This window comes from Oryzias latipes, chromosome 17 (assembly GCF_002234675.1).
Source record: "Oryzias latipes chromosome 17, ASM223467v1".
Taxonomy (NCBI): Eukaryota; Metazoa; Chordata; class Actinopteri; order Beloniformes; family Adrianichthyidae; genus Oryzias; species Oryzias latipes.
The window spans coordinates 14,597,054-14,711,195 of record NC_019875.2 but is presented as its reverse complement, the minus strand read 5'-3'; the positions used below and the strand labels follow the sequence as shown (position 1 = coordinate 14,711,195).

Sequence of the window (114,142 nt, the reverse complement as noted above, 5' to 3'; positions counted from 1 at the left end):
TTATAAAGTATTAAAAGCCTTGGTGGGCTACAGCTGTCATCAGATGTTAAAATAAACCGGCTAAAGGCAGTTGAAGAAAACTGACTTCTCTTAAAGTGAATTAGTGTTGCCTCCCCTCCATGCATTTTTTTTTCTCTTGTCTTCAAAAGCTGTGAAATCATCCAACATAATTAAATGTACGTCAACCAAAGATGAAAAACTGTGTTAAAATTATTTTAAATGCACACTTTTTTTTTTGTTTCTTCTCCTTTCACGAAATATTTTGTTGCTGTTCCGCATGTTCTGCATGTTCTGTAATCTTTAAACCACTTTCTTACCTCATTTTTATTCAGCACTCTTATTGTAAGATAGTCTGTGAACAGTGTAAGTTTAGGGAAGTGGAGCTGAAAGTCGAAAAATAACCTAGTGTTACTGACACTAGTCACAGCAAAACGAAGTGAGCCATGTTTTCATTTAAATGGTGTTTGAATTTCATATGCCAATAGTTTTGTTACTTTGCAAATTTTAATGTATTTAAATAAAAGCAATATTCAGATTCAAGAGGATTTGGCTCCTGTTTTTCTGACTTATTAGGATTTTATTAGCCCCCAGAGGACACAATATACCTGCATGCTGTCAATTTTTTCTTTAAAATGTGTTTTTTTTTCTCTTTTATATATATTACATTTTTATCACATGTAACCCTTGTGTTATCTTAGATGACCCCCACCCTTACATTGACGTGTTCTCCCTATTATGACAAAGGTGGATAAAGGTGGAAAGATTTCATGTAATCCATGGAAACCAGTGAAGATCACAAATCATTGAAGAAAAAAGGTTCAGAGCACTGTCTAGTGGGTCTAGATGACCCAACTCCCAATGTTAAAGTGCCTAGGATAGCACAAGAGTTAATCACATGCTCCACATGTCAACCGCTAGCATACATACCAGTACCTGCTGTAACAACAGCGCCGCCAGTGGAATAGATGGTGGAATAACACGTCAATGGGGTGGGGTCGTCTAAGATAGCACAAGGGTTAAAAAGCCAATTGTAGCTTCTGTTTTCTGCCACTGAGCAGTGTGAACTTTAAATCCTCATGGATTTTTTCTGCATTTGGAGAAGAACTGCAGAAAATGAGGAAGATCAGCTATCTTTCCTGCAAAAACAAACATCTGATTTCTTTAAGAACTATGAGTGTAATTTTTAACCGATTAATCTATTTTCATTCTCATGATCCAACAAGATCGATTGAGGCAAGTATTTTATTTTACTATGATAAATTGAAATAAATTGATATTGGGGAAATACCATTTGGATTAAAGCACAGTGGGTTTATTCTACTGTTAACTTAAAAACCACCAGTGACATCACAGCAGATGTGATGTCAGGAAAAAAAAACCATACAGTGTGGCAGAATGTTCTAATGTTCCGTTTGGATTATTTTAAATTGGAAAAACAACAGTGGGCTGAACTTTATGAAAATAAAATGTAAATGAATTTGCCATTATTTTTTGGTTTTTTTTGTACACATATTTACTTTAAACTTGGTTCTTTTGCAAGAAATCCAAGGAATCTGGAAAACTTCACCTGTACTGTTCAGTACCAGGTATTTATCACTGAGTCACACTGATTAAGGTTTTGGCTGAAGATGTCCCGGGTTGATGATAGGTCAGTGATTCGAATCGTTCTGAATGAACCGATATCGACTATGAATCGTATCGTCAACTAGAAATTATTATATGAATTTAACTGTTGAAACGAATCGTTACACCCACTATTAAAAAACATTTTTGGGCCACACAAATATATCAGATTTGAGGAAACTTTATTTGAAATTACAAAACTTTGAAATGTTTAAAAAAAAAAAAATACAGAATACACACCATTTTAGCAAATACATAGCGATTCCCTCTGAAAACGAAAGCTTCATGGCGTTAACAGTCTGAATAGAAAAACTCCTGGTGTACAAAGGGCTTAGTATGACGGCACAGACGATGGGCGGGGGGCTCTAAGCTCCCAAAATGTCTACACTTTAGTCCCCTCAGCTGAAGTGTTGTGCAGGTCCTGCTTGCTCGTCCCACAGATGAGTCTCCTTCATCAGTAAGGTGGTGGTGGTGTGTGTGTGTGTGTGGGGGGGGGGGGGGGGGGGGGGGGGGGGGGTTTCCCACCCACCCGCTGGGATTGGCAGGGTTGAAATCCAGAGTTCAATAGGTTTTCCAGGACAACCTAACCCACGGTGACAAATCTGCTGCCTTTGCTGGTCTGTGCTGAGGCGGTGCGCTGGTCTTTCAGGATGCGAAAGCGCTCGTTCAGCGTCATGGACGTTTGCTGCAGAGAGTGGAGTCAGAGGTAAGCACGCCAAAAACCCCGGCGAGTGAAATTTCATCGAGTGGTTTCGGATTGTGGCGCCCTCACCGGCTTCCCCACGCTGTTGATGTCAAACTGCAGGGGGACTCCCTTAGGGACTTTCTTCTCGACCGCTTCCGGCTTCACCGGAGCTGCGGAGGCAGCAGGAGGATGCAGGGTCCACGCGGTGGGGGGCCTGCAGGGAGGAGGAGCCATTTTTATGAGTCACAGAGAGCTGAAGTGCATCATCGAAGCCCCCCAGGGGGCTGATGCGGACACTTACTCCGGCTGAGTTCTGGCTGTAGGGTTGTCTATTGAAACAGTCAAGATCCCGCTACCGGCTGGCGATGTGCGCCACCTGGTGGACAGACAGAAACAATGATCTCATGTTCATACAAGCAGAGAGAGGTCTGTGCTGTCTCTGACTCTGAGGGGAACCAGGAACTTACTGCCGCGTTCTGACCGGAGGAGTGAGAGGGTTTGGCTTCTGCAACTGGGCTTGAACCTGCAGAGGACATCAGGACAAATGTTAACAGCTCCATCCACAAACGTTCTATTTAACCAGACTTCCTGATCACAGACCTTGAGTCCCCGGCGATACAGGAACGTGGCCTGCCGCGCCTCCTTCTGGCTCTGCTGGACAGACGGCAGCGGTCTGTAAAGTACAGTCCCATTAACTATTCACTTAAGCCAAGCTACCACCTCCCAGGAATTCTCAGCTCTGACTTTTGTGACTGATCTGAAGAAACCGAATGCCATTTCACAGTTTGAGCATTTGGAATATTTTGTCATTTTACAGTAAGCTCATAAAAAGATCCGATGGAAGAACCTGCTCCGTCAGTAGATTCAGGAAATCCGCTGACCGAACCTGTTGCAGCTCAACCCTGCAGTGTTTCTCGAATTGGAAACCAGGAGCTTTGGCGTTGGAAGTGTTACAGGGAAAAGTCAACATTTACCTCCGCTGCAGCTGGAAAGGTCTCCCCAACGATGCCGCATTCTGGCCTCTCAGCGAGTCCGGCTGCCGGTAAAGCCTCCTCTGAGGGTCGGGCCTCCTGTACTGGGCCTCGGCGCGCTGAAAGAAGGGCTTTGTTTTCGGTCTTGTTGTCTGACAGGAGAAGAAGAAAAAACACTTTGGTTATGTGATAGTGTTTCCGTTTCAGCTGCAGAACAAACAGCCAAAAAAATTCCATCTCTGGGAATTTTGGCTGGGATTTCACTATAAAGACACAGTGGTGTGAGAACGTTTGGGCACCCCTGATAATTTTCAGGATTTTTCTTCATAACTCATTGGTTGTTCAGATCATCAATTTCAGTTGAACATGTCATATAGCAGATGAACACAGTGATATTTGAGAAGTGAAATGAAGTTTATTGGATTTAAAGAAACTGTGCAATAATTACTTAAACAAAAATAGGCAGGTGCGTAAATTTGGGCACCCCTTTAGAAATAATTATTGGAACACAAAATTTGTTTTACAAGCTCATTGACCCTTGACCTGCATACACATGTGAAGCCAATCATGAGAAGAGGTATTTAAGGTTGTTAAGAAAGTCAACATGGGACCTCAAAACAGCTGTCAGATGACCTGAAAACAAAGATTGTTCAACATCATAGTTTAGGTATATAGGTAGGTAGGTAGGTAGGTATATATATATATATACACTTTCTAAGAATTATGACTAAAACCTTTCTCAAAACGCTAAAATTATTTTGGCAACTATGGGACTGAACACAATTTTCAGGCTATTCTGATTCTTTCCTTTACAGAAGTTAATTTATCCATTTATGTTGATTTTTTTTAAAAACATTTGTTAACATGGTAGCAAATTTTAAAAATAAAAATGAAAAAAGGAGTCAGAAAACATGATCAATACTCCCCTGTCTACAGCACATTGAAAAAAGAAAAGCCTAACAGTTTGGTAAGATCTGGGTTTTTCGTCAGCTTTGTGACCCGGTCCAGGTGGGCTAAAGTCTCAGATGCTCTCCTGCAATCCTGGAAACAGAAGAAGCTGTGTGCTCTCAGCAGCCCTGCAATGCTAAAAGGCAAGTTTCGTGCAGAAACGGCCCAAAGACTCATGGGATTGATTATGCTAAACAGCAAACTGTTGATTCTAGGGAACAAAACAGTTTAATGTTGATTCTAGACGTTTAAAATCTCTGAGTGTGATGGGAAAAAGTACAGATAAATAACTGCAGGCAGCCTTAAAATATCATTAAAATAATGATTTGTTTTTAATCATCTTACATTTTGAATCAGACATGTAAACACACTCCTTCCCTTTTGTTAATCCAGAATAAACCACAAGTGAGATTAGATTTGACAGTTCTGGTTATTTGATTACATGCTGATAACATGTAGCACATAAAACTATAGTTTCAGACATTTTTGTGATTATCAGTTGAATAATCTTAAAATTAGCGCTGCAGGTTCCATTTTGCATGACTGTTGATGTTTAGCTAAACTAGCTGGACGTTTTTCAGGCAGAAAAGAATTAGCGAGCTCAGCAACTTTCTGTTTGTGACTAAGGATAACTTGAAGGTTTTGCAGATTTGCTTCATAGTAAAAGTAAGAAAAACTTTACATCTGAAGTTTCAACCAGTTTTTAGGGAAAGCTGCCTTGCAGTCAGTTCTATGCAGACCTCCTTGTTGAAAATGTGCAGCGCTGCTTAGGGTTGTGCCGATGGACGATATCATCGTCCATCGTGATGGGTGACTGACATCCCGATGGAGAGACCACCATCGTGATGCCACGCCCCCGCCACGTTGCGCGTCGACATCATAAGCCGCGGTTACATGTACAAAATATCTTGATGGGATCAATGGTCGGATTAGTATCCAACCGTGTAGATGGGCCCAGAAAAATGTTTTCAGAATATAAAAACGTTCACTAAGGTCACAATTTCGGTCGGAATAAATCATTCGCACACGCGCAGTATTCGCACATGCGCAGTTTGAAAACCGGAAGAGGATACAACTTCCGCCGAGCGGCTTTTTTTCCAAACTTTATTGAAGGTAACAATTCAATACAAAATGATAACAGCGGCGAGCAGCTATATACATTGACATGTCAGCTCGGTAAAATACGAGACGATCTTCTAAACGTGCTTTTAATAATGTTACGGTTATTATGAAACACCTGTTCGCTCATCATTTGAATTTTAATCCGTGTGGTCAGTGCTTTTTCTGAACGTAGCCAGGATTAGCTAACACGGGCTAACAACATTAGCTTTGGGTGGTGCTGCATCCTGTGAATAACATCAACCTTTATTTAGTCGGGACACGACTGGAAACACAAATCCACGTGATTGATTGAATGTTTTCTAAGGACTGAGCGACATTTCTGCTTTGTGTCCGCTGTGTGTGCTGACGATCCGAACTGTGCTCAGACACACGTTTAGACCCGGTTCTGAGTTTGATAGCTCGTACCCCTAGAGCTGCGGGACGGATCGCAGTCTTAAATCTCCCACACATACCGCTCATGTACCCCCCCCCCCCTTCCCATCAAACATAAAGCTGTAAATCCGCCCTCCGCTGGTCCACTTCACTAGTTAAGTGCGGGAGCGGACCACTTCTTTTCTATTTTGCTTGTTACTTTTTCTGTTAAAGTCACTTCCCTCAGTTTATACTGGATCATCGCGGATTAACCATTAGTTGGGAAATAAAATGAAAAAAGCAAAATAACGAATAGCAGTTATATAAGAACGAAAAATGTAAAAAAAATACCCCCCCCCGACGATGTCATCGTCCATCCCGATGGTTGACAGCAAACATCGTCAACGGCCAAATTAGGGGACATCGCCCAACCCTAGCGCTGCTGGGAAAGGTGTTTTAGGAACCATTGGAGCTGGAGAGGGGCAGGATCCTTGTTTTTCTTGATTTTAATCATAAAGCCTTCGTGTTTGCTTTCTCTCAGGTACCATTTCAGTTACTGCGGTTCTTTTTGTTCTGAACCGATCGAAGGGAACCTTCCTGAAGACGAGCGGCTCATGTTCTGAGGCTCTCTCTTTTCTGTGATCGTATTTCAGATCTTAATGTGTTTGATCAAAACGTTAAGGTTGGTCTCATTTTGCTACCGTTACTGAACTCATTCGACATTCTGATTTAGTGCTGTAAAAATAGGAATAAACAAATCTGAGACCTGCCCATTCAGATGACTATTTTTGATGTCCAGTTATTATTGTTTTTTTACGAAAACCTTAATTGAGGTTTATTTTTCGGTCCGTTTCTGTAATCTGTTACTCAACTTTCTCCTTATTCTGTCATCTGTTTCACCTCCTTTTTCATATTTCTTCTGTGCAGCCATCTCAATGTCTTTTTCTCCATTTGACTGTTTTCATCGCCAATCTGTTCGTTTGTTTTGTATCTGAAGGTATGAATTCATCAGTCAGTGTGAATTCAGGAAACAAAGAGAAAGTCGGGGGAGAACATCATGTGTTTACTCGTTTGTTTTTAAACAGCTGACAAAGTACCTGGTTGAGTGCAGCTCGGTTGAGAGCCCCCGCTCGTTTCACTATGGTTCCTGGCCTCCTGGCTGCCAGTCCAGTGATGACCCCCTGACCCCGTCTTCGGCCCGTAAATGGAGGGGTTCGTCTGTTTCTTATTATAGCCGCCGCCCCACGTGCCACGCCTCCTCCTGTTACAAACACGACATATTTAAAAAAAGAAGTTTCCACCTGTAACAACAACCGGTCCGGCCGGCGACGTAGGTACACACACCTCTCTGCGCGGCTCCCGGCGTCCTCTGTGAGAGCCCTCTTCCTTGGCTCAAAAGGCCTTTCTTCTTGAATGGTTTTCGCTTCGTGTTGGCCTGTCGCCACTTGAATTGTTTCTCTTTCTTGTTTAACCGAATAATGTCATCTGTCAAAGTTGTGAAAAGAAGCATGAGGAAGACAAGAGTTTTAGGAAATCTCAAGGGAGACTTGTTTATTTTAGCATAGCTAGCTCCGGTCAGTGGCTAATATTAGCTTGAACTGAAATACAGGCCACATAAAACAAAGTCCTTACCCAAAGACATGTCGACTTTATCAAGAACCGCCGGCATTTTCCCTCGAGCGGCAGAGAAATCATCATTATTCATTCTAAACAAGATAATCACAGGAGAGCAACGATGCTGCTAGGAGATAACAGGTGATCCTCCCCTTGAACGTAAAAAGCATTGCGCACGCGCAATTGAAATTTGAGTGGGTGCATTATGGGAAATGTAGGCAAATCAACGAATTCCGATTGTTACCAAACCAAAACAACAGCGTGCTCATGTAACTGGAGGAAAAAGGTTACATATGCGTATCGTTGTGGCAGCTATATCATTTGGTGTTCTTGGTTTTTCCTGTCGAAAGGGAGTCAAATTATCCAAACGCAGGACCTTTCGTGTGCTTTCCAACGAAGTATGTAGTTAAGAATTATCATGCTAGTTGTTTGAATGAAGTGAACGCCTGTCTTGCTTATGCGTGGTGATGCTGTGTCTGGTAGTTTCCGTCTTCCTTTTAGCCTAAAGTCGTCGTGTTTTACCTCCCACAGCTCATCTGTTTTGTTTGCTCCAAAGCTTTCTTCATATCACAGGCCCTTTTCGACCCTCCTCTACCCGCAGAAACCCGTCAACATGTCAGACAAGAAGAAGCGCAAAGCGACAGCCACCGCTGGCGATGCGGAGCCCAGCGCCAAGCAACCGCGGGAGGACAAGCCGACGAAGGCGGCGGGCTGGCTGCACAGCCTGATCCGGCAGCAGAGGGAGGACAAGAAGGACATGAAGTTCAGCAAGAAGAGGCAGCGTTTCATCAGTGAGACGCAGAAGGTCCGGCAGGGCTCAGGAGGGGTGCTGTACTGGATGCTGAGGGACCAGAGAGTCCAAGGTAAACAAGTCACAGCTTAAAACCTTATCTATCTATTTATGCATTTATTTAAATTTTACTTTATTTATTTAAATTTCCACAAATAGAAAGAAACAAAAGATCTTGCACAAGTTCTAATACAGGGGGAAATAAAAGGGAAAAGAAAGAAGAAAACTTATTTACCTGGAATTAGGGAACGGGGTTCATTTTTTTTAATTTCTAATTTACTTTATTTGAATTAGGACTGTGAATATTCCTCAATGTTTTAGCATAACAACAGCATACATATGCCAGAATTAGCACAATTGCTAAATTACATCTGTTGACCTAAGCCAGGTAAAGAGCAAAACTTATAAACATTGAACACATTGAACAATTTTGACAACAACAAGCAAAAGGGAAAACATATTTTTGATGCAGCTCTTTTTTTATTTGGGTGATTTGGTTTCTTTAATTGATTGTTTTAGATAACATAGAACATAAATAAATCGAAGCACATTTTTACCAAACTTACTCTGAACCTCTGATTTAAAGACCTGAAATAAAATAAAATAAAACAGGAAAATAACACAAATAGTTTCCCTATTTTGATTGTAGAAGCAACGGCTCCAAGGCTGTGAAAGTCAATCAGCCACTGGTTGTTGCCACAGGTTTACAACTGCTTAAAACATAATCATCAAGAATTCGTACACAGAGGTCCTAGAAAGTACGGCTGCATATTATTGATTTTATGACAGAGTCCTGCAGGCCAGTGGAAACATGAATGTGGGCCACATTCAGTCTGCGGTCCAGACTTGGGACATGCCTGTTTATGGCAGATTTTTTTCTCAATTTTTGTTGCGTTTCCCTGCAGATAACTGGGCGCTGATCCGCGCGCAGCAGCTGGCCGCCAAAGAGAGCCTCCCTTTGCACGTCTGCTTCTGCCTGGTGGTGCCAAAATCAGAGCTGTCCACACTGAGACATTATTCCTTTCTGCTGAAGGGGTTGGAAGAGGTTCAAAAGGTATTCACCGCTACCACAACACAATATTCCTACTTGTTACATATCAACACGCACATCCACACCGTGATGTTTCCATTTTTTGCATTGAAAGAGCTCCACCTGTAGGTTCATTTTTACACTTTTAAATTCTTCTGTTGGATATGCTTTTAAATCAAAAGTAAAACATTTTTTTTTGCAAATTTGAAAACTCCAAATTATCTTTTTTTGTTCTAAAAAACTGAAAACCACAAAAAAGTAAATGTAAAAACTCTTGGTTTGTATTAGTTTTTAGGACAGAGGTCGCTCACAAGACTCTTGTACTTTGTCTCAAATATAAAAAAATAAAAAGTAGAATAATTAGCCTGCATGTTAATCGCTTGAAAATAATTATTCTTTTTGTTTTCGTTTGTTATTTATGTGCTCCTTTTTAGTATTACAGGAAGCCTCTCTGCTCGTTTTCCCCTCATTTCTCTGATATCTCCATCCTCACCTTAGGGAGGAGCGCCAAATTAATTAATATCCATCAGATAAAGAGCTCATGTTCGGAGCATCAGAGTTCCTGAAAAAGTCAGGATGCTGGTGAACTGTTGAAGAAATAAAGATAATAGATGATAATAGATTTTATGCACACATGTGAGGGTGCATGCGACACATAAAGACGTTCTCTCCCTCCTCAAAACTGTATGCTTGCCCTTTTTGTTGAACCGTTAATGTTCAGTTGGGGTTGTGAGGGGCTGTAAGCTAGCCGGAGAGCGTGTACACAAAGGGATTATGGGAAATGATGATTGGCTTACTTTTCGACAATAGTTCCACCCACAACTTGAAGTCAAATTTCTAATGAACTACTGCTGCTCTGCAGGGACTATGTCATTGAAAACAACAGTTTAAAAAAAAATGATGGCTAAAAATAACATAATAATTAAAAGATGACTGTGATCACCTTTACTGCAGATCAAAATATGATTGGACTTGGACTTTAAATGGGCAATGGATCATCTATCAGTTGTTCAAATCAAATACACCTTTATTTATAAGAGGCACTTTTCATGCTTTTAGTACACACACAAACAGACAAAATATAAGGGTAGCAGACAAAATTGTAATTAACCCCCCCCCCCCACCCCTCCTCTGTGAAGAGACATATTCAAAACACAATATAAGTAACATTTCAGAAAAAGCCTTCTAAAAAGTGCTAGACCATGACATCTTTTTTTTAGTTCCTCCAAATATGTAAAAACCAAATGTGAATGAACAGCTTGTCATTCAAGCCGTTATGTGAATATTGATTGTGTTTAAACTAGGGTTGCACGATATGAGGAAAACTCGCGATATACGATATTGGTGATTAATATTGCGATAACGATATAATTTGCGGTATATAAACAAATATCAAACCAACCAAAAACATCGTTTCCATTTCACTGCAACAGTTTAAAAATTATACTCCAAATGACCCTTGTCGACATAGGAGGCAAACATCAAACATAAAAGGGCTCATATGATTGATCAACAAGGTAAACGGGTCCTTCTGATTGGTTAAATGCATAAAGGGATTTATTTCATTTATTCAATATTTCAATCTGCCATGAGTTTGTTTTAGCACATTTAACCCTTGTGCTATCTTAGATGACCCCCCCCCCCCCCCCCCCCCCCCCCCCCCCCCCTTGCATTGACGTGTTCTCCCTACCATGACAAAGGTGGATAAAGGTGGAAAGATTTCATGGAATCCATGGACACCAGTGAAGATCACAAATAATTGAAGAAAAAAGGTTCAGAGCACTGTCTAGTGGGTCTAGATGACCCAACTCCCAATGGTAAAGTGCCTAGGATAGCACAAGGGTTAAAGGAAACTGTCTATAAGTGTGTTCTTCATGAAAGATCTCACCTTCAAGTTTGTCAGTTTTCTCTTCTAGATTGTTTTCAGCAACAACTTTAATCCTTATGCTAACCTATCCCCACTCCCAATGTTAAAGTGCCTAGGATAGCACAAGGGTCAAGGTAACCATTTATTGCGATTTTCGCCGTCTTTTGCGGTATGCATATTGCACAGCTTGATGTTGCGATAACGATAAATTTGCGGTATATTGTGCAGGCCTAGTTTTAACACTTTTGAAGACATGTCTTATCACAGCAATTTAGAAATTCCTGCGATTTCTTGTTCCACAAATAAAACCTAAACATGCAAATCATTTCGATGACTGCTTACAGCTTTTAGAAACGCACTCCTAAGGAAAGACTTCAAAGGCCGAGTGATTAAAGACTTTAAAAGCCTCCGACTCTGAGTCATGAAATAATGCTGGCATATCTCCAACAAACAGGAATGCAAACACTTGAACATCCAGTTCCATCTGCTGCACGGAGCAGCTGGCGACGTGCTCCCCGGCTTCGTGACTGGCCACAACTTTGGGGCCGTGGTGACGGACTTCTCCCCCCTCAGAGAGCCTCTGCAGTGGCTGGAAGCTGTGAAAAAGGGACTTCCAGAAGACATTCCCTTCATACAGGCCAGAGAATTTCTTTTTCTATTATTATTATTATTATTATTTTTTGTGTTCGTCAAAGCCAAATTACACATATTTCTTGTAGCTTTATTGTGTTGTCTTTTATTTCTGCTCTGCAGGTGGATGCCCATAATATTGTTCCCTGCTGGGTAGCATCCCCTAAGCTGGAGTACTCTGCCAGAACCATCAGAGGGAAAATCACTAACCTTTTGTCTGAGTTCCTCACCGATTTCCCTCTGGTGGACAAACACCCGTTCTCAGCCACAAAAACAGCAAAGGTAAACTATGAACACACAAAAAAAACCATTCAATTTTCAGCCTTTTAGATAAGGAATAATATTTTAAATAAAAAAGGTAATTTCGATGCACCAGTACTTTGGCAAAAACACATTCTTGCTGAGAAAAAACAATTTGTTGTTTTGTCTTTTATTGTTTTTATTTCTCCACTTATTAGTTTAGTTGGTGACAGATGTGAATGGGTCAAACAAATATAACTTTTGCTAGAAGACCATTATTTTGAAGTTTTAAAATCTTTTATTAATAGAGAAAATAACCAAACATGTCAAATATAATTGCAAGGAAATGCTGCAAATGTACAAAAAACAAAACTCCTTAGCAGCATCAATGGGGGTTTCTGCAGTCTTAACATTTGTTAACATTTGTTTTTTGAAATACTTTGAGTCTATAAACCATTTTTACTGATTTTAAAAGCTTCCTTGACCTTTGACCTTTCTGCTCTTGTCCCTGTCTCAGGCGGTCGACTGGGACAAAACTCTGGCCTCGCTAAAGGTGGACAGAACAGTCGGGGAGCCCAAGTGGGCCAAGCCGGGCACCGAGGCCGGGCTGGCCATGTTGGAGTCCTTCATCGACGTGCGTCTGAAACTGTTCGGCACTCAGCGCAACGACCCGAACGCCGCCGCCCTCAGCCAGCTGTCGCCATGGCTTCGCTTCGGTCAGTGCAGGAAATGAGTGTCTTGTGTCGCCTTTCAGACGTGATACTACAGGGGAGAAGCAATATCATTCTTTAGTTTTTTGTTTTGTTTTTTAAATAAAAGAAACAAACAAGCGTTTATCTGTGGAAAACAAAAAAAATCTAAAATTAATACCAAATAAAAACAATTTTTTTTAATATAAGACGCACCCAAACCCCTTTAACTGCTTTTGTGTTACATTTCTACGGTTACAAATGAATGTTATAATTTATTTGACCAAAAATGTAAAATAAATGCTAGCTAGAAAAAGCAAATATAAATAAATTAAAAGCGTAAACCTTAGAAAATGTATTTTGTTTGAAAAAATTTGATAAATACTTCATACTTATTTGTACACAATAAATAAATCCATATACATATGTGTGTTTAATATTTAAATATGAGTTATAAAAGCAAATGAGAGTGCAAACATGAATTGATTTACTTCTCTAGAGTGTCAGTATTTAGTATGTTTGTTGTATATTTGCTGCTTTAACAAAGCAATCATATCCATTCTTATATTTAAAAAAAAGAATACATAGTAAATAAAACTAGGTTTTATAAAATATCCTCATTTAATTGTCTTAGTGTGTTAAAATAAATGCAAAAATATACCAAAAAAGGTAGCATAAAAATGTAAAATAAAGAAGTAAAAACACTGAAGGAAACTGAGTCATCATTAAGAACAAAAAAAGTTAAAAATTTGTGTGAAATACCATTCTTCATTTGTAACAGGAATCTTTTTTGAAGGGATACAATGCTTGCTAGAGATGTGCTCAAACTGCTGGACAGTTTTTGAGACTGATTTTTCTCTCCAAGTTTGAGAATCCACACATGAAACTGTACAGTAGTCTCTCTTAGTCCATCAGCATTCAGATTTTCCTCCCTGCCAAACCAGGCCAGCTTTCAGCCCAGCGTGTGGCGCTGCAGGTGCGGAAGAATTCCAGTCCGTCCGTGCCTGCCTTCATCGAGGAGCTGGTGGTGCGCAGAGAGCTGACGGACAACTTCTGCTTCTACAACAAGAACTACGACAGCGTGACGGGTGCGTGGAGACCTTCTACACCGACAACCTGTTCTCTAGTCCAGTTTGACTGAATGTGTTCTGTTCTGTGCTTCTCAGGTGCGTACGAATGGGCTCAGAAGACTCTGAAGGATCACGCCAAGGACAAGCGAGAGTACCTCTACACCAGAGAGCAATTTGAGAAAGCGCAGACTCATGACAAGCTGTGGAACGCAGCTCAGGTACAACAGTCCCTCTGAGGCTGAGGGGGGAAATGATGTTAGGAGGGGGTGAAATAGCGACTATAATGCTCTTCTGCAGAGATGTAAGTTCTGATCTGTGTAGAAAACAGCAGATTACTCCTACTTAGTGGAATGGCTCCCAATGGAGAGAGCTTTGGGATTGTTGAGAATGTCAAGGAAAAGACTTGGACTGCATTTCAGCAATCACTGCTCTTCTTATTTTAGTTTGAATCATTAAAAACAGATTGTCAAGTGCATTGTGTGTTTTCCTGCAGATCCAAATGGTAACTGAAGGGAAGATGCATGGATTCTTGAGGATGTACTGGGCCAAAAAGATTCTGGAGTGGAGCACCTCGCCGGAGGAGGCGCTCTCCATCGCTCTGTACCTGAACGATCGCTATGAGCTGGACGGTCAGGACCCCAACGGTTTTGTTGGTAAGGAGACGGCTCCTCTTTCATTTTCTGCGGTCTATTTTATTCTCGTCCGTTAACCCCCTCCCCCACCCCTCTGCTCTTTTTATCTCAGGATGTATGTGGTCAATCTGCGGCATCCATGACCAGGGCTGGGCAGAGAGAGCGGTTTTTGGGAAAATCCGCTTCATGAACTACAAAGGCTGCCTTCGGAAGTTTAACGTGGCGCAGTTTGAGAGGAAGTACTGTTCTAAAAAAGTCTGACAGCATTTTGACAAAAACTAAAATGCTTTTTGGAGTGTGCCTTTACCTCAGGAAACTGTTTAATGGGAGGTTTTGTTTATTTTTTTCTATATATTTGGACTTGAAGATGTTTGAGCATTTTATGTCTGTTAAACTGTTAGTTTGGGATCAACCTTTTTTTTTTAGCTAAACTTTTATACTCTGTTCCTGATCATCTTATGTTGTTCTTTCAAAATAAAATACTCTCTGAGGAAACGGCTCTCCTTTTATCATCTTTTGATCATTTATAAAAGTGCTCCCAGTGGTCTTTTTAATAATGATTATGCTGTTTTTAGGCAGCAACTGTACATGGTTATTACTTCATCTCTGAATGTGTTTATTTTCCCATATTTTTAGAGAAAAACATAAATGGAACATCATTTTCAAAGTTTAAACATAGAACTTTTAAAATGTGAAATATTACATTTCTGTTTTTCACAAATCAATAGCTTAATAAGCGTGGAGAAAATGATGGTACAGCCCAATATGAAGCAGTTAATCCTTCCGTTATTTATAGCTGCTTCATAAAGCAGTCTGTAAATGAGATGTAGCTCAAAGCCTGGTTTTATGAAAAACACCGAAGTTTCTGATTAATAGGAAGCAGAAGGTTCCATGTGGAGAACCCTCAAGGGAACAAAGAACCTCTCTAATGCAATGAGTCTCTGACTGAGGCCACTGGTGAAAATAAATGAAATTTATAAAATAATTAAAATCTTATGAAAAAATATTGTACATTTGAATCAATATATAATCATTTTAAAGGGACTCCAATTTAAAAGCTTTGTATAAAAAAACAAAAAGCAGTGTGTGTTGTGCCCTCTCCTTAAAGTTCCTCTTCTTTTTCTGGTAGGATGACAGATACATGGGGCCATAATGCTGAAAAATATTTCACCATGAGGTTTTATTTTACCTTTGAGATTAATTAAGAAAAACATAAATGTTAAAAGACCCATGCATCTATCATATGTAGTGTAATTGGAGCCCAGGTTCTGATCCTCAACTGATTTATGATTTATAAAGGCCTTTTTTTTAGGAAGGTTAGGGAACTCTAAAATCACTGCTGACATCACTGTTATATTACATTTGCTCAGTTAAGAAATCCCATGTGCTACAAGGTGTCTTTTATTATGAAAAGAAGCTAACCTGTCATTTTTTTGAGAAAATGCTACCCCACCCCACCCCCCAAAAAAGAAAAAAAACACAGTTCATGTCCGTTATATATTATAATAGTAACAATAACATAAAAACAAATCAGTGTTTTATTCTTTAAAGGGGAAATAATACTTAGTGGCTCCTACTGGATAGTAGTCAGCAGGAAATCTATTGAGAGGGCTCTTTCAGTGTAGAAGGTTGGATTAGGACCTTCTACACACCATCAGTGTGTAAAAGGTGGGAAATCCCTTTTACAAGTATACAGTGCAGTGTTTACCCTTTTTTTTGTTGCCAAAAATGAACAAATGTAGACATTTGCTTCTCTATAAATAAATTCACTAACACTACTAACCACTAAAACTACCTAGCAGGTTACAATGATCAACAAACAAGTTTTGATTAAACAAATTAAACTGAAAAAAAACACAAAAAAAGAAGTTGTGTTTGTCCTTGGGGCCTCCTGACCCACTTTTTTGAGAAAAGACAACATTTATATGTGCGGTGATGTGTCTCCCATCAGGAAAACACCAATTAATTGTTTGGGTTAAAAAGACACCATTGGAGGAAACTGTATAAATAAATAAATAAATATTACTTAATCGATCCCACAATGGGGAAATTCTTCTCTGCATTTTGACCCATCCCCTGGGGGAGCGGTGAGCTGCTGCCTAACCGCGCTGGGGAGGCAGTAGCGTTATAGTATCATTGCTTATCCCCCTCTGGGACCCGAACCCTGGATTCCTACATTGTAGCCTCTCACCTTACCAACCGAGCTACTCAGCCGCTAATCAGTATACCAATCAGTGGTTCTCACTGATCAATTGCAGTGGATCAGTTGCTGCTTTCAGATGCACTGGGTTCCACACTGGGTTCTCAGATTTTTTCCCCCAGTCAGCAAAACCATGAAATCAACCGCTGACTGACTCTAACATTGATTGTCATCTAAGCAGAAAGCCGCTTTCAGCTCAAACTGGATCCGGATTGGTTGAGATGTTGGCCATAAATAGTTTGCACCCCGGCCTGATTGCTTACAGGATCCTTTGTTTCATTAGGATCCAGCTGCTTTGCAAATCAACCACACACAGTGGATGTTCCATCAGAGTGGGATCAAATCCAATCTCAGGCAAAGACTTAGAAATGTTTGTGGTTTTTTTTGTGTTGTTGGGTGTTTAGGTGCAGTTTCTGTAAAACAGAGGAGCTGCTGTGTGCAATGGCAGCCAGTACAAAAGGAAGATGTGAGTGGGTGTTCATGTGTTGTAGTAAATCGTCTGCATCCAAGTCTTCTAAGAACACTGAATTATTGTTTTCATTTGTTTTCTCTTATTCCAGCTACACAGAGACGGCAGCAAAAGTCTCTTTACATCAGTTGTCTGAGAAGATCAGAAATATTTTCACACACACATATAAACACACACACAAACACACACACATGATGGAACTCAAAACCGCAAAGAGGTGTTAGTTTTAAAAGCGTTTATTAATTTATTAAAACTCAAAAAAGACATGTGCGCACAATGTTATTATATTTTAATTATAAAAATAATGAGGCAACTGCAAATTAATTTTATACACACACCAGAAAACAGCTAATAAGCAGAACTTTCTTTCAAAACTGTTTAAGGTTGAGTTTCGGTAACTCAAGTTTCAATTCTAAAAGCAGAACTGAGCGTTCTACAGCAGAGGTGAGTAGCATGGAATCACATTCACTTATTTAACTGAAACCTCCAACTTTCATACTTGATGTATATGAAATAGATCTATTGTAGCACCCCCCCCCCCCCCCCCCCTCAAAAAACACGAGAAAACAAGGGATTTCAATAATTTTTGAATAATTTTATCTCTTTACTGAGATACAGTACAGACCAAAAGTTTGGACACACCTTCCCATTCATTTGAATGGGAAGGTGTGCCCAAACTTTTGGTCTGTACTGTAGGTTCCAAACAATAAAGCTCCTGTTTACTTCAAGGCATAGACTTTAGGATGTTGAGAAGAATACGAAGATGTCAGAACATTGCACTACTCATTGAAGAGCAACACGCACAAGGAGAGCAAATAAGAGAATGGTGAGGCTGTGGTAGCGGCCCAGTGTTTAGAGACCCCCAGGCAACCTTTGCTGCTGGCAGCTGGTGGCTGTTGATATGAACGACCGCCATCCAGATACATTTACACATCGTCCAGCTGCTGAGTCAATATTTATTAAAGGGGTGCATGATTTTGTTTCTGCAAGTGCTCTCTGTCTGCGAGAGCTGATTTTGCAGTTCAACTTGGACTGACAAAGATTAGGAGCAAGAGAAAATGTCTTAGAGTCAAACATTTATTTTAACAAGTTTTTTTATTTCTAACTTGACATTCACCCTCAAATGTGAGGTTCAACGCTCATTTTCAGCACTTTTTTCTTTGTCTTCAGCTCATTTTCAACACCCCCACATCTTGTTCAGGGACACAGTAATGAGATGAAGGAGTATCTGAGCTCCATGATGCATCCTTTGTTGATTTAAAAAAATGATTAGTAAGAGTTTCATCGTCCGATTGGTGCATGCTTGCTGATTGATTAGTTCAGAATTACAATGCCACCGGTGGAGATGAATCAGGAGACGTAAATGTGAGCAAAATTGGCAATGAAAGCAGAAAAAAATAACGTCCAGACTCTAAACCGCTTCATACCGCAGAGGGGAGCTGCAGAAGTGAGTGGGTGTCACATCTATTTTATACTCAGCAATTTAATCCATTATCTCAGATAAGAACATCCACCCTCCCATTGTAATTCACTGCACTCTTTTATCATCTCCAAACCCTGATAAGAAATCTTGCATTTAAATTTTCAGCATCATACTGTGCAACATCAGGATCTGAACTGAAATGTAGGGATACAGTACAATTTGCCAGACTTTTTTTTTTCTCCATCAGTCCCAACGTTGGTATTTAACTAAAAAATAAACCACACATCTGATATTGTGTTACACACTTCTTTAATTCTGGAAAGTTAGGATAAGATTGAAAACTACAAGTCAGCACTTTAGGCATAACAAAAAAAAAAGGTTTCAGTGGGTTTCAGTATTATAGACATGGGGGTGACTGAAAGAGCTAGACATTTGAAAAAGATTGAGCTTGAAAAAATCTATCAACCTATTAAGTTCATTTATATCATTTCTGTTACATGGCTGGCTACAAAATACAGAGAACGAGTCTCTTAGAAGTAAAGAAAGATAAAGAATCTCCAATCTGTGGAAGAGTGCACATAAAGATCTTGGGGAACTTCTCATTGTGCTTCAATGTGAAACCTGCAAAGTCTTTGTAAAACTCCTCATTTACAGCCCATGAAGTCAATGTTATATTTAGAGAAATAGGAGAAATCTCTGTGCACAGGGCAGAAAATCTGTTGGAAACCATTGGTCTATGGTTCAGCATGTTTGTATTATATGATTATATATTTTTTTAAAGAGCTGGTAACTGTATTCAATTCCCCTTCCTTTTTATTCAAATTTATAGCATTTCTCTTTGATAAACAACACTTAAAGTTAAAGTACTACTATCTGTCACACACCTAAGTGTCTGAAATTTGCTCTCCCCATTTGACCCATCCCCTGGGGGAGCGGTGAGCTGCAGACACAGCCGCGCTCGGGAACCATTTGGTGGATTAACCCCCCCAATCCAACCCCTCAATGCTCAGTGTCAAGCAGGGAGGCATTGGGTCCCATTTTTGGAGTCTTTGGTATGACTCGGCCTGGATTTGTTATGTTAAAGTGCCTAGGACAGCACAAGGGTTAATCACATGCTCCACATGTGTACCGCTAGCATACATACCAGTACCTGCTGTAACAACAGCGCTGCCAAACGTCTCACTCGTTGGGGGCCTCTGTGCCCCCCCCCCCCCCCCCCCCCCCCCCCCCCCCCAGTCTGGGCCCCTAGAATCAGCCACCTTTTGGTGCCCAAGGTTGTGTCACAGCCTTTTTATCAGGTAACTACTGTGAGACCAGTGCTGTAAACATCTGCAACATTGCATTGCCGCATTTACGTCTTTGTTATCAATTTTGTTCTGGCATTTGAAAACACAGACACATGAACCATCCAATACGTGGTGTGATCAATAAAACATAACACACAACACTCATACTTGGTCCATATTTTGTTATCTGTTCATGAGCTGTCCGTTGTTTCAACTTTTTGCTAAAAATGAAATGATTTATCCCCATAATGAGTAGGGCAGTATGAACTCTGTGGAAACAAAGAATAAATGAAATTCCTGCTGATTACAACACCTGTGGGTAAACATTTTACAAATGAGGGTTGTGAGAATATTGAAGTAGAGATCTTACAGTGCATTTCCAGTTAATTCTCCACTGCAGTGATTCCGTCGTTCTGACTTCATTCCATTATACTGTGTAATACTGAAGTAATAGAGATTTCTGTGACGTTGCTGGAAAATTTGATGCCCTTCATTAAAGCTGGTGATGTGGCTCACTGCTGGAGTTCTGCATCGGCACAAAATGATTTGTCATAATTAAATTCCTGCCACATCTTGATTATTTGTCACCTCCTGCCTCATTTCCTCAAACGTGCCACCTGTTCTGTATTATTAACCTGCTGGCTTCATTTCTCCTCTGAGGTTTCTCTCCTTTAGGCTGATAATTATCATCTTCATTAAAAAAAAGAGGTTTTGTCCCTTTGCACAGTGTCACTAGAGGCAGCAGAAATCTTTCTTGCTCTTGCCTTGCTTCCTAAATTGAACTGCATTTCAATGTTGAGGTTTGTGTCTTGGAGATGTTTTACTCTAATTTCCGGTTAAAGAAAAAAACAAGCTGTTCAATAAATATGTATCAATACTTTGCAATTGCAAATTCTTTAATTTTTTTAATCAATTGTTTTATTTATCTCACAAACATATAAAGCATGTTATTATTGAAACAAATGAATTCGGCCACATTGTTTTTTTAAATTAAACTCATCTAAATATTAGGTGGGAATGAATGTCAAAAACCTGGCTTAGTGGTAAAAATACCACAGCAAAAAAAAAAAATCTGTCTTACAAAACCACATTATAAAGTATAAAGCATATGTATAAAGCTACTATAATTAACCCTTGTGCTATCCTAGGCACTTTAACATTGGGAGTTGGGTCATGTAGACCCACTAGACAGAGCTCTGAACCTTTTTTGTTCAATGATTTGTGATCTTCACTGGTGTCCATGGATTACATGAAATCTTTTCACCTTTATCCACCTTTGTCATGGTAGGGAGAACACGTCAATGTAAGGGTGGGGTCGTCTAAGATAGCACAAGGGTAAAAAGGCAAAAATCGTTATGTCTCCCTAATTACTGAATGGAACACAAATATTTCTGAAGTATGTTAAAGTTACGCTCTTTGAAAATAAGAATTGAATAACTTTTTACAACAACAAATCACCATCTTCCTTCTTCGCTTTGGGTTTTCTGCAAAACAGTATACTAGATGTGGGAGGTACTTAAGGCTCACGATATATAACATTGAAATAATTAATATTCTGCAAATGGACAGTTATGTACAGCTACACCATGTAAAATGTGTGGATCAAATTTGAGACAGGAGATAAATAAGGTCTTTTTTCTGAACACACATATAAATATTTGTGGATCTGAAACTAAAATTGTTGTGGGCCAAATATTGACCAAATCACCCAACCTATCATAATTGATACAGTCTATATGTTGCAGAAGGTTTTTGTGGATTTCATCAAAGAATTGAAAAAACATCTCAATAAAAAAAAAAAAAAAGAATTTCCATCAGTTTTTTGATGTAGTTGGTTTTACAAAGTTAAAATAAAAGGTAGCAATACAGATTTCTAGATGTCAATTTTCAGATGTGAGCTACCGTGCTGCACTGAACCATTTCTAGGCCTTTTTTAACAGCTTGATTACAGCAGTGCAGCTCATTATTCAGACTTACAACAGCAGTTAAACACACATGTTTGGCAATGAAGACAGTCACATTATACATTTTTTGTAATGGTTAATTTAAGAATGAAAGTTGGAGCAGTCCTTGACCTTGTGTCAAGATGTATTTTTATTCATTCATATCTCCAAAAATCTGAAATTGTGGGGTTTTGTCTCACTGATAGAAGATTCCAGATGCTTTCTTGGTGCAGTTTTTCAAGATGCTGCATTTTAATCCCTGAAGGCCATAGAGTTGTACACTATGTAGACACAAAATGATGGTGACTTTCTATAAAATCATACAATCATGTGACCACTGTTCTCTCCATTTTTAACCCTGTGAGGAAAATACAGAGATTGTGTGGTTTCTTGAAAACCAAATACGTATTTTTAAAGATGTTTAATCTTTAAAATTTGAGCTTGTGCAGACTGTGGTGGTACAACTCTCTGCAGATGTTTGCTTCAATCCAAATTCACATCTGAACCCTTCAAGCCATCATCCATCAGTTGCACATCTTTTTCATGGTTTCGGGGATTTGCTTCTGATAGTTTTTGAGTCAATACCTGTTGAAAGCTAAATCAGTTTATGAGTGTTGGTCATTTTCTTTGCTCAAAGTGCTGCGCTGAGTCATCTGAAACCCGAAGCGAGCTGGCCAGCCTTTGGAGCAGCATGTGAGGTGGCTGAACATTTCTCTAAATCTGGTAGACATGAGGTTGTACAGAATGGGGTTAACCGCTGAGCTGAGGTAAAAGAAGACTCCGGAGACGATGTGGACTTTCTCGAAGATCTTCTGGTGCTGAATAGACGATTTGTCAATGTAGCTCCACATCAAGCGGTCCACATGGAAGGGAGCCCAGCAAAGACCGAAGACAACCACCAACACGCCTGAACAACATGGAGAGAAGACAGAGTCACCAACTATTTACACACTGTTGTTACATCTTGGTATAATTTACATGAAACTGATCTTATTACATTATAATATGCAACAATTCTGAGGTTGAACGTAAATTTGTTCTGGTTACACAACAGTTCTAAGCAGAAGTTCTGCAATTTCCACACCAACATCAACACATGTGGTTTGATGAATTTTGCTTTTACAATAAATGATTGGTACGGTTTCATAGTTGACAGAGTTGATAAGGAAAACATTTCTGGTTTTCATCATTAAAAAAAAATCTATAGAACTTAATAAAAACAGATAAAATACATTTATATTTTAGTATTTTTGGTTTCCAGAAAAACTATTTTTTAAAAGAACCACTCCAACAAAAATTGTTTTTGGTGTTTTTCACATCTTCTTGTGACATTTTTCTGAAGATGGAACACATTATTATGTGAAGAAAATAAGCTTAAATTTGTGTTTCTGAGTATTTCTTCATTCAAATTGTTGTGAATCAGGAGCAGACAAAAAAAAATGCTTGTATGTGAGACGTACAAACTACAATGGGTGGGGCACAAGCTCCCTGCTCCTTTCCATTCTAATGCAACCACTAGCAGAACAATAGATCCATGTACGTCTTTGTTTTCCTGACTCAAAACTCTACGGCTGGAAAGCTCCAGTACTGTTCACCATTTTTGTTGCACCGCTAAGGTTAGGTTAGGTGTGTGAGGGGCTGTAAGCTAGAGGGAGAGTGTGTAAACAGATTGATGACAGGAAGTGGGGGCAGGCTGAATCCATGCCAACGGTCCCACTAACAACTCAGAGCTGAATATCTAATGAACTCCTAAGGCTCTGCAGAAATCATGTCCTGGAAAACATTATAGGATTTTTGATTTTGCTTAAAACGGGAACGCTTTTACAATACATCAAAATATGATCGCATTGGGACTTTAAACTGACCCTGTTTGTCACTAAACATCCTGGCTATTGACACTGCAAACAACAAAGTTAAATGCAGCCCAACTATGTCAACTCTGTTGCCCCTGATGTAAATTGTCCACATTTTTTTCTCTGCTGAATTGATGGGAAAACTTGTCTGAACATGGATGGTTAAGGACCCAAGACAAGAAAGCCATGCAGTGTTATAGCAGGAACCGGAATTTCACTAAATAAACTGAAACCATGACAAAAGAAAGAGGAACGGTGAGAACAGAGGATCTGACCAAAACGATCATCAAAACATATTCCTAAATATACTGTTAGACAATTTACTAGCAAAAAACCCGAAAGTAGAATATAACTTGAGCCAAGAAAGTATAAATAAAGGAGAAACTGGATTAAAAGACACCAATCCTCACAAAAGGTGTTCTTTTGTGATATTGATCTCACCTCCTCTCTTGCCAACACACCAAATACCATCAACTCATTTCAGTTGGAAATGGATAAAAGAAAGAGAGCTTTCCATTCTTGACTACTGAGGCTTTGACCAGAATTATGCAATCTCTGAATAATAGTTTTTAGTAACAGTTATTTTCTTTGTTTTGTCTGATGTTGTACAGATGTTTTTTTTTTCTTGAATTAGATCAATTTACAACACTCTTATTTTGAAATTCCATTCAGAAATCTCTAGCATAGACATCATAAAAAACAAATGAAAGGAAGAAATGAAGCAAATCTCAAGCATACATATAGGAAAGTTCTTCACAAAAGCTTTTTTTTTCGGCTTGCACTTTGGCTCAGTGAGATATCACCTTCGGCAAAGATTCATGTGTTCTGTAATGACACCTACACAGCATTTTTGTGACTTGCAGGTTCCGTTTGGTCAGCCTCTGCCTGTGGGACTTGGAGATGCTTCCAGGTCCAAAGCTGTGGTTTGCATCCATGGTTGCCATGAGCTTCTCCCTGCGTAACCTCAAACCAATGAGCAAGTAAAGGATGCTGATAACCAACATGGGGAGCATGAAGAACACCAGAGTTGAGATCAGGATGATCAGGTTGTACATCCAGTCAGGCTTTATTAAATCTGGGGAAAGAGTTAGAAGTTTTTTGATAAAATCAATCAGTTTGCAGCATCATGGTGAGGAGTTTAAGTTCACCTTTGCTCCATAAACAGAATAAAACATTCATGTATGTTTGTGTATCTATCTATCTATCTATCTATCTATCTATCTATCTATCTATCTATCTATCTATCTATCTATATATATATATATATATATATATATATATATATATATATATGTGTGTGTATATATATATATACATATATATACCTTTTCTTTAAAAAACTACAACCAAGAATTAAATTGCCCATTGTCACCTATCATCCAAAACTCGAGACCCAGTTTTTTCAAAGCAGCAGAGAAACCAGTGGGGTGGGATCTCCTCCAAAGTCCACTGTACAGATGACTCCTTCAAAAGTCTTTGTTGCTTTCAGTACTGTAGCTGCATAATGACCTGAAAGTCTGTTTGTGGAAACTGCTGCACTGTTTTGGCTTGGATTTTACCGTCTGTTTCTCTGTAACGAGCAGAACAGGACTTGTGCACAAAAAGTTTAGGACAGTGCATAATGAGGTATGGATGTCCCAAAGCATGCTGGCTCTTCCCCATGAGTTTTACTCAGAAAATAATCTACTCCAGGTTATTGTAAGCACTGCCAGGTTATTTTTGCTGCAGCCCGCAACCTCAGGAGAAATATTTTAGCCAAGAGTTTTATTGGGTAATTATTAAACATTTACTTTGTGTGGCACAACCCTCTGTAACCTTGTTTTCTTCATATCAAGTAAAATTTATTCAGAACTTATAAACAATCTTAAGCATAGAACTGGAAACTCCAGATTTATGTTTCCATAAATTAGCTTATGCACTTGAAAGTGCATTGAAACTTTTTTTGACTGTTTTTTTAAGTTTTAGAGTTATGGAGTTATAGATAGTAAATTTAATATTTTCAATGACCACCATTTTTATGTTAATGTAGGTCAACTGTTGGTCTGGCAAACCCTTCTTTTTTTACACTTCCAAGATTTCCAAATCAGCAGTAGCTGTAGCAGTTTTTCTATGGATAGCTGTTCACCATGCCAGATAAACTCGTTTCTGTCCCTGAGATCTTCACCTTCCGTTCATCACCCACAGCTCATGGGTGAATGTATTAAGAACATGACTACAGATAAATGATGAATAGAATGCATTGTCTTGTGGGTTCTGCAGACTCTCCTGACTTCAGCCAAACAGCCTGCACTACTGGAGAAAGATCTGAGAATATGGCACATCTAATTTTTGAACAGAATTCCCTGAAAGGTAAACTCCTCGATCTGTGGGAGTGTCTCATTCTTAACACAGAGAAAAGCCATTGTGGCTTCTTACTGGCAAAATCCATCTGATCCAGGTAATCAGCAGCAGATGTGACTGGGGTTCTGAAAAAACTAGCATGATGCTAGCCATCGAGGCCTGGAGTCTGACACCCCTGTTCTCGTTTCTTCATATTCAGCTGCAATTCACTCGATGTTATGATTCAAGAAATCCAGAAAGACAATTGTATGCACCAAAAATAGAAACAAGAACCTGAAGCCCCAAAAGTCAAACCCTTCTTCTATTTGGCTTTGCTGAGAAAGTCTGTTTTAAAGATGATCAAACGAAAAGCAACATTCGGATTCACATTTATCCATTTGAGTCCCACAAGAAAGAAAAAAAGACAAAATATTTGTTTGTCTCACAAACATGCTGGGGTTTCACAAAGATAAGATTGTTTACCAACCAACGAATATTAATGTGCAGACTGAGAAATTCTGTGCAGTGAAAAATTTTCATGATTCTGTTTCCGTATCCTGGTCTCCCTCAATCTTTTGGCTTCCATCTGATTTCTTCTCACTTGTCTGTTGTCGATAAAGTTTCCTGTTTCCAAGCTCGCTCAAGCTCTCACATCCGCCAGTTCTGTGGATTAATGTTCCTTTCTGATAGATTTGGTTCTCTCTGAATTTTTCTTGTCTGTCCCATTACTGCCTTCTCAGACCAAGATTTCCTGCAAACTGCAAGTATTTATTTAAAAAAAATGTGCAACTTCTGGGTTGTTGATCCTAAAATCCCCAGACAAGCTGAACAGAGGAATCAACCGATACCATGGTGACCTACAAGGTGAGTGTATGGTGAGATACAAGGTCAAGAGCAACTTTGAGAGCAGAGTAAAAAGAAAATGACAGATGAAACTTGCCATTATTTAGCAAGGAAAACTGGAAGCAAGATGTCATTGTGCAGCACACCGCCCTCGGCAAGGCAAGTTTAAATGACCACTTTCACTGAAAAGTCTATGTTAACACACATACAGTATATGCGCATTTCGGGTTCCTATGACCGTTTTTGTGCTCTACATCCAAAACACGCAGCCATTGAAAGTTAAATCAAGTTGAACTTTAACCAATCAGGGACTCAGATTCGGTAGACATTTGAATGGCGTACTCTTTAATTCACGGAAGGGCCAACTGTTTGACAATTGGTCATGAAGGAAAAATGAGTTATTGTGGTTTGTGACACGAAGTATTTAATATGTCGGAATAGAGCTGTGAAAGAAAAAGCCTGAGGCAACATTCACAAGATTTGAACTGCGTCGGCATTTCACACCAAACCTCTTCCAACTGTAGTTGGTAGACATGCTCTGGTAAACAGTAGAAAAAGGAGAAGAATCCCCTCCCTGCTTGTCCAGTGTGAACACCATGGGCTAAATGCGTATTCAAAAATGTGCTTTTAGCGCGTTCTTGAACATGCATCGCATGCTCAGAGTGAATATAGCTTCAGTGGGAGGCAGGTGTACTGCAACAACACGTGTTATCTGGGTCCAAAGCAATTTGCTACTTCTTTTTTTTTTTTTTTTTTTTGGTTTTGTAACAAATATTTCATTTTCATGATAAACCATCTTGCAGAATAAATGACTGCAGTAATGTTTTCATTGTAGTTTTAGTAACAACAAATTTGTGCATCAAACGGTAAGTGGTAACCCTGGTAACTGCTAAGAAAAAAACAGTTAAACCTTCAGTACGTACTACAGACTGCCGAACGCGGAAACTCTCGTCCAAACCTTGGAGACAGAACCTTAATCCCGTGAACACTGGTGTTGGGCAGAGCACACAGCATGGACAGCCCCCATAGCATGAAGATGACCCTCCTGGCATGAGCACGCGTGGCCACATGCTTGACTTTCAGGGGTTCGGTGACCGCCACGTAGCGTTCCACGCTGAGAGCTGTCACGTTTAAGATGGAGGCAAAGCAGACGGTCTCAAACAAGAAGATTTTAAAGTAGCAGCCCCCCTTGCCGAGCAGGAATGGATAGTTCTCCTGCATCTCATAGACCTCCAGCGGCATGCCCAGCAGCAGCACCAGCAGGTCGGAGACAGCCAGGCTCAGCAGGTAGTAGTTGGTGGCTGTTTGCATGACACTGTGTTGCAGAATAACAGCACAGGTGAAGGAGTTCCCCAGAACACCCACCAAGAAGATGATGAGGTAGGTGATGCAAACAGGTAAGAACCACGGGGACATTCGAGGCCCCATGTGAGTGGTCAGGTACTCTTCCTCGCTTAGGCACATTTCCTTCAAATCATCTTCGGAAGCGCTGGACAAAAGCCAGGAGATATTCATCCCACAGATGACAGCAGCTTCAGGGCAACCCAACCCACTAAAAACTGTGGTTCCAGTTTGGTTGAGGATCTCTAAGGAGCAGTTTGGCATCTTGTGATGAGAGGTTTCTTCAGATGATAAATCTAGACGGAAAAAAAAAAAAAAAACAAGTATAACATGATTGGGTTCGTGATATATAATTCATAAAATAAAATGTTGCAACAACATTCCAAAGTTAGATTCCAGTTCTTGTTTTGACTTCTAGACTAAATCCAGTAAAAGTGACTGGAGCCAGGTCAATTCACCAAGTAACCACCGCTTGTTTACTAGCAAGCCAGTTACCCTTTATTTCTATGTGAGATATTAGGTCTGACTCCACAAACTTTTGTGACTCATGTGGTTAAAAATAATATTCAAGAGTTGGATTCAGTCAAGAGTTGGATGAATAACAACTTTCTCCAACTAAATTAAACCAAAACTGAGGTCCTAGTCTGTGCTCCTGACAGTTGCCTCCCCCAGATAGTCCAATGACTTGGTTCACTTGTTTCCTTCATCAAGCCGTCTGTCAGGAACCTCGGGGTAACTCTAGACCCGGTTTTATCCCTTGACTCACATGTCGGGTCACTGGTTCGCTCTTGTTTTTATCATCTAAAAAACATTGCAAAACTGTGTCCAGTTTTGTCGCATTCTGAGATGGAGATGCTAATCCACACTTTTATATCTTCTTGTCTTGATTATTGCAACTCCATCTTCCCACGTTTAAGCAAAAAATCTCCAGGTTGTCCAGAACGCTGCTGCAAGGCTTTTCATCCAAGTTTTCACACGTCACCCCGTTATTAATCCAGCTGCACTGGCTCTCCATCCGCTACTGAGTGCATTTTAAAATCCTGGTTTTAACATACAGAGCTCTTAATAGTCAAGCACCGGTCTAGATAAAAGACCTTGTGCAGTCGTCCACTCCCAGCTGGTCCCTGAGATCATGTGACCAGGGTCTGCTGATTGTTAAAAGTACCCGGTTCAAAACTAAAGGTGACAGAGCCTTTGCATCAGTGGCTCAGCTTTTTTTTATAATTCTGGGTTTTACTATGTTTTACTGTGAAACACTTCGTAATTTTTATCTTGAAAGGTGCTGTAAAGTTTATTATTATTATTCCAGACAGTCGTATTCAAAATGTATTTGTAAGCAAACAAATAAAAGAGGGCGGCTATGGTGCAGAGATCTGCACCTGAATGGTGGCATCTAAATTGAAAAGTTACAGGTTTGGGCTTCTGCTTGACATTTTTTCTTTTATTTTTTGGCTACTATAAAGTGCTTGGAAAGACTGAATCTCCATTTTGTGGTTGTTGGTGATATCTATAGGAATAAGCGGTAATTACTTCCACAAGTCTTCTGGGCAATGTTGTTACGTCAACACTGGGCTGTAGATGACGTCACTGTGACAGAAGCTAGCATGAGAAATAGCCAGGCAGAGCAAGCTGTTCAGTGACAAAGAACTGGTGTGTGACTGTATTTTTAAAAGTACAGCAAAAATAACGTTTTTTTTTTTTTTTACCCAACATTGGCCCCCAGTCCAATGTTCACCCTTAACTGGTCCTCCATTACAAAAAAATTGAGAACCCCTGCTGCACCATGTGTCATGCTCAAAGTATTGAGGGGAAATCAAATCAAATGATTGGACTCAAAAACAGGAATAGGACCTCTTCTCCCTTCTGCTACTTCACGCTTTTAAATCTGTGACCAATCACACAATGTAAGATTTGCCAATGTTGAATAAGCAATTAAAGAAGGATTTTAAAGACAAATCTTTTAATAAGAACAATAGGGACAGCAACCTATACTCCCAGTTCTTAATCCTGCTTGCTAAATTATCCAGAGTCCTCTTTTATAATCTGTTTTAAAAAAATAATTGGGCAGATTAGATGTTATTGATTCATGACAAGTTGGCTGTTTGAAAATGATAATTTGCCCAAACATTGTCTCAATGATTAAAACTGAGCAGTCAAGAAAGGGTCCTGGCTCTGCTCTAATACCAGACATATCCAGGGGTGATTGCCAATTAATGAATCAATCATAAAGCCCTAACCCCATGATTCAAAGTTCACGCATGGATCGTTCAATTTCCTTTTACATGAAAGAGGTTGGTTGTGATTCTGCACAGCTATTCAGATGAAGGTCATTGAAGGACTACATTTGAAAAATAACAAAGTAGTAGCTAATTCCAACTTTACTTTTTCAGGATTGTCTTTTTTTTTAAGAAAGAAGAATATAATCAAAAAATTATTTTTTTATATTTGTTGCTCCCTTTGCATGAACCACTGCTTGAATGCAGTGTGATATATATTTATACAGTGCAGCAAAAAAAGTATTTAGTCAGCCACCAATTGTAAAAGTTCACCCACTTAAAAAGATGAGAGAGGCCTGTAATTTTCATCAGTTATACCTCAACTATGGTCAATGACAATAGTTCAACTCACTACTTTGTTACCCTTTGTTGGCAATGACAGCAGTCAAACATTTTCTGTGAGTATTCACAAGGTTTTCACAAACTGTTGCTGGTATTTTGGCCCAGTCCTCCACGCAGATCTCCTCTAGAGCAGTGATGTTTTGGGGCAACACGGACTTTCAACTCCCTTCTAAGATTTCCTATGGTGTTGAGATTTGGGGACTGGCTTGGCCATTCCAGGACCTTGAAATGCTTCTTTCGAAGTCACTCCTTCATTACCCGGGCAGTGTGTTTGGGATTGTTGTCATGCTGAAAGACCCAGCCATGTTTCATCTTTAATGCCCTTGCTGATGAAGATTTTCACTCAAAATCTGACGATATATGGTCCAATTTATTCTTTTCTTTACAAGGATCAGTTGTCGTGGTCCTTTTGTTAAAAAAATACAGGTAACGAGTGGAGGATAGAACGAAGTTACAGGTCTGTGACAGCCAGAAATCATGCTTGCTTTTAGGTGACCTAATACTCATTTTCCACCTGAATTTGTAAATAAATTATTTAAAAATCAGTCAATGTGATTTTATGGATTTTCTTTCTCATTTTGTCTCTCATAGTTGAGGTGTACTTATGGTGAATGATTACAGGCCTCTCTCATCTTTTTAAGAGGGAGAACTTACACAATTGGTGGCTGACTAAATACTTTTATGTCCCACTGTATTTATATATTGAGAGACAATCAGTGCACTTGTTCTAAGGCAGGGGTCTTCAACTAAAATAAAAAGAGTTCCAGTGACATGGTGCCTCTGCCAGCTACTCTCCCCCTCCCCCGTCTGCTCTGTTCTGGACGCGACCAGCTGCCACCACTTACCTCATCACCGCTGCCTTCTTAAGGATCTCCTGGATCTTCAGTCGGTGCCAGTTCGTTTTACTTCCCACGGAATAATCTACTCTGGATCTCACCTTCTAAACTCACCTTAATGTCCGAGTCTCCTTCTGGGTTACAGCATCTGGGTCACTCCGAATTATAGTCATACCATGACAGAACTCTCTCTGGACCTGAAAAGGTCGCCACGGAGAACTACATTCAAGAAGCTCTGTCTCAAGGTCACATTCGCCCCTCGTCCTCTCCTGTCGCCGCAGGTTTTTTCTTTGTAGAGAAGAAAGACAAGACGCTACGTCCATGCATTGATTTCCGCGAGTTAAATCAAATAACGGTCAAGAATAAATATTCTCTCCCTTTAATTGATTCTGTATTCGACTCTGTCCAACAGGCCAAGATTTTTACCAAACTCAATCTCCGCAATGCATATCACCTTGTGCGCATTCGTGAAGGGGATGAATGGAAAACCGCGTTCAACACCCCACTAGGCCATTATGAATATCTTGTTATGCCGTTCGGCCTCACCAACGCCCCTGCAGTGTTCCAACGCCTTGTAAATGACGTCCTGCGGGATTTCCTTAACAGATTAGTTTTTGTTTATTTGGACGACATCCTCATTTACTCCGCAAATTCCACCCAGCATGAACACCATGTTCGCCTCGTCCTTGAAAGATTATTGGTCAACCAGTTATACGTTAAAGCCGAAAAGTGTGATTTTCATGTATCCACCATCCCCTTCTTGGGATACATAATTGAAGCTGGCAACATACGCCCGGACCCTGCTAAAACTGAGGCCATCGTTCAGTGGGAAGTACCCCAGACTCGAAAGAAGCTTCAACAGTTTTTGGGTTTTGCAAATTTTTACCGCCGCTTTATCCGGAACTACAGCAGCATAGCGGCGCCTCTCACTCAACTCACCTCCATTAATAAACCCTACGCTTGGAACCCTGCTGCCGATTCTGCATTCCAGAAACTAAAAACGCTTTTCGTTTCAGCCCCCATCCTGATCCAACCAGACGTCACCAAGCAATTTATCGTGGACGCCTCTGATTCCGGTGTGGGGGCGGTTCTGTCGCAACGGGAAGACAGCTCTGGAAAGCTCAAACCGTGCGCTTTCTTTTCCCGCAAACTAAGCCCGGCTGAGCAAAACTATGATGTGGGCAACCGGGAGTTACTGGCTATTAAGTTGGCCTTGGAAGAATGGCGCCACTGGCTGGAGGGAGCAGAACAACCATTCATAGTGTGGACAGACCATAAGAATCTCGCCTATCTCCGCTCCGCTAAACGCTTAAACTCCCGCCAGGCCCGGTGGTGTTTGTTTTTCGACCGCTTCCACTTTACTATCTCTTACCGTCCCGGCAGCCGTAATGTTAAGCCTGAAGCCTTGTCTCGTAAATATTCCACCACTGATTCCATCTCTGACTCTTCCATCCTTCCTACGTCCTGTTTCGTTGGTAGACTCACCTGGGAGATCGAGAGCAAAGTCCAGCAAGCTCAAGGTGAGATCCCCGCCGGAACATCTTGTCCCACTGGCACTCTGTATGTCACTGATTCCCTCAGGTCTGAGGTCATAGCCTGGGGACACACGTCCCGCATTGCCTGCCACGGGGGAGTCTACAGGACCATCCGCCTCTTAAAGCGACGCTTTGTCTGGCCCACTCTGGAGCCGGACGTCAGGGAGTACATCTCTGCCTGCAGTACCTGCGCCCGTTCTAAGTCCTCCAACAGGCCTCCCTCTGGACATCTACTGCCCCTATCCACGCCAAGCCGTCCCTGGTCACATATTGCGGTGGATTTCGTTACGGGGCTTCCGCCATCGCAAGGCCATACGGTAATTCTCACAGTCATTGACCGTTTTTCTAAAGCCGCTCAATTCATTCCCCTGCCACAGTTGCCCTCTGCCATGGAAACTGCCGATGCCCTAGTCCACCACGTTTTCCGTCATCATGGGGTTCCCAGCGACATTGTGTCCGACCGTGGACCGCAATCCACTTCCCAAGTGTGGAAGGCTTTCTGCTCCGCCCTCGGAGCCACTGTCAGCCTTACCTCCGGGTACCACCCTCAAGCCAATGTACAGGCCGAACGGGCAAACCAGGAACTGGAGGCGGCTCTCAGATGTCTGGTGGCCCAGAATCAGGAGGACTGGTCCAAATACCTGGTGTGGGTGGAGTATGCCCACAATTCCCATTCATCCACTACCACCGGGATATCACCTTTTGAGGCCTCCTTGGGCTACTCACCCCCTTTGTTTCCTTCCCAGGAATTGGATCTGGCAGTGCCCTCGGTCCAGCTCCACCTCCAGCGGTGTCGTGACATCTGGCTGCAGACCAGGGCGGCTCTCCTCCGCACCAAGGAGAGCAACTGTCAGATAGCCAACCGTCATAGGGTGGTGAGTCCCACTTATCAGTCTGGACGGAAGGTTTGGTTGTCTGCTCGTAACATTCCTCTACAGGCCTCGTCCCGGAAACTGGCTCCTAAGTTCATTGGACCCTACATCATTGACCGTGTCATCAATCCTGTCTGCGTCAAGCTTCGTCTTCCTGCTGCCCTCAAGATCAATCCCACATTCCACGTTTCTCAAATCAAGCCAGTCACTGAGAGTCCGCTTTGCCCGCCGTCCACTTCCCCGCCGCCCGCCCGTACCATCGACGGCGCCCCGGCCTTTACGGTCAGTAGGATTTTGGATGTCCGGCGACGTGGGCGGGGGGTGCAGTTCTTGGTGGACTGGGAAGGGTATGGTCCGGAGGAACGCTCATGGATCTCCCGTTCCCTCATTCTGGACCATACCCTCATCGACGACTTTTACCGCGCCCATCCTGACCGTCGTCTTGGACCGCCTGGTGGCGGTCGTTGAGGGGGGGGTACTGACATGGTGCCTCTGCCAGCTACTCTCCCCCTCCCCCGTCTGCTCTGTTCTGGACGCGACCAGCTGCCACCACTTACCTCATCACCGCTGCCTTCTTAAGGATCTCCTGGATCTTCAGTCGGTGCCAGTTCGTTTTACCTCCCACGGAATAACCTACTCTGGATCTCACCTGGTCGCAGTCCTCTGGTTTCACGCCGTCTCACCTCTGGAATCCTGCAACTGCTCTCCTCCAGCCAGCCGCCGCGCCTCTGTTGGAAATAAGCCAAAACTCACCTTCCTATATAAAAACTTCTAAACTCACCTTAATGTCCGAGTCTCCTTCTGGGTTACAGCATCTGGGTCACTCCGAATTATAGTCATACCATGACATCCAGATAGAAAACATTTCTTGAAGTTAAGATCCAGAAAAAAAATCATATCTACCATTCAGTTTAATATATTTTTCAGTAGCCAAGGATTGATGGCACATCTGTGTGTAATTAATATCTAACTCTTACTTCAAATTAATTCAGTACAATTTCAAAATTTTTGACAGCATTTAATGTCACATAACATAAAACATATGGAACTGTTTTTTTATGTTTCCTCTATTCTACACATTTTTTGGGGGGGAAAAAAGCTAACATTTATATTTCCTTTACAAGAATTGCAATTCATTACAGCACATGGGTGTTGAACGCTTGTCATCTCTTGCACCCCTAAGCATTAATGAAGCAGGGTGTGCCAGGGGTAAGGAGGAGAAGCGGAACAGTGAGACTTTCGCCCGCCTATCGCAGTTTCTTCTTCACAACTGCAAGCATTTTCAACAGCCCTTAATTTTTCTGCTCTCAGAAATGCAGTTTTAAGCTTCATTTTCTTTATATATATAAAAAAAACTAAATAATAAAACACCCCTCTCCCCCTTCCGCGGGTGGTTTCTCACCCAAGCTCGGGTCCTCTACCAGAGGCCTGGGAGCTTGAGGGTCCTGCCCAGTATCTTAGCTGTTCCTAGCACTGCGCTCTTCTGGACTGAGGTCTTTCCAGGGATCTGCTGTAGCCACTCCTCCAGCTTGGGGGTTACTGCTCCAATTACCACGGGCACCACTGTCACCTTCACTTTCCATGCTTTCTCCAGTTCTTCTCTGAGTCCCTGGTATTTATCCAGTTTCTCATGTTCCTTCTTCCTGATGTTTACATCGCTTAGCACTGCCATTTCTACCACAACGGCTTTCCTCTGTTCTTTATCCACCACTTTGTCTGGTTGGTTTGCCATTACCATCCTGTCAGTCTGGATCTGGAAGTCCCACAGGATCTTTGCTCTCTTATTCTCTTTCACCGTCAGAGGTGTTTCCCATTTTGACCTTGGGGTCTCCAGTCCACATTCTGCACCCGTTTCTGTATCTTATTCCAGCCACTTGATTGTGGCGCTTCATGTATGCTTCACCTGCCAGCATCTTACACCCTGCAGTCACGTGCTGGATTGTTTCAGGCACAGCCTACACCTTGGGTCTTGTCTAGTGTGGTAGATCTGAGCCTCTATTGCTCTGGTGCTCAGGGCTTGTTCCTGAGCTGCCAGGATGAGTGCTTCAGTGCTGTCCTGTAGGCCAGCCCTTTCTATCCATTGGAAGGACTTCTTAATATCAGCCACTTCAGTTATGTACCGGTGGTACATCCCATGCGGAGGCTTGTCCTTCCATGAGGATCTGTCCTCCAGCACTGTATCCTCTGCTCTCCATTGCCTGAGACATTCACTGAGCACACTGTCAGTTGGGGCCTTGAGCTTGAGCTTGAGGTACTCATGCATCTTGGATGTGTCATCCAGGATAGTGGCTTCTACGCTCAATAGTCCTCGGCCTCCTTCCTTGCGGCTAGCATACAGTCTCAGGGTGCTGGATTTTGGATGGAACCCTCCATGTACAGTGATGAGCTTTCGTGTCTTAACACGAAAGCTCATCACTGGTCTGTATCTCTTCCTTTGGCCATCTTTTTGTTCCTGCAGGGTATCTGATAACTGGCAGTGCGTAGCTGTTTATTGCCCGGGTTCTTGCCAATGAGCTGACTTCTCAGGACTTGCCTTACTCGTTGGAGGTATTTAGCTGTTGCAGCTTTCCTTGTTGCCTGCTCCAGGTTGCCATTTGCCTGCGGAATTCCAAGGTACTTGTAGCTGTTCTCAATTTCTGCTATTGTTTCTACTGGGAGTGAGACCCCTCATGGGTGGACTACCTTGCCTCTCTTTGTCACCATCGAATGATATTCCAGTGACGGAGTCAATGACACGCTCGCTCTTAGCATATAGCTAGATGTCATCCATGTAGAGGAGGTGACTGATGTTGGCCCCATTTCTGAGTCAGTATCCATAGCCAGACTTTTTAATTATTTGGCTTATGGGGGTTCAGACCTATGCAGAACAGCAAGGGGACAGAGCATCACCTTGGTATATCCCACATTTGATGGACACTTGTGCAGGTGGCTTGCCATTAACTTCAAGGGTGATTTTCGACAGCTTCACCGAGTTTGCTATGAAGGCTCTTAGAGTCCCGTTGTACAGCTCCAAGCTGGGGTGTAGGGCATTGAGTCATAGGCTTTCTTGTAATCAATCCAGGCTGTGCACAGGTTGGTGTGTCGTGACCTGCAGTCTTGAGCGACTGTTCTGTCAACCAGGAGTTGGTGTTTGGCTCCTCTTGAGTCTCTACCAATGTCCTTCTGTGTGTTGGTCATGTATTGATCAATGTGCCTATTTATCTTGGTTGCAATGATGCCTGACATGAGCTTCTATGTTGTGGAGAGGCAGGTTATTGGCCTTAGTTGGATGGGACTGCACCCTTTGAGGGATCCTGCTGGATCAGCATTGCTTGCCCTTCTGTTAGCCATTTGGGGTGAGTTCCATCTCTTAGCAGCTGGTTCATTTGTGCTGCCAGTTGCTCATGGAGTGCGGTGAGTTTCTTTAGCCAGCAGGCAAGTATCAAGTCAGGACCCGGTGCTGTCCAGCTGAAGTGTAAACCAGTGGTTTACACATGGTTTCTGTGACTGCTGTGCTAGGGATTGCCCTCAATGCTTCATTCACAGTTTTCAGTAGACTTCAAAGTGGTACGTCACTTAACCGTTGTAGCTGGTGTCGGAGTTGCCTGGAGTTCGATTTAGAAATGATCTTGCCTTTCAGCTCAGTTGCTGTCTCGCTCAGCATATCTGTGGTTGTTGGAGCTGTGTACCCAAGCTCAGGGTGGGAGTGTGGTATAGCCTCCTTTTTGGTGTTCTGGCTCTCCCGTGGTATTGCAATTGTGTACTACCGCTTCAATCTCAAGCTGTGACAAGAGTGGCCGTTTGTGTGTGTTAGAACATTGAGCGACAAGTTGCTTGGCAGTTAGCCTTGATTGTGGGTTTCGACGCATCCATTCATTCCACATTCTGTGCATGTAACCTCTCTGGGTGGGAAGGGTCTTCCCCAAGGGCTCTCACTGGGTGGTATTAATATATATATATATATATATATATATATATATATATATATATATATATATATATATATATATATATATATATATATGTATATATATACCCTCCATCATGAGAAAAATGCTACTAAAAAACATCGAACATTTTAACGAAATGGGTCTTTAGGTTCTGGTTGTCGAATTGAAATAAACTTTTAAAAAGGATCGGTCTGTGCATAAAGAATCTAGATGTTTCCTACTTCAGTGCTTTTGAAAACATGTTTAGAGTCTAATCCTATACAGATTCAATCACCAGTCAGGTACACATGCATGTATTTACACTGCTGGAATATGTTAGAGCGCCTGCAGGAAGAGTATAACAAAGAGATTTAGACCAAGAATCTCAAAGGGCACACTGACCACATCCCTGTGGGTTGTGTAATGAAACAATTAATGGACACACTGAATAAAACACTATGAAGCATTTTACTTAAAGCCAGACAGTTTTTACCTTTTTGACTATAATTTTCTGTCATGTTTGGCAACTAGGTAAGCTCTTAAATACAGGACAAATGTGACAAAAAATCTTCAATTAAGTCAACAACGACAGAGTGAAATATGACTGTTTAATCACAAAGGCAGACTTTGGACTTCTCTAATCCTCCATTGAAAAATTTGTTTACCATTTACAGCAGAGTTGGACATTTTTGTCTGCAGAAACCTTTGTTTGGATTTAGCTGCTCAAGCATGCAACAGTCAGTAGGATCATTTTTGGTCAGGTAGTAAAAAAAACTTCACTTTTACCTGCAGCTTGTGGACTTTTCCTTCTTCTTCTGCAGAAGGTAACCAAAAGATCTGATATGTTTCCTCTCCTCTGGCTCTGGTTGTGGTTCCTTTGCTTTGAAGCTTCTTCACAGCTGCCTCGACTTCTGCTGTTTGACAGACGGCGTTCACACCACCTCTTTCCCTTTCTTGCTCTTCCCTCCTTTCTCACTAAAGCGCATCGCTTGCTTTCCACATCCCAGGCTGTGTTTTTTTTAATTATCTTTTACATCTCATTGAGCTTCTTTTCACCGCCCTGCTGTTTCTCCCTCTATCACACGATCATTAATATAACTTGTAAACATCCTCAATTCTATCAGCCACGAGAGAGCACAAATGGAGCCAGAAGAAAAATGAATGTTGACCCTCAAAGCCCTGCATGGTTATCCAGTATTTTTACAAATGGATATTTAGTTATCTATTTGTAAACATCCTCACATATGCTCATTTAGGCCAGTCGGTCCAGGGTCAGAGAAATCTACACAATCCCATTTCCTGTCATCTCATATTTGTCACACATTCACATCATAACATGTCAGATTGCCTGTTTGTAGTGACTTTTAAAAACAACAAATCTGCATTTTGAATCCTTCTTTTGCTGCTCGTCATATTCTTTTTTTTTTTTTGCAACACCTAAAGAGTCATTTGGATGATACAACCCCAAAAATCACAAACAAAAATTAAATTGCAAAACATTAAGATGATCATAGGAGCTAAATGTGCTGCAAATAAAAAAGTGAACTGTAATGAGAACACGTGTCCCGCACGAACACTGCAACACTTTAAATGAAATGCGTGCGACTTCAAAACTGCAGAACAAAGACTGCTCGAATCAGCACGAACATCGGCAAAGGACAAATATTCAACTCAACACAATTACTTATTTAAAAACAGTTGTGTACGAAACTGATCTAAACTATCAGCATTAATATTTTTTTTAATATTGAATGTTTGGTTATCATACTGTTTAAGGTCTGTTTAAACATAACTTGCTTTAAACAAGTTATGCTGGTCGTGAAACGAGACGGGTGTGACGACTCATCTTGGTGGGATGTAAATACTTGAAGAAACATTTTAGTCTTGTTTCATTTTAATCAATATAAATAAAATTTAGCCTTAATTACAAATTTGTGTCCAACACAAGAGGCCTACAGCTCTTATCTGTCTGCTCAGCTGTTGAACAGGACAAGAACAAATAAATAAATAAAGCATTACTTGTCAAATACTTCGTTTTCCAACCTGCATTGTTATTTGCAAAGCATTTATGTTTCCTGGCCGCTGTAATTATGTTATATGTCTGTTATTGTCAATTTCATAAATGCATCTCATTTGCTATGGTGTAGATGGTGGATTGAACATCTGAAAAATCTATTTTAAATAAAGTTTGTGCTAAATTTTGTCAGAACATTCAAATTTTACTGAATTGATAGCTCTTTGAAGTTTCGTTCTGGGACATGTTCAGTGTGACTTTAAAAGAGCAAACCTCTTGGTGAATTTTCTACAAAGAACAAAAGCAACATTTCAAGGCCTTAATCAAATCAAATCAAATCAAATTAATTTCGTTCAAATTAAATCAAACTTTAATCAGAAATCACTTTTTAGTCATATACAACACAATGTACAAAACATTTTACAATTTAAAAACCAAAAGGAAAAGCAAAGACATTCATACACACAATGACCACACACCCCTCAACCCCATAATAAAACATAAAAGGATTTATGAATATGATGCAAAGTAGAGATCCTTAAGTGGGAAAACAACGTTTTGTACCTGTCCACACCATCGACCACCACACTCATATTCATAATGGACGCTACCACAAAATCAACACTTTTTTAGTGTTTTTAAAAAAATGTTAATTCCTCACTATAAACAACTCCAAAGTGGTATTTTGATCCATTCACGCACTGCAGATGTTGCATTTTTTATAGTTAGAGTTTGGGATCAGCCTTTAGGTCACAGACTGCGAAAATGTTTTTCAAGGAATATGTTTCACGTAAAGGATGACAAATTCACCTGGCTCTTTCTAAATAAAATGCAAAAAAAACCACAGCTCCCTTTAGAGCTGACGTCAAGGTAGAGACAGACTCCAGGTAAATTTAGCTCTGCTTTTTTGAAGTGGTGCTGAGGCAACATAGTACTGTGTGCACGACAGTCATGAGATGCGCTTGTGTGCTGCCTAGGGACTCAGATATTTGATTCCAGCTGAGCGTTTTCCTCAAAAGCTTAATTGGTGAGAAATGTTCCATGTAGACGAGAAAGAGCTGTGAAAATATGGGATGCTGGGAATTAAACAGTAAGTATGCCAGCTCTTAAAAAAAAGAAAAAACCCACATAGCCCTAGTAACTGTGACAAAAAACTTGTCGTTTGTCAGAAAATACAGTTCAGTCTTGCAGTCCCACCCATCTCTATGGGAGTGTCTCATCCTGTCCTGTTCAGCTTTTAATCCCAGTGCGGGGGCTCCATTACTTCCTCAGCAGGAAACAACCATTTACTCTTTGGGGCATCCATTTAGTCAAATATTGACTGGACTGGAGAAAACGAATTTTAATTTCATTGAGCCTAAAAGTTTTTGTCAATACTGTTTGGTCTGTCATTCTTTTAGAGTCCCATTCCAACCATGTTTTGGTCTTTGATGAAAGCGTTTCCTGTGGTCTTTTAACTAGGATTATGCTGTTTTTAACCAAAATAAACAAAACCTGTCTCATTTTCTAGGTCATAGCTTCTGCAGAGCAGCAGGAGTTCTTTGAGTTGTGGGTGGGTCTGTTGGTGCTTGTCCCATCCATCTGGGGGCATGTGGCTCATCCATTGCACGTCACACCTACAAGGTTTCTCCAACTGCATTTTTTCGTCTGCTCCTGATTTACAAAAATTTGAAAAAAGAGTTACTCAGAAATACTTAACTGTCTCAATATCTACCCTCAATCTACAGAAAAAGGCTACAAGAACGTGTTAAAAAAAACCTTATAATTGTAGTGGGTCTTTAAGGTAACAGGTTCTCGCTCTTTCAGTGGTGAAGAGTTTGGTCTTTAGTCGCGTGTCAGTACGTTTCTGTGTTCCTTCTGAAAGTCCTGTGACATCCCATTGCGATAGAAGCATAAGAGGCTGCAATTCGTTACCAAAACAAAAAGCAAACAAGCAATCACAAAAGCGACTTCTACATACATTGCTGATCCACGGATCTGTCCTTTTGAGGAAACATCCCAGCATGACAACTCTCCTTTGAGTTAGACAATTTGGACTTTCACACGGCAAGCAGATGCTAAAAATAGATTGCAGGCATAATGACATGGAACAAAATAACTTCAAAAGGTTAATGCATCCAAAAAAACTATGGGAACCTCAAACATAAAGAGAAAGCTGACATAGACAGAAAAAAAAATCCAATCAATTCTAAAAGTTTAAGCATGAGTAGTCCACTCCTCGAGGGTATTAATCATCATCAGTCAGGAGGTAGAGCCTTTAACCTTAATGTTTACAGCACAGAATTTGGCCTTTAAAGCCCTTTTTGCTTATCTTCATCAGAAAGTGATGCCCTCATCACATGAAAATGGTAAATACAGTATACTTAATTAACTACCTTCTCAGAAGGTCCAAAGCGTTTAACAGTCACAGTCCCATTCACCCATGAACACACAATGATGGCAGCTCCACTGCCGAACACTGGCGCCAACCTATAACCACCAGGAACAATGTGGGGTTCATTGTCTTACCCAAGAATAGTGCAACACATGGGCAGGCAGGGACCAATTTTGCAATCTTTGGAACAGAGGACGACCGCTCTACCTCTGCACAATAGCTGCCCCTCAAATACTAAATTAGATCAATCACTATTAGGTTTAGGGGCTCTGGCTAACTCTTGAGAGGGTTCAGAGTTTGACAGTTAAGCCGTGATGGTTCCTTTTACAGAGAACAGGATGTTGAAAAAAAGAGGGACAGAAAAACCGTCCCACTGGCTCCAAATTGCATTTTAATACCACATCAGACAGACAGCAGGTTATAAAAACTATTGCTGTTATTTTAAAAGGCCATTGGAAAACTGGCAGAACTATAAATTAAAGAAAAATTTAGAAAAATGCTGTATGGAAGCAAAAAGGGTTTAAAATATTGATGGGACTTCCACAGTATATAGGTATGTGCTCTTAATGTAGATAGTTTTTACTTGGATGACGTAATAGCACAATAGCTGCGGTTACATGTGCAAAATGTCTTTGGTCGCATTAAAGATCGGATTAGAAATAAACTGTGAACATTGGCGCAGAAAAACTTTATCCGATTATAACTAATGTTTACTTACTCAGGACTGTGCGGAGCGGCATTTCCGCATTCAAAAGCTGCCTCCCCCAACTCACACGCTGTGCCCAAAGCCGCTCCTCTGCTCAGAGACACAGTTCTCCCGGGAGACACGGTTCTCCTGAGTCCGGCAGATTGCTCAAGCAGAGCAGCCGGATGGACTGCGGCCCGAAGTCTCCTCAGGAACGCACACCGTAACAAGGCACCCTCCTTTGCTCGCAAACACGAAACTAAGAGTCCAGCTGCTCTGCTGAGAGACATGCTTTGCTTAGCGGGGGCAGCCGGCCAGTCCTGTACATGTACCAACGTTTTTTCTGGAGCACCACACAATCTATGCATGATGTAAAAGCAGGGGCAATAGTGACCCACGATCGGAATAAATTGTTTACATGCACCCTGATCATAACCCACCTATCTCGATCACTAGGAAATTTTGGAAGGAAATCTTGATCCGATTGGGTCTGATCAGATCAGAGTATTCTGAAAGGTGTATTTAGATGGCGCATTTTTATTCTGATTACTTTTGTCCTTGTAGCTGCAGCTTTTAGAGGTGCAACAAAAATGGTGAGCAATATTGGAGCTATCCAGCCGGACAGCAGCTCAGACGAGGAAAAGAAAGACGTATATGGATCTCTTTGTCTGTAAATGGATGAGTCTGATTGGAGCAGAGCAGAGCAAAAAAAAGGGCTCAGCTTGTGGCCCGCTGAGCCCTTTTTTTTACGGGACAATAACGGTCTATTTCAAACTAAATATTTCCGTTTGCTCCTGATTCCTAACGATTTCAGAATCAGAATCAGCAATACTTTATTGATCTCACACGTGGGAAATTTGTTTGTTACTGTAGCAGTAAAAGAAGAATAGTAGAGATAAGAGAAAATAGAATACAAAAAAAAGTAACATGAATGTAAACAAATAAGGTTGTATAATTGAAAGAGCTATTTACAGGCAGTACCAGCAAAGATGTGCAAAAATGTGCTTAAAAGAAAAATGTGCTTAAAAGAAAAATGTGCAAAAAAGAAAAATGTGCAAAGGTTATTTGCTACCCTGTGAGTTATTGTACAGGGTTATGGTATAGGGTAGGAAGGATTTCCGGTATCGGGCAGTTTTGGAGCGGAGCTGTCTGAGCCTCCTAAAGAAGGAGCTCTGCTGTTTGTCCAGATCAGGGTGGAGAGGATGGTCTGTGTTGTCCATGATGGATAAGAGCATCACTGCTTCAAATGTTTCCTGTTTGCAGCCAATGACAGATTTGAATAAGATACACTTCGAGATGCAATTTTAGGATTCTATTTCTTTGTATGTATGTCCTACATTATGAAAAAAATGCTCAAATAAGGCTAAAAACACCAAAAACATCATTTTTAATGGTCATTACAAAGATGTTATTATTTACAGTCACATTAACTTCACATCTAATGGGCATGTTCACAGAATGTGGAAGGCCTGAATCTCCCCCCCAGATTGGTTTCCTATAAGCAATAAACCCATTCAGAAACTTTTTCTGTGTCTGGCTACGTTAGTGAAGCTGTGCTGGTTTTTATTTTACAAGAACAAAATTGAAGATTTAACTCTCACAAGAGAAAATGCTTTCTTTCTCGTCTGAGGTACGTCTGATCCCAATTCACTTTTATTTATTTCTAATTAAATTTCAGTTTTGATACACTAAAAAACACTGTGACAACTGTGTGAATTTACTCACTGTGATTGGACTCATAACCAGTAGATATTAAAGTAAACAGATGAAAACTGAGCTCCCTCAGTCACACAGACACAAGCATTGTAGAGGAAAAAAAGGAGCATTCACAGTGACACACTCAAAAACAAACAAGCAAACTGAAGAGAGGACCCCCTCAAGAGTATCCCATCAACCCCCTCAGGAAGCAGCCAAGGCCCACTCTGGTCTTCTCCTATGGTTACGAGAAGTTGTTGGACATTGGCAGGAAGTGGAACACGTTGCTGTACTGTGTTTGCCGGCCCAGAACCTCCCACACATGCTCACATGCCCAGCCGATGTGCTGGCCATGCAGAACCTGGAGTGTTTTCAACACCAATTCCAGTCTAATAAAAGTTAAAAAAAAAAAGAAAGTCAAGTACTTTCCATTACAACAGATAAAAAAGGTTTTTACTAGAAAAAGACCAGACAAGGTGGAACCAAAAAGTTCCGTAATAGTAAAATTGTTAAGTACTCTAAAGCAGCCTCGTGAGTGCTCTGCCTCTGGTCTTTCTGACAGAAGTCCTGCAGGAAACAGAGGGAGACATCTTCAGTGGCACCTCTATCTTTTTACAGGGCTGCATATTAAAGAACCTCTGTCAAGTTCACAAGAGTTTCATTCAGCTTTTCTTTTGCTCCATCAAGTCGAACTAAAAGTCAAACATTTAAGCCTTCAGGCTGATTATTAATGTTTTAAAAGAAGACTAAAAAACTGGTCCAAAACATATGAGCTCTGTCAAAATATTCTTTGTGGAAATTCATAGAATTATATAAGGCATATATCAAAATCAGCTTTTTTGAGCTTTCGAGTGTGATATAATGTTAATTCCTCAAAAAACAACAACCCTAAAGCAGTTTTTTGCTCCATTCAAGGATTTCTGAGTGTTCCTCTTAACCCTTGTGTTATCCTAGGCACTTTAACGTTGGGAGTTGGGTCATCTAGACCCACTAGACAGTGCTCTGAACCTTTTTTCTTCAATGATTTGTGAATCTCACTGGTGTCCATGGATAACATGAAATCTTTCCACCTTTATCCACCTTTGTCATGTTAGGAATAACACGTCAAAGTAAGCGTGGGGTCATCTAAGATAGCACAAGGGTTACAAGCTGTGCTCTGAGCACAAGCCCCTCCCACTCCCCGAAAACGAGTGGGTTTTCACATTGTGATGCACAGTAGATAAGTGATGAACAGCCCCTTCCAGGGAGAGTCTGCACTGCCATCCCCATCCTAAGGCTAACACACACCAATTTTCTCCACAAAGCCAGAGGTAATCAGCAAAAACGCTTTCACACTTCACTTCACTTTGCACAACACGCACATCCATCTTTGCAAAAGTTGGGACGTTATTTGTTTTTGTGGGCAAAACACAAACACACTGCCGAAGCCGGCTCTAGGTATAATGAAATGGGCGGCATCTTCAAGCAGGCCGGACCCTTAGAGATCGAGCTGCAAAGATAACTTATATTTCATTTTTTTAAATCATTCTTTAGTGTTCCAAAGGTAATATATTATTATATATATATGCATATAGTTTACTCTGAAAGGTTTAAGAAAAGCATGATATAGGTCACAGGAAGGGGTTACTAACCACCAAAAGTCCACAATTCAGAGGTGAATTTCTAATTTACTCCTGCCCCTTTGCAGAAACTAAAAATTGACACAGATTTTTATGTTATTTTAGCTAAAAACAGCCACCGGGAACGCTCTTACAACAGATAAAAAGACAATCAGAGAGGGTCTTTGAAGCAGTGCTTTTTACAATTGTTTTAACTGTTTATGATCTTTTGAAGTGAGGAGAGTGTTTGCACATTCCACCTCCCCTGCAGCATGCCTCCGTAGAAGGAGACTCCTGTGCAGATAGTTGTCACAGCCTGTGAGCCCCTGAGTTGCCGCTGGGTGACCTGATAACTGTTCTTCTTTTTAAACCCGATGGCTAAGCAATGTATATTTTAGATGGGTCAGAATATATCTTAAACACAGAAAACTCTTAATTCAATATATTGATCAGTTACAACGATTTGCCCTTTTTCAAACAATCTTGACTGAAAATTGCATCATAGAAATCTTGAAATATTCGAATCCTGAGTTTTCCAGGTTTGATGTTTTGAGACCTCATAAATTGTGAAATGAAACTTTAAAATAAAGTAAAGTGAATTATTACTTGAGGAGTGCAGCAGGGTTCAGTTGTAGGACCACTGATGTTCTTGTTTATGTGCTTTTTTTTAAGTGAGATCAGGTGCACCAGTAAGTTTTCCCTAAAAAATTGTTTGATTGCAAAGCAAATTGAAATGTCTGTGTAAAGGGTACTAGGCTGTCAAGCATGGGGCTGGAGGGGTAGTGATGTGGGCACTATTGGTATCAACTTGCCTTTGTAGTTAAGTAACAGCACCTCTGTTATGATCAACAAAAGCCTGTAAATGTCAAATACCTGATTTGCATAATCACAGCAACATTAGAGACTGATCCAAACAATGCAGAATAAATTGTGCCACCCAAAGTGCTTTTACAAGCAGCTAAATCATAGAATGTTTGTAGTTTTGAAGTTGTTAAGAAATATGCTGCTGCTTTCATTTTTTAAAGGTGACAGTATGTTGATGGTAAACTATGCAGCTCTGCATCCTGGTGGTGCATTGCAGTCATCTGTTTCAGCTGCTCAGAGCGCTGTAATCCACAGTTGTGTTTATCCTCTCCTTCACAGAGCTTTTGAGACTTTCTGCTGTTGCTCCTGACATCGGGGAAAGGGTAGCAATGACACTCTGTCATCTTCTTGCTCCTCCAAACTTGGGTATCTGCTTTTTTTAGCTTTAGCTGGAGTTTACGGAAGACAAGTGCCAACGATGTTCGCTCCCCTCTGGCCACTTGAGGATCGCTGCGTAAAGGCAGCTTTCAGGAAGGCCTGTTAGGGATCACCGCTTTAACAGAAAAGAAAGTTAACAATTCTGCTGGAACGGACTTATCTCTGCATTGTGTAGCACGTCAGCGTCAAATAAACAGCAAAGTGTCAAGTAGACAGTTCTAAATACGTTATAAAAGTAAAAAAAAACTTTCCATTTGGATCAATTGAAAAAAGATTTGAAAAGTGAAACATGTCATTAAGTCAGCTGGACCAGCTTTGTTTTATTATTCTGATTGTCTTGCAGCTATTTTTTTCTGGACATTACTGTAACATAATGGAGTGCAAGAATAAACTTTTACATTTCTGATTATTTCTTTATTCAAATTATTGTGATTCACACAAAATATATTAAAAAAAATATTTGTTACAAAGAAAAATGCTTCCTGGTTCGCTGCGTTCTGATGCATCCAGTTGTTTGCAAAGAGATCCATCTACGTTTTCCTCATCCGAGCAGGCTCAAAACTGGACGGCTGGATAGCTCTCATGTTGCTAACCAATTTTTTCTGCATCATGTTAGGTTTGTGGATGTTAGGGGCTGTAAGTTAGCTGGGGTGTGTAAACAAAGAACTCCCAGCAATGGGGAGGTAAAGAGGCTGGGTTTGCTCTGTGCCAACAGTCCCACTCACAACTCAGAGGTGAATTTCTAATAAACAACTGCTGCTCTGCAGAAACTATAAAATGACACAGATTGCTTATTCTGCACTCTAAAAAGAGTATTTGGGCTGTAGTTGGAAAGATATACTTTTTTACGTTGTTCTAACTTAATTATTTAGTTTGGTGAAAACAAATCATTTTTTTGAGTTCATTCAACTTAAAAATAACAAGTAGTTGTCTGACATAGTTATTTTACTTTCAATCAACTTAATTCAATTAAGTTGGTGTGAAGCTGTCAATGCGTAATGATGTCATAACGTAAGGCAGCGCAAGGAATTATGGGATACCATTTTCTTTGCCTATCTGGGCAGATTGGGGTTTAAGTGTGAGTTTTTTTCCATGGGTTTTGTTGTCCAGCTGTTTTACTCTTGACTGCAGCGGTGGTGCGATGCGGACTATATGTCACGTGCTGCGGCGCGTGTAACAAATAGTTCGCTTTTTGTTAAAAAAGCGATCCAAATTGGAATAAAAACAAGAATTAACCCTTGTGCTATCCTAGGCACTTTAACGTTGGGAGTCGGGTCATCTAGACCCACTAGACAGTGCGCTGAACCTTTTTTCTTCAATGATTTGTGATCTTCACTGGTGTCCATGGATTACATGAAATCTTTCCACCTTTATCCACCTTTGTCATGGTAGGAATAACACCTCAATGTAAAGGTGGGTTCACCTAAGATAGCACAAGGATTAAGGACTGAAAACTGGTTACTATTTATTTCTTTTGTAAGTGACCATGGTATAAGCGCGTTAATGGCCTTCGAAGTGTGCATTACCACTTTTTAACGCACTTCGCGAAAGCAACCGTCCGGCGCGATGGTTTCCACGGCGTGCGTTAAAAAGTGATAATGCATACTTCGTCGGCCATTAACCCTTACATAACACTGTGAATATCAAAAGTCTGTGGGGAACATACAAAACATTTTTTACCCAATACTTCTCAGTCGTGTTTTTTTTTTTTTTCCAAATCTAAACTATTCACAATATGTTTTAATCTACAAAGGGGTTTATAAATATTTATAAAGCAGATTATTTATCTACATATTTCATAAGATCAATTAAGTTAGTCAGTTAGTTAATTAGTGTGTTATAATCTAAATGAAACCCATACTTTACAGTGTTTTGACGTGCATAGCAATAATCCAACCTAATGCAGTTTAATTCCAAATAAAAAACCATTTCAAAAGAAAGATCAGTTTTAAATAAGCTATATTTGTAATAATATGTGTTACTTTTATTCCGAAACGGTGAGCAGAAACTCACCAAATAAATAGTCTCTTCAAACGATAAGAATCAATCCCCAAAATGGAGTTATATCCAAATTTATTGCAGACCCTGGTGAAGGAAGCATGGATGGGCTTCCCGTAATAGGAAACGCTCAGCTTGTTGCTGTAGGACAACAAGAAAAGCAAGTAATTAACAGACAGGTTCATGCAACCGTTAGAAAGAAGTCCTTTTTTAGGATGTCCATCATTATTCCATCTCCACACCCCAGTTGCCAATTTCTGCAGACACCCAGAAGCGTAAAGATTCTACAGCGTAGAATTTTCTCATGAACCTCAGCTGTCAGCTGCACCATGAGAAAACTGTCAATCGATGACCATGAAACATTACTCTTGATTACTAATATGAAAGCATTCATGAGCTGTAGTAACTTTGAAATGAATATAAATGCAAAATAAATGGATAAACAGCCACTAATTTTCCCTGTAAACTGCTTTCAGGAAATTAACCAGAAAATCAGGTCAAAAACGACAATTTTAAAACTATTTATATGAGATCTTGTTTGCCGCCTCATTTGTCACTGCACTCTCACAATGACAACAACCCGTTTCCATCTTACATCTTTTCAAGCAGCATTCGATCCGCCCTCCAGTTTACTTCTGGAGGTGGATCAGAGCCAGAACAAAACTTTCAGCCATAGCAGAGCAGGCTGTTTCATGGAGCAGAGCAAGGTGCTACAAAGATGCAGGAAAAGATGATGGAAGGAAAACAAGTCTCTGGTCTTTTGCAAACAACTTTCTTATTACAAGAATCTGATTTGAGTTTTTTAGAAATATATATATTTTATGAAATTCTACTGCAGGGTGGCGCAGCGGTTAGCAATCCTGCCTCACAGCAAGAGGCCCCCGGTTCAAGTGCTGGCCGGGGGACCTGAAACAGAACACCAATGGGGGACCTTTCTGTGTGGAGTTTGCATGTTCTCCCTGTGCATGTGTGGGTTTTCACCGGGGACTCCGGCTTCCTCCCACCGTCCAAAAACATTCTTCATAGGTTAATTGGCAACTCTAAATTGTCCCTAGGTGTGAGTGTGAATGGGTGTGGGATTGTGACCCTGCGACAGACTGGCAAACTGTCCAGGGTGTCCCCTGCTTTCACCCACAAGTGATACGGGATACGCTCCGGCAGCCCCGTGACCCCGAAAGGGATAAAACGGAAGAAGATGAATGAATGAATGAAATTCCTGATGAGAAAGGTTCAGCATTCTTCCGTACTGTGAGTTGATCAACATCACTTTTGTATACCTGTGTGAATCAGTGATGCAAATTAACCAAGAAAATAGTTTATAGCTATAATCTAGTTCTACAGAAGTGTTTCATCCTCAGTTACTAAACCTATTGCTCTATGCAAGAATTTCTCATTAACTTTTAAGGAATAATGAAAAAACAAAAGAAGTAAAGCAATAAATAAAAAAATAATAGCTTCTCGCCTAAAGGTTACATTTCCAACAATTTTAACAATAAACTCTTAGTAAAAGGTACAATTTTAATAAAAAAAAAAATCATTAAAGAACTGGTACAAAAAAATGTTCTTAAAAAAATCAGTTTTTAGTAACGTTAGTCTATCCAAGAATTAAATAAAAGGTCAGTGTTGTTTCTTAGAGATAAAAAGTTTTTAACCTAATGCGAACCCTGCACTACACCTCACTGACACTGGAAGGTGCTCATGTTCCATGAGCAAAGCAGCCTCCTTTGAGACATGCTTAACACTCAGCCAGGTTGCATCAGTGCACAATGTTTCCTCCGTCATCACGCTGGCTCAGAAGTTGGGCATCAAACGTGATATCGGGTGATGTGTGGGTTTGGTCCTGAGCTGAGATGTAGTGAGTTTAGGGGAGAACTTCACCCATTTTACCTGAAGTAGGGTTTTCCGCCATATTTTAAGGATTCAGTGGTCTCAGAGTGGCATCTAAGTTACTCAAAAAAAGCTGTCACCAAGTTGAAGATTACTCATAAAAGCACACAGCTTTAACCTAATAATGATAAGAAATGGTCTTGACCTGTTCTTTAACCAATCTTCAACTCCTCACAGGATTACATCACTCTGCTTTGTCAGTGCTGATGACAAATATAAAGCAGACTGTTTTAAAAATGTTTTCCTCTTGAACAAAATATTATAGCCTACATTTGCAAAGAGTGTTGGTCCCAAAATGTCCTGAATTTGAGGTCTTTCTGGCCTCCATTTGTCTTTGAACGTCACTAAAAGTGAGTGTGGCCACCTTAAGTCAACATTACCCCCCGAAACCGAACTCACAACTTAATGTTTATAAGTCACATATAAAATTATACTTAAAAACAAGAAACAATTTCACATAAAAGCACCCCACGTGAGTTAATATGTATGTTTGTCAAACAGTTAAATGGCAGCTGGATATAAACTCTAAACACTGGTGTATTAATGCTTGATTTCTCTATTTAGACCAAGGTGGCTACGGTCTGCACAGTTGAATCTTTTGAATAATGTTTTATGAGTTTACACAACTTTACATATCTAGTTTATCATTCTTGAATTTTGTGATAACAGCTCATTTTTGGGTAAAGGTCCAGCAGTTGGAAGGCTCAGTTGGTTAAGGGCACATGGGAAATCACGGTTCCCAGGGGGCGCGGTGAGCTTCATTCAGTGTGGCTCCTTGAGCAAGACCCTTCAAGCTATTGCCTAACTTTGTAGCCACAAGAGGGCCCAAGTCTGGACCAGTCCCCAGCCCGGATAAAATACAGGGTTGTGTTAAATCTCTCGTAAAAATCTCTGCCAAAAGCATCTGTGTGAAAAAGTGAAAGCAGTGGCGTCCCCTGAAGGGACATGCCGAAAGATGAACAACAAGGACAAAGGGGGATGCGTCTCCCCGATTTGGGTCACAAAATCCCCCATAACTCAGGAGGGGCCTATGTTAGACCAGAGCTGTGTGGGTCATTCATGGTGTGCAGCAAAGAAAAAGAAACAAACTGTATTTAATGGAATAGAAACGTTGGTTTCTTCTCCAGTAAACGTACCCGAATTCACTTGTTTGGTCCACAGGTGAACTATTCCACCTCCCAAACATAACATATATCTCTTCACTGTCTATCAATTCCTCTTTTGTCGATTTTCTTAAACACTTGAGAATGTTCAGCCCTACCTTCAATCATTCTCATTTACTACATGTACTTTCCATCTCAGTTACTATGCCTTTTCAACATTGATAGATGTATCCTCCCCTCCTTAAAGCACATTATTGGAAAAAAAAGTTTTTTGTGGATTAATTTTGTTTACTGACATAACTCTATACCTTAAGTTCCAAAGAAATCATGATTTGTCCCAAGCTAATCCTGTCATGGGCGGAATTGTGTTTCTTTTAGCGGGAAGGTGTCTTTGCCAGCATTAGAACTGATTCTGTTCCTTTGATTTGGGCTCATTCCACATTCACATTGCACTCTATATCCTTATATGCCATCTATATCCTCCATATCCTTAATTTAGCTAGGAATTTAAAATTATCTTAAGCCTGAAGAACTAGAGGGATCATTAAGTAGGGGGCAACTTTTAATAGACTTTTTATCTTTACTTAACTCTCAATTCATGTCTTCTTTTAAAGGATCTTTCGGTTTTCTTGCTTGAAATTACATTATCAGATGCTTGTTTTACCCTAGAAAGCCTTGTATGTGACATGTAGTGTAGACGTGCAAAACAAGAATAAAATGTAATAAAACAAACAAAAAAGTAAATTTCATACAATCAAGAGAACGAAGTAAACATGTAATTGCTTACATCTAGCTGATCCAGAAACGGGTTCATGATTCATTTTGTGGCTCCTGCTCCACATGTGTTCATTCAGGCCTTAGAAATCAAATAAATTACAACCCAGTGTCCAGCTTGGGTTCGTCCCAAGACCAGTAACTGCAGACGGTAGTGTCAAGAAGAGCACTGAGCACAACATTTATAAGACATCAAAAAATGAACTGATATTACAGTATGGTTTTCTATGCATTTTAGGGGCATGTAGGAGTACGACGCCCTAAACTCTTAGCACACCCAGATCTACCCCTTCATATACTACCTGCACCCCATAGTGGGACTGGCTATATCCAGGCTGGTCGTGATGCAACACTAGACTAAAGCTAACCAAAAAAAATTTTTTTTTTTCTCGTTATCTGGGGGTTCTTGGGACCCTTGTAAATGCGTACATCCAGCCTAAAGGTCTAAAACACACCTTTGCTATTAGAATATATTACACTTTAGGTCATTTTGAGGTTTGACCAGAACAGAAAGTGGCAAAGAAAGTCACAGGACTTTCTGTTCTAAATGAATGAATAGAGCCTGCAGGGAAATCAGGATTGGCTTGGTCTTCCTAATCATATTTTTTTCTTGAGTAAAGTCTAAAGAAGAGGCTGCAGCTTCCCATTTAAGGGAAGAAAATGTTCTCAAATGTGAATCTTCAACCTGAGGCTTATTGGTACACTTAATTGTCTAAAAACCCTAAAGTGTCTGCACCCTTTGCTTCATATGTTAGGTCAATGACGCCTCACTTTAAACATGATCAAAAAGCCCCAAATCTTCTGGTTTTGCGGGTTAAAACTGAATAATAAATGCTGTTAAATCTCCGGATGTCATGTTTTTTTAAACGGAAATTTTCTGAAATGTGATGAGGCCAGAGAGTTAGCAGCGCATTTGCATTTTGGGCTCAAACGGTGAACTTTAATGACTGCAAGCCCACACATGAATCGCCTTTCTGATCTGCCTCGGCTTTGAGGAAGCATTTTCTTCATCAAAACTTTCGAGAGTGGGGGTCATGCCTTCATCAGCATCTAATACTCATTTAAAAATACAAATATGTTCAGCAGAGAGATCAGTGGTCGAGCTATCTCTCTGTCTACTGTTATCTGATTTGTCTGAGCCCTGTTTGATAGCATCTCTGTTCTGATGAAAAACAATTGTCAGTATTCATTTTCCGTCTCCACTGCTGCCTCGTCTTCCTGTGGGGGCCCACTTGGCTGCGTTCTGCAGGCTGGGGAGGGATGCGAGCATCGAAAATTAACAAACACACCAAAGATAGTAATTGTTAAATTGCTACAAATGGACCCCATGTGGACTAGGCGAATAAACTCAGAAATCAGAAAAGCCTACCCAGACTCAGTTTATCTAAATTCCAGTATGCTCAGTAATGGAAAAACACTGTAGAAATGCCATTTCAAATAGACCCCAATGTAATCCCCAGCCCACTGGGGTCCATTTAATCAATGCTACAGACATGAGCATAGCGGAGGAACAGTCTGCAAATGGAAGTGGAGGTCTGAGTCAGCTCACAGGAGATTAAAAAGTAGAGGTGGATGAATAATGGAGGAGGAAATGGTGGGAAAGTTTCAGAATGTGGCGAATCATCAATAACGCCTCCTGTGAATAATTCCGAAGGAGAACGATTTCTGCGGAGAAACTGTCTGTGCCCACTAAAATGGAATTGTCTTAATTAGTTTTTTGCGGCGCATCTCCTGGCTCCTCCTCGATGATCAGTCATTATTTGTAGCTTAGATTACCTGCAGTGGCGAAGTAAAATCTCCCAGTTTTTGAAAGTACGGACTGACAGCTTTCCACTCATTAGTTGCAGGCGGAGCTCTCCACCTTAACCTGAAGCTGCTGCCAGTCGATTCTCGAGCCGTCTCAAACTGAAACCAACACCAAATCATAATCAATCGGGCGATCGCACAGCGGAGGCCTGATGGGAGTCTGAGGAGCCCAGCGGTGCTGGTGGCCCCGAAACGACAGCCAACAGCCAGCTCAACAGCCTGAGCATCAACATATCATATTATTTCTGCGATCAATGACAGCTCTTTATGTTGGCCTTGTCACAACAAAGAATAACAAGAAAAAAAGGACATCTGAAGGGCTGTCAGAGATGAAGGCATAAATACAGTCATGTGAGGAATTTAACACATAAGAACTCATGGTAACATCAGTGTAACAGAAAAATATCAGAAATGGATTCTGTGGTCCTGTTGGTTTGTGGTAAAATGCACATCATTTTATTTTTAAGGGTTAAACAAAAAAGTTCCTTATTTTTCACCTTAAAAGAACTACTGAAGCTACTCTGAGTTCTGGTGGTTCATCCTACAATGTGCAAGAAGTCAAAAAAGTTTTTTCCCCCCAAGTTTTTTTAAAATGTTTTTATTTCTTATTTTTTGGCTGCTTCCCAAAAAAGAAAACGAGAAACAAACAAAAAAATTATTTAATTAACTTTAAAAGCTTTGAAGAAAACTGTTGTTGTGTTATCCAGGGTTAACGTGAAACACCTATAGATCAATAAATGAAAAAATCCTTTGGAAAAATTACAAAAACTAGACAGTTTTATCTCAAAAGTCAGTGATTCTACAGATGAAATAAAAAGACTTCAGAAGCTTCACGTCCTGTTGATGCACAGAAACATTAAACTCCTAAACATCAAACAAGAACTAAGCAAAGACATAAATGAACTATAGAAACTGTTTTTCTCGGGTGCTCAAAGGCTCACTGGATCTAAAAACATACTGAAGAGAACCTAAACGGAAGTCATCTTCGGTTTGTTTCTTTACTCTCTGCAACACTTCATCTTTTTATCTAAAAGGTTTCCTTAGAAAACCAGCTTTTTTGGTCCATGACCTGAGAAAATCCAGAATCGACACCAGGGCTAATGGTTGGGTTACCTTCAGTCATTCGTGCTAAATGTTATATTCTAACGCTTACACAGTGCAGCAAGTACTTTTATGAGAAATCTGTCACTTCAGAATAAATATGTCAGCGCAGCCATTCAACAATGTCAGCCACCCGAATGCAGGCAGTTCATCAGCACTCGAACTGAAAGCCATGTTGACAATCGCTTATATCTGTCAATAAGGAGGTTTTTAGATGAATGAATTCAACCCAGTTTACATAGCATTGCAAGATCTGCCTTGAGGCTGCGCTCCGTGTGCTGCTTTACCTCACAGCCTGAGCTATAACCGAACACGAAATACACCAAATACACAGATTTGAGGGAAAATGAGGACTAAAATGATACATACAAAATGCATTTATTGATAGATTGTGCACACATTCATTTTATTATTAGTTGGTCATGATGGCGAGGACGGTGTGTCTGTCTCATGCGTCTCCCTTGACCGCATGTCCCTGGTTGATTAGTATTTTGATGGGGAATAAAAACCACCAAACCCACCCAAAGCAACTTTTGCAGCCAAATTCAGAACCATATCTGCCCAATTGGGCAGGAAACCGCCCAATTTGGCAACACTGGCCAAGATGCACATTGCTGCATAGCCTGCACCTATTTTAGGTGCTTCCAAGGCTTAATTTTGTTGTTGGTTGCACATATTTTAAGGAGTTATTGTAAAAAGAGGAATGGTTACCAACTGCCACAGGGCAGGATTTAACCTTTGTGCTATCTTAGATGACCCCACCCTTGCATTGACGTGTTCTCCCTACCATGACAAAGGTGGATAAAGGTGGAAAGATTTCATGTAATCAATCCATGGACACCAGTGAAGATCACAAATAATTGAAGAAAAAAGGTTCAGAGCACTGTCTAGTGGGTCTAGATGACCCAACTCCCAATGGTAAAGTGCCTAGGATAGCACAAGGGTTACGTGTGGCTATATTCAGCCACAAATCGTCAGGATTCAAAATAAGTACAGCCTAGCAAAAAGTTCAGCATTGGCCTCACGTGTTTAAGAAATTATCTGCGAAAAGTCACTTTGATATTTTTTTAACTAAAAACAAGCTATGGTACTAGATTGAGTAATATTCTCTATGCACAGACAACACACACAAATAAACTTTCTGACAGAGCTAAAATAAAATGATAGTAAGGACGAAAACGATGCCACCGTGAAAGGAACCAGCATCATACTGAAAATAATTTCTTTAGGTGCGATGAAGGTAAATTAAAAAATAGGTGCACCATCATTATGTAGAGTAGATAGGTGGATAACTTTATTAATCTCCAAGGCAAATCGGTTAAAACAGCTCTCCAGTATGATGTACTATCATCACAAAGGTGCACGCTAAAGTGTGTTTCACCCATTTAACTGCTTTTAAATGAAAGTCCCTAGTACTGCAGATATGTCTTAAATCCAGGCGTTGCCTTCATGCATTAGAACACATTAATTTTTTCACCCCATTTCAAAGTGAAACAAACAAGAGGAATCAAAAAGAAGATTATTCTCCTAGGTCTGCAGACTGAAAGGATTTCAGCGAAAGATTTTGTTGATTAGCTTGAATTAATCTTCCTCCCTCAGCTGTTTATCCTCTGCGACTCGTTTGCAGCTTGATACTGTAAATTATACATCTGAGGTATGAATGTGGACTTTTATGTGCTTTGCATTTTCATTCCCACGACAGAGATTTTTTTTTTAAGGTGCTGCACGAAGGAAAAAAATGTGAAGAGCAACAAGCACAGAGAGTAAGCTGGGAAGATTAGCACAGAAACTTGCTGCATTCATGTAAAATTGATTTGAAAAATGAGCTCCGTGCACACATCGCAGTGCATGCATGTGAAACACACTGAGCGCAGGACTGGACTCCATTATTCACAGGTAGTTTGCAGGAGACAGTCTTACTTGTGGAGCTGTTCTGTCATCCCTTCTTGTCAACTTAACGCCCCTGTTTCTCTCTGAGCTGGTTTTCATTCTCTCCACCTCATCCCTGTCTCTTCATGACTTCAGTCCATGCTCTGTAAAATATGTATTTTTTTTCCATACACCCCCCCCCCCCCCCCAGAGCCCGAGAGCTGATTCCTCATCCGCAGCAGGATAGGAAGACTCTCCAAAGCAGCAATTCTTTATTCCACCTGTCACAGCAACAACTGAGCCACACACAATCCCAGGCCTGCCTGCAGCTGCAGAGCCGGGGATTTGATTGCTGGTCCATCCAGAGCGAGCGGGTGAGAGGTTGGACTGAAACAACGCCAGAACACAACACCAGAAAGTTTCCTGAGATCTATGAGGATGTTCGCCGGAATGGATTTTCGCCCGGCTATGTAAATGACTGCATGCACCATTTACATTAACAGACTGGGAGGAGGGGGGTTGGTGCAAAGTGGGATTTATGAAGGGATTTACGAATTTTGTCCTATAAATCTCAAGAGCTGTAGCAGAAATGCAAACAAGCGTGTTGGCATTAGGTAAAAAGTTGGCGTGTAACGACTAATCGACAAATTGATTTATATACCTGCGATCCAACCAGATCGATCTGTCTGAGGCAATTTGATAATCAAATCGACCTATACTTTATAAGGGGGTTTCAAAATGAAATAAATCCATTATATCAATATTGGAAAATACCATTTGGATTGGCACAGTACTATAACGTAAAAACGTCAAGTGCATCACAACAGACAACACACATGAGAGCACAAAATGATCAAGACATCCTTCCAGTCCAATGGAAACACTTTGAATTTGACATGTGACCATAGTGTGGTACAATGTTCTAACAGTGTTCCGTTTGTGTTATTTTGATGTGGAAAAACAACAGGGGGGCTGAACTTTAGGAAACTGAAATGTGAATGAATTTGCCATAAATTCTTGTTTACTTGTTTGTTTTCACACATATTTAATTTACACTTGATTATCTTGCATAAAACAAACAATGAATCTGGAAACATTTAGGTGCACTATTTAGTACCCAGGTGTTTATCTCTGATGCCACATTTATAGCGTAAACGGCCGTTTTAGCGACCACTTCTAATGAAAACTCTTATGTAAACGTATCTCTATGCGTGTTTCAGGCTTCCGCGCTCAAAACTCTCGCATTCACACGTCACTACTTTCTGGCTCTACATACGAAACGTGTAGCCAGTTGAACTTTGACCAATCAGGGACTCTGAATTAGTAGTGACGCATGTATAGCATGCTTTTCAAAACATTTCTTTATACATTTTCGCCAACAGGCCGAAGCCCATTGATGCACAAACTTGGAAGTTCCAACCGTTTGAACATTGATCACGGAGAAGAAACTAATAATTGCAGTTTCGTATATAAGAACCGAGCCCTGGAAGACAAACCAAGATTGAAGCAAGACTCGTGAGATTTGCACCGCTTTGACTTTCGCCCCAAGCCTCTTCCAAGCAGGTACAGGTGCTAGTACTGGGTAGCGACAGTCCAGACTGAGCACTGTATGCTAAAAGCATGTTCAAGAATACCCCTTTATTCTTGAACACCCATCACATGCCCGGTGGGTGCGTAGCTTGAGTCACAAGGATTGAATTTTTGGCTAAAAGATGTCCTGAATCGATTTTATGTCAGTGAATCGGATGGTTCACAATGAACTAATATCGACTATGAATCATATTGGCATCTATATTTGAATCGAACCGTTGTTAAAATGAACTGTTACACCCCTAGTGAAAAGAGTCTTCCAACCCCTCCAAGGTAATTTTCACATCAGCCAGCCTTGATGAGTGCACTAACATGCCTTTCTCCATGACTGAGGCTGAATGGAGGTGCTTAAAAAGAGCCATCCATCACCGCTCCTGCTGACCTGGGCCTGCTGGGAGCTGAACTGTTGTTAATTAATACACAAAGTCTGGGAGACAAAGAAACTTCGGGATGATGGGGGTGGGTGTGTTTGTTGCCCGTGGGGGGGGGGGGGGGGGGGGTCTTAGGGCTGGCAAACTTTGCATGTGTGGGATCCAGCGGAAAGGGGGCCATGGTGTGAAGGGGAGTCCTGTTCCTGAGCTGAGAGCTAACAACACTCACAGACACACAACAGAGTCCACTGGGGGGGACAATAGAGCGGGAGGGACCACTGGAAAAGGACCCATGGGGAGGGACTGCGTGGCAGGGGCTGAGAAAGGTCAAACTAAGACAAGAACTAATGAGGGAAGGCAGTCCATCAAAGCTCTGAGGGTGTAACTGTATTTTCTTTCATAAACCCCCAGAAGAAAACATCTTTCTGCTTCACTGCCACGATGCTTTTGTTTAATCACTCCATCTTCTCCCTCCTTTTTTTTAACTCATCTTATTCCAAAAGCCTGATGTGAACAAAGTGAGATTTACTTCACTTATACCAAGGATGGCTTTAATGCAGGATCAGACTCACAGAGGCCACTCAATACACGCGGCAGGAAGCCCGGCTGTTCATTGTTATCAAAGCTCATATTGACGTTCCCCGCCGGTTCGGCCGCGGTCCATTTAATGCGATATCGATCTGCGCAGCGGCCCGGCCGGAGTCACCTGCCCGCGGCGCGGGACGAACGACGCCGGCTGATGGCCGCCTGGAGTCTGCGGGAACGGAGCACAGACCGGACTCTTTTTAACCCCCCTCGCGCTTTCACCCCCCCGCCTCTCCGCGCGCTCACTCTGACAGGGATGTCAAATTAAAAGTCGACGCGAAAACCTATGAGACAGTCGGATGTTGACGAATTTCAAAATAAAAAGCAAACTAAAAGAGTGACGTCAGAGTGGGCTGTTGAAGAAATAAAAAATATGACTTTAAGACTTCTCCTAAACTTCAATCAGCCTGAAAATGTTGCCAAGTTTTTTTAAAGTTTGCCTATAAATGTCATAAGATGAAATTTGATGTAATGTTGTTTTTTTCTCTAAAACAATTAAAAATGTTTTTAGATTTGGAATTATTAGGTTTTTTCTACTTAAAAGATAACATTTTTGCCCATAAATATTGGAGTTTATATTATAAAAAAGAAATAAAACTTTTTACCAAGAAATTTGGAATCTGTAAGTTCAAAGAAATGTAAAGCAAATAAAGTATTTACTGAATTCTTATTTATTCATTGTGACTAAAAATTTAAACAGAAGAAAACTAAAATCTTAAAAAAAATAGTACAAATGCTTAACTTTTCCTTGGCCAAATAGGAAATTAAATATTATTAAGAGATCTAAAAACAAGACATGCCTCGTATTAAAGAAATAATATAACTTAAATTACAAAACGCACTTGTTTAAACCGATATGCAAAATAGTAAGACTAAAGCTATGAGACTTTTCTTATTGTGGAAACGTATCGAATTACATAAATGTCTTTACGCCCTTTCAGTTTATGGCAGAAACGTAATTAAATAGAAACGTATCCACAGTTTACCTGTATAACTGTGTAAACAAGTGTTTTATTTATTTATTTTCTAAAACCAACTAGAACATTTTTCCCTCTGTGTTATTTGAAAGAAAAGTTTACAACTGACCACCTGTGAGTCAGTGAGTGTTTTTCTTATGCAGAGATATAAACACATAAAACAATGAATACCTGTTCTATAAAGAAAGTGTATAGAAAACATTTATGAATGAAATTTAAATGTTTTGAAAAATTAAAATGCTGCACAAAATTTAAATTGGAGAAATAAATCCTTTTCTGACACAACAAAAAATGAATTTTCTTACATTTCAAATAGAAATAAAGGGTTCTTGCAAAAGAGAAAGTATTTATTTATTTATTTATTTATTTATGTATTTATTTATTTATTTATTCAAAATCATTAAAAAACACAATTTACTTTTCTTCTACATTGCAAAAGACAACACTACTTTTATTTTGAAAATGATGCCCGGAAACTACCTTTCGTCCTGTCAGAATTGACGCGTCTAAGTCCCCCCTCCCCCTCCCCCATAACCCCCCTTAGCCCCCCTAAGCGTCTGCTTTGCCATTCCGACACATCCTCGCAGAGGAGCAACAGATCCACGGACCTGGGCAGAGTGGGCTCCACGCACCCGCTGCACACACTACCTCCCTCCCCCTCCCCTCTTCTTTCTTATCTGTGGTGGACATGCGCCCCCGGACTGAGGCTCCTTATCCGTGAAGCCACGAGCGGAGATGAGACGGACGGAGAGCGCAGCGTAGCGCTCCAGCTGCACCGCAGTCCCCGTAGCGGAGGAGCGTCCGAATGCGCTTTGGGTGGCATATCCGGGGCTTGTGAGAGAGCCCCCCCACCGCCGATGACATGAGAACAAAACGCGCTTGACTCTCCATCCATCCTTCCATCCATCCATCCTTCCATCCATTCCGAGCAGGTCCGGTCTGCGCCTTCATTCATGTTGCAAACGCCTGGTTTATGACAATGGATTACTTGCTGTGGGTGTTCAGCCTGCTGGTCCCCGCGGTCGTGGCAGTGGAAGGTAGGTCCCATATATGTATATAAATATATATATTTGTATACTTTATGTCTGATGAACAATGGACTGAGTGACTGCGCAGTGATTTGACAGTAAAACGTTGCCAAAGGGAGAAACGCCAAAAACGCAGGGGAGGGGAAGAGGGGCTCACTTTTACCTGCCTCTTCTTCAATGTTTACCTGAAAAAAAAACAGTCAGTTTCCCTGAATGCAGCGCCTCTGCAGCCCCCCTCCATAATGATCCCACTGCTTCCTCTGCAGCTGCAGGACTGCCCTGTTGCTATTGTCCTTGTTGTCACACCCATAAGCCCAGTGAGGATGCCCACCTGCCCCACCTACCCTCACATCCACTCATCTATGATGATGCACATCAGCGCTTCAGCACTGACACCCTCCACCCAACACCCGACTTCCCCCCGACTCTCCACAGGGACTCTCATGTAAAACATATTAGACGACAAGTGTGTAAAGGTCAACGGCTTAACAAGTGTGTCGTCAACAAGGGAGCTTTACCCCAAGGAGAAGCCCACTCCCCCCCCCCACCAAAAACATTTTCTCTTAGGCTGTAGCTACATTTTTACCCCCCCCCCCCCTGCCTCCTCCTTTTCTCCCTTCACTGTCCAATCTGCCTCTCCTGGACCGTGGCCAGCTTGATCCCCCATCAGTTCTGGTGTCAGCAAGTAAATCAATGCAGCGCCAGCAGTCCCAACGGGCTCAGATGATCAGCCACTGCTTCTCCCCAAACCTGAACTGTCACTCACAGCTCAGGGGAGGAGGGGTTAACTGCTGTTTTGTCCTCTGGGGATAAACAGGAGGGGAGGCAGATCCTCCGAATTACCTATAGGAAGAAGATGGACGTCTCCTCATTTTTCCATTTTTTTTTTTTTCTATTTTGCTGCAGGTTCATTTAGCTGCAGACTTCACAGTTGGCCCATGTGGTGAGAGTAGGACGTTGGAAAATGTAGGCTGGAATGCAATGTGAAGTGCGTGTGTTTGTTTTGGAGAGCGGCTCCAGTGGCGGTGACATTTTTACGCTGTAATTCTCTCATTTACAGTCAGCCGTTTACTGCCTTCTGATTTTTTTTAAAAGCTCATAAAAGGGGCGGGATGAGCACTCAGGAGGAAGTTTACGCAGCAATCAGTAGGACAAACCTGTGCATGTGTGCTTTTTCGGATGATCGTTCTTATTTTTTCCCACATAATTGAAATCGGTGTCGACCTGTGGAGGCAGATTTAGGTCAGCCTGGGAAAAAAAAAAAAACAAGTTAAAAAAACTCCTCATTGAGCATCCTTCTTAGCTACAGTGAGGCGCAGTTTTGGTCACCCCGATTATGATATTTTGCTGCTGCATAATTCATGTGTTGTTCTTGCTGGCAGTGAGTGCCAGCATCGTAGAAGAGTGGAGGGAGGAAAGGGGGGGGGGGTCCTCACTCACAAAGGGAATAAAACATCAGCGTGTGTGCGAGCTTTCAAAGCACAGTGAGAACACACACAGTTGTGTGGCACTTTTTTTTTTTTTTTTAACAGTCTAAAATAAATAAATAAACACAAACGCACATTAAATGCCATGGTTTGTGATGCTCTGAAGTTCCCACTGCTGCATTGTTTTCTTACCCCTGGGGCAGAATGACTCCGGTGCTGCTGTAGTTTTATGAGGGAGCCTGTAGAGGAGTCAGGGAAGGCGGAGGAGGAGGAGGGGGGGTTCTGGATTTGAGTTGTTTCAGCTCTGCAGTCTCCCAGGTATTGTAAATTTAACAGGAAAAGGGGGAGAGCTGTGGAACAAATGGGATCATTTTCAACCTTAACCGGTCTTGGGTAGGTGGAAGGGGTGGGGGGCTTGCTTGCAAAATAAAAAAAAAGTGCTGCAGTTTTACTGTTTTACAGCAGAAGCCGGGCTCTGATGAGGAGCTTGAGGACATCCAGCTCTTTTATTGGCTAAAATGTTCTTTCTTCTTCTATATCCACCCATTTTCTGAAACTGATTCATCCCCAAAAAGCCCACAGGAGCAATGAAGAACATTCAGAAAGACCACTGCCGTGGTTTAGAGCTGAAAGCTTGCTGTTAGGTAACAGTGCCCTGCAGCCCCTTTGAATCCTATTTGGAAAAGTTCTAGTGAGACATCCGCCTCTGCTCTGCAACTTCCAGGCTGCAGCATCTCACCTCGGCTCACAAGGGGTCCTGAACCCAGCTTTTACAGACGCGAGCCGATCGGCCTGCTGCCCATGCCCGTGCAATGGGAAATGGAGCCTGTTTTGAAAAGCAGCAGCTCAGACCTTTAAGGGTGAGCGATTCTGTCTCCGCCGCCTCTGGGCACTCGAATAGACAAGGAAAGGAGGCGGGTGACGCACCGGATCGCTCGCTTGCTCGCTCCAGGGACGGGCAGGATGCGTGGCTCGGCAGCCCAGGAGTATTCGCTTAGCTGAATGCCTCGCAGGGCTGAATGTGGCCAAGCAAAGACAACAGCCACTGATTTCTCTGATTAGTTCCTCCTTTGGCTCAAGTCGTGCTTAATCAGTAAAACAACCTTGTTCACAAGCGTGCATTTGGGTTCTACTGCTGAGGTTATTAACTGCTGTTGCTCACTTCGTCTGCACGCAGAAGAAGCCTTTTAAAATCCACTGATAGACCTTAATGTTAATTCTTATTTGCTTTGTTCATAACTACTAATTAATTGTTGTTCTGAGGGAAATATATTTTCCATTAACAGCAAAACCAGGGGCTGATACTTTATTCATTTGGAGTTCACTGATTCTTGTTGTTTGTCATGATTCTTATTTCAATCTGGTAACTGAAGTTTTAGCTATTGACTGTATGCATATGAGAACTGGACTGAGTGACCGCTCCCCCCTTGTGTTTCAAACAGGAAGTTCCCGCTTGCTCCAAGAAGTACCATTGACTTCTAGTGCGCAACAAACAGCATAGTCATTATGGTTTCAGAATAATCACTGTTTACCTTTTTTTAACATATTTTTGATATTTCTTTTTCACGCTATTTTTTTATGTAGAAAAGATTTTGAACTAGCTAATCAGATGCCTCCATAAAAGTAAATGGTCTCCTGTTCCGTTGACAGGTTCTCCTGAGCCCGCTTTCAAGTGTGGGCTTCCATCAACCTCCCACCTGATTAACCAGAGTGGTTGTCAAAAAAATGTTGACTTGGACTGATCAGAACCAATCACTGTTTACTTTTGATTTTTGGTTCCAACATGGAAATGTTGGTGGTGCGTACCAATGGCTGATACAGAGTGATACAGCTCACGAAAACAAAAAAAACAGTCTAACACCGCTACATGGACAGATCACTTCTTACTGATGATTTCTGGTTCCAACATGGCAACGTCCGTATGGTGAAAAAAATGATGACTGAATTGACTTAATTTCACATTCGCTCGTTCCAGTTTTCATATACAGTCAATGGTTTGAGCATACATGCCATGCTAAAAATGTGGTTTCTTAAGATCTACTTTAAATTGAGCAAAAGCAAGTGTCAGGCTTTGCTTGATTAGTCATCTAACAAAAGGAAATGTTTAGAAATGTGCTACATGTGGAAATGTATGCCAAAAGCTTTGTTGTGGTTCAGTTCTTTTGAAAAACAGGTAAATTAAATGACCCGTTAACACGGAATCTTGATCACCTGTTTCACAGAGTTGCTGAATATATATGAATTCAGATCTCAAAATGCAACAATCCATGGTAAAATGATTGTTGCATGTACTTGGTAATGAAGAAACAAAGACTTGGTTCACTTGCAAATGATCTCTGGTGTTCTTTTCTGTATGAATGCACATGCAAGGGGGGTGATGCAAGCATGAGGGGGAAAAACAGCCCAGAGCATGAATTACTAAAATCTTTAAAAACAGCTCCTAAATAAAAGTGATGTAGCGAGGAGGTGGTGGCAGAGGAGTCAGAAGACTTGCGGGACTTGCCAGTTTTTGTTTCTGGTCTTTCTGGTCACTGCCCCAAACAAGAAGCTGCTGAAACTGCATGAATTCTTTTTTCAAGCAGTTTGGTCTGCTTCAGTCTGCTCCAGATTGTGCGACGCAAGCAAACCATTAAAGGTGTGAAACTTCATATCTCACCCATATTCCTAACATGAACGTTTTAATGGGACTATCCTAGTGTGAAAACAATTTTCAGGACGTTTGACTCAAATGGAACTAGAGCAGTAAAATAACATAGGCTACATGGCTGTAAATGGCTTCACATGGTTGTGTAATAAAGGCACCACAACTTCATTCTGGCTTCAAATCCAGATTACACAAGAAATATTAGGGCAGAGGATTCTTGTGTATAGGTGTTTTCGGTCTTTGGAGTTCTGGAGTCCAAACAGGAATAACAAGGTGAGATTTGCCATCGAAACGCTTGAGAATAGAGTCCATCTATTCATCAGACACAGTGAACAATGACTACCCGGATGCCTTTTTCTAACAACACAGGCAAAGCCAGCCATTTCTAAAGTTACGTGTTCCTTTGTGCTGCTGATTTTAAATCTGGTTGAAGAATGCTAGCAGCTGTGCCTAAGTGTGCACTGAATCTGTAACAGACTGAACAAAATGTTTTGCCATTGAGGATCTGACCAATTCACAAAACACAGAAGTGGAGAAGAAAGGCTCAAACAGCTCTGATTAGGGAGGAAAAACACAGAGGTTGAAGGAAATCTTTGAGTAAAAACAGCAATGAAACCAAAGCAGTTTTTGACTACAGAGATTGATAGTTCCAGAGGACATTAAAAGTGAATATAAGCGAAATTTGACGACCCAATATGATCAGAACGGAGCAGAGTTTAAGAGATGTAGAAAATGGAACCAGAGTCTCCTTTTGTGAATATAAATCTTTTCAACGATGCTGTTTGTCCTACTCCAGCTCTGTTTCTCAATAAGATTTAAATCTAGAAGTACCAAATGTTGCAACTGCACCACTGAAGGACAGTGTCAGAAAGGAGCTTTTTTCCATTGAATATTTAAATTTGTGCAAATTACAGGCAGCTTGTTTAAATTTTCATAGGGCTGGGCGATACAGAATTTCTTTACATTATGATATAGTTTTTCATTTCAGGCAATAACAGTACATATCAGGATATCAACCAAATAACTATATTTTTCCAAATTTGAACGCTTTGTTGTTCCTAAGAAACATGTGTAATCATCAGCAGGTTGTTTATTTATTTTATTATATTTAACCTTTATTAACCCAGGAATAGTCCCAATAAGATTAAGAATCTCTTTTTCCAAGGGAGTCCTGGAGAAGAGGTTTTAATGTTTATTTCCTATCATACTTTACAACATAACAGTCCTTTCAACAACGTGATCACCACTTGAGCCTTCATCTGCGACCTCTTCATCCAAGTTTATAACTTCTCTTCAGACGGAACTCTCATTGTCTCAGTTTCTCCCTGTGCTGTTTATAGGTGATACTAGCGGACTTGTAGGTAATGTTCACCTGTTCATCCTAACTTGATGTGGCGCTTTTTCCTCATTGATTGGTCCAGTTCTGTAATACTTAATTCTGATTGGACAAGGGACAGGGTATTCTCTTGTGTCTATTTAAAACAAAAGTCTATCGCGATAGACTTGCTTTTCTATCAAGAAATAGTTGTATCATGATACATAGTGCTATTGTTTTATTGCCCAACTCTCAACCTTATTAGTAACATGTAAAAGAAAAACAGTCCGACACTGCTGCACATAAGCTGTGTTAGCATATTTGCAATAACACCCATCCTAGGCTGCAATTCGTCAAAAAAACAGACTGACATTTTGACAGAGTGCCGCGTACATCTCAGAATCGCTTCAACATCAGTAAACACAACCAGAATTAATCCATAAATAAAGGGCTCCAGATTAAAAGGTGCACTGTTTTTATTTTTGAAAAAACTGAAGCCTTTAAGTGAAGAAATAGGTTAGTTAATTTAGGCGAATTAAACGTTGGTCAATATTGCCACACCACACCCCATGGGTGATGTCAGCAAAAATGTGTCCAGTTTACATACATCTATGAGAAATATTGTTTTGTCACCCACACTCAGATTTAAAGTAACAACATTAGGATGAAAGGGGAAAAAGTTATACTCAGGTAATGTTTGGAAAAAATTGCAAGACATCCCAAAAGCAGGTCTGTGAGAAATTACATTACAGACCTGAAGTGAAAGCAATTTTTTCCATTCTTGTATAGTTATGGGGCTATCATTCCTGCAGCCTTTAATTCACCGTTTCCTATGTCACAAAGAAATCTTCCAATTTTACCATTTTTGTTAAGAAGTGCTTAAAGCTGGCACAAAAGCATTTCAGCAAATGTCTACTTCACTTAGAACTGACTGGTTTCTTCAATTCAAAAAAGTATGTGAGCTGTAAGACCTTTGGGGGGTGGTTGTGGGCCTTTAGAGCAAAATTCTGAAGGAATCAGACATTCTGGGAATAGAAATGATACACAAGTTTCTTTGAACCCCAAGTGGATTTTGGTCTAAATTACTGTATGCTGGGAGAAAAAACATAATTTGTGCAACTTTAGTATAGTTTGAAGAAAATGTTGTGAGTTAATCCCATGGTGTTAGATACAACTTTTGTGAATGAGCTGGTACAACAAAACCTTTTTCTTCCCTCACTTGTGTACATCGGTTAATAAAAGTCAGGGCACCATTAACCCTTGTGCTATCCTAAGCACTTTAACATTGGGAGTTGGGTCATCTAGACCCACTAGACAGTGCGCTGAACCTTTTTTCTTCACTGATTTGTGAACCTCACTGGTGCCCATGGATTACATGAAATCTTTCCACCTTTATCCACCTTTGTCATGGTAGGGAGAACACGTCAATGCAAGGGTGGGGTCATCTAAGATAACACAAGGGTTACAGGTCACGTGTGATTTGCACCAGAGTGTGTTTTCTCTGATTGTGTGAAAGCGCACCAAAAAAAGAAACCTTGGTCCACCTGAAAACGATGACCTTGGTTTACTTGCAAGTGAATTCTGGTGCAAATCACTTCAGTGTAAATGTACAGGCTTTCCAGCAGGCCACATTTGATAAATGATATTAGCTTTGTGCATTACAAGAAGAAGAAGAATCACAAACGGAAAACTGGGAAATGTGTTGTGGGTAAGCGCTGTCTAGTGAGGAGATGCAGTGACGCCTAATAGTTGCCAGAAAGTGAGATGTCTTATTGCATGCATGCCTGCGAGACAACAGCTGACATCCTTTTTTACTGTCTCTTTTGCATTTTTAAATATGAGTTCTCATAACGTGTGTACAGCACATCACACAGGTCAAACTCTGGGCTTTGTTTGCTGTGGGACAAGTATGGTATAATTGGTTTAAAAAAGGTTAAGGAGCTGGGCAGTAAAATTGAAGGTGGGGAAAAAAGCAGGTAAACTCTATTGCAGAGATAGAACAATGACATGGATTATGAAGAACACGTGGCAAATAGCTATCCAATGTCTGCAAACATGTTTTTATATTTAGTTTCTGTTGATTTACACAATACTAGGAACAAATATAGTTTCAATTAGATCTGGGTTTTGCTTCGTCCTGGCTAAGGAGACAACTTTTTTAGCACTCATAGCGGTGCACAGATGTCATAAGGCACTAGGTCAATGTTGAGAGTCATTATATAGACTGTAAATGCTCGAGGCATTTATTGCAGTGTTGTGGTAGTCCTAAAGTAGCCTATCACTGGAGACACTGCTGATTTATCCGCACAATGTTCTGCAGTATTGTCCACTATTTTGTGCATCTCACGCAATACTCTTGCTTCCAAAAAAGGTGCTCCTACTCCTGTTTTTTTCTTTTTTTTGGGCACAGACAGAATAAAAACTGGTTCTGTCCAGTAACCAAAAGCCTGTCGGATCTTTTTCCAACTATCCCCTAGAATGACACGGTTTCTCTAAGGAACTGATGGTGAACAATGGAAATGTTGTTTATATATCTTTAAAGAGAGACAAGCAATCTACAGACTCAATTAGACAAACCCCCATTGCTGACACACTGTACTGCGACTGCAGCTTTCTATTCAAATAAAGAGTGTTTTTGTAACGCAGGACACGCTGTTTGTTTTGGCCTCTCACACCCTCTTTCTGCACTGTTATCAACAACTTGTGAGCAAATGGTGCACAGCAGGCGTCGTGTCATTGAGGCTCCACGAAGAAGGTGTAATTGTTTTGATGATTATGTTCTAACAACAGAACAATGGGAGTCAGTGTGGCTACAGCTGTAAACAGAGAGAGTTAGAGAGGGGCTAGTTCCTCCAAGGTGAGATGAACTCGCTCACACCTGATTGCCAACTGTACTCATTGATCAGCCCAGTTCCTGCCTCTTGTATGTCCAGCTTCTCTTTCCCTGCTACCCAATCTTTGACGGTTCTGCGATCGGTCCCCACAAATACAATTCAATTCAATTTTATTTTTATAGCCCAAAATCACAACAACAGTGGGCTTTGAAGTAAAACATGAACTCAAGAGGATCATGAATACAAAGAGTTCAATAGGAAAATACCAAAATGAACTAACAAACTGACTAAGCTATACTGGCATCCCTGCCCTTAGACACCCCTTCGCGGTAAGGAAAAACTCCTAAAAAAAACGGATTCCGGAAAAAAACGAAGAAACCTCAGGGGTGCCCACATGAAGGAGGGATCCTCACCCAGGACGGACAATTCCTACGTTCCTTCCTCTAATCGCCAACATTGTGACAGTGAAGTCGTTTGAATTAGATTAGCTTCGATTTTTCTTTTTTTGGGGGGGAGGAGTAAACTGCCATCATGGGAAAAAAAAGAAGAAACAATTCGGACATGAGTGCTTAAAATCAGGTAGAGCTAGCCGCGAGGTCCAATTTTGTGAATGCAGTCCTGATCCTTAACTTGTCCTTTTTCTTTTGTTAACATTAAAATAAATATTTTCATTATAATAAACATTTTAAGAAGTTACTATTGTTATTAACATCCAAAGACATACCCTGACCGCAAAAGGCTTTGGCATTTTTGTGCATCCGATCGGGCAGCTGTTACAGATCGGGTAGGGACAGTCGTGAACGGTCAGGTGTGGAGAAAAGCTGTGAAGTCACACACGATTTGATGTGTGAGCGCCCTCCCCTGCTGATGGTGTGTGTGTGTTTAAGCGGTTCGTGCTTGAGCAACCTCCCTGACCTGGTTTTAGTTAATGGAAGATTTCCCTCTGAAGGCATCCCGGGGGCTGCGTTGTTCTTAGTTCCACAAATGAATGTTGAAAGACGTACATTTGGGAGAGCCACTCTCTCACAGCCTTAATTAGGCTGGCATCACAGATATGCTGTGATTGTCAGTACTTACAAAAACGCAGTGCGTGTGGGTGGAGGTTATAAAAGACAGGGAGAATAAGTCTCCCCTGCTTTTTGTTGAGCACAGGCAACTTTGTGTGTCCTTAATGCTCTGCAACAATCTTCTACCTTGCACTATTTAATTCCAGTTTTTGTACCTTCCTCCCACTCACAATTTGCAGAAACCCTTATGGACAGTCGGTGGGCTACCACAGAGCTGGCATGGACCACGTTTCCAGAAAGCGGGGTGAGTGTTGTGTGCACGTGTTCACTGTTCTTTTTTTGCCCCCTTTAGCTGAATTTGTTCCATTTGCTTGTTAATGGAGCCCAAACTGCCTTAAAAAGCACACCTCCTGCTGTTTTATATCTTTGTTTTTGCAGCGCCTGTTTACTTTCTTCGATACTATAAAGTTGAAACACACAGTGTTATATTGCGTGGATGAAATTCAAGACTTCAGTCCATGCAAAGACCTTGTAAAAGTACAGCAAAAATTTATATTGTACATTTAATTAAAAAAAAAGGGGCAATAAGACCAAAGCGCACGCAAATCCCCACCATGTGTCTGGACTGCTAGGTAGGCTATAACATGCATTTCTCCCTTTGCAACAACTAAAACAGTGTGCCTGTGTCTCTTATAATATGGACCCAAGAGCGCATTACATACAGAAATTAAGGTTTTCATTTGATACCCCCTGTAGGAATTGTGAGAAAATAAAACAACATGAATTTGACCTCAGGGCTAACAGCCTTGCAGACCTCCCCCACACCCGGCCAGTGTAATTTGTCTTCGCTACGTGAGCGTAAAGTCAGTCAATGGAAATGCTGGGTTACCATGGAAACGATCTCCGGCAGCTCCCTGTTTTTCCCCCTGCAAGGGCTGGCTCTGAATGTCCTGGCATCCATGAAGTCATATGTCACGACTGGCGAGGCAGCCCTTCTCCCCATGCCTGACAAGCCCATACGTTCAGGGGCCGGCAATTATCACACACGTCAGGTAGTGCGTCAACATGTTGCTGGTGATTTACGATGTCTAATGCTGACTCTTGGGCTCATCGTTTGGGGATAAATTGCCTGGGAGCTAAGCAACGTGAGATGAGTTATGCATTATTTTCCTCCAGTTGAAATAATCAATTTCAGGGACAGTCATTTGTTATGGAAGCAGAGCATTCTGTCCAACCGGGAATGAGGGGGAAAAAAATCAAAAAAGATTGACTTCTCACAAGGTTATTTCCTAATGGACTAACTTAATTGACCGACAATGCCATTTATCAAAGCATTTAAAGACAGTTACCATTTACAGTCACCACTTGTAAGGACATAAAGCTACATGGTCTGTATTTTTGGCTTTTAATCCAGTAGGTTAACAAATCAGAATATAACTTTCAAGCTAGAGAGGCTGTCCTATACAATAGTTGACCTGAAATGCTCAGGCAAACAGCAAGCATTGCATTTCAATGGCCATGCATTATGGATGAATCAGAAGTGTCTCAATTTAAAAGGTACAATTTGTTTTAGAGCCTATGTCGATATCACTGCAACAGATGTGAGCCCACTTCCTATAGGTTTGTCTGCAGCACCAGCTGCAGAGCCAGGCAGGGAGGAGGTGGGTGGGGCTTTAACAAAGCAACAGATCCTCCACATTTGGCGTGATTATAGCTGAAAACTGTCCTTTTTTTGATAGCACCTCCAGCATGCAGCTTGCATCAGAACCCGCCATAATCCGTGAAATGTGTTTTAATGGGAAAATGATATCTATTAATAGTCCATAATGATTGGAATTTTCTGAATGATTCATGCAATTAGAAGTGTTTTAGCTGCAAATTATTCCTCACAGGCCATAACAGGCTGCAGTAATCTGCTTCTAGTCAGTTTATTACGCTGTTTTGAACACAGGTTGATATTTTTTTAAATCACATTGTTGGACGATCTCACAGTCAATTTTTTACTTCCGCAGTGGGAAGAGGTCAGTGGCTACGATGACTCCATGAGCCCGATCAGAACCTACCAGGTGTGCAATGTCCGAGAACCCAATCAGAACAACTGGCTGAGGACTGACTTCATTCCCCGTCGAGGTGTGCTCCGCGTCTACGTGGAGCTCAAGTTTTCGGTCCGTGACTGTGCGAGCATCCCCAACATCCCGGGCTCATGCAAAGAGACCTTTAACCTGTTCTACTATGAGTCAGACGGGGACACGGCCACAGACACAAGCCCCCTATGGAGGGAGAACCCTTACGTCAAGGTGGATACCATCGCACCGGATGAGAGTTTCTCACTGCTGGAGACGGGCAGGATCAACACCAAAGTCCGCAGTTTTGGCCCCCTCTCCAAGGCGGGCTTCTACCTGGCCTTCCAGGACCTGGGAGCCTGCATGTCTCTCATCTCAGTTCGGGTCTTTTTCAAGAAGTGCTCCACCACCATTGCCAATTTTGCCGTCTTCCCTGAGACTGCCACTGGAGCGGAAGCCACTTCCTTGGTGATTGCTCCGGGAGCCTGTGTGACCAATGCAATGGAGGTTTCCGTCCCTTTAAAGCTGTACTGCAATGGGGATGGAGAGTGGATGGTGCCCGTGGGCTCGTGCACCTGCGTAACAGGCTTTGAACCCTCTGGAGAAAACACTCAATGCCAGGGTATGTGTATTTAACAGATGGTAAGGACTTGTATTTATGCAATGCTCTTTTATGTGTTCAGTGCAAGTCACCTCTGTCTTTGCCCTCTTCCCTGCATTTATTGTGGCTCCTGAAATGGGGGTGAAGGAGGGTGGAGGAGAGTGTGAATTAATGAGGTGTTGCAGAGAGGAGCTGCATACAAATATTGTGCAAGCAGGACAGGAGGAAAAGGAAAGATAGTGGGAAAGCACCAAACAGAGCGCCAATAGATTTTCGTGAGAAAAATGCAGATAACAGAAGGGAGGGAACAAATTCAACCTGAAGAGGAAGACTGAAGGTGTGAAGCGTGGACAGTAACGGGTGCTAAAAGGAAAGGAAACGGCGCGAGGCTTCAGGAAGTCAGAGACAGACGAGTCAAGCTTCCCTCACCTCTGTATAAGAAATGGTGTCAAACATCAGTTGGAGAGCTCATTTGTTGCCATTTGGCTGCTCAAGGTTAAAAGCTTGCCGCCAAAACCTGATAAAAGGCTCTCCAGGGCCTCAGCCAGCGCTTGTGACGAGGAAGTGTAATTTCCTACGCGGCCTACCGTTAGTTAATCTACAGGCGGCCACACTCATTAACGCCATTCAGTTCAACGTGAGCCAACACTGCCACGCTAGCATTAATCACTCAGACGTTTCATTTCTTACCTCGGTCTGGCCGCTCGATCGCAGCCAAGTGCTGCATGAGATGGATAGGGGTTGAGGGAGAGGAGGAGATGGGAGACAATAGATAGCAAGAAACTGTAAAGCCATTGTGTCCTCGGAAGAGGTTAATGGATTAAAACACAACAGTGGGGGTGATTCAGCACCTTTTCCAAAGGACGTGTGCAAAACAAACAACAGAAAATAATGAAACTTTCTGCCTCAGAGGAGAAACAAAAAAAACAATTCAATCAGGAAGCACTAGGGCTGTAACCATTCATGTAAACAACTATTCAGCTTGTATCATAATTTGAGGTTGACGATACAATTCATAGTCGATATTGTTTTTTTTTTTAACGATACGATTCACTGACATCTTTGGACAAAAATTCAACCAGTGTGAGTCTGGAATAAATACCTAGGTACTTAACAGTGCAGATTCAGTACCCAGGCTTTTATCCCAATGGTATTTTCCAATATCGATTAACAATATCGATTAACAAGTTGTCTCAGAAAGATCGATCTGGTTGGATTGTAGGAATAGAAATGAATTGATAAAGTCGATTGATCATCACACTCTAGAAATCACAGAGGTGATGTGTTTGACTGAAGGCCATGTCAGACAGCCACAGATGAAAATGGTCATACGTAGATCTATGGAAAAAGTGAGAAAAGTTGTGGTCTTTTTGTGAAATTTTCACAGATGCATCACAAATAAACCATGCAAAGAACATGTAAATCAATGTAGAGTTGTGCTTTAATTAGGTCATTTTAACGCGATATAGGCGCTGTATACGCAAAATAAAAGTTATACATTGGTGGAACGGTCGTGGAAAGCCACAAATTATTGTATGCATCTCGCAAAAATCACGCACAATTATGTAAGAATTACGTGGTACTTGCATATAAATTACATAAAATATACATAAACTGCGTAATTCTCAACCGACCAAAGATTTTATCCAGCTCGAAACCAAATTCACGGAAAGACCCGTCCTCCAAAACCCTCGATGGACATCTGCGCACATCGACAAATGACGAACGCAAAAAACACTTATGAATGAAGTATATAACACTTGCGTCACGAAAAGCCGAAATTTCATTGGTGGAAAATATGGAAAATGTGCAAAATGCACGTGGTAGCTGCGTGACATGGCCAAGAACCAAAGTAAATGTTTGATCTGAAGCTCACCAGTTTTCTTTTTTCTTATCTTGCCATTGTTTGGAGTTTGGGTAGAGCTGGACTTCAAATTGGCCAGTCTGCATTTTTTGCCTAATCACACTACCCTCTCTCACAGATCAGGTTTTATGAGCCGTCACACTGGCAGGACAGATGTTTACTAGAGATCCACTTTTACACCACCAGTCAGGAATGTGGCAAACAGTAAAGCACAGGGCTCTGGAGACAGATCCTCGCCGTGTCTTTGCTCCTAATCTCCTTTATCTGAATCTGTCTTTATTCTAGACTTATGCCGGTTTATCCTTGAAGCTGGTTAAGTGCAGGACTGGCACATGTTAAATCAGGGTTCGATTCCAAGGGGGTGGGATGAGCCTTATCCAGTGTAGGTTCTTGGGCAAGGCCCTTCATGCTACTGCTTAACAAGCCTGGGTATTGCCCGTGCTGGTCCCCAGCCCGGATAAAATATAGGGTTGTGTCAGGAATGGCATACAACTCTATGCCAAACCACCTGTGCAAATTAGTGAAAGCTGATTTGCTGTGGCGACCACTGAAGGGATATGTCAAAAGGTATATGTCAACGCAAATTCAAGGACCTTGTAACCGTGGGTTCATGAATGTGTACAAACACATAGTGTTCACACTGGAGTGTTGCTACCTGATACCAGCATGTGTACTCACAGTTGGGAGAGGGTTGATGTGAAATGTCAAAGCGGCGCAAACCTTGCAAGTCTTACTCCAGGTCTTTTATTTCACAGCTCTATTCTGATATATGAAAGACTTGGTGTCATATAATTATGACCGGGCACAAACAGCAATTATTCATTTCTGCTTTTTGATCAAGACGATTGGCACTTCCGTGTTTTAAAAAGAACGCTACCCATACGTTACTATCAAACCCAAGTCCATGATTGGTCAAAGTTTAACTGCATTTAACACAGGTTCAGTGGATGACTGCTTTGTTCTTACAGCCTGAAAATGATCATAGAAACTTGCCTAGAGATGCATGAATTTGAGTTTTGCCCGCAGAAGCCCGAAACGTGTAGATACGCGCAATTACTTAGACTTTTCATTGAAAGTGGTTCCCAAGGGCGGTGTGAACGTAGCGTAAGACACAATGTCAGCCAACCTTCAGCATGACACTCAGGAATTCAAATTTTTGGCTCAGAAATTGCCAAAGATTACTATACTTTGTACACTCTTTCAAACCTATGCTTAGCTAAATTACTTCTTGCCTTATGTTCCTTCATTTGGATTGAATTATCCCGTTATCATAAGGCTGCTCTGCATGCATGCATGCATGCAAAGGCCTTGTTTGCATGCAGGGGGACCACGCGGACACTGATTGATGGGTTTAGGGTGTATCTCTTTTCTCTGAAGTATTCTCCATCCTTGTTTGTCTGACAAGAGCAATCTCCTGCTGGCATTCAGTCTTCATCTTTATCCTTCTTTTTTTCCTCTTCAACACGAAACATCACTGTCACAGTGACTCCCTGTTTAGGCAAGATTAATGTCACTTGGTTGTAGAGAGGATGAAAATGAAAAAGCAGATGCAGATATGCAGATATGCCCTTATTTCACCTGCGTGTTTAAACATTTGCTTCATGAATACTGAGCTTTCATGTCTACGCTCTTATGTTTTATTATTCTTCCGTGACAGCTGCTAGGCTTTTTTTAACTGACAGCTCAGTGGGTTTTTCCTTTTTTGTTGTCATTCTCTCATCGCCTCTTTATGCTTTTCCCTCCCAATCATCCAGCTTGCATCCCTGGAACCTTCAAGTCCAAATATGGAGAGGGATCCTGTGTCCCATGCCCGGCTAACAGTCGCACCAGTGCACGGGGAGCCAGTATTTGCCCCTGCCAGAATGGCTTCTACCGCGCTGACATTGACCCTCCAGACACATCTTGCACCAGTAAGTCATTTCACACGCTGAGTTGCCAATGAAAAGTTTCACTCCAACAACTCTAAACAGGAGCAACGAAACACGCCTCTCTTTGCTGCCGCAATAGTGGCCAATACCTGTTTTTTTTCACAGCAGGAGCACAATTTAGCCACATCTTGACAAAAAAAAACCAACCTGAAATGCATTTATGAGCAGGTGCTGAATATAATATGTAATATCACATCAATTTTAGTGACACACAGAGGCAGTTAGCCAGCTGGGGGTAGATGTTGTTAGCAATTTACAGTTTGAATGCTGATGAAGTGTTGAATGACTCCACATTTGTGTTGTGATTCAGGTCATGGAGCAACACATATAGCGCTGCTTTCTGAGAGGAACTTGATTACCGCGTGCAATAATAACTGGTTTCCAAAGTTACAATGGGTGTATTCAGACTGGATAAGTCCATTGGTCTAGACAGAGTCCTCTTAATTTGGTCCGTATCGAGTCCTGGATCTTGCGTTTGGTCTATATTCAGACTACTATCAAGCAGACTTTCCTGTTCTGGACAAAAGCTTGTAAATACAACCTTGTGTCCAAAGGTCTCTTCACTCATTTACCAGGGATTACAAGGACGGGGCAAAGCAACGAGAGACAGAAGTTCTTTCAGTACTGTCAGAAAAAAGATTGCAGGTTAATAATGTGTTTGCAAGCCCCATTTTTGTTGACCACATACCTTTAGTTTCTCTTTTCGTATCCATCCCTGCATACTGTCATGTAAAGAGGCGTCACTAAAGCCTGTCGTTGCCGGTAGCAACTTGGGTTTGAGTGTAAAGGATATCCCAACGACAGCGGATCTGACTGCGGCAAGTTCCTAGGACTTATGGGTGGTGGATAAAGGCAGTGGTGGATAAAGGCAGTATGTGGGTGAAAAATGGGCAAACCTGTAGGTGGCCTGCAAGAAATTTTAAGGTCTTAAGGCCTGTTCACACCGGGACGAATTTTTAACGCCTCGTGACTAAACAAAGGGCACCAATGAGAGTGTGCACACCGATGCGAAAAAACGGCACGCGTCAAAGCATCAAAAAAAACAAACGCCTCGGGTTCGTTTTTTTTTTTCGACGCGTCGCGTCGAAATCTATTCTACCAATGAGAATGCCGCTTTTGCACACGTGTCTGGAGCTTCTGAAGTTACAGTAAAACACAACTTGGGGGCGCTCAAACACAGAACTGCCTTGCTGAGCACACATACCAGCGAAGAAGATAGACGTCAAGTAGCGTCTACACTGCCGCGAAGAAATAATGACGGACATTCTAAAATATCCCCGAACCAAGCACCAGTTGGAGCTACTGGTGCTTGAAATATTCATGTTTTCGTTGTATTATTCTGACAAGCGCGTAAATACTTGCTCTCTTCTTCTGAGTGAAAAGCGACTTTAAGCAGCGTAAAGTTGCGCAGCGCCACCTTGTGTACAGGAGTATTTCTGTTTACATTAAGCGCCATCTAATGTCAGGGAATGAAATTGCATGTTCGCTCGGCTCATCGTCAGCGAAAATCGCCTGGGTGTGAACACAAAAAACGTGGCGAAAAACGCTGGCAAATAACGCCTGGCGAATATTCGTCCCGGTGTGTACGGGCCTTTAGAGCCCACAAAGTGAAAATGTTCATTCACATTTTTTCTGTTTCATGTGACTTTAGTAATGTTTGTGGCACAAGCTTACTCTAAACACTCCTCATCATGAAGTTAACTTCATAAGAAAGTTATGCCGCCATGCTGGTACACATGTTCAGTCAGATCGTGTTTACTTTCTGAAAAAATTAGGTTTTTCTAAAAATGTGTTTTGTTTTTCTTGAGTCCCTACTCAGTTATGGAAACAAGGTTACCGGTTTTCATTCAATTTTGTAGACTTGCCTACTGAAGGAAGTCATTAGTAATCTGGTTACTTCAGCCTGACCCTTTGTTGGCCAAATGACCTTTTTTTGTAACAAGTTAATGTTTTACTCATCACAATGTTATGAAAGAGCTGATCAGTTTTGTGCTGCAACTGACATTTTTACTTTCTCGTTGAGGCTGGTTTGAAGCGACTTGAATGGCTCAGTTGGCTGCTTGTAGGACTGGCACATGGGAAATTGTGGTTCATTTCCCAGGGGGTCGCAATGAACTTCATCCAGTCTGGGTCTTTGGGCAAGACCCTTTGTGCTACTACCTAACTATGTAGCCACAAGAGGGCTCAAGTCTGGGTCTCCCTGTGCCATTCCCCAACCTGAATAAAATACAGGGTTATGTTAGGAAGGGCATCTGGTGTAAAATCTCTGCCAAGCCACCTGTGGAAATTACACCCCCTACGTGAGTCAGTAAATGGGTGTGAGATGAGACAATTTTGTGAAGGGTCTGCAACCAATAATGGAAAGAACAATCCTTCCATATCTAGATGTCTGATTAACATCTAATTTCCTCAGTCACCACACTATTCTAGTTCTCATGTACACAGCACATGCCTACACCCTTATTAGATATGGGCAGCTATCTGAACATCTGATTAAGAAACAGATTTATCCTTGATAATCTGTTACCTTACTGCTAGTATCCTCATTTGTCCGATTTGTGCTTTTTTGAGGATGTGTTAAATGGCAAAAAATCTAATAACATTTAACTTTTGTAGCCAAACAAAGTCAGATCCTTGCTGTATAGAAGCCAACTATTTTTTCTTTCTTGAAGAAAAGCAGTGTAGCGTGATTTGCAAAGTCGTGAGCTCAAGTATGTCCTTATGCAACTAGATAAGACCAGAATCCTCAGAATAAAAACCAGGAAATTGTAGTCCATTAGTCTCCACATTCTCATGAACTCTGTAAGAAATCAAAAATTGCTCTGAAGCCACTAGGGTTTCCTTATCAGATTTCTGAAGTGCATGTAAATGCATCAGATCTGATGAATGCAATTATCTGATTACTGCCAAGATCAGATCTTAATGGTTCAATAAACAGCTTCGCTGATGATAATCTTCTATTCCAGATGGGTGTGTAAACTTGTAAAACCCCAATTTTGGTTCAAATCTTGCAAACGTGAGTTTGTGCAATACAAATAATATTAATTTCAAGTAAAAAATTGTTCCTAATTTGTACATTTTCTCCTCACTTTGGGTCTCTATTTAGCTGTCATAACCCATTGAAATGAACCTATTTTGAAGCACAAATTGAGTTTTTTCACAATATAGTTTTGCTCTGCACGCCTCAAGACACAACTCTTCGCCTTGGTTTGAGTTGTAGTTTGATTACCGTACAATGCAGTCTAAAATTTATTAAAGTAAGTAAGGCTCCCCAAAACCCCCTGGAAGCTGTCCCATTTTTGAAATGTGTCTTATTACTACAATGTAGATAATCAAAGGAATAGTAGAGCTGTTGGGTGTTTTTTACCATATTTCAATCAAATCAAACAATTAAATTATACATGTGCCATGCTGTTTATTTTAGAACTATTAGGTGTAAAGGGAACCGAGGAAGGCTCTGGGCAATTCTGTTCCATCCATGTTTTGGAGTAGAAGTATTCACAGTTGCTATTCTGCAGACTATAAACAAAAGACGCGTTGCTGATGTCACTCTTTGGCCAATCAATGGTCTAGAGTCTGCTAACACTGCAATCCAGTTGTTGTCCAGACATTTTGAACCACTGCCTTAAGCATTCTAAAAAAGCATGGCACAGCATGCAACGACATGAAACGCGAAAAAGCATGAATCAGCGTAGAGCCAGACCGAATAGGGCTTATGGTAGCTGGCTTAGAGTGTTTTAACTGCTTTAATTAAAGCGTTAAGATTCGAAAAGGTTCCAGTGTTTGTTTTTTTTGTTTTTTTGTTGGAGTCATATTTCTTACAATGCATTTATGGTTAAAAACAGATTTGGATCTGAGTATCTTTTGTTCTATTTTAAAAGTGTTCCCAGTGGTCTTTTTTTTATGATTATACCGTTTTGGCAAAAAATCCCCCAAACTGTGCCGTTATCTTGGACATAGTTTCTAGAGAGCGGCAGTAGTTCATTAGAAATGTCACCTCTGGGGCTGTTGGCCCATAATAACCCCACTACCACTTCCTGTCATTCATCTGTTTACACTCTCTCCTGCTAGCTTGCAGCTGCTCACAACCCCAACTTAACGTAACAACAAAAATGACAATTATTTGTGTTGGAAAAAGTCTAAATCTACAATGTCAGAGTTTGTGACTTGCAAGGGTTCCATGTTTTACCAGCTGCAGTTTCTGTGCCACTCAACAAAGAAAAAAAAATCCTTACCACTGTTGTAATTAAATGATGAAAAACAATTAAAAATTGTGTTGAAGTTGGGTCTTTCCTCCCAAAAGGTCAGGTTCGTCAATATTTATTTAGTCTCTAGGATGTAAACATTAACTTTAGCTTTTTAGATCTAGTTTGTCTTATATGTAGCAAATTTCGATGAATGACTTGTAAACATTTTCCAGTGAAACTGACCACAACGCCCTTCAAACGCTCGACTTCCCGAGCCGTGATTTAGACCGTTTGTTGTCTGTGGTCGGCTCTAATCGAAAGTGAACCCCTGCCTGCCAATCTCTGCCCAGGCTGAAAAGTAGAGATGTTGCAGCTCAGCAACTAACTGCATCCCTGATATGTTATCTCCACAGATTCAGGTGCACACGGCTCTGATATCTCTGCTGTCAGACTACAATGAAACAGCAGTTAATTACCATGCAGATTTATCACTTTCTTTCTTTCTGCCTGTCCTGCCCGCCGGTTGCTGCGCTGTAATACATGAGCTGTCAGAACCCTTTTTTGCAGGGCTGCCGCATCATCAGTTAGTCATCAGTTTTTGTTGGTAGAACAGTGTTTTGCAATCCTGGCCCTCAGGTATACCTGGTCTGGATGTTTTACTTTATTCCCTTGTCTAACACACCTTATTCCAGTCATCAGCTCTGCAGCGACCTGATAACACGGTACAGTTATTTACACCGGGTTTGTTAGTCAAAATAAAAAAGAGGGCGGGTTATTAAAGGACGAAGATAGGAAAACACTGAGTTAGAAGATGAATGTACACCGTGAGAGCGCAAGAAAATGAGTCCTTCAACAAGGGTTTAGTCTAAAAACTGAGCTAAAAGATAAACATGTTTGGTCTAAAACAGCCTGCAGCACCATCAAATGATGACCTTTCTCTGAAACAGGATGCTGGGTGATGATTGGATAATTATGTAAATGTGAGTACCATCTATCACTCCAGCACACATGGGTAACAATGATTGTTGAGTCTTTAATGATCAAAAACCACCTGGCTCCAATTTCGGACTTCTGAAATGTTCAAGGGAATATATATTTTAGTGTCAAGATAGCAGCTGAACGTTCAGTGTTCTGGCAAACCACCACACTTCAATGAGCTTTTGTTTCTAGACATAAAAGAATGATGATCCAAACATGCCCCCTGTGTACAATTTTCCTCTCGCACTTTCAGCCCTTAGCTGATGGCACAGAGTTGTGCCTGCTGTGGCTGACTTTAGACGGCTACACACCCACCACATATGACCCAAATCTGCGTTTTCTTTGCCTTCGAGGCCATGCTGGGCCCTCACAACACTTGTCAGGGCCTAGTCTTTTCATCTGCTTCATGTAAAACATACCCCAAATCAAGCTTGACCAAGGCCATTACTTTTAGATCAGGCTGACCCAAAAAATCTCAGTCAGGGATGCAATTAAATGACACAGTGTTGGCTAAAACCGGCTGAAACAAGGCCGTGGTGCATCGAAAATTGTGGCTTATTTTGCATACTAGACTTCTTATGCTCAGTCATCCAATAAAGGACATCTTTAGTACGCATAAGTCGATTTTTTTCTTTTTTTTTTCTTGGGGGGAGGGGGGGGGGGGGATTTGGTTTCCGCCTTGCCTGCCCATGTGTCAAAGGGTTCTTGAGCAAGACACTGAACCCCACCTTGCTCCTCCTGGTGGTTATAGGATGGCGCCAGGGTTTGGCGGCGGAGCCGACATCAGCGTGGGGATGTGGGTGAATGGGACCGTGACTTTTAATGGCTATAGGCCTTCAAAGAAGGTAGAAAATCGCTATATAGAGGCAGTCCCACACAGCCTCTATGTACATTTTGCATGGAAGAAAATTGGTCATATACGTGGAAAAATGAGAAAAGTTGTGCTTTTTAGGTGAAAATTTCACAGATAATTCACAAATTATCCACCTTAAAACCATGGAAGAAGTACAAATGACCGCACAAAGAACATGTAAATCAACGTAGAGCATGAACCGTGCGTGATTATTGCGCTGTTTATATGCAATTCATTAGCGATTCAATTACATAATTTAAACCTGATATGTGCGCCGTATATGCCATAAAAAAGTTATACATGGTACATGCATGAAAAGACTGTTAGACATACATGGAACAGTCTTGCAAAGCCACAAATTTGCATATATATCTAGCAAAAATCGGGCACAATTGCGTAAGATTGTCCTAATAATTGTGTATAAACTGCTTAATTCTCAAAAGGAAAAAAAAACGCCCTTACATTTTAAAAATCTAACCAAAATTCCAGAACCAAAATACAATTACAAAAAAATGAAACAAAATAAAAATGAAACAAAATAAAAACGAAACGCAAAATGTGCGGTTTCAGTTTTTTCAAATGTGTCCTCAATGCCTGCATACTAAATAAAAGTTTTATAATTAGTATGGAGCATATCCAGTATCACTTCATGCCAATTAACTTTCCGTTGAAATAATGGAAACATGTCATCATTCAATCAATGAATGAATCTTTTCTGGTTTCTTATTGTGTTTTGTTCTTAAATGTTTTATTTTGTTTTCCAAAAATTTCATTCTTTGTTCCATTTAATTTCTCTTAGAATTGTTATTTGATTAATGGAATTTTGTTTTGATTTCTAAAATATTATGTTGGTTTTTAATTTTTTGTTTGTTATAGTTGTTGTGATTTTTAATTTGCTTTTTGCATCGAGGGATTTGCACTTCCGGGCCACCGTACTGTGCTTTTCTTTAGGAAAAAAAAAGTCTCTGGGAAGCCCCTTTGGGGGTGCTTTTTTTAGTGTGCCGATTTGAGCGTGTAAAGTCATTCCTCAGGGGCATGTCACAGTGTTAAATGGCACACACTGCTCACAACCCACTTCCCCAGAATCTCTTCCCGGGAACTCTGTGGACTCTTGACACTAAACGGTGCACACAGACAGGCAGGCAGAGGCACAAGCCCCACCTTCGACTCAACATGCAAGCACACAGGCCTGACAGTTTTGTCACTTTGGTCTGTCAGAGTCTGTGCTTGGCAGCTTGGCTTTGTGTTTGAAGCTTCGTTTTACATAAGAGAGGCTCGCCAGTCGATGGGCGGCAGCTTGGGCCCAGCATGTGTTTTGGATGGATGTCCAATTAGAGAAGCCTCCACTCTGAAACTCTGTCCGCCTAATTAGAAAAGACTGCGAGTGAAAGCCAGTTCAGGGCAAGAGGAGCTGCACTCTGAAGACAGGGAGATTTGGCCGTCAAGAGCTGATAGCAGCTTTCCTTTTCTCTTTCCCCTCTCTGTCTGCTGAGAGACAGGTTAGCCCTTCCACTTCTGAAAGCTTCGAGGTAGAGCTCTTTAATAGCATGAAAAGCGCGCTTGCTGAAGCGATCTTTGTTGTTTTCCTCTGTGGTTATCACACTTTATCCTGATTTCAAACACTTTTCTCATTGCACAACCCTGCTCACAGAAACAGGGTGGCCTTGGGTTAGTCTGTCTGTTGTGAATTTGAAAACCACATGATCTTTCCTGCAGCGTTCTTCGAATGCAAAAGATTCATTTCGTCAAGTTTTTTATTTTCAGTGGATTTGTTTTAAGACATACAGTGATTTCTTTTTTTAAGGATTATTTCACAGCAAGAGTTTTAGTTTGATCTATTGAAGAATAGGCCTAACTAATTCCAACTGCTGTTGGAAGGCTTTTATTCTGCTGCACATTTATGAGGTCAGGCACTGATGTTTGGTTCCAGTTCATCTGGTGACTGTCCAGTGGGGCTTAGGTCAAGATTTTATGCGTGCCAGTTGTGTTTTTTTTTTTTGCATCAAAACCATCCATCCTTATCTTCATGGTTCAAGCACATGAGCACAGTTGTGTTTTCTACAAAGAGTGAAAGAATAGCATTCTTCAAACGGTCAGATTGTCCTTCACAGGAACTTCAAGAGGACTGACACCTGGTGTTATGCACAAATACAGTTGTCCCCAAAGCACAGTTTGTTTGGCAGGTGGGACCATTCTGTTTCATGCTCAGACAGGATTAAGCAAATTGCGCAGAGGCCAGCTTGTGAACGTGAGCCAGTGGATGATTTAGTGGAGTCTGAATCAGTACAAATCTGGTTTGGTCGATAAATAGGCTTGGATGCAACTCTCTAAAGCTGTATTGGTTACGTGACATCCATGTTAAGGGTCAATTACTACAAACAACTGATTATAAATCCACAATATACTTCAAACTCAAAACTACTGGCATTCAAAAACATAGTTAGTTCGTTAGTTAGATAAAGTTGTTCACCTAAATTAATAATTTGTTGCCACAATTCAGTATTTTTTGTGCACAAATTAATAGTTTATGGGCAAAAATACTAAGTTTGTGCGGACAAAATACTAATTTGTTGCCACAAATTGCTAACTTGTGCCCACAAAATGCTGTTTTGTGCCCCCAAAATATTCATTTGTACCCACAAAGGGTTCATTTGGATGTACCCATTTATGGACACAAACTAATTTGTTCCCACAAAATTCTGATATGTGTGCACAAACTACTAGTTGAAGGCCACAAATTACAAAATTGTGGCAACAAAATGCTAATTTATGCATACAAAATGAGCATGTTAATTGCATTTTGTGCGCACAATTTTGCAATTTGTAACTGCAACTTTGCATTTTGTGCACAAAATTTTTTATATTTGTATTTTCAATTACTACTACTTATTTGTGTTCACCAAATACTACTTTTTGCTTTTAAAATAATAAATTGCACCCAGAAAATACTAATTTGTGCACACAAAGTATTATTTGTGCACACAAAATGCTGATTTGTTGCCACAAATACTAATTTGTGCCCACAAATGCTAATTTGGACCCACAAAAAGTTTATTTATGACCTCAAAATGCTCATGCATACAAAATAGTGATTTGTACCCACAAAATGCTACTCTGTGCATACAAAATTCTGATTGTGCCCATAAAATACCAAATTATTTTCCACGGAATACTAAATTGTGGTGATAATTTAATACTTTGAGGGAACTTTTTTATTTTATTTTAAATAACATGTTCGGGGCTCTGTTGAGAACAGCACTGAATAGCTTTTTCCCTTCTAAACATTGGTTGATGGTAAACCAAAAGAAAACAGTGTGCACTGGTTCTGAATGGATGTGGTGACTGAAACAATGACTTCCTTCCTTAAGCCTGTTATTTCTAGACAGCGCAGACCAGGGAGAAGTCAGACTGGTAAATGACTGCACTCTTTTATGGTTGGGTGCAGACTTCTGGAGCGATAAGGCCCTAAGAGGCTCATCCCCAACTTTAAAAGAGAGAAACTTCACAGTTTGCACACAACTGTCAGGTGATGCTCTTTTGAAATTCATCAGACCAAGACTCGCTCATCTGACAAAATGGTGAGCCACAGAGCTACCAAAAGCTGCCTTTAAAAGGACCCAATGCAAATCATTGGCTTAGATGACCACAAACTCCAGCTTATATTTTGTTACACTATAACCTATGGACCATGGAATATCCAGCAGCAATATTTTATGAACTGTTGTTATTTCATCATTAAAAATGTGCTTTACTGACTTTACTGTTTTGTGCCTCACTTTCATCATTTTATTGTTTTTGTGTGCATTTGTACAGCCATCCCCTCAGCACCACGCAACTTGATATCCAGCGTAAACGAGACCTCGCTCTCCCTGGAGTGGGAGGAGCCTGATGATACAGGCGGGCGGAGTGACCTCGTTTATAACGTTGTGTGCAAGAAGTGCCTGCGAGACAGCAGCCCGTGCATGCGCTGCGACGACAACGTGGAGATCTCGCCGCGCAGGCTGGGCCTCAGGCTAAGAAAGGTGGTGGTGCGGAAGCTGCAGGCCCACACCCGCTACAGCTTCGAGGTGCAGGCCGTCAACGGGGTGTCTGGGAAAAGCCCCACCTCCCCTAGCTACTCCACGGTCAACATCACCACCAACCAGGCTGGTTAGTAGCAGATCTGTCAATGACATTGGATGTGTCCACGTGTTAATTCATAGAGTGGTCGCAATCAATACCACTTAGCATTAGGACTGGATAGGCTGGTTAGGGATCCCACTTTCAGTCAATGTCAATGAGCTTCCTAATGAGTTTTTAGTATCCACAGAGGTTCTAACACAAAGAGTAAACACAGTGGAAGGAGCTCATTGAGAGTGACGGATGGACAAACACTCACGTGGAGTCCTGCTTTGCCGAAAGCTACGAGAAGGGCAGAACATCCCTGTTTTTATCTCCAGTCACAGCACTCAGCAGCGTACATGCGCTTCTTCTTATCATACATCAACTGCAATGTCACATTTTCAGCAGTTCCACTAAATATATGCAACGTCATCTCCTGCCGAACCGTGCAGAGTCTTTACAGGCTGCAATTACTCTTCCAGTTAACCGGCACTTAATCCACCTCACTGCAGTTCATGATCAACTGAGTCACTTACAGGCCTCACAAATCAATAAACTGCTGAACAGTGAAGGTGAATCATCTGCATCTTACACTGTTCACACCATAGAGTTATGAATAGCATTTCTCTCAATTTGGAAATATATTTCACTTGAAAAACCTGCAAGTTTCTTGCATGGGTGGAATATGAAGCCCCTGCTTTTTGGTGTCCACCTGCAGCGCCATCAGCAGTGCCCACTGTTCACCTGATGCGGTCCACTGCAGACACGCTCAGCCTATCCTGGCTGCCCCCAGAGAAACCCAACGGGGTCATCCTTGACTACGAGGTTAAATACCAGGAGAGGGTAAGCGTTGGCTTTCTCTTACTTTATGTGTCAGGAAGTTTACTTTTTCCGGCTTACAAAGAGAACATCTGTCTTCTGGTTCAGCAGCTGCTATACAGACAGTAGGAATATTGTAGTCAGACCCTGCCTGGTCAAAGATCAGCATTTGGAGTTAACTAAGCAGGGAAAGTAACTCTCTTTGTACAGTACTAATAAGATTTATATGTTTCACCTGAAAAATGTTGGGTCAGCAGCTGAATGTGTTGAAATTAGAGGTTCTTCCATCAATACATGCACATTTCGTGTTGCTACAGTTTAGCTTGGTACAAGAAAATCTAGATGTTGTGCTGAGACTCACTTTTGATTTACAAACCTAAATAATGCAACTTTGTGTTAAAATACTGACAAAATGCTTAAATGCTTTGATCATTTTTCGGGGGGTGAGAGTTTTTTTTGTTTAACAAATTCAAGGATTTTCCAGCATGAGTTTTATGTCTCTTTAACCTGCCGTCTACAACCAACAAACAAGTCTTCATCAGCTCTGCTTATGTTTTGTTCAAACTTGAGTTAAAGTCTATATCATGCAAAATCAACTTTTTCAGCTTTTAAGTGTATTATGATGATAATTCCTCACTATAAACAAACCTCCAAGTAGTATTTTAATCCATCCACGCATTATTGAATTTAACATTTTTTTATTTTAACCAGACCTGATTACTACCAAATCTGTAGATTCAAAACAATTCTGTCCGACAAAGATCTCAAAAGACATGATGGATAAACTCACTGACAATCTGCAAAGGGTTAAGAGGATTTTGGGATTCCAGAGCTGATACCTACTGAAAAAAAAAAAAAAAAACAGGAGAAACTTCCCAGGACTGACTAAGTGTCCAAAGCAACTCCAGGAGCACAATAACGCCTCATCCAAGAGGTCGTAAAAGAACCAGAACAACCCGTAAAGAACTGCAGGCCTCACTTGACTCAGTTTAAGGGCAGAGTTCATGATCCATCTATAAAAAAAGACCCCTGACCCTTCAAACATAGGCATGTTCATGGCTGCTTTGATATGACGCAATGCAGATGGATCTGAAAAAATGCTGCTGCTGTTTGTGGAAGTGAGCAAACTCCCAAAGACGACTGTTGCAGAATTTAATCAAAGACAAAGTGGTGGATTCCTGTTGTCATGGAGACACAGATCCTGGACTTCTTTTTTTCAGGGCCAGGCCATGTCCCACACTGTGACATCTCAGCACAGCTCTGCCAAGGTGGAGGGTTTGAGGGCAGCTACACCCTACGTGGTGCAGGTCAGGGCTCGCACTGTTGCTGGGTACGGACGCTACAGCAACCCCATGGACTTCAGCACCAGCCTGCACAGTATGCACCATTTCCTATTTGCTTTTGCATGATGTCCCGGCCAATGTGCTGACAGTTTTCTTAACGGCAGTTCAGGCTCAATGGCTTTTATGAACCCCCTAACTGTCGGTCATTACACATCGGCCGGCCTCTAATCCCCCTGCTGTTATTTATTCCTCTGTCTGTGTCTGTGTGTGTGTGTGTGTCTTTGTGGGGTTCAGGAGACCCTCAGAAGTCCGTACAGGACCAGCTGCCCCTCATCGTGGGCTCGGCGTCCGCCGGTCTGGTGGTCATTGTTGCTCTGGTGGTTATCGCCGTTGTCTGTCTGAAGTAAGTGTGTGATTTACACTCCGGACAACCCTGACTACATGTTTCACTGTGTTAATTAAACTTTGAACAAAGCTGCTCATTAAATTTTAAGATGATTTCAAAGGGATGTGTACTTTGAGCTCCTCTAAGTGCTTTGGCTCCACAGAGGAGGGGGGGCGTTGCAGGAAAAAAAAATAGCAGAGCTACTCCTCCTCCCTGGCTTGGGATTAAATCTGCTTCTGGTGTTGGTCATTAGCTGGACTCTCTGTACCTGGAAATGCCTCAGTTGATTACATGAATGTGACTTTGTCCGTTTGCTGCTTGTTTACAGGAAGCAGCGCAGCGGGTCAGAGCTGGAGTACACGGAGAAGCTGCAGCAGTACAGTGAGTTTATGTGTTCAGATGGAGAGCTGTCCCCTGTGCTCGTACAGTCATGCCAGCCGAGATAAACAACTGATTTAGTCAATTATCCAATCACCTGTTTGAGTCAAAAAAACATTTCCCTTTTGCCTCGGAGGAAGCTAAAAAATATAAAGTGGAGACACATGCAGAAGGATAATAATTCGATACTGGAGAAGCAGAAGCTGTTCATATACTGAAGCTGTGGTGTCTATTGATCATGAATTTCTTTTCTACAAGGTCTGGCTGAAGAAATTTTAGTACGCACAACACTCCTGCATTCCTCTTTTTTCCGTACCACTATCTCACACTATATAGCTCCTGCTTTTTATGATTTATTGTTACATCTTGTTATATTGCACATTTGCTTTAAGAGTAAAATACACTCACTTTGTTAGGTACACCTTGCTAGTACTGGTTTGGACCCCCTTTTGCCTTCAGAACTGCCTTGATCCTTGGTGGCATACATTGAACAAGGCACTGGAAGCATTCTTCAGAGTTTGGTCCATATTGACAGGACAGCATCACGGTGTCCAGTGAACTCCTTGTCGTGTTCAAGAAACCAGTCTGAGATGATTCCAGATTTACGACATGGTGCGTTATCCTGCTGGACGTCGCCATCAGAAGATGAAATACTGTGGTCATAAAGGGATGGTCGTCTTCATGGTGTAACCATGCTCAACTGGTACTAAGGCGCCCAAAGTGTGCCAAGAAAAATAACCCCCACACCATGACACTACCACCACTAGCTTGAACCAAGGCAGGATGGATCAATGCTTACATGTTGTTGATGTCAAATTCTGACCCTAGAATTCCAATGTGGCAGCAGAAATAGAGACTCATTAGATCTTCAATCTTCATCAATCTTCCATTGGCCAATTTAGTTGAATCTGTTAGAATTGTAGCCTCAGTTTCCTGTTCTTGGCTGACAGAAGTGACGCGCGATGTGGTCTTCTGCCTCAAGGTTGGAGATGTTGTTTGTTCAGAGATGCCCTTCTGCAGACCTCGGTTGGAACCAGTGGTTATTTGAAATACTGTTACCTTTCTATCAGCTGGAACCAGTGTGGTTGTTCTCCTCTGACCTCTGGCATCAACAAAGCATTTCTGCCCACAGAACTGCTGCTCACTGGATATTTTCTCTTTTCTTTGGAACATTCTCTGTAAAACCCTAGGGATGGTTGTGGGCGAAAATCCCAGTAGATCAGCAGTTTCTAAAACACTGAAATACTGGCAACAACAACCACGCTCAAAGTCACTTCAGTCACCTTTCTTCTACATTTTTATGCTCAGTTGGAACTGCAGCGGATCGTCTTGACCATGTCTACATGTCTGAATGCATTGAGTTGTTGCCATGTGATTGGCTGATTAAAAAATTGCATTAACGACTAGTTGGACAGGTGAGCCTAATAAAGGCCAATGAGTGTATAAACGAGCTACTAGCTTGTTGATAAATACATTTTGGACAATTGCAATTTAAAAATATTTCTTTGTTTTAACCTGATGGATATAAAAGCTGGAGTCTCCTGGAAAGCCAGATTATCTTTATCTTTAACACCAGCTCTAACACCTGCACAGTCAATTACACAAGTAATGCCTGAATGAATGCATAAGCAGAAGAGTATCATTATGATTTGTTAGTTTTTGCTTTGCAGTTGATTGTACAAATATCAGCTTGATTGCATGTCAGTGCAGGAAGACGAGTCTGCTGCCGTGCTGGGAGGTTGTAAATATGTTTGCTGTTGATTTATGTTTAACACTTAGGTCAGCCTGCTAATGCTGCACTCCTGTCTGCAGCTGTGATTGGCATGCCTGCCCATTCACTCCAGCGTCCACTGTGCTCTGAATCAGCCGTTTGGTGGCGTTGAATGACATGTCAGCCAGACCTCTTGACTCTTGACAAAGTCGTGAGTGTGATTTGATGGAAGTACCGTGGAGATATGTCACCTACAGGAAAATGGCACCCCTGTTCTGTCAATCACACTAGATGCTGTACTAGTTAACTGCCACCATCTATTTAGGTGACATGTACCAGGGTATCCATCCCTCCATATAAATGGTAAATGGCGTATACTTATACAGCACTTTTCTACCTTCTTCGAAGGCCCAACGCGCTTTACAGTCAGAGTCCCATTCACACACAAGGTCACACACTGATGGCGGCTCTGCTGCCGAACACTGGCACCAATCTTCCACCAGAGGCAGGGTGGGGTTCAGTGTCTTTCCCAAGGACACTTCGACACATGGGGGGATCAGGGGGGAATCGAACCTGTAATATTACTATCGGAGGTCGACCGCCCTAACACGGCACCACGGCCGTCCGTTATAGATTCCAACTTCCTTCTATGGTTGAGAATCAAGCATGCATGAGCAGGTTCACAGGTAGTTAAGCTCTACAGGCATTAAACTAATTTAAACCTGAGTTTTGTCCTTAAGGTTAGTCTAGATTAGGGGTGTCCAGACTCAGACCCCGGGGGGCTGATCTATATAGGGGCTAAGGCTGCACGATAGGAGGAAAACTCCCAATTTGCAATATCAGTGATTAATGTTGCGATGACAATATAACTTGCGATACATGAACAAATAGCAACAACTAAATACATCATTTCTATTTCACTGCAATAGTTTAAATAAGAGTCAACATAACTTAAATTACATTCCAAATGGCCCACATCTACATAGGATGCGTACATCTAACATAAAAGTAGTCCATCCAATTGGTAAAATGCAAAAAGGGATTTATTTGATTTGTTAAATAAAGATTGTTTTAGCACATTTAAGGAAACCATTTATTTCAATTTTTGCTGACTTTTGCGTATTGCACAGCTTGACATTGCGATAACGATAAATTAGCGATTTATTGTGCAGGCCTACTAGGGGCCCTGAGGAAACTCACAAATTTTCCTCAACTCTGCTTCACTTTCAGTTTTTAATTTGAGATGAAGCTGCTGTCTCAAACAAAGCCATTTCTCCACAAAATATAAAATTGATCAATCAACAATTTTGCTGCAGGTGTGATTAAAACCAAAGAAGCAGAAAAAGAAAAACCCACAATAATGCAAGCAGTGCTGCCTTCAAATGCAGTGCGGAAAATCTGTTTTTCTGTGATTTTGTAACCCTGCTCTGCCTTTAGTCAGTCAAAATGGAGAGTACACAACAATTGTGTTACAGCTGTGCTTATTTATATAGAATTGTTAAAACCTATTTTAAAAAGTTATTCAGTTCCTATAATTTTACTAAAAGATATTACACACAATACACCACAAGACCTAGAAAAATCCTTTAAAAAAATCAAGAATCTTTAGGTCATTATAATAACAATTATAATAAAATAAAAACACCCTTGATCTAGATGAACAGAGTATGAATCTCCCAATTCATGAGCTTGACTTTTTTTTGGATAAATATGTTATCTTAGTTAGTCAGAAATGAAGATGTTGTCTCAATTAAAACAAGCTATGTTACATTTAGCATCATGCTCTTCGTGATAGCTGCAGTTTTTTTGTCCCTGACCTTAGTGCATGGACAACTTTGCACACCATATTAGGAAGACTTTAGAAAACCAATAAATGCAAAAAAACAAACAAAAAAAATGTCCAAGTTTTCAAACAAACTATCCAATAAAAAAGTAATATCCAATAAAAAAAGTAATGCCATATACTTATAAGGCACGTTTGTACCTTGATTCAGACCTAAAGAGCTCAACAATCTTTGCTGCCAAGCTAGGCAAGTTGCTATCTTGTTGGGTTCAGCATCCTGCTCAAGGAAACTTCAAATAGGCAGTCAAGGCAGGAACCAAACCTGTGATGTTTTGATCAGAGTTTGACCACTCTACCATTGCAACACAGGTGCCCTGGTGGAATCACAGTGGGCCTGAAGACAGCTGAGTAAAGCTCTGGGGACCCTATCTAATGAGCAAAACACAAAATCATGCCCACTGTCAGAGCAGCAAACACAGCCAAGAATGGAATGTCAAAAAACAACCTACTTAGCAAATTGAATTTGTGTGATGTAACTCAGCCTGTGTAAGTGTGTGCTGTAATATTGTGCACAAATGCTACTAACTGCCAATTAAAGCAACAGACTAAAACAGTCTTTTGTCACTTTTCTCCTCAGTGGTTAAACAGTAATTTATCATACCAACAATAACACACTTGAGAGGTTTAGCTTATTCCCACATTTGTACAAAAGGAAGTTAAATTCCTTAGTCTCAACTGCCCTTATGGGTGTATACGAGCTGTCTGCGGGGGACATAAAAGAGCAAACCTGTACACAGGTGGCCCACACAAAACCTTAAGATTACAGAATCATCAGTGAGCCTGTAAGTGAAACATGTTCATGCAAATGTTTTCCATGGGCATGCTGTAGGCGACAGGTTGTAGTGAACACTTAAGGAACATGTAAGAGTAAAGTAGGTGAAACACAGGCACATCATACGGATTTTTCCAACCCACCTGAGCACCGCACAAAGAGCTCGTTAGGACTGTCTAATGAAAGGCGCATGCTTTTTGTGCGCCCCTTGCGCATCTCGTGCACGCCCCCTTCACGTCTCATACGTGCATCATCTACATCCCTCGCACCCCTTGTGGACCCCCTTGCGTGTCCCTTGTGCGCCTCTTCTGCATCCCTTGTACATCCCTTCTGTGTTCCTTGTGCACCTCTTCCACGTCCCTTGTGCACCCCCTCTGCGTCCCATATGCGCACCGTCCGTGTCCCTTGCGCGTCCCTTTTGTGTCCCTTGTACGTCCCTTGACCGCCCCTCCATGTTCCCCTTCCGCGTCACTTGTGCATCCTTTGTGGGATTTTTGTGTCCAGCCTGGCTGGTAGAATTTAGGAAACTAGACAATCAGTGTGTAGTTTGTGTGGGCATCCTCCTGGCATATTGCGGGGACACCGCTCGGTGCATGCGGTTTTTGCGCCCGGGCAATAACAAACCAGTGCGGGGACACTATACAAATGACTGGTATTGCTGTGTCAAGGGCCCCCTTTGACAGAATCACCCATATATATTATATGCGTGTAACTTACATTTGCCTGAAAATACTTCACGATACACTTACCACACGCACGACAATGGTACGTCCCATTTTCATGAATGAACCATGAGGTAGCCACACAAGCCTCAAGGTAACTGCTAGACACACCTGTGCTACTCTTAAGATACAGCTCCTCCTCTCCAAAACCTTCTAGGGGCCCGGACAACCCAATTGCCCGTAACACCTGTACAGGTCAACCCCTCTATAGATGCAAGTGATTAAGGCACTATCCTGCAACTAGTTTTTATTGAAAGTTATTGATAAGAAGAGTCCCGCTCTTTGCTTGATCTTTTTTTTCACTGTGTGCATTTACTGGCATGTCTCTATAAGTACCAATGAACATCCACAAAGCTGTATATTGTTTGATTTGTTGCAGAAAAATGTCTATTTTGGACTACAGGTATTCAGATTTCACAGCGGGTCTCTCCTCTCCTTCAGTTTCTCCAGGTGTAAAAGTTTACATCGATCCCTTCACTTATGAAGATCCCAACGATGCTGTCCACGAATTTGCCAAAGAGATAGACATCTCCTGCGTGAAAATAGAAGAAGTCATCGGTGCAGGTACACGCCGTCACTGTTTCTATGCAGAAGGACAGAAAATCATTCAGGGTTCATTTATAATTTACAAAAACAGGAGTGTGCCATCAAGCCCTGGGGTGTGCTCTGTTTGAAAGTACTCTTTTGGAGAAAAAGGGTTAGCATTTAAAGAGAGCATGAGAGCTGCAGGTGGGAAAGTGCTTCAATGACTGTTGCTCTTTCCCTCTCAAGTCTATTTTTCTTTACGGTTTGTGTCTCTCCGGCAGCATGCTCTGTCTAAACTTTACCTCTGAGGCTTGCTCACCTTTCCACCTTCTCTACTTTTTCTGTCTCTTTCCCTTTGAACACACTTGTATGCAGACACCAAATGCAGAACCCCTAAGTACCTTGCCCGTCCTTTTTCTCCCTGCACTGCTCCCAGGAGGCACAGTCGATTGATACCAGTCACTCATTCTCTCCCTGCCATATTTGACCCCTGACCTCCCATCATTCTCTCTTGTAAATTGTGCTACACCTTCAACAGCCCCTCAACTTTTTCAAATGAGCTCCTGCACTCCCTGATCCGACCAGTAATCTTCCCTCTCCCGACACCCTCCCCTCGGCACCTTTCTCCCCTCCATTCTTCCCTTTTTTTTCTCCCGCTCACTCGACCCCTCTCCCACGACACCCTCCCCCCTCCTTCCTTCTCCAGGTGAATTTGGCGAGGTGTGTCGTGGACGGCTAAAGCAGCCCGGACGCAGGGAGATGGTGGTGGCAATTAAAACCTTAAAGGCGGGCTATACCGAGCGCCAGAGGCGGGACTTCCTGGCAGAGGCCTCTATAATGGGTCAGTTTGATCACCCCAACGTCATCCGGCTGGAGGGCGTTCTGACCCGAAGTTGCCCGGTCCTCATCATTACTGAATTTATGGAGAACGGAGCGCTGGACTCCTTCCTCAGGGTAAGCGAACTGGGTGGTATGCAAACCACTGCCTCGCTGAAAAGATAACTTGTTTGAATCAAAGCTGCAAGGGACACACAAAGTCATCTTCTGTGCTTATTGGGGTGTTTTACTCTGCTCGACGCCCCGAGGCGTTCACTTGCTGAGTGATAAAGATGAAATGTGCAGCGTAGTGCCTGAAGACAGGCAGGATGTCTGTGACTGATGCGACTGACTGATGCTGACATCCTTTCAGCTACATAAACTCCTGGTGGAAAACCTTCCAATGAAACCCCTTTTGATAAGTTTGCTTCAGCGTATTAGAGTCCTTGTATAACCAGTGATTACATTACCAATAAGAGATTTTCGTTCGAACCACAACACCTACACAAATGCTTTAGGAAAGCAGGATGAAGAATGAGGTGTCATGAGGTACATTTCCAACTGCACAGGAGCTATTACATGTCATTTGCATTTAGAACAAGGCGCATGTTTGCAAGGCTGCGCGGTGAAGAAGTCTACTTGGTGAAGCATTGAGGCTAAATAAGGCTGCCTCGCACTTCTGTTGAACCAGTGCTCTGCTGCAGGCCGTAAAATTCATTATTTGGTTGATACTAATGAATCTTATCCTCATTTCTTCCCATCAAAAATCAGAAATAGCTTATGTTTCTTAATCTTCACATTATCTGTTAAAGGCTCACACAACCACTACGTACATTTGGGCATATTGGATGGATAAAAACTGGTCATATGTAAATATACGTGGAAAAGAGAGTAAGTTGTGATCTTTATGACATTTTTCACAGATGAAAAATTGAATGATCACCTTAAAACCATGGAAGAAGTACGAATAAACCATGCAAAGAACACGTAAATCAACGTAGAACATGAACTGTGCGTGATTTCTGCACTGTTTTATGCAATTCATTAGTGATTTGGGTGTCAATTACGTAATTTAACGTGATATGCAGTACATATGTGAAAAGTCCAACGTGAACATACATGGAACAGTCGTGGAAAGCCACAAATTTGCGAATGCGTCTCGCAAAGAAGTTTCTACAACCATTTTTAGGCTCCACGAAAAAAACACTTTGCAATTAAACAAACTTTGAAAGCTACACCAGGTCCAACTTTGACCAACTTTAGGGGCTGGACATGCACTTGTATTGGGTATAGGAACAATCCAGTGTGTACATCATATCCTACTCGCTAAAAGCACGTTCTTGAATTTGCACCAAATGCCCGTGTGATTAACTGTCTCAAAATAATTAAGAGAGCCTCTTGGATAACAGGTGAGAAGTCTTCAACTTAAATAAACTAAGCCCAGGTGAGCCTTTTTAAAACGTTTTCTGCTGTGGAGCCTTCCCACATGTATTAGGTCGAATGTCACAGATACGAAACAAACATACTTTCAATGTGGCTCCACCATCTTTTTTTCACCTATGAACACTCTCATCTACCCCGGATGAATAAGAATCAACACAGAAAACCAATTTGATAGTTAACTATTTTAGAATTTAGCTATTATTAACATTCAAAATTGTTTTTCAAAATTGGGGCGTGGCCTTTACAGACCAATAAATCATCAGTTCTAGAATACCCGAGTATTTCCCAACAACTGACAAGCAAGTTCGTCTATTTTTGGAAAGGTACGGGTTAAATAAAATCACATTAAGCTAAGATGACGACCAAAGCTGAAATCTGAGTACAAAATGGCCCAACACTAACCAATAGCTGATGTAAGAACAGGTTCTGTGTGTCTTTTATGTCTATGGTTCCATTTTGTTCCAGTGTGACCTAAAAATATAGGTTGACCAAATGCACCCGTGTTGACTATTTGATTTCTTACATATGCAAATCAATTGTAAATTCATAATTATACATTTTACTATGTAATTATGGATTTTTAAAACGGGGTCATTTTGGAGTTAACAACAGCTAATAGTTTTTTAGCAATCAGTCCGTCATTGTGAGCTGAAATGGCATAAAATAACTACACAGTAGGATCTGCACGTGTCCAGTTCTCTGTCTACGTATTGATATGATGCCACCAGAACAAAGAATTTGACAGATTTGAGCGTACCTGGTCTTTAGAAAATGACCCATCCCTGTGTCAACCTCAAACCCTTTTAGTGCTTTTGCGTGTCTCCATTCGTCAAACGCACTCGCTATATTTTTTCTTTGTTTTACCAACGTTTTTTTTTTTTTTTAGAGGTATGCCAAAGCTTGTTTGGTCGAGTAGAATCACCTCGTCTGCCCTCCTCCATCACGAGAACGCCTGTGCGTTTGCAGCGATAATTGGTCTCTTATCTGGCAACCGAAGGGCTTCCAAAATGACTGTGTAGGGGTGGGGGATGGGGGTGGAATGAGATGGTGAAGCCACTTACCGGCTTTGGGAAAAAGCAAGACGGATCATTCAACACATTCATCAAAACCTAAGGAGCTGCTGCACTGCTGACGTCTGACAACTAAAGAAGATTTATACATACATGACTTTCAAATATAGGGCATAAATAAGTCCAAAAATCTACAAACCACGCAGAAATAAAATTAATTACGATGACTACAATCTAAGTGGGTTCAGACCATACCAACAGCACCACATTGTATTACATTTATGTATATGACACTCCGACCATTACTTTAAAGACAAGTTTGAGTAATCCTCCATACTGAGCAACTCTATGTAAACCCCTCAATAAATGGAAATAAAGGATAAAGCACAACCAGACTCAGAATGGTTGGGTCAAGAACAACAGGAAAAAGTCAGACACATGGACACACATGCTAAAAATAAAACCCAGAATATTACAATTGCAAAAAAGGCATAGAGATACACTCACAAATTAAAAAACACTTCGATCTTGGACAGGACAAGTTAAAGAAAAAAAAAAATGACAAAAGACTTTGATCATTTGCTTCTGTTGCTCCTGTGGAAATGAGTCCTCCAAGCCAGCCAATCAAAACTGAAAAATCGAGTTGTTTTTCAGTGTTTTATTGTTTATTCAATGAACAAATTAGAAAATTAGTGAATGTTACTTATAAAAAAAAAAAACATTGTGTGAACACAAAATTTTAAGTGTAATGCTACATTCATACCAGGCAACCGACAAGTGTTCTTGAACGCAGTTTAAGCTTATGGCGTTCCCACCGGACTCTCGCTATCTGATACGAGCACATGGAACTACAGTTGGAAGAGGTTTGGTGCGAAATGTCTTCGCTGTGCAAATCTCACGAATCTTGCTCCAAACTTTTTCACAGCTCTAAATCGATGTATGAAAGACTTGGTGTCATATAATTCCAGCCGGTCACAAACCGCAATTATTATATTTCTTCTTTGTGATGAATCTTTTATCTGTTGGTACTTTATTGGATTAAAAGGGATGCCATCCATACATCACCAACAATTCTGAACTACCGGTTCAGTTGCTGCACTTTTTGTACATACCCTGCATGTGGTCTTAAGAACTATCATAGCAACGCACATTGCCAAGGTTGGTTTGGAAGTAGCTTAAGACAGTAGATTTGTCCAGTTTCCCTTCTATTTATTGTTTATTTTAAGTAAATCCTCGCTATACTCCATCCTTTTTGAAATGCAGCAATTTTATTTGATCAGGTAAGATTTTTCCCAGCATTCTTTCATAATTATATTTTTGAGATGATTACCATTTCCGGAGCGGCTAACGAAAACAATCATGAGTGTCCCCGGCTCTCATGGTCCAGCCGGAGCTTTCCGCCTCCCTCTCACCAACTCCTCTCAGCCAGCTGGCCTCAAATACCAAAGAGAAGCTGCCGGCTCCAGGCTCTCATCACCTCCGCCACTCTCGCTTTAACTGTGACTCAGAGGAACTCGGAGTTCTCCTCTGACGAGAAAACTATCAACTTCACATACTGTCCGAGTGCGTCACGTACACGAGGAGATGAACACGTGTGCGCACGTGCACAAGCTTCACAGATATCCAGAAATAACACACATTCATGGATGCCAGTGCAGCTTTTGAAGGCCTCCTCTAAACGCCCATCCATCCTGGCTTGTTTGGCCGTCGGATGTCACTGGAGTGTGCAGTCTACAAAGCAGAGTGTTTACAGTTTTTGTCATCTCACATCTTGAGTCCTCTGCTTTCTGGCTGTGAAGTATTCAATGATTATGTTTCATCTCCTCCCCCCCCACCCTCTAGATTTGGCTGGCATTCAATATTCAGGTCACGGGAGAAAACCTCCCAGCGTAGCTTCACGCGGTTTTAGCAGAAAGTTCTAGCCATTTTTCTTTAATTGCATATTGACGTTCCATTGATTCGTCTCAGCTCTCATCAGGGCCCATGATCCTTCGCAGGTCGCGCTGCTGATTTATTACAATCTCCAGGTTGTGGCACGCCTCACTAATGTGGAGAATTGTAAAATGAACCCTGAAAGCCTTGATCTAGAGTTTGTTTCATGCTCCTCAAATGTTAACAGAATGGAAGAGGAATTTGGAAATGAAGGAATTTCCAACATAGAAATCAGCCCTTTAGCTACATACCTTTGTAATTTAGTTAACAGGGGTTTTCTGGGTAGATCGTGTTTGCATGAAAGAGTTTCTGTCAACGGCCTGAGCCTGCACACTGTATGTATGTCCATCAGAAGGTGTAGTTTTGCGACGGAACCCTCTTATCCTGTTGAGTGAGTGCTGAGCCTTAATAGGGTTAGTGCAACAGTAAAGAGTCTAATTAATCAGCTCATCGGACTGCATATGTAAAAAGGTCAGCTGTCAGGAGCAGCTGTGAAGCATTATGACAGATGTCATGTTTATGTGGCTTCAGTGGCGTTTACACGCCCCTCCACACATGCATACAGCTCACGTCCCACTCTTCCTCTCTCTGGCAGCTGAACGACGGGCGCTTCACAATGACGCAGCTGGTGGGGATGCTGCGCGGCATCGCCGCAGGGATGAAGTACCTGTCGGACATGAATTACGTGCACAGAGACCTCGCCGCCCGAAATATCCTGGTGAACAGCAACTTGGTCTGCAAGGTCTCCGATTTTGGCCTGTCGCGCTTCCTGGACGACACTTCCGCTGACCCCACTTACACAAGCTCCCTGGTGAGTCACGTCGGAGTGCGTGCCGGAACCCTGCAGACCACTGAGTTTGTCACAAATAGGTCTAATCACAAGTTCAACCACACGTGATGATGTTTTGGAGAAAATATTCCTGGAAAAAAAGAACGAAGTCTTTAATAAACTTACAGACAAACTTGACAAAAACCGACAAAATATTAATGTTTATTCCTCACGAAAGCAACCCCAAAGCGATATTTTGATCCAGTCACCTATTTCTGCGTACTCCTTCCCAATCCACAAAAAAGGACCTGTTACAATGTCACTTATTTACGTCACATTGTGAAGTAAAAAGGTGTCAACAGCCCCTTCCAGGGAGAGTCTTTGCTGCCAGCACTGCACCCAAGCTAATACACACACCCACTTTATCCGGACATAGAAAATACACTAGGCGAGCCACAAGCTCCGTGCTCCAAGCTGTCAGCAATGGGAAAAGGAAGGTGGGTGGGGTATCTCTGCGCCAACGGTTCCGCCTACAACTAAGAGGCAAATTTTTAATGAGCTCCTGCTGCTCTGCAGAAACTACGTCCTAGAAAACAACACAGGTTTTATGGTTTAGCCTAAAAACGGGAAAATCATAATACAAAGACCACTGCGACATATATAGGCCACACATATATACGATTTTCTGCTGCAGGTTACCTAAATAGGTTGTGTTTTGCCAATAAAAAGTACCAAGGAAACAATATGACGTAAAAAGAATAGACCTCCAGCTGATTTTGTGTAATATACTTTAAATAAATGTGATGTGTTTTCACTAATAATGAGACTTTCTGCTGCTAATCCTGCAACAACTTTCATTTTTTTTTCATGTCTCGATACATCCGCCTTTCTTTCATCAGGGAGGAAAAATTCCCATTCGGTGGACGGCACCCGAGGCCATCGCCTTCAGGAAGTTTACCACCGCCAGTGATGTGTGGAGTTACGGCATCGTCATGTGGGAGGTGGTTTCCTATGGAGAAAGGCCTTACTGGGACATGAGCAACCAGGATGTGAGTTCAATTCTGCGTGTATCTTCAGACCAAACCCCGCTGGGTTGAGTCTGGGCTATAAGCTGCTCTGGTTTGCAGTGGTACACGCCAGACCTCGGCGCGCTCTGCCGCCTTTATCTTCCAGCTGCAGATGCCTTTGCAGTTGTGCGCCTGTGTTCTACTATTTTTTTTTTACCACCGTCTTTACAGCTTTCCCTCCCCCTTACAAATCCATACTGCAAAAGCTCCCTCTTCACCATCACTGAGGCGTTCTCAGGAAAGGCTTTTTATGGGCCCCGGTACCTGTAGGCTATCTGCCCTGCACAGGCATTGTTGCTACAGCACTGAGCTTGCAGGAAAGAAAAACAGAAATCTCTGGGCTTTTCCCTGGCTGAACAAAGTACTGAAGCGGTGTGTACTGTACACCTCCACCTAATTCTCCCAGGAATTTTTGCTCTGTATTGTGCTTCAAACGCAGACGTGTAAAGCGGGGTAGCAATAAAGCAGGGAAAAAAGGAGTGGAAATGAAAAATGGCAGTAATGTATGTATAACTTTCACAAGAAAACCCACATGCAGTAATGAAAACATCAAAGTACAGGCCTCCTATTGTTCCCAGTAGCCTCTGTGCCACAGTCATCGCTCAATAAGCAACACAGTCAACAAATAGGAGATATAAACAGAGGTACTTGTCGGCTGGAAAAAAAAAAGAACGACACAAAATCAAAGGGGTAGAGGAGAGCAGCGGAAAGATTTATTGTTCTCAAATAGCAGTTTTTTATTGTTGCGGGGAGTTAAAACCGATACGGAGCTTACAGAAGCAGCTGCAGTTGCTAGGTAAAATCAAATCAATGAACCTACATGCTTTTTTTTCTGCACCTATTGTTTCTCCTGTCACTCATGAAGTGACAGATTTAAGATTATGTTTCTTTATAGTTTGCGGTAGACGCTGAATGAAGGACAGGAATGTGTGACAGCACCAGCGGAGCAGCTGTCAAATGCAGGACATAATACAGTTATGGGCAAGTCTTCATCAGCAATTCCGAAGAAGACTGAAGACGGCCGTGAAGTAACAGAAACAAAACGGGCTCACGAGGGGAAAATTGACTCGTTTTGCAAAAGGAGCATAAAGTTTCATTTTTTACCTGAGCTCTTTACTATTTCTCAGCTGTGTGTTGACCCTCACAAATATCTGACACCCAATATTTAGTCTTTTATTTTTTATTTCATTCAAAATATAGCATAAGGTCTGTATCTAAGAGTTAATTTATTTGCCACGCATCACTTCTGCTTTTCATGCAAAGAGCAAGTTTGTTGTCATTTCAAAAACCTTCTCACGGCTGAGATGTTGAAGTCGGCTGCAGGCACTCTGATGCATTTATAGTCAAAGCAGAACTGTCTATAAAATTGTCATGGCAATTAGCTTTCTCTGCTACTGTATGTCTGACAACACCACTGTTGTACCAGTATCATTGTAGATCCAGACATGATCCTCAAGATCCGCCAACCCGATTGATTTCACTTTACCAAAAATAATATTCGTAGTCATTAGCTTTGTTTTCATTACACATGAGAGCAAAATTCTAGAAATGTTGAAAATGCAAATTTCTCACACGTTAAGTCATTCAAAAATATGGCAATGGTTGTGCACAATACTTTGATTTACAGAAGATAGGTTCAAATTTCTGACCTCCGTATCTCATTCAGTCCATGGAGCGGCTTTGGATGAAGCGATTTTGGGAAATCGTGGTTGGTAATTTTTCAGAGCGTCTGTGGGTCCAACAATTCTGCATAACACACTCAACTTTTGAAGCCAGTCAGTTCCTACCCAGAAGCACATTGACATCGGGTTGTTGGTCACGTGACTTAATTGATTCAAAAAATGTATTTCCATTGCAGTTTTTCAACATATTTCAATTCTGATGCATTTTAAAAAAAAACTCCTCCAAGCGCCAAATTTCTTTTTCAATAAATGCGAGTTTTTTCTTAATTGGCGTGTTTCTATTTGGCGAATTTAATATCGCAAATCCATTTTTTGCAATGGAAACACAGCTACTGTTAAACCATATCACCTCTCATCTGAATATAAAATGTTTTTAGGACCATTTTTCCCTTTAATTTGTGTTAGATTGCACTTTTTTGTTGATTGGATGAAACTTATTCAAAGTTCGGGTTCCGTCATGTGCTTATTTTCAAAAGCTTGTTGGAATTAAATAGTTAAATTTAAGTTTAAAATAGAATTAACTGGATTACAACAATAAGTGGATTTAGCCACAATGATTTAAAAAAAGCAAATTGATTTGATTTTATTGACTGTAAATATCATTTAGTGTAACTGGATTAAATCTAAAACCATTTCATTTATCGGGACTTACATGTGATTACTTTTTTGTTTGTTTTTTGTTTAGTAGACAAAAATGGCATTTTCTATGAGACAAACATAAAAATGTTTTTCAATATTTTTAGGATATTACTAAGTTTATATAAAAATTCAACCTTTACCTTTCTCTTCATTTGTTTCCAAATGTTTGCTCTAAACCACTGTACTTTATAAATATTTACTGTGTACTTTTACCAATGTAACAACATTTTGATATAATTAGGCTTTTTCTTTTTTCAATCAAAATATGAGGAAAATACATTTGTTTAACGTTGTTGCCAAACCATCTAACCTTTTTCACAATGACTTGCTTTTTCTCAGGTCATGACGGCAGTAGAGCAGGACTATCGGTTGCCCCCGCCTATGGACTGTCCCATGGTGTTGCACCAACTGATGCTGGAGTGCTGGATGAAGGAGAGGAACCTGAGGCCCAAATTCTCCCGCATCGTTAGCACCTTGGACAAGCTGCTTCGTAACGCCGCCAGCCTTAAGGTGGTGACCAGCAGCTACTCAGGGTGAGCCCACATCCAGTCACTTTTTTGGGGACAAAAGTATTGGGACAAAAGACCATTTATTAAAGCAGCGCTGAAATATGAATGGGCTTTGGTGTGAAGTTGATCCATCTATCCAGTTTTCTTTGAAGGCTTTACAAGATCAATCAACAATCAATCTATAAATAAATACCTTATTGTCCCGTGAGGGAAATTTGTCTTTGGGCTGAGGAGCGCACAGCTACAACAGAAAGAGCACAACAGAAAAAACATACACATTTAGACGACACCCACAAAAATAACAACCAGAGGCACTTGCTCTAGAAAAGATCTAATAAAGGTTGTCAACTGCCATTCTTAATAAATAAAAACCCTTTATTTTTAGGTTGACATTAAGCCTCTGTGCAGGCCAGTCAAGTTCTTCAAAACCAAACTCTCATCCTTAGTCCAGGAATAGGAAAGGGGGTGTGTCCCTTAGTCCTTCCTAAAAAAGTTGAGAACACAGAATTGCCCTAATTTTCAAAGTCAGCTAGAACATTCAGAGTTACTTTAACTGGAACCGAGGCATCAAGCCCAGCTTCTGAACCCCACACCACCATGCTCCCTCCATCAATCTTAAACTAGGTACAAGTTCCGGTAAACACACAACCCAGACTCGTCTCTTAGATAAGCAGATAGAAAAGTGTGATTCATCAGTCATTCAGAGAATCATCTTCACTGTGAGCTCTATAGTCATGGACTGCAGAAAGTTGACAACTTCTGTTCGCTATAGCCGTTATGATTGTGCTTTAGCATTCTCCAACAGTGCTTTGTCAGTTTCTGAGGCCCACGACTTCCCAAGAGGACCTGGATGCAAACAACAAGAAGCCACCCAGACATCATTAGCAGCACAGGAAGTCCTCGACAGGAATCGGAAGTTAACGTTGTCCCTCCCCCAATTTCATACTACAATTTCCGGACTATAAACTTCTACTTTTTTCACACGCTTTGAACCCTGCGGCTTAAACAATGATGCAGCTAATTTATAGATTTTTAAAGGGTCACCCTTTAGAACTGATGGACGCTTTAGGATCGAGCAGCTGTGAGATCAGTATGTCTAAGATCAAATTTAACTTGTTTTGATAATCTGTGGTTGAAATTGTATTGAATGAAAGAGCCAATGAGGCAGTTGTTTGTAGTTTTTGAACAAAAGTGATCTTTTATCTTAAAAATTAGGCGGAAGATGAACGTAGATCAGACGGCTCCCGCTTGGAGCGGAGAAGCCGCTGTGCCAGGCGGAGCTGTCAGCTATGGGAAATCCAGTCTCGAGGAAGCTGATCATTATTTTAGTGGTGATGGGGAGCAACAGGATTTTTCTAGAACAAGCGCTAGCGTTTTTTTTTAAATTGCGTAAAAGTCTCGCCCGCCACCATTGCAGGGGGATAGCATTTTACCCTGAATACAACAGAGCAGTCAGACATGCCTCCAACTGAGAGACTATGTTTGTAGTGCAAATACGTGTGGCCTATATATGTACAGTTTTCTTTTTATATTTAGTGGGTGCGGCAGCGGCCTATATACAGGTGCGCTATATAGTCTTTTTTTTGGTAGAAAAAGACTTATGGTGACACTAACAGTTGTGTTTTTGTCCCGTTTAAGGCTTTAAACCTTAAAACACTGTAGATGTATCTGTCAGCAGTAAAAAGTGTGGCATACAAAACCCACAACAGATTAAGCTAATTCCTATTGATTGCATTACGGGTTGAAAATTTACGTTAAAGGAATGTAAACACTGGAGCTTGTAAAAGGGTTAAAAGTTTTACAAATCTGAACACTTTTGTTAAAATCAATTTTAAAAGGAATAAAATAATTAACGTTTTTATCCCCATTTTAAGCTCATCTTGCTCACTAAAACTGTATTTTGTAATGAAACCAGCTAAAGTTGTGAAATTTCTGCTTCCAGCTAATGATGTCTGGGCGCCATCTTGCCAGCAGCCAGGTCCCCCTCCAGCTTCCTGTTCTGTGACATAACCACTCACAGTTGACCATAAAAGTGATAGTAACGTGAACATTTTATGACCAAACTTGTTGCACTGGGTGTTTTCCATCCAGCACACTTGGGGGCGGACCCTGTGGTCTCGTTTAACCACTCATTCGATTATTTTAAAGCCAGTGTTTTAGCTCCCTTTAGACAGGATGTGATGCCATCAAACCCCTACCTTTCTAAAAAATTATTATTTGGGTGGGAAAGCACAGTTACAAATCCTAAAATGCCACCACGCGGCAACCTAAATGCACATTTTTATTTAGCTAATTCGGCAGGTGGTTGAGCAGCAGCATTTGTAATTACAGTCACATTTTTACAAGCCGTGCAATGGCCGGTGGAGTTTTAAAAAAGAGTTACAATTTTACAGCGACCGAATGGTTTTTCTCTAAAAGTTAACATCAGTCAGTCAGTTTTTTGAGGTTGCATGGTTGCATTCTAGTAACGGGCAGGATGGTTCGCTTTTTTATACAACCCTAGCTAGCGAGCAGCTGGCGGCCTGTGGCATTTAATATAGACGGCCTCTGTCCACAGACATTTACATATCGTTCAATCAGCTGCCGGATGCCAATCTGGCTGCCACCGCCCAGCTGTCGGCGGATTTTGTAATGGCGTCATCTTCGCCTGACTGATGGTCTCCTGACTGCCGCCGTCTACATTCATGACCTCACCAGCGGTTTTTCAAAAATCAGCCGCCAGCATGAAATCTCCCCCATCGCAGTGTGGCAATTGTATTTGTGACCTGAGCCTAAGACACATCTAGTAGAGAACTTGATGGTGAATATCAAAAGGTCACACATTCATGTTGACTTTAGACACAAATCCTCATGGGACAGCAGTGTAGTAAGAAAAGGCATATATGGGCTAAACCTTTAGAAACAGTCCCACATCATAATACTCCTGCCACCAAACTACATAAATAGCTAATTTCAGTAAGGGAGAGAAAATATTCGTAAAATCCACCAAATCCAAAGTCGCCTCTCTGACTTAGTGGCTCTACAGAACATATTAGCAGAAGAGATTTAAGGATTAAAGGAGCTTCATTGTAATTTAGTTTGTCTTTCAAATCCAAATAGAACAGTTGTTTCTATTCTTAGTACTTAATTAAGTCAAAAGTCAACAAAGTAAAAGAGAGAAACAACCTTTGCAGAGGAAAGGATAAAGTCAAACAAAAAAAAGGCACTTGTTTTTAAAAAGCTTCAGCCGTGCTGACGGTATTAGTAAAAATGGCTTTACTATAAATGTGCAACAGAAGTGCAAGACGGCACAAAACAGAGGCTATGTTTCCCTAAAGATTCTGCTGTAGCTCCTCAGAAAGGATGAAATTTTGTTAACTTTGAGTGATTCAGAGTTTTGTCCCTGTACTTTTGTCCTTCTTTTTTGCATTGATTTTTGCATAAAATGCGTCTTTCAAGTGTTTTGAAGGGAGTTGATAGAAAAGTGTGGGTGGATGGGTTTTCAAACACCTGTCAATCATCCAAAAGTCACCCACAATGGCTGTTTTTTTCCGCTGTTTTCTGAAATATAGAGAATTTGGGTATAATACTTTACTTATCATCAAACTTAAATTATTTGAAAAATGTAAAAAGATTTGCTGAATATTATTTTTCAATGCCAATTTTAGTCCAAAGCTGCATTGTTTGTGGACTTCTTGCATTTAAAAAAATGTTCCTAGCTGACTGGGAACTCTCACTTCTCTTTACTGAAGATTGTCACTGTTTCTGGCTGTTTGATCTCAGTTTTGGAGCTTTGAAACACGGTGCTTCACCTCTCCTCCCTGTCACCTTGTGTGAAATGGCCTCTATTATTGGAACAGCTGCGGGATGGAGCTTTCGTTGCAGGCAGCCGGTTGTTGTTCCTTTGGGCTGTGGTTAAAAAAGATGTCACAGTCTGAGAAAACGTACTTGTGGCCTAAAGAGAAACACAACAAGGATGATGCTTGTTGGGTCTGGTTTGTTTTCTGCCTTCAGTTGGAGGAAAGCTCTTTGTGCTGAAGGGTTTCGCTGCCAGACAGATGTCTGCCTCAAAGTCTCCTGTTTGTGGAGGCAGAGGAGTCGACTTATTCATAGGCGGCTGTCCTCCCCTGGAGGAGTTGTTTTTCAGCTTTGAGCGCGATGAATTCAAGCACTCCGGCTTACAGACTTGCTTGTTCCGAGATTTTCTAGCCTGGAATTCTGTCCTGAGATCCCAGATCCTCTGATCTATAATGAATAAAGATTCCTTACAGGGTCTCCAACCCACTTCCACATTAGGCAGAATTTAGCCTGGTGTGGAGTCAGTTCCTTGGCTCCTTGTTTCATGCTAACACAGAGCCCCAAGGGTAATTCCTCTGCCAGGATTTGGCCTCAGTGAAGCTAATTGTGTGTGGAAATGTAATGGCTGACCTGACTTTAATTCCCCCTTTACTTGCCTGGATGCTGGAATGTAGGTGATAGGGCCGACAGCAGCCAGAGCTGCTGATGTGGAAAAGCAGGAGGTGATGAAGTGTGAGTAATAAGGGAGATCGAGGAGAAGCTAAAAGAGAGGAATGTGTTTAATTAGGTTGCTAATGAGCTTTTTAATGCATCAGGGGGAGGGCGCGCCCGGTGCTGCGACGGGCGAATAAGAAAGGGATATGAGCGTGTGGATTCATGTTCCGCTGTCGTAGCGGACTGATGACAGTGATTAATTTATGGCATCGCTTGTGCAAAACATCAGAGAGTGATGGGTGGAGCGGCACAGAGAGAAAGGATGGTGTTGTCGGAGTCTGAGGCTAGCGGCCGCTCACCTGCTGTTGGCCGCTGCGGGGCTGTTGGGCCAGATAAGGGGATGGAGAAGGAGGATATGAGACGCTGCGTTATCTGCGGAGCATCTCCAGCCACCAGGGCCTCGAAAACAAGGACACTGGCTAAGGAACAAAGGACGCGGAAAAATATGTTGAACTTTTATTAAAACTGGGAATGTGATGAACAGATTCGGCCCGGCTTTTGAGTTGTTTATGGTAGATGAAACTCCAGATCAGCAGTTTTGAGCCTATTCCCATGGTGCTGTGTTTATCTTCTGCAGCCATGAGATCTAAGTGTGTGGACTCTGCACAGCTGAGCTCCACTGACACTGAGATGGATTACACCTTCACCCACCTTCAGTGAGAGCGCTCAGCAGGGTAATAATGACGTGTGGCTTTTGTTTAAAGTGGCGGCGGGCCTGCTGCTGACGTGTGTGGCGTTGTGTTGGCAGGGACCTGCTGCGGCTGGGGGGAACGCTGCCGGGAAACAACAGGAAGAGCCTGGACAACAGTCAGGAAATCATTCGCCAGCAGATGAGCCAAACTCTCCCGATCAGAGTGTGACTGCTGCAAAACCAGAAGCTACAAAAAGACTCTGACACAGAGATGTAAAATGTCAAAAAAAAAAAAAAAGGATGAAGAAGAAGCAAGCCGCTTTGGAGATTTCTTTCCCTCTGGAGACTGAAAACCTGTATAAAGAGAACTTCCCATTGCAGTGTGTGTCTTTCATTACTTGACACTTGTGGATTTGTGACTGTTGACATGAAGCCAAACTTCTTTTTGCTTCCTCTCAGGTTGTGTTTGCATGCCTGCATGTGTTTTCTGCTGGTTGGGGGAATCAGTCTTCTCCTTAGCCTCACATCGAGGAACAGTGCCAAGATGGAGCAAAACATTTGCTCAAAGTGAACTCCCAAGACAGCTTCAATCTACACTTTTTCTTTTCCTAACTTGACCAAATAATTTTTTGTCTACTTATTTAGAGAGAAAAAAACAAAAAAAAACATTCTTCTGCTTCCTTTTAAATACTGTCTTCCACATGTACCGGGAGATGCAAGAAATCTGTACAAAGCATCCCAGTCTTAATGCGGCCCCTCCCTTGGATTGGTGATTGGGAGGGAGGTAAACAACACTGTGCAGGACACGTAACGTGCATGCCCAAATGGAAACTGCTTCCCGAGAAAAGTACCAATTCATGTTCGCTGTTGCTTCGGTGGCATTTTGAGCTTTTACAGACAGGTTTTCTTAATCGAGCTCCATTTATATACTCTTTGTTTTGAATGCTAACTTATCTGTTCAGAAAAATGTTGTTTTCGGTGCGTTTATACTTTCTTTCTTGTTTTGTTTTTTACCTGGGCTTATATTTTATATAATAATGCTTGTTTCCTTTGTGGTACCAGACAGACTTGAATGAAAAAGCTGAGAAAGATTTGGACTAAAAATGTTTTTTTAGGGTCCTATTGCAGTTTTGTGTTGACACAATTACAAAAAAGTAGGAATGTAAAGGGTCTGGGGGCAAAACTGAATGGTAATCTGCAAATAAAAGTGTAAAACAAGTCACCTTTCCTGAAGAGCGTCAGCTGTTTCAGCCGTTTTTATTCAAAACAGCTTCCTGTAAATAATATATTTGTATGGGAACATTGCGCTGCACAGTACAGCTTCCTGACCTGTCTATGACACTTGTTAAATGCTTGTTGGGTTTCTGTTGTTGCGGCACCAACTCATAGAGAAATGACATTTAAACAAATCTGGAAGTGTACACTATGTGAAAGAAGAAATGTGTCTGGTAGGGCAGCGATTTTTCCTGTGCAATTAAAGGTGTATTAGATTGTAAAAAAAAAAAAACAAGAAGGAAAAAAAAAGGAAGTTGAAAAAACTAGAACAAAGATAAGCATTTCTCTTTCAGTATTTTTACGATAATCATATGCAAATAAATTATTAAACAGACTCTGGGATTCTCTTTGATTTCTCAGCGGGTTCACCAGGCTGAAGTTCCAGGTCTCCTCTGCCACGGGATGAAAAGAAGGAGTGTTTTACCTCCTCAGTCGGAATATCACAGCAGCTTTGGGTGAACTCATTAAGATTTTAGATTAATCAAAGCCTGGCCCAAGTAACTCGCCAATTAGCAAGACCACGGGACTATTCTGGGGATTTCAGTGTCTGTTGCTGCTGGAGAGGCTTCAAGGAGGCAAAGTTAATCTGGCTTTTCACCAAATGTCAGTGTTGTTTGGCTTTAATCTGTCAGCCAGGACACAGAGCGTGTCTCTCTATCCAGTGCAGATGAGTGAAGCTGTCACACTCTGTTTTGCGCAGACTGAGAGGAAGCTTGTGCATCCAAGGGGAGAGAGGGGTGGGGGGCTTGCTTCCAAGGATCAAGCTTAACCATCTCTGACTGGTTGCTCACGCTGCAGCCTCTAATCCACCAACGGGGGGGTGGGGGGTGGAGGTGTTTTCATGTTCTCTAATCATCTGTGCTGTCTTCATGGGATGTTCAGCGCAGAGACCTGTGGCATTTATGAGCCGTATCTGAGCCGCTGTACCCGCTGTTCGTTTTATTATGGTGCAGATTTTCCAACTACAGAATACATCTAGAAGGTCTTACTTCTGGGTTTTAATGGGGCGTGAAACCTTTGAACAACGGTAAAAATTTGATTATATTTATAGACAAACACAATCTTTCACAAACAGAATAGAGACTATTTTGCGTGATGAAATTCATCACGCAAAATAGTCTGTACACAAAACTTTTTCTACTTCCTATGGCTCCTTAAAGGATGTAACCATAAAGTTTGTGTTGAAAAGTGAAAGATGCTTGATAACCTGATCCTTTTTACTTTGGAGATCCA

The 114,142-nt window shown here is 41.3% G+C and overlaps 4 protein-coding genes across 8 annotated transcripts; 2 read left to right on the top strand and 2 right to left on the bottom strand.

Moving 5' to 3' along the window:
• Positions 1 to 1,788: 1,788 nt before the first annotated feature.
• On the bottom strand, positions 1,789 to 7,485 carry fyttd1 (forty-two-three domain containing 1). The gene is made up of 9 exons (XM_020710868.2): positions 7,333 to 7,485; positions 7,045 to 7,185; positions 6,798 to 6,961; positions 3,283 to 3,431; positions 2,909 to 2,981; positions 2,776 to 2,831; positions 2,610 to 2,684; positions 2,396 to 2,522; positions 1,789 to 2,308 (listed from the first exon to the last, which is right to left on the bottom strand). Exons 1-9 carry the CDS (start codon positions 7,403 to 7,405, stop codon positions 2,207 to 2,209), a joined length of 960 nt encoding a protein of 319 aa, XP_020566527.1. The 5' UTR covers positions 7,406 to 7,485; the 3' UTR covers positions 1,789 to 2,206.
• Positions 7,486 to 7,503: 18 nt separating this feature from the next.
• Positions 7,504 to 14,757, top strand: LOC100049426 (photolyase). 4 transcript variants are annotated; one of them, XM_011486300.2, is made up of 10 exons: positions 7,504 to 7,712; positions 7,871 to 8,177; positions 9,010 to 9,158; positions 11,456 to 11,638; positions 11,755 to 11,913; positions 12,389 to 12,587; positions 13,505 to 13,648; positions 13,727 to 13,848; positions 14,124 to 14,283; positions 14,375 to 14,757. In XM_011486300.2, the coding sequence occupies exons 1-10, from the start codon at positions 7,608 to 7,610 to the stop codon at positions 14,521 to 14,523; spliced, it is 1,677 nt and encodes a 558-aa protein (XP_011484602.1). In that variant the 5' UTR covers positions 7,504 to 7,607; the 3' UTR covers positions 14,524 to 14,757.
• Positions 14,758 to 20,917: 6,160 nt separating this feature from the next.
• LOC101166005 (neuromedin-U receptor 1-like) lies at positions 20,918 to 28,834 on the bottom strand. The gene is made up of 3 exons (XM_023965733.1): positions 27,522 to 28,834; positions 24,278 to 24,511; positions 20,918 to 22,490 (listed from the first exon to the last, which is right to left on the bottom strand). The coding sequence occupies exons 1-3, from the start codon at positions 28,201 to 28,203 to the stop codon at positions 22,189 to 22,191; spliced, it is 1,218 nt and encodes a 405-aa protein (XP_023821501.1). The 5' UTR covers positions 28,204 to 28,834; the 3' UTR covers positions 20,918 to 22,188.
• A 33,093-nt stretch (positions 28,835 to 61,927) lies between these two features.
• On the top strand, positions 61,928 to 113,243 carry LOC101165761 (ephrin type-B receptor 3). 2 transcript variants are annotated; one of them, XR_002875066.1, is made up of 16 exons: positions 61,928 to 62,414; positions 71,872 to 71,936; positions 73,645 to 74,317; positions 77,915 to 78,070; positions 87,920 to 88,255; positions 88,926 to 89,050; positions 90,247 to 90,403; positions 90,604 to 90,712; positions 91,023 to 91,075; positions 96,562 to 96,684; positions 97,352 to 97,599; positions 102,442 to 102,657; positions 103,515 to 103,664; positions 106,343 to 106,536; positions 111,581 to 111,677; positions 111,752 to 111,864. XR_002875066.1 is itself a non-coding variant. In XM_023965036.1 (15 exons), exons 1-15 carry the CDS (start codon positions 62,351 to 62,353, stop codon positions 111,861 to 111,863), a joined length of 2,781 nt encoding a protein of 926 aa, XP_023820804.1. In that variant the 5' UTR covers positions 61,929 to 62,350; the 3' UTR covers positions 111,864 to 113,243. The 2 variants fall into 2 exon arrangements, 1 of the variants encoding a protein (XP_023820804.1); XM_023965036.1 differs by lacking the exon at positions 111,581 to 111,677 and having other exon boundaries at positions 61,929 to 62,414; positions 111,752 to 113,243.
• The last annotated feature ends 899 nt before the right edge of the window (positions 113,244 to 114,142 follow it).

Excerpts from the sequence above, each read along its gene's own strand:
- LOC100049426 (XM_011486300.2), top strand. The coding sequence starts at position 7,608 with ATGCGTATCGTTGTGGCAGCTATATCATTTGGTGTTCTTGGTTTTTCC. Across the intron at positions 13,649-13,726 it reads GAACTACGACAGCGTGACGG|GTGCGTACGAATGGGCTCAG; the intron begins GTGCGTGGAGAC and ends TGTGCTTCTCAG. Across the intron at positions 14,284-14,374 it reads GGACCCCAACGGTTTTGTTG|GATGTATGTGGTCAATCTGC; the intron begins GTAAGGAGACGG and ends TTTTTATCTCAG.
- LOC101166005 (XM_023965733.1), bottom strand. The coding sequence starts at position 28,203 with ATGCCAAACTGCTCCTTAGAGATCCTCAACCAAACTGGAACCACAGTT. Across the intron at positions 24,512-27,521 it reads TCCGCGTTCGGCAGTCTGTA|ATTTAATAAAGCCTGACTGG; the intron begins GTACGTACTGAA and ends CTCTTTCCCCAG. Across the intron at positions 22,491-24,277 it reads GCAAGTCACAAAAATGCTGT|GCGTGTTGGTGGTTGTCTTC; the intron begins GTAGGTGTCATT and ends CATGTTGTTCAG.
- LOC101165761 (XM_023965036.1), top strand. The coding sequence starts at position 62,351 with ATGACAATGGATTACTTGCTGTGGGTGTTCAGCCTGCTGGTCCCCGCG. Across the intron at positions 62,415-71,871 it reads CGCGGTCGTGGCAGTGGAAG|AAACCCTTATGGACAGTCGG; the intron begins GTAGGTCCCATA and ends CACAATTTGCAG. Across the intron at positions 103,665-106,342 it reads GGGACATGAGCAACCAGGAT|GTCATGACGGCAGTAGAGCA; the intron begins GTGAGTTCAATT and ends GCTTTTTCTCAG.
- fyttd1 (XM_020710868.2), bottom strand. The coding sequence starts at position 7,405 with ATGAATAATGATGATTTCTCTGCCGCTCGAGGGAAAATGCCGGCGGTT. Across the intron at positions 6,962-7,044 it reads GCCGGGAGCCGCGCAGAGAG|GAGGAGGCGTGGCACGTGGG; the intron begins GTGTGTGTACCT and ends TGTTTGTAACAG. Across the intron at positions 2,309-2,395 it reads TCAACAGCGTGGGGAAGCCG|CAAACGTCCATGACGCTGAA; the intron begins GTGAGGGCGCCA and ends CACTCTCTGCAG.